The sequence below is a fragment of the Budorcas taxicolor genome, chromosome 10, assembly GCF_023091745.1.
Source record: "Budorcas taxicolor isolate Tak-1 chromosome 10, Takin1.1, whole genome shotgun sequence".
In the NCBI taxonomy this organism is placed as follows: domain Eukaryota; kingdom Metazoa; phylum Chordata; class Mammalia; order Artiodactyla; family Bovidae; genus Budorcas; species Budorcas taxicolor.
In genome coordinates, this window is record NC_068919.1 from 10,828,352 (window position 1) to 10,972,530 (window position 144,179).

Genomic DNA, 144,179 nt, shown 5'->3' on the forward strand with positions numbered 1-144,179 from the left:
TTTCATTTTTTTCTTCAGGTTTAAAATTTTGTATGATCAAATGGAATAAAGTTTATATATGAAAATTGTTGATATGTGTTTTTTCGGGGAGGGTTTGTCTTTTTCTGTGAAAGTCTTTACTTCTGAGATGAGATTGAGGGTGTAGTTCTCATCTGGAACTGAACTGAATCCGGTTATTGTGTGTAATTATTTAGATTATGCAGAGAATCTTGAAATCAAGTTCATTCTTAGTTAAGCCAACTAGCCACATCAGCACCTATTTCTCTGGCATTATTAGGAATGAAGCTTTCCATACAGATGAATTTTTCAGTTTACTAGTGATTAATGCTTCTGAAGTAATTAAGCTAATTTTTTTTTTCTGGAAATTTCTCTTAAATGTATCTTATACTGTGCAACTCTTCTTTATCAGAATGTGTTGGATTTAATTAATATTCTAGTAATGACTCTGGGTAATAATAAATAATAGCCATAGTACTCCATAATCCTGTGTAGCCCTCAGGTGTCTAGGGCATTCTCCCTCTACAGTGTTAACATTCCTAGTAAAACCCCAGGATTTATCTTGGACATCTTTACCGACACTGTTTTCTCAGCTTTCAGTGACCACTGGCGGCCCCGTCTCAGTGCTCCTGCTTTTCAGCTGTATTGCTATAACAAATAGATCAAAATGTTAATAAATTTATACCCAATTGTAAATCAGTACAAACTGGGTATTGTAAATCAATACCCAGTTATAAATCAAAGCTAAGATTGTGTACTTGTGACTGCTAAATATGTCAGATAAGTGGTATGTCAATATATAAGAGAAGTTTTTAGGCTTTTAAATTGTTTTCAATATTTGTGTTGTGAATAATACACGCTTTTATTTTCTGTTTATGTTGATCTGGCCATTTCTGTTTATTTGCATTATTAAGAAAGTAGTGCTAGAAAGCTTAAAACATGCAGTTTGTAGTGAAGTTCTAAATTTTGGATTGGTTTGAGCTAGGATCTTCACAAATCTTGTTGACTGTAGTTAGTGTTCCTAACAAATTTTGAGTTAAATGGAGGGAATACACAATGACTACCTGTGGTTTTGATTAGTATTTAATAGATTCCCATATCTGTAATTGGTTCCTTTTTGTCCTAGTGAGCAGACATTTGGGATTACTAATGCAATATGTAAGAGAAGGCATATTTCTGATGTTAAACCTGATTTAGTGAACACTGGAAGACTGGACTCTGCTGTCTTCCCTCACATGGCCCCTAGCTGATGCTTCCGAACTGCATCTCAACTAGCTGCAGGTCTTTTGCTCACAGACCTAATGCACACACACAAGCTCATGTTAGTGGGGAATGCTGCCTAATTTACATTGATCATAGTTAACAACTCTATGAATAGAATTTGCTGTAATTAAAAATCAGTGTTAGCTCTTCTAGCCATAAAATCATCCTTATGAGAAAAAATATGTAAAGATATCTCTACTTGTACATAGCTGGTCTTGGTCCTGGTCTCTTCAGTGCAGGGGACAGTGATTAAGCACCTAATATGTGCTAAGTACTTTGCTAAGCATCCATGCTTGTGAGAAATGGGGATAGTGGGACAAAGATGAGTAACAAACTTATGGTCTAGTGGAAGAAAGAGACACAAAACAATCTGAATATAGGATAATGTGGGAACTTGAAGCAGGAATATTGAACTTAAGTGGGGGATTCCAGAGAAGGGTATAGTCTTGAATGATGAGTATACAGGTAAATAAAGGCGGGAAGAGAGTTTCAGGGGAGAGGAATTTGTAAATAAAGACAGGACGGTGTGACTTGATATATGGTGGAACTCCTGACTTCTAAAGAAGAGAGGAGGCAGCTATGATGTGAGTTGTTAGCGTTTATCTTCCCAAGGAGCTTGGGCTTTAGTCCTAGAGCAGTGGAAAGCCATTGAAGTCTCTTAAGCATGGGCATGTGACGATCTGGGCTTTTGGGTTGAATTTCAGACAAAACAGACTTTGGCCAGTGTAGGGGAAATTATTCCTCTGCATAGTTTAAGATTTGTGGAGATAAAAGTTTCCTATCTGAATAATCCAGGGGTCACTGAGAAAGAGAACACACAGTTTATTGATTTGCAAATATAAAAGGAGACAAGGGTTCAAAACTGGGCTTTTGAAATGGGCAGACTTTGTCTCCCATTCGGTCGCTTTGCTAGCAAGGAGACCTTGAACAAGCTAGGTAGGCATCGGAGCTCTTCGGAGCCAAACCAGCAGCAGTCAAACCTACCGCAGCAGAGCTTGCGGGGCATAATTACGAGTGCCTGAACTAGTAGGAAGTGCTCTGCTCTGTAAGAGAATAGTTAAGTTGGGATAAGGGCCACTGAGTAGCTCAGCTCGGCCTCAAACCCAAACCCTACCGAACCCACTCTAGAGCAGAGGCAGGGGCCGGGTGCCCAAAGGCCCGCCAGGAAGCTGCCTGGACTGGGGCGGGGAGGGCCGGGGAAACTGGCAGACGCCGGGGAAGACAGAAGCCGAGCCCGGGCCCAGCTCGGTGGCGAAACCTCTTGACGCCTTCTATTTAAAGTCGCGGGGCCCACCCGCCCCCGGGAGGGAACCCGAGCCGCCGCGCCGGGCCGGAGGCGCCGTCAGAGCGAGAACAGCAGGCGCGGCGCGGGCGGCTCCGGCTCCAGCTCCGGCCCGGCGGGCGCGATGGCGAGCAGCGACGGCAGCCAGGCCGCGGAGAGCGCCCTCGGCGCCGACGAGGAGGAGATCCGGGCGCCGGACGCCGAGGAGCAGTCGGGGGGCGAGGAGGACGAGTCGGCCGTGGAGTCGGAGTCGGAGTCGGAGCCGGACGCCAGGTACGCGGGCCCTCGCTCAGGCCCGGGGGGCGGCCGCCGGGGGCGGGCAGGCGCTGCGCGGGCCGGCGCCGCACCCTGCCTCCCTCGTGGGCGCCCGCGTTCGTTTCCCTCGAGCTAAACGCGCCTTCTCTGGGGGCGCTGCCCTGTGAAGAGCTTGAAGGTGCTCGCTGTCAGCTGGAGTGACAGGCTCGCCTGCAGCGCCGAGTTCATCCCTCCCCACCCCTCCTCCTTCATTACCGAACCCTCACCCCAGCCAGCTCCTTGTGACGTGCCGCTCTTGTTTATTCCCGGGGATTTACTTGGGTCCTGCCTCACTGCACAGTTGTGCAGAAACGTTTGTATTTGTCCCAAAGCCTAGGAACGATCTTTAAAGCCTGAGCTAGAGAAGAGAGTGTGGGGTCGGGGGGAGGCGGAGAAGGCTTTTCTGGAAACTTTGAACGACTGGAGCTCTCGTGAATGTCTAGTGCTGGCCTAAGTTGCTAGAAGACGGCTTCGTTTTGGTACAAAGGCCCATATATTCTCTGGAGAAAAGAAGTTTGAATTTTTGTCCCCCCTGCTATTAAAATACTGTTTCTTGTTGTTGTTGTTTGATTTTTTGGTCGCAAACATTTCAACACACGTGAACACAATTAGGAAATACTATATACAGATATGTCTCCCTCTATTTCCATCTCCCTGCCTTCTTTCTTGTAGCTTCTAAAATGGCAATAGCAGGAATCATCTCTCCTTGATTTGAATTTGGTTTTATTCTTCCTTGTTCTCTTTGAGTATGGGGTTTTATTGTTCGTTTTTAGTTTTAGGGTTTTCATTTGTTTGATTTTTGGTTTATCAGTCAGTCGTGTCGCTTCCTAAATCTGTTATTTCAGTAAATGGTTTGGTAGGTGACAGATGGATATGCATCACTGCAGAGAGCCCATGTCCCCCAAAGGGAAAAGTGCTCCCAACGGAGACCAGCAGCGCTGGAGCTGAAATCACCTACAGCATGGCGCTGCTGAGGGTGAAGTGTCCCTCAGATAAGTCTGGAATGTCGGTTGCATGTTTACTAAGTGGGGAGCAGGCCCAGTCCCTGCCCTCAAAGACTTTCTGGAAGAAGTTAGCAAACAATATGGGGCCCGTGAGACGATGTGCTAGATACGTGAGAGCCGTAGGAAGGACAGCCCAGGGTGCTGTGAAAGGTCAGAAGAGTGTTAAGTCTGTGACTGCCTTCCAAAGTAGTAGGCATGACGTGGGCCCTGGAGAATGGGCAAGAGGTGCAGGAAGGAGCAGCAGAAGAGAAGGCATCTGGGAGGTGGAGCAGGAGGGATGTGTGGTTCCTGGGCTGTACTGGGAAGGAACGTTCGTCAATCCTAGCCTTGATAGCCCTTTTCCTTTAGTGGTGTCCAGGCGCCCCCTATCCTTGCCCAACCAAAATTTGCCCGCAGAGACTCTCAAAACTTGTTTACGCTAAAAAGTGAGCAGCTGGGACTTCCCTGCTTGTCCAGTGGTTAAGACTCCACTGCAGGGGGTGCAGGTTTAATCCCTGGTCAGGGAACAAGATCCCACATGCCATGTGATGCACATAGCACCCCCCCCCCCCCAAAATTAAAATGTGAGCAGCTGACAGTTCAGAGTACCACTTTGGTGTTGCGTTGCCTTTTGACAAAGATCAGGATCTTCAGGTGAAGATTTGATTTATCCACAGTAACCTTCAGCCTGCTGTGACTACATATGGTAAGGTGGACACCAAGCCAAACAGAATGAGTAGAGTGGAGGGAAGCATGAGGGAAGAGGTAGGTGATGGTGGAGGTCTTGAAAACCATCCCATTAAAAAATTTTTGGATTTGATGACGTAAGTAACAAGAAATCAGTAAACTTCTGAACAGGATTTAGGAGAACAGAGTGGTATTATTGAGAAATGAGACTGACTGGCAGATTGAAAGGTTGGGTTAGGGGAGGGCTCAGATCAGAGAGGCAGAAGCAGAGAGAAAGGAGATGTGTAGGGGTTGCTCCACGGAGGGGGCGAGGGGTACGGAAGTGGCAGCTGTCGCTCCTTTCAGGAGAGAGACGTCAGGCAGGAGGAACTCCTGGGAATTGGGAATCCCTAAATTTCTTCTGCCTTGAAGTGTGATCAAAACCCAAACCATTATGGTGGGCATGAGTTTACAAATATGGCCTAAAGTTCTTCTTTCTTCTGAGACTAGAATGGAGAGCTTGGAATATTCTCTAATTTATGGCAAGAATAAGGAGACAGTCTTCCTCTCAGCTCCTCCATTGAAGTTTTACAATTAAGAGAGGGGTCCCTTACTCTTGATCAGGCTAGGTGCTAGGTGTTTGCATATGCTTTCTCATTTTACCTTACCTATTTTAAAAAATGCTTTATTTAATTAATTAATCCACCTATTTGGCTGTGCCAGGTCTTGGTTGTGGCATGTGGGACCTAGTTCCCTGACCAGGGATTGAACACTGGCCCGTTGCTCTGGGACTGTAGACTGCCAGCCGCTGGACCACCAAGAAGTCCCTGTTTTCTCATTTTAAACCCTCCCAGCCACACTGAGAGGTAACTGCCCTGCTACATGTGAGAAAACTGAGGCTTTACCTATTTACTGAGGTATAAGGCAGGAAAATGCTGGGCCTGTTTACTGTCAGCCACTGTTAGACTTCCACCACCTTCCTTCTTTTGGAGGAGAGACACTTCCTTGCAATAAGGAAACTTGAATGGCTCCAACTAGCTTTTATGTGAAAAGATTATTAGAGGAAAAGGAAAGATCTCTTCTTTTGGAATAACGGTGTAAGTTTTTCTCTTCTTGAATGGAAACATTGCATTTCGTTAAGCGATCAGAACTATTCGCAGAAGATGAATTGCAAACGGATTTATTTAAATTGAGAGTTACATGAAAGTAACTGAATAGAAATAGCTTAAATAATAACAAATGATTGATTATGGCATCTCTTTGATGTGGAATTATTAAACCATTTTAAAAATGTTACTTATGAAGGGTTCTAACATTATGGCAAGTGCATATATTGTATTTGAAAAAAATTTTGTATAATTTAGAATCTCACTATAAAGTAAATTATGTATTGGAAAAAGGCTTAAAAGGTTAGTAAAGGTTAACCTAATAGCATAATAAAGGTTATAGTAACTTATTAACCTTAAGGTTAAAAAAAGTTAGTAGTGCTTGTCTCTGAGTCATGAGATAATGTCAACTAAACTTTTGTTTTTACCTATATTTTTTGTTGTTTCTCTAATGAACAGATAGTGCACTTTATTATTAGAAAAAAAACTTCACTTTTTAAAATTTGAAAGATACAAAGCATCATCTGATTGTGTATCTTTTCTTTGTCCTTCCAGGAATAATATATAGAATTATCTATAGCCACCTTTGAATCCTGGTGGGGGGGTGGGGAATCACTTTTAATTTTAAAGTAAAAAAAGATAACCATTACACACACCAGTACTTATACTGGATCAGAGAGTTATCTTTCTGATGTATCATTCAGTGATACGAATATTGTTGGCAGGGAGAAGCCTGAGTGGAAACTCTGTTTTGCCATTCCATCATGGGCAAATTCTCTATCCTCTCTGAGCACCGTATTTCTCATCTGTAAAACAGGATAATTTTACAGATGTATGCAAAGGGGTAATTAGTGATAATTCCTAATTAGTGACAATTCATAAAGTCATAGAATTAAATAAGCTATATGGACATGTATAAAAGTGCTTTGCCTTTAGTAGGTTCCCAGTAAGTTGTAGAATCATTATTGGCAGTAAAGGTACCTTCTCTCCACCATTCATCAATGAGGGGAGAAAGGTATCTCTATTTTCAGTATGAGAAATGGTCCTGTTCCACTTGGCTTTCCTGTATTCATTCATTCGCTAAACATTCATGGAATGCCTAGTTATAGCCATGGACCATGATGGGGATACAATCATTGCTAAAATTACATTACTGTCCTCAAGGTGAAGAAACAGATGAACATAATTATGTCATTAACTGTTAAATGAAATTTAAAGAACAAAGGTCTGTATGAAATACCTCAGAGTAGGTGGGAAGTCCTGGGGTCTGTCTTGCCTACAGGGATCAGGAAAGGCTTCATCCCAGGCCTTTTAGCAGCATCTTCAAATCATAATGAAGTGCCCAGAGGGCTCATTGATTGTGAGTGTTGGAAAAGATTTTCATACTGCTAAAACTTCATACAAAATTTGTATGTTAAAAGCATCTCTATAAAACCTGCAGGATTTGAGAGCTAGGAGAGGCTATAGAAACATCTTTTCCCAACCAGTCCTTTTACACTCAGAAACTGAGTGTCAGGGAATATTTGTTTGAAGTCACATAACTTTTTAGCCACAGAATTAGGACCCGATCCAGGTGTTTAGACTCCAGTGTTCATTTGTTTATTCATTCAACGACTATATATTGAACTCCTATTATGTGCCAGGCACTTACCAGGCACAGAGGATACAGTAGTGAACAAAAGGAACCAAGGAAGTCCCTGCCCTCCTGGGAGTGGCTTTCCAGGTTGGGGAGACAAATAAACAAATATGTGGTATGTCAGGTGGCATTAAGTGATAGGAGGACAGATACAGCAAAGAAGGGCTGTGCTACTTTGGATCAGGTGGTGAAGAAAGCCTCTTTGAGGAGGTGATGTTTGAGTAGAGACTGAAGAATGAGTATTCTAGTCAAAGAGGAGAGCTGGTGCAAGGGCACGGGGCAGGGATGTTTGTGGCTTGTTCAAGGAACACAGGGAGGTCAGATTGCGGGGGCAGATATATATGGGGAGAGTGATGGGAAATGAGTCTAAAAGGTGGTGGGGCTGCAAATCATGGAGGACTTTGTAGGCCATGGTAAGTTCTTCAGATTTTGTTCTGAGTGAAATAGGAAGCTGGGTTCTGCCTACCATACCACTCGGTGCAGAAAAGAAAAACATAGGGAGGGCATTATCCCATTAAACAGTAAGCATCTCTATATATTCATATACTCACTGAACACCTGTTGGGTGCCAAATGCTATACTAAATGTTTGAAGTTTATGGTCTCCAGTGTGGAGGGAGATATGTAAATAGACATTTATGATTTTTGTATTTTTGTGACTGTAGTCTGACGAAGCCTGGCTTTTGGTCTTTCTCACTGATCAGTGGGGCTTCCCTTGTGGCTGAGATGGTAAAGAATCCGCCTGCAATGCAGGAGGCCCAGGTTTGATCCCTGGGTCAGGAAGATCCCCTGGAGAAGGGGATGACAACCTACTCCAGTATTCTAGCCTGGGAAATCTCATGGACAGAGGAACCTAGCACGCTACTTTCCATGGGGTCGCAAAGAATTGGACACGACTAAGTGACTAACACTTTCACAGATCACTTGGACATTTTTCAGAATTTTTGTTTTGGATCTTTTCTGCTGGTCAGTTTTAATTTCTGTATTTAAGCACAGAGGGTTTTTGTTGTAGCAGTACCCAAAACTTAAAGATTACCTTCATTTGCAGCTTGAAGTGAAGTGAAGTTGCCCAGTCGTGTCCAACTCTTTGCAACCCCATGGACTATAGCCCACCAGGCTCCTCGGTCCATGGAATTCTCCAGGCAAGAATACTGGAGTGGGTTGCCATTTCCTTCTCCCTCTCTTCCCAATCCAGGGATCGAACCCAGGTTTCCTGCCTTGTAGGCAAACGCTTTACCATCTGAGCTACCAGGGAAGCTTAGTGCCTGTTTGAAAAGGTCTGCAAAGCTGATAGAATTTAAATTATTAGTGACATTTATGTTGAATTAGTCGTTATAAGAAACAACCCTATCGGAATGTGAGGCGAGTTTATAAATGGTTTTATCAGTGTGGAGCACTCTGTTGCCATGTATCTATTTATATGACATCTCCCACTGCTGTGCTTACCTAGGTGTTTTGACAAGGGTGTTATTTGAGACAGCCCTCTTTTGAGGTCAGTGGAAAGGGCTGAGATGGGACGGGTGACTGCTTAGGATGCCAGAGACTGAGGGAGGAGAGAAGATAAAACAGAGGCTCTTGAAGCCAGGAATTGAAGAGCTATTTAAGTGTTGGCTGCACGGGTATTACATGCCCTTGGTGACACTTTGACTTAATATAGGGGACTACAGAAAAAGCTGGATTTTTCTTTTCCTTTGAAACAGCAAATCTACTAAAATGTAGCACATTAACTGATAGAACTTTCCCGAAAAAAATAAAAGGTGTCTTATCTTCCTGGCATATTCTGGACATAGGCTCAGTGAAAGCCTTGGCTCATATCAGACAGTGTAACCAAATCTCCCTTCCTTCCTACTCCAGAACTTAGAGAATCCAATATTTCTGTTGGATAATAAAATCACTATAATGTGAACCACATGTATAATTTAAAATTTTTAATTTAAATTTATATTTAAAAGTAAAAAGAAAAAGGTGAAATTAATTTTAATGTTTATTTAACTCAGTGTCTAAAGTATTATCATTTCAACATGTAATCAATATAAAAACTCTTAATGGGATTTTTTTTTGTATGCAAATTCCTGAAACGTGTGTTTTACATTTATAGCACATCTCAATTCTTGCCCCTCCAACTCCCCCATCCCCAGAGCGACATTTCAAGTGATCAGGAGCCACAGATGGCTAATGGATACCGTACTGGACAAGAAGGAACTGGGTAATACCTGGAAACCCACTAACTTCGCTGGGAATCCAGAGAACTGTTCATTGATAACAAATTCTATATGCTTGGCCCTATGATACGCATGAAGGACCTAAGTGATTGGATGGCACAATGCCTTCCAAAGAAGCTCACAGCCTGGTGAGGAGAAGCAGTTAATTTCAACATAATGTCATAAGCACTACACTAAGGGCATTAACAAATGAATAGAGAAAAGGCATATATTCTTCTTAAAATGAAATGTAGAAAGATTCTGCCCAGGTGATCCTGAAGCTAGGCAGAAAGATATTCCAGACACAATGTGTGGTTACATATCCTTTAGTTCCTGGCTCTGCTCTTGTGCTGATTCCTGCTCTGTCTCAGCTTGCTTTTCTTCATCCAGAATCACTTAGGATCTTCAGGACTGGGAATATTTGTTGAACTAATAAGTTAACATTATGAATAAATGAGTGAATGGATGAGTAGGTGAATGCAAGTCATCCAGACTCCCTCAAGAAGCACATTTAGTTGGGATGTTGAACCTGTTAGATTAGATAGACTTTCATTACTTGCTGATCATTCACTTTTCCACTGACGGTAGCCAGGGACTCTGGAAACACAATAGCTTGGAGGGGACAGTGACAAGTACCAAGGATTGTTCAATTAGGATGTCTGTGGTTATCATTTCCCCCTTCTGTGACCTGTTGGGAAACCTCCCCTAGACTAACCTTTGAGCCAGATCATAGATGGACGGATAAGAATAGGCTTTACTCTTTGCCCAGAGTAAAGTCCTCTATTAAGGCAACTGGAATGTACTCAGTTCCAAAATTCCATGTCCTGGTCTGATAAAGTCTAAGATATATGGGAAGATTAATTGATGCTGCCAAACTCTAAACACTCAAAGCCCTCTCATGGAGCCACTACTGTTTTCTTGGTTTGGGTAAACTTCTCTTTACAAAAAAAATAAGACACAGCTAAACCGAAAGTTTCATTGATCACAAATTTCTTATTGGCTGAGTTTACTAGGACACTTAAAATTGTTGAGTTGTAAATGAAATTAATTTCCTCCTATTATGAATTTGTAAAATTGACATTTATTAAGAGAAACATAGAGTGCTGGATGGTGAGCAGCAGTTCGGCAAAAAACTGCAAGAGAAATCAAATCATGGAGGAAGTGCACGGCATACCTCAAGGGACCACATGGGGAGGTCAAGGAAGAGAGAGAAGCAGAATCTGAGATACAAGCCTTTATTAGGTCTGTGAATAGAATGGTGTGGGTTCTTGGGCTAAGGTTGGAGCTGTCAATTTAAACCAAAATGAGTGGGACTTTGGTTAACTTCACAGGGGTCTTTTCTAAGGTGTGCATAAAGGAGAAGGCCCTGGAAGGAGGGGGTGATGACTGATCACAAGAACTGTTGGGAAAGTCATATCAGAAATTTACTCTGAGGATTGTCTCCAGGGTATGTTCTTGCGTGAGGAGGTTGTTATCAGTTTAAGGCCCCTTTAGGCCACTTGGAACAAAATGGACGCAGGAGGAGCAATGCCACAGTGTAGCTTTGCCAAATTTGAGGCACCTTGAATTTCAGAAACGTATTACTGTAAGAAAAGGCTCATTCGTTCAACAAATAATTTTTGAGGGCCTATTGTGTGCAAAGCAAAGTAAATTAGACCTGGAATGGTGTTGGAGAAGACTCTTGAGAGTCCCTTGGACGGCAAGGAGATCAAACCAGTTGATCATAAAGGAAAGCAACACTGAATATTCATTGGAAGGACTGATGCTGAAGCTGAAACTCCAATACTTCGGCCACCCGATGTGAAGAACTGGCTCATTGGAAAAGACCCTGATGCTGGGGAAGACTGAAGGCAGGAGAAGAAGGGGACGACAGAGGATGAGATGGTTGGATGGCATCACCGACTCAATGGACATGAATCTGAGAAAACTCAGATCTGAGCAAACTCAGGGAGGTAGTGAAGCACCAGGAAGCCTGGCGAGCTGCAGTCCGTGGGGTACAGAGAGTCAGACATGACTTAGTGACTGGATAACAACAGCAATGACAACAACTGGGAGAGTGAAGAAAACAGAGTTCCTAACCTTTAGAATTTAGTCTCTGGAGAGGGCAGACATTAAACAAATAATTTCGCAAGTAATTAGTTGAAGTGAATGTGTTGGTAAAATGAATTGGGCCTGGAGAGCAGAGGCAGGATTCTGATAGGATACTGGTCTTCCAAGTCCTCGTCTCTGAAGCCTCCTTGCTCATTTCCGTGGGAGTTTTCTGTCAGTCTCCAAGTCATCTTGCTAGCAACTTCTCTTATCTGCCTACAGCAGAAGGCGTCATTGCCCTGTGGTCCGAATATTGTAGGAAAGCCTGGCTGCTGATACTTACGCTAGACAGGACTTTAGCACCATTTCCCTGACCTGTTTATGTTTCTGATGAGTGAACAAGAGACCCAGAGAAGGAAGGGAAACCAACATCAACTCGAGGACGAGACAGCCTATTCCCCGCACGGTCACTTGTTAGTTTGGGTTATTTCCACAGTAGCTCTGCGATAGAGGTATTGTTTTCACCCCCATTTGATGGACCAGAAAAGGGAATCTTGAGTAATTTACCTAACGTCAGATGGCTAATAAGTATCCTAGGATTATGACCCTAGTCTATTGCCAGAGCCAGTGCTGGAGCTCTCGTGAGTTCAGTGCTCATCTCAAGAATATACACACATCCGTTTGTATTAGCCAGTTTCTTTTTTTTATTAGTGTATAAATTTACTTTTAAAAAATATTTATTTCAATTTATTTCTCCTTTTATAAGCAAAGCATGAAAGAAGGCCCCAGATAATCTATGTAGTAGCTAATCCTAACTAGCGCCTCAGCTAGTTTAAGTTTCCTAATATGTAATAGGGAGAGTAGGACTTACGTTTAAAAATAGATGTTAGGCGATACTGTGTGCTTGAATTTTCGTAAGGTCAAACATAGCAACACCAAAATAACTTTGCTGCATGCTGTCTGGGATCGTATGATAAATGTTCAGTAGATGTTTACTTATAATATCTATACAATTCAGAGTCTCTGTTTAAAAGACAGAATCTGCATTTGAGTTAGCATGATACACTCTGAAATTTTCACGTTTAGTATTTTTTGTTTTTTTCAAGAGAGAATGAGGATAGAGAATGAGACAACAGTCTGTCTCTTCTTAGAGTTTCGGGATCTCCATGAAGGACTTCAGTAACTTCTCTCTTCACCCAGCACCGTTTTGGGCATAACCCAGATTACAATGCAAAAACACTTGATATGATTGAAAAGACCTGGTTTACATTTCTGGTTCTGCCATTTATCAACCATGTGACTTGGGGCAAGATAGCCTTTCTTGGAACCCCATAGCTCCCAAGGCCTTACCTGGCTTGCTCACTTCTTGGCTCATCTGTACCCTTCCTCTGTGTTCACTGCATTCCAGCCACGCTGGCTTCTTTCTGAACGTCCTGTGTGCTGTGCTAAGACTGTTCCTGCCTCCTGGAACTTGCTGTTTTCTCTTCCTGGGACCCTTCTTCCCCAGATCCATTTCAGCACAAATGCCACTTTCTTCAAGAGGCTTGCACGCTAGACAGCCTGCCCAGCGGGCTGTCTTCCTGTCTTTGCTATCCCATCGTTCACTGTTCAGCATTGCTCTTCATGGCACCGATCACTGTCTGAACGGTGCGTTTTTGTGTATTTGTTCATTTTGCTCCCGCTGGAGTGGGAACTGCATGAGGGCAGGATCTTGCTTCTCTTCTCTGCTGCATCCCCAGCAGCTTGAGCGAAGTGTCAGGCACACAGTAGGTGCTTAAGAAATGGTGGTTAGGCGAGGGATTGCACAACAAAATGTTACACTCCAGGATCTCAGGTTTCCTCCTCTCAGATGGATACCACTTAGATTCTTAGGTGACAAAACAGGGGCATGGAGAATGAGAACTGAGAGTGGGCTTTGAATTTGGAAAATGAAAGTCAATAGGAGAGGTTAATGGTGTAGAAATGCAAATGTCTTTGAGAAAGTTGATAGTTTAAACCTATCAGCATCTATTTTATTTTTTATATTTTTTAACTTAAATTTATTTATTTTAATTGGAGGCTAATTACTTTACAATATTGTGTTGGTTTTGCCATACATCAACATGAATCCACACAGGTGTACATGTGTTCCCCATCCTGAACCCCCCACCTCCCTCCCCGTACCATCCCTCTGGGTCATCCCAGTGCACCAGCCCCGAGCATCCTGTATCCTGCATCGAACCTGGGCTGGCAATTCATTTCTTATATGATATTATACATGTTCAGCATCTATTTTAGATTGAATTCCCTTCGGGACAATTCCCTTCAAATGTAGAATCTAAAAGACTGTCCTGAGAGAAGAGGGGACAGGAAGGGGAAAGAGAGTGCTTGGAAGAGGAGTGAGGGGCACTGCAGGCACGCTGGCACTGTGGCTGTGCCCCTGTCTGTCCTGCTCAGCGGAGAGAGCTGAGGGGACAGCTGCAAAGGGCAGCTTTCTCCAAACTCGCGGCCTCAGAGCACTTGCGGCCCTGAGAGGGAGTGATGCTCTTATTTCCTTAACTCCTTAGAGATTCCAGGATACAGGAGAGGCATGGGGATGAGGAGAAAGCATACACAAAGTTAGCAGTGTTGATATCTGAACTAAAATTGCCTGATAACCAAATGTGTAGTTCAGTTGGCCTGAAACTGCAACTCACATTGGGGCTTGAACATGTGGGTAGGGACTGAAATGCAGCCAAAACTCAGATTGGGATCTGAACTCCTGTCTTTCGTTGACATCACACACTTGGTCTCAGGACTTGCTGAAGTTCAGGTTCTTTCTCTCAGTACAGAAGGAGTTCATCGAGACACAGAGTAATACGTAAGAAGTAGATTCATTTAGAGAGATACACAGCCCATAGACAGAATGCAATGCATCTCAAAGGTGAGATATGGGGTGGTTGGTTTTGGGGGGTTGGATAATTTCGTAGGCTAATGAGTGGGAGGATTATTCTAGCTATCTTGGAGAAGGGGTGGAGATTTCCAGGATTTGGGCCACCATCCACTCTTTGGCCTTTTATGGTCAGCCTTGAAACTGCCATGGCATTGATGAGTGTGTCATTTAATGTGTTAATGTATTACAATGAGCATATAATGAGACTCAAGATCTACTGGGAGTCGAGTCTTTCTCCATCTTGGACCTAATTGGGTATAACCAGTTTATGTTGCATCCTCAAGGGTTATGTCATTCTTTTAAAGATTGTGCCCTGCCCTCTTCCCTCCTATTTCAGGCTGATAGAATCAGGACTCTTATTTTATTTACATATTGATGCTTTGAAGGAAAATCCTCATGGAATCCCTGGATAGCAACCTAGATTGTTGACAGGGAGATGCAGGACCAAGGCAGAGGACTGCCAGCATCAGTCAGGGCCTTATCATCTGAATAACTTACAATATTCAACAACCTACTTTATCTTGGAGGAAAATGGCAAGAAATGGCAGCCACTTCTTAAGGTTATTCTGTTTCTCTTTGCTCCAATTCCTACTTGCTGCTCAGCCTGCTAAAGTTTCCACTTGTCAATCCAATAAATTGCTATGGAACTGAGTTTGGATAGTTTAAGAATTTAAAATCATGAATTCAGAAACCCAAGCTTTAGTAACAATACTGCCACTGAACAAGTGCCTTACATAAGCAGAGCCTTAAGTAAGTGATTTTCTCTAGGTGAAGGTGCTGCTTTGGGTTTTAGAATCTGTCAGTCAGGGTTTTCAGTTGCAATAGAAACTACCTGTGACAGATTTAAGGAGAAAATGGTTTTATTCGAAGAATATTGGTAGCTCACAGAATCATGAGAACTGTGGAAAAGTAGGTTTAGGCAGTCAGGAACAACCTATAAAACCATGCCTTAAAACTGATCCAGTGAACTATACAACATAATTGTAAAAAAGACAAATAATCCAGCTTTAGTATGGGCAAAGGATCTGAATCAACACTTCTCCAAGGAAGATATACAAATGTCCAATAAGCACATGGACAGATGCTCACCGTCATTAGTTATCAGGGAAATATAAACCAGAACCACAATAACGTACTACTTCATACCTGCTTCAGTTCAGTTCAGTCGCTCCATCATGTCTGACTCTTTGCAACCCCATGAACTGCAGCACGCCAGGCCTCCCTGTCCATCACCAACTCCCGGAGTCCACCCAAACCCATGTCCATTGAGTTGGTGATGCCATCCAACCATCTCATCCTCTGTTGTCTCCTTCTCCTCCTGCCCTCAATCTTTCCCAGCATCAGGGACTTTTCAAATGAGTCAGCTCTTTGCATCAGGTGGCCAAAGTATTGAAGTTTCAGCTTCAACATCAGTCCTTCCAGTGAACTCCCAGGACTGAGCTGCTTTAGGATGGACTGGTTGGATCTCCTTGCAGTCCAAGGGACTCTCAAGAGTCTTCTCCAACACCGCAGTTCAAAAGCATCAATTCTTTGGCACTCAGCTTTCTTTATAGTCCAACTCTCATATCCATACATGACCACTGGAAAAACCATAGCCTTGACTAGACAGACCTTTGTTGGCAAAGTAATGTCTCTGCTTTTGAATATGCTATCTAGGTTGGTCATAACTTTCCTTCCAAGGAGTAAGTGTCTTTTAATTTCATGGCTACAGTCACCATCTGCAGTGATTTTGGAGCCCAGAAAAATAAAGTCGGCCACTGTTTCCACTGTTTCCCCATCTATTTGGCATGAAGTGTGGGACTGGATGCCATGATCTTCATTTTCTGAATGTTGAGCTTTAAGCCAACTTTTTCACTCTCCTCTTTCACTTTCATCAAGAGGCTCTTTAGTTCCTCTTCACTTTCTGCCTTAAGGATGGTGTCATCTGCATATCTGAGGTTATTGATATTACTCCCAGCAATCTTGATTCCAGCTGGTACTTCCTCCAGCTCAGTGTTTCTCATGATGTACTCTGCATAAAAGTTAAATAAGTGGGGTGACAATATATAGCCTTGATGTACTCCTTTTCCTATTTGGAACCAGTCTGTTGTTCCATGTCCAGTTCTAACTGTTGCTTCATGACCTGCATACAGATTTCTCAAGAGGCAGGTCAGGTGGTCTGGTATTCCTGTCTCTTTCAGAATTTTCCACAGTTTATTGTGATCCACATAGTCAAAGGTTTGACATAGTCAATAAAGCAGAAATAGATGTTTTTCTGGAACTCTCTTGCTTTTTCCATGATCCAGCAGATGTTGGCAATTTGATCTCTGGTTCCTCTGCCTTTTCTAACACTAGCTTGAACATCTGGAAGTTCACGGTTCATGTATTGTTGAAGCCTGGCTTGGAGAATTTTGAGCATTACTTTACTAGCTTCTGAGATGAGTGCAGTTGTGCGGTAGTTTGAGCATTCTTTGGCATTGCCTTTCTTTGGGATTGGAATGAAAACTGACTTTTTCCAGTCCTGTGGCCGCTGGCTGAGTTTTCTAAATTTACTAGGGTGACTGTAATCAAAAAGACAAATAATAAGTGTTGGTGAGAATATGGAAAAATCATAATCCCCATATACTACTGTTGCAAAATGCATAATGCAACATGGTGCAACTGCTTTGGAAAACAATCTGGCAATTCCTCAAACAGTTACACATAGAGTTACCATGAGTGAGTGAGTGAGTGAAGTCACTCAGTCGTGTCCGACTCTTTGCGACCCCATGGACTGTAGCCTACTAGGCTCCTTCGTCCATGGGATTTTCCAGGCAATAGTCCTAGAGTGGGTTGCCATTTCCTTCTCCAATATGACCCAGCAGTTCCACTTCTAGATAAATGTGAAGAGAACACATATGTCCGCATAAAAACTTGTACACAAGTGCTCCTAGCAGCAGTATTTATAATGGTCAAAAAGTGCAAATACCTGAAATGTTCATCAACTATTGAATGAATAAAGAAAATGTGGTATAGTCATCAATGGAATGTTATTCAACCATAAAAAGGAATAAAATACTGATTTTTGATAAAACATGAAACAACTTTGAAAACAGTATGCTATGTGAAAGGAGGCAGACACAAAGGATCACAGATTGTATATTTCTGTTTATGTGAAATGTCCAGAATAGGCAAATCTTTGGAGACAGAAAGTAGGTTAGAGGTTCCTAGAGGGAGATCAGGGAGGAATTACAGGATGATACTTAAGGGATGTGGGGTTAATTTTGAGGTAATGTAAATGTTTAAACTTGATTGTGGTTATGGTTGCACAACTCTGTGAATATACTAAAAACCAGTGAATTACACACTTTAAGTGGGTGATCGTATGGTACGTGAGTTGTATCACAATAAAGCTGTTGTTTGTTTTAAAACAGTTTTCTGGAAAGGAAGCAGTTGTCATTACTTTGGGGCACTAGATAGCATGGTTTGTACTGTTGCTGCTTCCATCCCAGCAGGTCTATATGGCCCCAGCTCTCACCTCTGCATTTCTTTTTTCTTGGGAATGGTCTTGATCCCTGTCTCCTGTACAGTGTCACGAACCTCCGTCCATAGTTCATCAGTTACTCTATCAGACCTAGTCCCTTAAATCTATTTCTCACTTCCACTGTATAATCGTTAGAGATTTGATCTAGGTCATACCTGAACGGTCTTGTGATTTTCCCTACTTTCTTCAATTTAAGTCTGAATTTGGCAATAAGGAGTTCATTATCTGAGCCACGGTCAGCTCCCGGGCTTGTTTTTGCTGACTGTATAGAGTCCATCCTAAGGGAAATCAGTCCTGAATATTCACTGGAAGGACTCATGTTGAAGCTGAAATACTTTGGCCACCTGATGCAAAGCGCTGACTCATTTGAAAAGACCCTGATGCTGGGAAAGATTGAAGGTGGGAGGAGAAGGGGATGACAGAGAATGAGATGGTTGGATGGCATCACTGACTCAATGGGCATGAGTTTGAGTAAACCCCGGGAGTTGATGATGGACAGGGAGGCCTGGCGTGCTGCAGTCCTTGGGTTCGCAAAGAGTCGGACACGACTGAGCAACTGAACTGAACTGAACTGACCTTTTTCCATTAAATATCAGCTGCATCTGACTACCCCTGTGTATTCTAGCTTTAACTTTCCATTTTATGATAAAAACAAACACTTCTTTCATTTAGGCCTTCACATGGCCTATTAAAGTCTGTCAACTATCTGTTTACTCTTATCAGAAAATTAATTGCCTTCTAATTAATTTAGAAGGACTGACTTCTAGGCCAGTCCTCCTCTGGACAGTTGTGTTCTGACTCACATGTGGTGTTACTGTGACCCTGGTCACGGGGAGAAATGAGACCCAAGTAATGTCAGATTCTCTTTTCTGGTAATTTAGAAATGGAGACATGGATTCTGTTTAGCTAGTTTTTGAAGGGAAGGGTTTGAAGACAGGTCTCAACTTTTTTGGAGGTCTATTCGATGTTATTTTGATCTTTTAAATAATATTTTGTCATAGAATATTGGTTGTTGTGTTTTTGAAGATTATTTACAAATTAGGCACAGTGAGAGATGAACAACAATAACTAATTACACAAATAGAACAGTTACAACAACATACTGTAATAAGTTGTGTGAATGTGATCTCTTTCTCAAAATACCTTTTTTAAAAACAAGCGTATTTCCTTATTTGGCTCTTCAGGTCTTAGTTGCAGCTTGAGGGGTCTCCACAGTGCCCGGCAGGATCTTTGGCTGGGGCTCATGGACTCTCTGGTGCTGGCAAGCTCAAAGTGTCTTACTGTATTACATTCACTCTTCTTGTGGTCCTGTGAGATGGTAAAGTGCCTGTGGCGTGAGACAAAGGGATGTAGAAGACCTGACACTGTGATGTAGATTACTCGAGGCCTGACACTGTGTCAAAAGGAGCATCGTCAGCTTTGGGTGGCCCTGGGTCATGGAGGTGGGCTGATGTTGACGGTTGGGTGTCAGGAGCAAACGACGTCCACGTGGGGTGGGATGGAACGGGGTGCTGCAAAATTTGATCATGCTGCTCTGAATGGTATGCAGTTGGAAACTCAATTCTGAAATTTTCCTTTTGATATCTTTGGACCATCGCTGACTGTGGGTAGCTGAAACATAGAAAGGGAAACTGTGGCTGAAGAAGGACTTCTGTATGGAGGATGGATTTTGAGACCCTTTACAGAGAGGAAGGCTAAGTCTCTGAATACAGGATCACCCAAATAAGTTTCCAAAACCTTAAAACAATCAACCCAAAATAGAACACCCACAAGGAATGGCGGGCTCCGAATTCCGTGAGTATACCTTATTGTCTCCAATCTGCGCTTCCCTCGTGGCTCAGATGTTAAAGAATCTGCCTGCAATGCAGGAGACCTGGGTTCAATCCCTGGATTGGGAAGATCCCAGGGAGAAGGGAATGGCTACCCACTCCAACATTCTTGCCTGGCGAAGTCCATGGACGCAGGAGCCTGGTGGGCTACAGTCCATGGGGTCGTAAAGAGTCAGATACAACCGAGCAACTAACACTTGCACTTGACTCTCACACCTTGTTGTCTACCCATCTGTAAGAGAGTGAAAGCTCTTTGAAGCTGTTTGTTACCCATGAGGGCTCCGTCCTTCTTCAAGGCAGGCTAGACCAACAGCCAGAGGGGAGATCGTGTCACTTTTCCCATCCCCGTCTCTTTGTTCTCCAGAATCTAGAGATGGAAAGAGGGAGAAGCAATAAAACACATTTTCAGAAAGCCAGGAGCCTCTGCTTTTGTTTTTGGTGTATCTCTTAACCTCCTTGGGAAAGAATTGTCTGTTACAAAGAATTAAGAACTCCAAGATAACTGTAGACTCTGGAACTGCAGGTGCCATTTGGTGGCAGCTGTGTTGAGCCATGTGCAAGAGGAACAGAAGCAGCTGTGCTAATGGGGAGGGAGACACACACACAGAGACAGAAATACAAGGAGTTTCCTTGGTTCCTGGTGGCTTCCCTTTTTCCTCTTCCTTGTGAGGCCTGGACACCTCTCCTGCCTGCCCTGTGATTTCGTGAGACATCTCTGTTTCCTAAAGATAAACCCCTTCTATTTAAGCTAGCTTGAGGGCATTTGCTTCTTAACATGAATAGTCCCTCACCTCTTCTTAACACTTCTAACAGCCTTGTCCCCCCTACAGACCTTGGCTACACATGTGCTTTTTTCTCAGGGCTAGTCAGAAAAACCTGTAAAGGTGGAGTCATGACCCACAGTCCTAGAAATGCTTTTTTCTCACCATCAGGACTCCTTTGAATATTGATAGCCATACTACTGAAACCCAAAGCTGCCATTGGTGTATCATGACCACCAGCATATTTTTTTAAAACCCATCTCAGATCTAAAGGCAATAATCCTTCCTATCCACGTGTCTTCCCCTTGCTCATATTTTAAGGTCTACTGAACATAGAGTTATAGACCTGAAGAGAGGTTTGTGATAAACTAACACCAACTTTAGCATATACCATTCAGGTACTGGGAGAAGGAAATGGCAACCCACTCCAGTATTCTTGCCTGGAGAAGAATCCTGTGGATGGAGGAGCCTGAAGGGCTGCTGTCCATAGGGTCGCACAGAGTCGGACACGACTGAAGTGACTTAGCATACGTGCATGTATTGGAGAAGGAAATGGCAACCCACTCCAGTATTCTTGCCTGGAGAATCCCAGGGACAGAGGAGCCTGGTGGGCTGCCATCTATGGGGTCACACAGAGTCAGACACGACTGAAGCGACTTAGCAGCAGCAGCAGCAGCAGCATTCAGGGACTGGTATGAAAAGTTCTTGAACAATCTCAGTTTGACCTCAATCATCAGAGCCTCAGAGTTTCTTTGTGTCTCCCCTGGAGTTGTTAGTGCCCAAGTACGCACAGTTCTCCAGAATATACTGTTGAGAGCCACTTGACCTCTTTGAGCCTCAAACTCTGCACAATGTGTATGTGTGTGGGAATGGGGTAAATGAGAATATAAACGCGCAGGGAAATCACGTGGGCCTGGAACAGAGCAGAGTGTGAACAAGTATCAGTTTCCCTTCCCTTCCTTCAGTATAACTTGTCAGGGCTTCTTGGCTTGAGTATTTTCTTGGGTTCGTACTGCCATCTCTAGCAATGCTCTTATTCCCCAGAGAACCCTCCTCACCCCGCACCTTAGTCAGGGTGCATGCCAAGATGCACAAATAACTCTCCTTGACTTGTGCTTTGTTTAAATTTTGAGGTAAAACCAGGAGTGAACTTCAACCTGGACTGCACCTATCTCACCAGGGTCTTTTCTCAATTTCCTTGATCAGGTTATCAGAAAAGGTCAAAGCTTTCTTGTTCAGATTTGGATACATTTCAAGGTCACGTTAAAATATTCTAGCCTAAAGCCCCACTGCAGTCAGTGTCAGCTTTGAACCAGAAGAGGTGTTGGGGTGAGGTCCCCGCAGTCCCCGAGACGCACAGTTGGCCCAGCGCTTTCAGCATAACTTTGTGAATGGCTTTTCTCCAAATTCAGGTTTCGGTGTGATCAGAGAAGTAGCATTCTGGCCCTGAAAAGGATTTGCTTTTACATTTCTGCTTTGTTTAGGGGCTGGGTGTAATCTGTCTTTGGAACACATAGTGCACACTTCTAGATGCTCACTGACTGAGAGACAGTTGAGTGATGCAGGGGAGAATAATGAGAAAGCTCGTCGGTTTTGCCTAGTTACACTTTCCAGAGGTAATCATTGTTAACACGATGCCGTCTGTCTGTCTTAGTTATAGCCTTGTTCAGAAATCAGAGTGAGTTTGCAGATCCTCAGAGTTCGGATTTCATAAGGTTAATGCAGCATTGGAAAGGGAAAGGAAGAGAACAAACGAATGGAACATTTGTTATTTGCCTAGTGTGGTATAATGCATTTTACACACAGCATTGCAACACAGCTGCCTTATGAAGTACGTATTGGTCTCTCTGTTAGCATGATGACCTTCAAGCTCAGGGAAGGACAGGGAAGTCATTTGCCCCAGTTGGCACAGCTAGTAAGTGGGGAGGCCACGATTTAAACCCAGGTCTGTCTGCTGAGGTGAAAAACGTTCCTTCCACGATTGCCCGCTACTGTCTCTTCCCCGTGTGTGTGGCACTGTTGTGTGTTCTGTGATAATGAGGCATGGCTTCTGTCTCGAGAAACCTATTGTCAAGTGAAAGTATTACGTGGGAATACTAACGTACTAATTCAAAGTGGCGGTAAATAACACCGCAGTAGAATCATCAGAGAAGTACTCTGTGAGCAGAGAATTCCAAGAAATCTCAAGTATTATATTTCATCTAAGAGGGAGCTCACTAACAGCCAGCTCAGTCACATTTTGATTTTCTAAAAACAGCCCTCAGGACGGGATTCACATGGTCTGCAGTGTTGATAGGGATGCAAATTAATAAACCTTTCTGGAGGGAACACTGGTAATGTGTATAAAAAGTCTGAAAAAATAACTGGTTTTGATCCTCAAATTCTACTTCCTGAAGTGTTGATACTAAGAAAGCGATTGTGCAGAAGGGGCTGTCTATAAGGATGTTTCTTGTGGCTTCTTTTGTAATGACAGAGACTCAGAAACAGTCTAAATGTTCAGTGACATGGTGTTGGGTAAACTGTTATATCCTGTGGTGGAATGCTAGCTTAACCATTAACTAGGAGACTCGATGACAGTGGTTCTCAAAGTGTGGTCCATTTCAGAGTGGTCCTCAGAGTCAAAATTGTTTTCCGTGTAATCCTAACACGTTTGCATTTTCCACTTTCATTCTCTTGTGAGAATGTAGAATATGTATCAATAGGAATTGTATTCAATATCTTTCTTTCTTTTTCCCTCTGGAATTTGAGAGACTTCCTTTTATGGGGTTGTTATTGTTGTTGTTGTTGTTTAATTTTTAATTGGAGGATAATTGCTTTACAGTGTTGTGTTGGTTTCTGCCATACATCGACATGAGTCAGCCACAGGTATACATAGCCCCCTCCCTCCTGAACCCTGCCCCACTCCTCTGGGTCATCACAGAGCGCCGGGCTGGACTCCCTCTGATGTCCAGCAACTTCCCCCTAGCTATCTATTTCACATGTGGTAGTGTATGGATGCCAATGCTACTCTCATTTCCTCCCAGCCTCTCCGCCCCCCGGTGTCTACAAGTTCATTCTCTATGTCTTCATCTCTATTCCTGTCTTGCAAATAGATTAATCAGCACCATTTTTCTAGATTCCATATATATATTTATATATATTAATATAGGATATTTGTTTTTCTGACTTACTTCACTGTGTATATAATGTTGGTCTTACCATCCACATTTTGCGGTATATAAAAGACTCCTTGTTTCTTCCTAGTGGTGGTGTTTGAGCCTGATGATGAGACTACCAGATAGGTCTTCACCTCCTAGTTCTCAACAGGCTGCTGCTGGTATGTTTTCCACTTTCTAGGAATCAGGTACCCTACCGCCAACCTAACATGACAGAGTATATTAAAGTGTTCAGTTCAGTTCAGTTCAGTCGCTCAGTCATGTCCGACTCTTTACGACCCCATGAATCACGGCATGCCAGGTCTCCCTGTCCATCACCAACTCCCGGAGTTCACTCAAACTCACGTCCATCGAGTCCGTGATGCCATCCAGCCGTCTCATCCTCTGTCGTCCCCTTCTCCACCTGCCGCCAATCCCTCCCAGCATCAGTCTTTTCCAGTGAGTCAACTCTTCGCATGAGGGGGCCAAAGTACTGGAGTCTCAGCTTTAGCATCATTCCCTCCAAAGAAATCCCAGGACTGATCTCCTTTAGAATGGACTGGTTGGATCTCCTTGCAGTCCAAGGGACTCTCAAGAGTCTTCTTCAACACCACATTTCAAAAGCATCAATTCTTCTGTGCTCAGCTTTCTTCATAGTCCAACTCTCACATCCATACATGACTAGTGAAAAAACCATAGCCTTGACTAGACCGACCTTTGTTGACAAAGTAATGTCTCTGCTTTTTAATATGCTGTCTAGGTTGGTCATAACTTTCCTTCCAAGGAGTAAGCATCTTTTAATTTCATGGCTGCAGTCACCATCTGCAGTGATTTTGGAGCCCCCAAAAATAAAGTCAGCCACTATTTCCACTATTTGCCATGAAGAGATGGGACCAGATGCCATGATCTTTGTTTTCTGAACATTGAGCTTTAAGCCAGCTTTTTCACTCTCCTCTTTCACTTTCATCAAGAGACTTTTTAGTTCCTCTTCACTTTCTGCCATAAGGGTGGTGTTATCTGCATATCTGAGGTTATTGATATTTCTCCCAGCAATCTTGATTCCAGCTTGTGTTTCTTCCAGTCCAGCATTTCTCATGATGTACTCTGCATATAAGTTAAATAAGCAGGGTGACAATATACAGCCTTGACGTACTCCTTTTCCTATTTGGAACCAGTCTGTTGTTCCATGTCCAGCTCTAACTGTTGCTTCCTGACCTGCATACAGATTTCTCAGGAGAAACCTATTAAAGTGTAATAACCACTAAAAGGAGAAGAGTGTGAGAATGTAGAATGCCCAGATAATTGCTTGGAAGCTTGAAAACGAGAGACACAAAGCTATCAATGTAGATTTTATGAGCAGACTTCATAAACTGTGTTCTTGAGAGATGAATCTTTCAGATTGCAATTCTCTAGTGTTAGGGCTGCATTGGAGAGGGAAATTAAAAATGCATTTTTAAAACAGGTAAAGCATCCCACGCAGTCTTTATAGATCATTGATTTGAGAATAAAGAAAATTGGAGATTGAAAATTTTTCTAAACATTTTCTTTGTGCACAAAAGAACAGGCTCCCTAATATCACACTTGCAGAAACTAGCAGAAAATGTCTAAAGATTTGTCCTTAACTGTAGTGTCATGGATTAATTTTCCTTGAGGAATTATTGGCAGCCTTAGTTTGGGGACTAGGTCAAAAGTCCATGGAGGAGCCCTTGGGAATTAAAGAGGAGGTGTTTGGTTGTTGCTCGGTCAGAGTGTTCTGGTCTGGCTTCTTTCCCTCTTCCCTCTTGTACCCCTCTGATTCCCGGGTGGCTCAGCTGGTAAAGAATCCACCTGCATTGCGGGAGACCTGGGTTCGATCCCTGGGTTGGGAAGATCCCCTGGTGAAGAGATAGGCTACCCACTCCAGTATGGTGGCCTGGAGAGTTCCATGGACTGTATAGTCCACGGGGTTGCAAAGAGTTGGACACGACTGAGTGACTTTCACTATAGGCAGCACACAATATTGTCTGTGATGGTCTGTCCATGGGTGGAGGGCGCCCTCCATATGCCTCTGGGGGTGTAGCTCTGTGAGATTCATCCACACAGCTCCAGGACAGCCAGCCCACTGGCCGCAAAGCCTCTCTGCTGACACGGGCAGAAGTCTCCTCCCCTGGAATCTCCAGAGCTGGCAGGATTTTCACCTAGCCCTGCTCATCTCACTTCAGTTCAGTTCAGTCACTCAGTCGTGTCTGACTCTTTGTACCCCATGGACTGCATCACGCCAGGCTTCCCTGTCTATCACCAACTCGCGGAGCTTGCTCAACTCATCTCCATCGAGTTGGTGATGCCATCCAACCATCTCATTCTCTGTCGTCGCCTTCTCCTCCTGCCTTCAGTCTTTCCCAGTGTCAGAGTCTTTTCCAATGAGTCAGTTCTTTGCATCCAGTCCAAAGTACTGGAGCTTCAGCTTCAGCATCAGTCCTTCTGATGAATATTCAGGGTTGATTTCCTTTAGGATGAACTGATTTGATCTCCTTGCTGTCCGAGGGACTCTCAAGAGTCTTCTCCAACACTGCAATTCTAAAGCATCAGTTCTTCAGCACTCTATTTATGGTCCAACTCTCACATCCATACATGACTACTGGAAAAGCCATAGCTTTGACTAGACAGACCTTTGTCAGCAAAGTAATGTCTCTCACTAGCATCTGCTGGAGTGAGGCTTTTGTGTATTTTATTACTGTTATTTCCTTTTAAAAAAACAACAGAGAAAAGAAAAATATTGCCGTTATATGCTAGGCCTGTGGACAAACCCTCATTTCGTCTAATAGAGGAGCTGAGTTTTATTTTTACATATATTACTTTTATTTTCAAGGCCACAATCTAATGGTTCGTTCTCTGTTGCAAACTTAAGAAAAATTTCAGAAGGACAACTAAGGAAATGAGGAAATGTGATCAGCTTTCTCCTACTTATTGGACCAATTAGCCATCATCCTCTATGCTTTTATGGAATTATAATTGTAGTTTAAAAAAAAAATGTCTGCCGAACAGCAGGGGAGAAGTCTGTCCTGACTCACTGGTTTATTTTGAAAAGATCTCAGCCTGACATATTCTATTCAGATGACGTGCTCTGTCTCTTAGTAACCACCACTCAACCCTCGCAGGAATTTGACAGCAGTGGCTGACGGGGCACACTTTCTGTTCTGTGCTAATACTCAGTAGCTGTTGAAGAATTCTAGTGCCAAAGAGCTAAGCCTGTATGTAACTCCTGAGCTGGGAATCCCAGAATATGGAATGTTCTTAACCTCCATGGTTTTTCCTTTATATCCTCAGCCAAGGTTAATGTTGCTTGTAGTTGATTATTTATTTTCTGTTTCACTCTTGGGTCTGCCTATACCAGTGATTCTCAACTAGTGTGATTCTGAAGACATTTTTGATTGTCGAAACCAGAGGTGGGATACTATTGGCATCTAGTAGGTAGAGGCCAGGGATACCGCTAAACATCCTCAGCATACAGGCTAGCTCCCCACCCCAACATGTACCCCCAGAATGTCAGTGGTGCCACTCAGGAACTCCCACCCTTGAGGTGCTCCCAAGACCACAAATAGTTGACTTGCCCACGTTTTGCTCTGAAGTAGTCACTGAGCTGTGAACTAGCCCTGTCACACCATAGGTCATTGATTTTGGTTCTCTAGACCTGGCATCTTTTGCCCTTTCTTTTCTAAAATAATGGGGAACTTAGTGGGTGAGGTTTTGTATTTCTCTTTGGGAGATCCAGATGGATGTCTGCCTGTAGTTTGTTCAGTTGAGACATAACCCCAGCTCTTGGCCAGACTCTGACTGGGTAGATACTCCTTAAGGTTTTATAAATTGATTACTCACTCCAAAATTCAGATTACTCTGTTAACGCTGGGCAGATGCGTGGTGTCTGTAATTTCATTGTTCTGATGTGTCCTGTAATACCTCCCATAGCAGGTAGACATTCTGTTACTCTTCTAAGATTCCCATTTCTTTGCACAGTATGAGTACTTGTTAGAATTTAAAAGTGAAATTTCCACTATTTATTTTACTAGGCTCAGTTTTTGCTGTTTTTTTTTTTTTTTTTCTAAATGTTACTGATTAACTGCATTATCTCTGGTTATAGGACTGGAATAGGGGTTTTGTGGTAGTTATGGGAGACTTTTTGTCTATCAGTGTTAGATTCATTTTTAATGACAGGAGTATTTTCATTTACTTATGTAATAAAAATTAACTTTATATTTCTGTATATCTCAAAAAATATTTGGAGTGAGATGTTTAATGATGACTGAGAGGTGTAGTTAGGGTTTAGATAAGAGGTATTAGATAAGATAGCCCTGGCTACTGTAACAAACCAGATGTCAGTGACTTAGTGTAATAAAAGTTTCTCTTGAGCTCAGTTAAAAGTACGCTGCAGGTATTCCTGGTTAGACAGCTCTCCTCCAAGTAGTGACTCAGGGACTGAGGCACCCCAGCTCTTATAGCTCTGGTTTCTTCAGTATGTGGCATTTAAGGTTGCCATGCTTCAAGCTGTGCGTGGGAAAAACTACAGAGGATCACTCCTGGGAGATCTTAGCTTAGAAATGGCATACATTAATTACTAGGGCTCACTTTCCATTGACTAGAACTCCATGACTTGGCTGCCATCTGGCCACAGCTACCTCAAAGGAGGCTGGGAAATGGAGACTTACCTGTAAGCCCCTCAAGAGCAGTAGAAAGTTAGCCATCGCTCATAGTGAGTAAAGAAACAACTTTTTGTATACCAACAGAAAGTGGAGTCTATTAGAAGAACTTTAAAGAGCTCACAGGGAGACTGGAGAATGCGGCAGGGGCCAGGCAGTGCTGGGTGGAGTCCAGGGAACAAGAAAGACTGAGTTTCTGGCCCAGGGGCCGTTCTAGTCACTCTGCTTAAGACTCAGGCTCCTGCTTGAGGAAGGGTAGGAGGATAAATGAACCTCAACCAGCCTGAGTAGCTGCCCTCCTCTGAGTTGCTAGAAGATGGCAAGGCAGACGGTCCAGTGGCTTACCATCTCATTTGGAGTGAAATTCAAACCTTTTCTGTGGACTGTAAGCTCAAGTGAACTAGCTCCTGCCTACTTTTCTGACCTCATCTCTCCTGCTTGCTATACTCCAATACATTCCCATTTTTACTCTTCATGTTTGGCAAGCGGTCTCATCTTGGCAACTTTAATGCTGTTGTTTGCTCTGCTCTTTCTCCTGCTATTAATATTTGCATGCTCACTGCCTTCAAATCTCGGCTCAAATATCTCTTTCATTGTGAGGTCATCCTTGACCATCTTCTGTATGTAATAGAGCATTCCAAATCATAACCATTGCCCTCTATCCCATTTACCCTGTTTTATTTTCTTCATAGCATTTATCACCACCTACCATTTGTTCATTTTCTGTCTTCCCCGCTGATAAAATTTAAGCAACATGAGATAGAGACTTTGTTTTGTTTATGTGCTGAAAATCAAGACAGTGGGTGAGCATCCAAGCAAGCTCTAGAATCCAGGTTTCCTTCTTCCTGTTAACTGGTTGCAGCAGAATTAGCCTCAGAGCTAACATGGCCCTAAGCCAGAGTAACCTGAGGTATTTAAGAATACCAGCTATTATCTTTTTGCTTTGTTATTGTTGCTCAGTTTTTAAATTGTGTCCAACTCTTTGCAACCCCATGAACTGCAGCATGCCAGGCTTCCCTGTCCTTCACTAGCTCCCAGGGTTTGCTCAAACTCATGTTCATTAAGTCGACGATGCCAGCCAACCAACTCATCCTCTGTTGCCCTCTTCTTTTGCCCTCCATCTTTCCCAGCATTAGTCTTTTCTAGCAAGTCAGCTCTTCACATCAGGTAGCCAAAATACTGGAGCTTCAGCTTCAGCATCAGTCGTTCCAATGAATATTCAGGACTGATTTCCTTTAGGATTGGCTGATTTGATCTCCTTGCAGTCCAAGGGGCTCTCAAGAGTCTTCTCCAACACCACAGTCCAAAAGCAACAATTCTTCATTGCTCAGCTTTCTTTATGGTCCAGCTCTTACATCCGTATAAGACTAGTGTTTTTTTTTTTTTTTTTGTATTATCTGAGTCACATTGTCAATCCTTATTCTTTCCATCTCATGGACATTTTTTTTTTTTTTTTTGCCATGGTTGTACCATTATTTATCATTGACCATGGATAGCGCATTTGAAAAATTTGTCTGTGTTGCTTATAAAGCATCGTGTACTTACAAAGTTCAAAAGTAGTAGTCACAAAGTGTAATTACAAAGTTCTTAAAGCTTGTTCTTATAAAGAGACACATGCCTGTGTGCTTGTGAAGGCAATGGCTGTGCCATCAGGGTGTTGTGTTGCTGAGTTCTGACTGGCGAATTTCTCTGTCTGATAGGTCCCCATATCAGTTTATGGTGGATACTGACAAGCATGTAGGTTATCTGTCATATCTGTTCTTGCCGTCCAGTGATGTCCTTTGGGCTTTACCAACTGCTGTACATGTGTTCATTTATTTATATTGGACTTTGGCAAGTATAATTACCTCTTTTCCCTGCCTAAGATCTGAAACAAGTGATAAGTAATCAAAGGAATAGCAGATAGAGATCAAAACATCAGCTTTATTACTGATAAAGCTAATATCAAAGAATGTGGCTTAGGTGTAGGACAACAATGTGCTTTCTAATACCAAATCTCAGAAATGAATGGATTTATATACCCAGTCATCACCTCTGAAAACGTACAGGCTTCTGCACATGAGAACCTACCTTGTGTATTTAATAGTAGAATTAACAGAGTAGAATGAGGAAGAGATAGAGGGAAGCTAGCTAGGAAGGAGTGTTACACTAATAGAGGTCCTTCCATATGGAAAGAAACACCTGGAATGAGAACTCAGTGTCCCAGCTAATAAGTTGAAATGAGTTGCTATCATGTAATTTAAGATATTTTATAGATTGAAAGACTCCTTTAAAGAAGCTAAAAAGATGTGAGTAGAGTTGACTCGTACACACTTGTGAAGATGAAGCAGGAAAATATTGACAGACTAAGTGTCCTCAGGCTAGGCTGGGGAATGCTGATGGTGTCTAGTGGTGCTCCTATACAGGTGAGGGCTGAGGCAAGCACCTAACTTGCTTTACTGTTGAGCTTCCTCCAGTGGCAACATTGAAATCATCATAGATTTCAAGAGAGAAAAATAAAAAAATATTAACTTATAGTTCTGCTGTAAATCTATAGCTCAGACCAAACTGGTTAATGCAAAGTGACTGTAAAGATCTTCTAGAAAATTTGCACCAAATGGTTGTCTTGCTGTAAAAAAAAAAAATATCGTGTCTAACATAACAGTTAGTACATAATTGTAGCTCAATAAATGGTTAGATGAATGAATCTTGACCTTGGGCTTCAACGTGAAATCAGTTGAAAGTGAGTGTTTCATAGTTTTGAAATTATCTGAGACAGAAATTTCATGGGTATAGATGAGTCGAAACTAGAAATGAAAGAGAAAGAAATATGAGCTTTGTAAAGTTACTTTCCACTAAACCTAATTGGCTAGTGTGACCAAAGCACCCTGATTTCTCTGTAAAACAGACTGATGCCTAAGGCAAGTTAACCATCCCTCATAGCAGACTCCTATTTAATAATTCCAATTATTTAAATTTTTTTCTTTGCTTTTAGTTGGAGGATAATTGCTTTACAATGTTGTGTTGGTTTCTGCTATACCCAATGCAAATCAGCTATGCTGCTGCTGCTGCTGCTAAGTTGCTTCAGTCGTGTCCGACTCTGTGCGACCCCAAAGACGGCAGCCCACCAGGCTCCCCCGTCCCTGGGATTCTCCAGGCAAGAACACTGGAGTGGGTTGCCATTTCCTTCTCCAGTGCATGACAGTGAAAAGTGAAAGTGAAGTCGCTCAGTCGTGTCTGACTCTTCGCGAACCCATGGACTGCAGCCTACCAGGCTCCTCTGTGGGATTTTCCAGGCAAGAGTGTTGGTTTCTGCTATACGACAATGCAAATCAGCTATAAGTGTATACATATATGTCTCCTTCCTCTTGAGCCTCTTAATACCCATCATGTTGAGTTGCATTTTTACTAAGGATCAGCTGTGATTATTCCAAAGCTTTTTATCCTGGTTTCAGTTGTTTTTCAGATAAGTTGCTCAGTCATGTCTGACTCTTTGCGACCCCATGGACTACAGCACACCAGGCCTCCCTGTCCATCTCCACTCCCAGAGTTTACTCAAACTCATGTCCGTTGAGTCGGTGATGCCATCCAACCAGCTCATCCTCTGTCGTCCCCTTCTCTTCCTGCCTTCTTTCCCAGCATCAGGTTCTTTTCAAATGAGTCAGTTCTGTGCATCAGGTAGCCAAAGTGTTGAAATTTCAGCTTCAGCGTCAGTCCTTCCAATGAATATTCAGGACTGATTTCCTTTAGGATGGACTGGGTGGATCTCCTTGCAATCCAGGTGAAGGTGAAGGTGAAGTCGCTCAGTCGTGTCCGACTCTTTGCGACCCCGTGGACTGTAACCTACTAGGCTTCTCTGTCCATGGGATTCTCCAGGCAAGAGTACTGGAGTGGATTGCCATTTCCTTCTCCAGGGGATCTTCCCGACCCAGGGATCGAACCCAGGTCTCCTGCATTGGAGGCAGACGCTTTAACCTCTAGCCAAGGGACTCTCAAGAGTCTCCTCCAACACCACAGTTCAAAAAGCATCAATTCTTTGGCGCTCAGCTTTCTTTATAGTCCAACTCTCACATCCATACATGACTACTGGAGAAACCATAGCCTTGACTAGACAGACCTTTGTTGGCAATGTCTCTGCTTTTTAATATGCTGTCTAGGTTGGTCATAACTTTTCTTCTAAGGAGCAAGCATCTTTTAATTTCATGGCTGCAGTCACCATCGGCAGTGATTTTGGAGCCCTCCCAAAATAAAGTCTGTCAGTGTTTCCGCTGTTTCCCCATCTATTTGCTATGAAGTGATGGGACCAGATGCCATGATCTTAGTTTCCTGAATGTTGAGTTTTAAGCCAGCTTTTTCACTCTCCTCTTTCACTTTCATCAAATGCTCTTTAGTTCCTCTTCACTTTCTGCCATAATGGTGGTGTCATCTGCATATCTGAGGTTATTGATATTTCTCCCGGCAATCTTGATTCCAGCTTGTGCTTCTTCCAGCCCAGCGTTTCTCATGATGTACTCTGCATATAAGTTAAATAAGCAGGGTGACAATATACAACCTTGACGTACTCCTTTCTTGATTTGGAATCAGTCTGTTGTTCCATGTTCAGTTCTAACTGTTGCTTCCTGATCTGCATACAGATTTCTCAAGAGACAAGTCAGTGGTCTGGTATTCCAATCTCTTTCAGAATTTTGCACAGTTTGTTGTGATCCACACAGTCAAAGGCTTTGGCATAGTCAATAAAGCAGAAATAGATGTTTTTCTGGAACTCTCTTGCTTTTTTGATGATCCAGCGGATGTTGGCAATTTGATCCCTCGTTCCTCTGCATTTTCTAAAACCAGCTTGAACATCTGGAAGTTCACAGTTCATGTACTGCTGAAGCCTGGCTTGGAGAATTTTGAGCATTACTTTTAGTGAGTGAAATGAGTCCAACTGTATGGTAGTTTGAACATTCTTTAGCATTACCTTTCTTTGGGATTGGAATTGCAGTTGTTATTGTGTGATATAGTTAAATATTACCAAAGATGATGAAATGAGTGCAAAATGAAAGAGTTGTTCCTCTGAAAATGAAAGTAAATGTTTTGGAAAGACTTTACAGCAGGAGAGCTCCTAAAAGAATTGCTAAAAGATATGATCCCTGCTCACAGGTGGTTTCCAGCCTTGTAGAGTAGCTAAGATATATGACAAATAACTCAAATGTATGGTGGTAAATACCATAGAAAAGGATTACATGAGGATTCTAGAATTTCAGAGGAAGAAAATTACTTTTGTCCTGAAGAACTATTGACAGCTACATGGAGAGGTTGATATATGAGCTGGTGTCTGAAGGCTGTAAAATTAGAAGCAGAGATGATTCATTTCAAGTGAAGAGAAGGATGTAAGCAAAGCATGCGGGGTAAGGCCAGTGTTTGGCTGGAGCACAGGATTCATGAAGGGGAAGAGTAGAAGGTAAAGCTAGGAAGATGACTGTACTTCAGATAGTAAGAGGCCCTAAATTACAGTCATAAAATTTCTGGTCACTGGGACAATAGGATACTTATTCTTCTCATCCACAATGAACTCGAGTGGTCTTTATTATGTTACAAAATAAGCACTTGATATTAGGGCATGATAAGCTGTATAATAATTTTTTCATGCATGGTTTAGTGATTTTTTTAACTTTCTAATGGCTTATAAGCTACTTTTAACCTATGCTGTTTTATATTACTTTTGTTCAGCAATGCATAGGTTAATTTTCTGCTAAGGAAATGGTTATTCAATTAATTCTTAGTGAAATATTAATTGTAGAATTAGTGATTATGCTTTTAAGACCTCTTGGTTCTTTTTTCAGGACCCACATAAAATGCTAACAAATCATATTATAAGATCACAAACTTGCTTAGCATTTTAAGCTTTTAAAAGCATGTTTTCCAAATTTGCACCATAAGCAAGATCATATATGACTTCATTGCTGTGTTATAATAATCGATACTAAATGCATTTCAGCAGGTTTAGTAGGAGAAAATCCTATCTATTACTTTGCTTTGTTTGATACACTTCTTGTGAGTGTACTAGGCGTGCTGCACCTCAGAGTAGAACAAGACATCATAAAAATCCAAGGTATTGTTCACAGTTATATTCCTATAAGGAACGTGTATGTCACTTTAACTGGTGGTCAGAGGAAGCGACTACCAGTTCCTAAAATACAAATCTTTATGCTTTTTAAATATAAATGTATTTATTTTAATTGGAGGTTAATTACTTTACAATATTGTATTGGTTTTGCTGTACATCAATATGAATCCGCCACAGGTATACACATGTTCCCCATCCTGAACCCCCCACCCTCCTCCCTCCCCATACCATCCCTCTGGGTCATCCCAGTGCACCAGCCCCAAGCACTCAGTATCATGCATCTCTAAGAAAAATAAAATATAAAAGTTATAAATCTCAGCCTTCAGATAAAAATAGTTTGAGGACCTGTTTCTCTTCTTCAGAAGAGTAGTTTTTATTTCTTTTCATGAAAAATGAAAGTGCCAATTCAAAACAAAGATGATGATAAAATAAGCAAAATTATTATTTTGATAGCTCCTCTTTGATAACCATTTTCCTCACTAAAAGTTTCAGTTTGGATATATTACCTTTCTTTGGTTCCCTCACTTATAAAATAGAAACAGTATAAAACTACAAGGCTTTTTACATTCATGATTGATTATTAATTTTCAAAAAGTTACTAGTTGCAGTTTCAGCTAAAGTGAAACTGCTTAAACAGGAAACAAGGACTTTTAGACATGGTCATATTCCAGGACCTTATCCTTCATTTTGAAACTTTAGAAGTTAGATTTTTCCAGCACATTTAATGAAATTCATCTTTTGAGAAATAATTTATATTAATACAACTCAAAATAATTTAGAAAACATAATGTCAATTAAGCAGTGGGATAAAAGAGTATTATTGGCAAGCATACCAAAACACTGTTAAGGAATTATCACATTCCATCCTTACTATACAAAGGGGCATGAACATATCCATACTACTATGCCACACAATGCAAATATAGGGTTTATTAAGGGAAATTTTAGAAATGAAGAAGTAGCATAGCAAACAATTCCTTCAAGTTCTTATCTTACAGAGTCATACTTATTAGTGCATAGATGGACCTTTATGGAAAGGAAAGGGCTCATGCAGGCGGATTGTACTTATTTAATGCTTAAGTTATTTGTAGGGACGTGGATATAAAAGGCAAGATTGCGAACTCTTGTCAGAGAACTGGAAAGAGTAGAATGGGAATCCTAGAACTTAAAAATACCACATACCATATACATAGAAATAAAAACAGAGAATTAGGCAAAATGAAGTGACAGAGAATATGTTCTGAATGAAGGAATAAGGTAAAACCCCAGAAGAATAACTAAGTGGAATGGAGATAAGCATTATGTCTTACAAACAGTTCAAGGTAATGATCATAATGATATTGAAAGAACTTGGGAGAAGAATGGATGAACACAGTGAGCAGTCAGGAGCTTCTAAGAGTTAGAAATATAAAGAAAAAACAAACACAGTTGAAGAATATAATAATTGAAATAAAAATACACCAGAGCTAATCAACAGTAGATTAGATGATAAAGAGGAACAGATCAGCAAACTGGAAGACAGAGTAGTGGAAATCACTCAACCTGAACAGTAAAAAGAATTTTAAAATGTAGGGACAATTTAAGAGACCTCTAGGGCAATATCAAGCATACTAACATTCACATTATAGGAGCCACAGAAGAAGAAGAGAAAGGATCAGAGAACATAATAGCTGAAAACTTCCCTAACCAAGGAAAGGAAACACATCCATGTCCAAGAAACAAAGAGAGTCCCAGTCAAGATCAACCTAAAGAGGACCACACCAAGACACATTATATTTTAAAAGGCAAACATTAAAGATAAAGAGAGAATACTAAAAACAGCAAGGCAAAATCAACATGTTATATACAAGGGAACTTGCATAAAGCTCTCAGATCACTTTCAGCAGAAACTCTGCAGGCCGGAAGGAATGGTATGATATATTTAAAATGATGAAACAAAAAACATTAAATGTGTATGCTGGGGGAGGGGAGTAAAAATGTAAGATTCATAAAATGTGATTGAACTTAAGAGATCAACATCTTAAAAAAATCATATATCCTCAATAAAATTTTAGTAAACAAATTCAGCCATACTTTAAAAGGATCGTATACCATGATCAAGTGGGATTTATCCCAGAGATGCAAGAATGTATATCCAAAAAGAATGCAAGTATCCAAAAATCAATCAATGTGATACACCACATTCATAAATTGAAGAATAAAAATCATGTAGATACAAAAAAAGCTTTTGACAAAATTCAACATATATTTATAATTTTAAAAAACCCTCTTAGTAAATTGGATATAGCAAGAGCATACCTCAACATAATAAAGGCTACATATGACAAGCCCACAACTAACATCATCCTCAACAGTGAAAAACTGAAAGTATTTTCTCTAATATCAGGAAGAATACAAGGCTACCCATTCTCACTACTTTTATTCAACATAGTATTCAAAGTCCTAGCTACCGCAATCAAATTAGAAAAAAGAAACAAAAGGAATTCAGATTGGAAAGAAAGAAGTACAGCCGCCACTGTTTGCAGATGATGTGATGCTGTACGTGGAAAATCCTCAAGATGCCACCAAAAATCGAGTAGAATTCATCAGTGAATAAAATTGCAGGATACAAAACTGATATTCAGAAATCTGTTGTTTTTCCATACACAAGCAATGAACTATCAGAAAGAAAACAATCCCATTTATAATTGAATCAAAAAATAAAATACCTAGGACTAAATATAACTAAGAAGGTGAAACACCTGTACTCAGAAAACTATAATGTACTGAGGAAAGAAACTGAAGATGACACAGATGGGAAAGATACACCATGCTTATGAACTGAAAGAATTAATATTGTTAAAATGTCCATACTACCAAAAGCAACCTACAATGTAATTCCTATCAATAGTCAATGTAATTCCTATCAAAATACCAATGGCATTTTTCATAGAACTAGAAAAAATAGTTCTAAAACTTGTGTGGAACCATAAAAGACCCTGAATAGCCAAAACAATCTTGAGAAAGAAGGACAAAGCTGGACCTATCACATGCCCTGGTTTCAAACTATACTACAAAGCTATAGAAATCAAAACAATATGTTACTAGCACAAAAACAGACACACAGATCCGTGGAATAAAACTGAGAGCCCAGAAATAAACTCATATGGTCATTTACTCTATGATGTAAGAGGCAAGACTATATAATGAGCAAAAGACAGACTCTTTAATAAATAGTGTTGGGAAAATGACAGCTACATGCAAAAAAATCATACTGGACTACTTCCTCACACCATATACAAAAAATAAACTCAAATGGATTAAAGAATTAGCTGTAAGACCTGAAACCATATGTCTTCTTAAAAGAAAACATAGGCAGTATGCTCCTTTGACTTCCCAGGTGGCAATAGTGGTAAAGAACCTGCCTGCCAATGCAAAGACATAAGAGATGTGGGTTTGGACCCTGGGTCAGAAAGATCCCTTGGAGGAGGGCATAGCAACCCACTCCAGAATTCATGCCTGGAGAATCTCATGGACAGAGAAGCCTGGCAGGCTGTGGCCTATAGGGTCACAAAGAGTTGTACACGACTGAAATGACTTAGCATGCAAGCGTGCTCTTTGACATTGACATTAGCAATACTTTTTGGTATGTCTCTTCAGGCAAAGGAAACACAAACAAAAATAAGCAAATACAAAACCAAAACTAAACAAAAGCAAAAACACATCAAACTAAAAATCACAAGGGGACTGTCAATAAAATGAAAAGACCACGTACTGAATGAGAGAGGATATTTGTTAATGATATATTTGATAAGAAGTTAATTCCCAAAATATATAAAGAATGCATACAACTCAACATCAAAAAAACAAACAGACTATACAACTAGCTTAAAAAATAGGCAGAGGGGGACTTCCCTGGCAGTCCGGTGGTTAAGACTCTCTGCTTCCACTGTGGAAGGCATGGGTTCAATTCCTGCTTAGGGAGCTAAGATCCTGCATGTTGCATAGCATGGACGAAAAAAAAAATGTGGGCAGAGAATCTGAATAGGCATTTTTCCAAAGAAGACATTCGGATGGTCAGGAGGCTCATGAAAGATGTTCACCATTACACATCATCAGGGAAATGCAGATCAAAAACACAGTGCGGTATCACTTCACACCTATCAGAATGGCTAGTATCAAAAAGACAATAAATAAGTGCTGGTGAGGTTGTGGAGGAAAGAGAACCCCTGTGCACTGTTGGTGGAAATGTAAACTGGTGTGGTCACTATGGAAAACAGTGTGGAGTTTCCTCAAAAAATTAAAAATAGAATGATCAAACAATCCAGTAGTTCTACCCCACAAATCCAGCAGTATTTATCTGAAAAAAAAAAAAACAAAACACCAGTTCAAAAAGATATCTGTACCCCTATGTTCAGTATAGCTTTATTTACAATAACTGAGATATGAAAGCAACCTATGTGCCCATTAATACATGAACAAATAAAGGTGTGGTATATGTGGTATACATCATGGAATATTACCCAGCCATGAAAAGAATGAAATCTTGCCATTTGCAACAACATGGATTGACCTAAAGGGTATTATGCTAAATGAAATGTCAGACAGAGAAAGACAAGTACTATATGGTTTCACTTGTATGTGGAATCTAAAAACAAAACACGTGAACAAGCAAGACAAAGACAAAAGTTATAGATACAGAGAACAAAGAGGAGACACAAATCAGAATTGAAAAAATGAACACAATTTTAGATCTTATAAAAACGTAAAAGATCCTGAGAGGATACTATGAACAAATTTAATCCAGTGAGTTTTGAAAATTTAGGTTAAATATGTCAATTCTCAGAAAAATGCAGCATATCAAAACTGACACAAAAGAAATTCCATGTAGTCACATAACTACTAAATAAATTGCTAATTAAAATCTTTCCGTAGAAAAGACTACAGATTCAGATGACTTCATCAGTAAAGTCTGCCAAACACTCAAGGGAGAAATAATATAATCTTCCATGAACTCTTCCAGAGAATAGTGAGAGAACACTTCCCAATTTGTTCTTTGAAGGCAGCACAATATTTTTTGGGGGTGGGGGTGGGGGTATGGGTGGCGGCGGTTATCCTCAGCCTTTGTAAAACCAGACACGGGAAAGAACTAGATCTGGGGATGCATGTGTGGTCCTAACATAGCAAATGTTTACCCTGTTCTGATAATTACAAGAGGCAGCAGTTATCTTGATAAAAAAAAAGCCCTGACAAGCACATTGTAAAGAAGGAGATTACAGGCCAATTATTCATGAACACAGGAGCAAAATTCTTAACAAAATTCAGCTTTTTAATATGAAAAATATGATACATCACAACCATGTTGAAGTAATTTCAGGAGTTCAGGGTTGCTTTGGCATCTGGAAATCAATCATTGCAATTCACTACATTAACAGAGTAATAAATATGGTCATCTTTATAGTTGTATTAAAGTTGTATAATAAAATATAACATTCATTCATTATGAAAAATCTCTGTTAACAAATAAGAACAGAAGGAAATCAGATAAAGTTTATCCTCAAAAGGAAGGAGAAGTCTTTGGCACTAAGCTTGGGTATCAGTCTGTTCTTTCTGGATCTAACTCAGATCTGTTGAACCTTCTCCTTGCACAACTCTGAAAGAAGGAAGGACGTGAGCTCCCCAGGTCATTAAGATCTATTTCTTCTCACTCTCATTGATAAATCTGCATGGGAAGCTGAGTAATAATCAGAAGGTTGATTTGTGAGAATCAAAGGAGAATGAATAAGATCATGTTCATAGCTAATACTGTTAATTATAGAACACTGATGTATATATTAACATCTTTCCATAGATGAGAGTGCTTGTGTTCTTGAGTAACGAACACTTCTGAACTCTACGGGAACCATTGATCTCCTGTTAAGAGAATAGTTTCTTCATGCTGAGTGTAATTTGAATACTTGACTATGACTTTACACATACTAATATAGTTATTCTCTGATCCTGTTGGCTCTATTATCCTTCTGTTCCTTTGTTCCTGTCCAGTAATCCAGACATCCCCCAAAACTCTGGGTTTCTTGGTGAGCCAAACTGATTTATTCATAAGTATGCTTTTTAATATTCTGTGACATTTTCCTGGAATGACCTTCCCATCCTTGTACAACCACCACTCCTCATCCGTTGGGCAAACTCCTGTGTCTTCTTAAAATTCCAATACAAGGATCTTTCCTCTGTGGTCTTCCCTTCCTTATGTTCTTGCTGTATCTTGCCTATCTTCTGTAGGTGAACTAACCCCACTCTATTAAAATGTTTAGCTCTGTCTCCCTGTTAGACTCTGAATTTCCTGAAATATCATTCTGTGTTTTTATGTATCCCTTGTAGCTCAGTTGGTAAAGAATCTGCCTGCAGTGCAGGAGACCCGGGTTTGATCCCTGGGTTGGGAAGATCCCCTGGAGAAGGAAATGGCAACCCACTCCAGTATCCTTGCCTGGAAAATCTCATGGACAGAGGAACCTGGTGGATTGCAGTCCATGGGGTCGCAAAGAGTCGGGCACAACTGAGCGACTAACACACATACACACACACATACACAGTACTTAGACTCAATAAAATAAAATTTTATTACTTTGCTAACAGGTGAAATGAGTATAATTATGCAGTAGTATGAACAGTCTTTGGCCTTGCCCTTCTTTGAGTTTGGAATGAAACCTGACCTTTTCCAGTTCTGTGGCCACTGCTGCATTTTCCAAATTTGCTGGCATATCAAGTGCAGCTCTTTAACAGCCTCATCTTTTAGAATTTGAAATAGTTCAGCAAGAATCCCATCACCTCCAATTAGGATTTCAAATCCTAAAAGATGAGGGTGTTAAAGTGTTTCACTCAGTTCAGTTCAGTTGCTCAGTCCTGTTGGGCTCTTCACAATCCCATGGACTACAGCACGCCAAGCCTCCTTGTCCAACACCAATTCCAGGAGCTTACTCAAACTCATGTCCATTGAGTCGGTGATGCCATCCAAGCATCTCACCCTCTGTCGTCCCCTTCTCCTCCCACCTTCAATCTTTCCCAGCATCAGGGTCTTTTCAAATGAGTCAGCTCTTTGCATCAGGTGGCCAAAGTATTGGAGTTTCAGCTTCAACATCAATCCTTCCAATGAACACTCAGGAGTGATCTCCTTTAGGGTGGACTGGCTGGATCTCCTTGCAGTCCAAGGGACTCTCAAGAGTCTTCTCCAACACCACCAATTCAAAAGCATCAATTCATCTGCACTCAGCTTTCTTTATAGTCCAACTCTCACATCCATACATGACTACTGGAAAAACCATAGCCTTGACTAGACAGACCTTTGTTGGCAAAGTAATGTCTCTGCTTTTCAATATGCTGTCTAGGTTAGTTATAACTTTCCTTCCAAGGAGTAAGCGTCTTTTAATTTCATGGCTGCAGTCACCATCTGCAGTGATTTTGGAGCCCCCCAAAATAAGATCTGCCACTGTTTGAACTGGTTCTCCATCTATTTGCCATGAAGTGATGGGACTGGATGCCATGATCTTAGTTTTCTGAATGTTGAGTTTTAAGCCAACTGTTTCACTCTCCTCTTTCACTTTCATCAAGAGGCTCTAGTTCTTCTTCACTTTCTGCCATAAGGATGGTGTCATCTGCATATCTGAGGTTATTGATATTTCTCCCGGCAATCTTGATTCCAGCTTCATCCAGCCCAGCGTTTCTCATGATGTACTCTGCATAGAAGTTAAATAAGCAGGGTGACAATATACAGCCTTAACGTACTCCTTTTTTTATTTGGAACCAGTTTGTTGTTCCATGTCTAGTTCTGACTGTTGCTTCCTGACCTGCATACAGATTTCTCAAGAGATAGGTATGGTGGTCTGGTATGCCCATCTCTTTCAGAATTTCCCACCATTTATTGTGATCCACACAGTCAAAGGCTTTGGCATAGTCAATAAAGCAGAAATAGATGTTTTTCTGGAACTCTCTTGCTTTTTCCATGATCCAGCAGATGTTGGCAATTTGATCTCTGGTTCCTCTGCCTTTTCTAAAACCAGCTTGAACATCTGGAAGTTCACAGTTCACGTATTGCTGAAGCCTGGCTTGGAGAATTCTAAGCATCACTTTGCTAGCGTGTGAGATGAGTGCAATTGTGTGGTAGTTTGGGCACTCTTTGGCATTGCTTTTCTTTGGGATTGGAATGAAAATGGACCTTTTCCAGTCCTCTGGCCACTGCTGAGTTTTCCAAATTTGCTGGCATATTGAGTGCAGCACTTTCACAGCATCATCTTTCAGGATTTGAAATAGCTCAACTGGAATTTCATCACCTCCGCTAGCTTTGTTTGTAGTGATGCTTTCTAAGGCCCACTTGACTTCACATTCCAAGATGTCTGGCTCTCGGTGAGTGATCACACCATTGTGATTATCTTGGTCATGAAGATCTTTTTTATACAATTCTTCTGTGTATTCTTGCCACCTCTTCTTAATATGTTCTGCTTCTGTTAGGTGCCTATCATTTCTGTCCTTTATTGAGCCCATCTTTACATGAAATGTTCTCTTGATATCTCTAATTTTCTTGAAGAGATCTCTAGTCTTTCCCATTCTATTGTTTTCCTCTATTTCTTTTCACTGACCGCTGAGGAAGGTTTTCTTATCTCTTCTTGCTATTCTTTGGAACTCTGCATCCAAATGGGTATATCTTTTCTTTTCTCCTTTGCTTTTCGCTTCCCTTCTTTTCATAGCTATTTGTAAGGCCTCCTCAGATAGCCATTTTGCTTTTTTGCATTTCTTTTTCTTGGGGATGGTTTTGATCCCTGTCTCCTGTACAATGTCACGAACCTCCATCCATAGTTCATCAGGCACTCTGTCTATCAGATCTAGGCCCTTAAATCTACTTCTCACTTCCACTGTATGGTCATAAGGGTTTTTAATTTAGGTCATACCTGAATGGTCTAGTGGTTTTCCCTGCTTTCTTCAATTTCAGTCTGAATTTGGCAATAAGGAATTTATGATGTGAGCCACAGTCAGCTCCTGGTCTTGTTTTTGCTGACTGTATAGAGCTTCTCCATCTTTGGGTGCAAAGAATATAATCAATCTGATTTTGGTGTTGACCATATGGTGATGTCATGTGTAGAGTCTTCTCTGGTGTTTTTGGAAGAGGGTGTTTGCTATGACCAGTGTGTTCTCTTGGCAAAACTCTATTAGCCTTTGCCCTGCTTCATTCTGTACTCCCAAGGCCAAATTTGCCTGTTACTCCAGGTGTTTCTTGACTTCCTACTTTTGCATTCCAGTCCCCTATAATGAAAAGGACATCTTTTGGGGTGTTAGTTCTAAAAGGTCTTGTAGGTCTTCAGAGAACTGTTCAACTTCAGCCTCTTCAGCGTTACTGTTTGGGGCATAGACTTGGATTAGCGTGATATTGAATGGTTTGCCTTAGAAATGAACAGAGATCATTCTGTCACTTTTGAGATTGCATCCAAGTACTGCATTTCGGACTCTTTTGTTGACTGTGATGGCTACTCCATTTCTTCTCTGGGCTTCCTGCCCGCAGTAGTAGATATAATGGTCATCTGAGTTAAATTCACCCATTCCAGTCCATCCTAGTTCACTGATTCCTAGAATTATTGGTAAGAAACCTGAATTTAATCATGTATGTTTTTTTGAAGTGGTTTAATTTAATACTTATGTTTAGTGACTTTTGAGCATAGATTTTTTTGTTGTTGTAGAAAAATTATGTTTAAGCCAGTCAGTAGTTTTGTATTTATATCAATCTTTAACTTAAAGGAAATGTAACTGCTGAATTGGTCAGGATGCTGATTTGGTCAGGGATGGTAACACTGGAGGTTTTAAAACTAAGCCTTGAAGAGTAGATAGAATTTAAATATACAGGAAAGCTAGTTTTAGATGGGGGAGAATTGTAGATGGAGGAATGGCATGAGCATGGGGAGGTGGGGCGGTGTAAGAAAATTCCAGAGAAGAGTGCTGTGAAGTCTGAGACAGGCCCAGTCGTATTTCAAAGGGAGAGCCAAAGCCAGCTATCTCTTGAGGGTTAGTGCAAGAGGACCATCTCTCCAAACCAGTTGAATATGACCATGCCTAGGCTCCTATGATGCAGAAAGAAATGGCAATCCATTCCAGTATTCTTGCCTGAGAAATCCTGGGGACAGAGGAGCCTGGAGGGCTGCAGTCCATAGGGTCTCAGAGTCAGACATGACTGAAGTGACTTAGCAGGCTCCTTTGACCCAAGGATTGTATGGAAGACCTGATACTTTGGCCACCTGATGTGAAGAACTGACTCGTTGGAAAAGACCCTGATGATGGGAAATATTGAGGGCAGGAGGAGAAGGGGACGACAGAGGATGAGATGGTTGGGTGGCATCACTGACTCAATGGACATGAGTTTGAGTAAGTTCCGGGAGTTGTTGATGGGCAGGGAAGCCTGGCATGCTGCAGTCCATGGGGTCACAAAGAGTTGGACATGGCTGAGCGACTGAATTGAACTGAACTACATGCGAGGCACATTTCATGTGTGTTAGTGAATTAAATCCTCACAGCAGTCCCATAAGGTAGATTGTGTTGTGACCCCTGGTTTACAGATCAATTGGGTACAGCACAGTAGGCTGCTTTTTTTGTGTGTGATGTATCTGCATTCACTATTTTTCCTCATGGCCCTGACTCACAGTTCCTATAATATACTGGACAGTGAGTTATCTAGTTAAAACAGTAATGTATCAGGTAAGTGTAGGGTGGAAGTGGATACTTGGAAAGAAGGTCAGCTAGGGATCAGAGAGTTAAATATCTTGAATTAATTTTTCTACAGGTATGAGGCATTTACTGACATTTTTGAGTAGGAAGTGGCATGATGACCATTTTTAGTAGAATTGGTCTGAAAAGATAGGCAGGATGAACTGAGGGTGTGAGGAGGGTGGGAGGTAAATGTGATATCAGCTGACCAGTTAGGAAGCTAATGAAATAGTCCATGGCAGAGTGATGTGATAAAAAGCTGGGTCACAGTAGTGATAACAGTAACACGGAGCCACAGATCGAAGAGCCATTATGAAGGTCCTGGTGACTGTTGTCATATAGATAACAGTAAGTGTGAAGAGCTGGAGGAGTCAAAGGAGGCTCACTCTCTGATAGGGTGATAGGCGAAGGTGGTGAATTTATTTCTATCTTTTTATTTTTAAATGTTTGTGTTTGTTTGTTTATTTGGCTGCACAGGGTCTTAGTTGTGGCATTCAGGATCTTTAGTTGCAGCATGTGGGATCTAGGTCTCTGACCAGGGATTGAACCCCAGGCCCCCTGCATTGGGAGCATGGAGTCTTAACCACTGGACCACTGGGTAAGTCCCAAAGGTGGTGAATTTAGAATTAGCTTTTTTTTTTTACTTTTCAGAATATTGATTTCATTCCAGTTTGGGATGTGTTATTGTATTTGGTATCCTGACTTCAATTCTTAAACTTTATTTTGTGTGTGTCCTGGTTTTTGGTATGGATGGCATTATATATCCGTATATTTTAACTTCACATTAATCCTTTACCTAGTAAAAATAGGATCTTTACTTATTATTTAATATGTAATTAAGATGTTATTATTATTAATATATGTAAATTATTAATAATGTTTTAATTTACCGTAGGTTATCAGACCAGGATGAAGAGGGCAAGACCGAGAAGAAATGTATCATATCTGACCCCTCCTTTTCCATGGTAACAGTTCAACGGGAAGATAGTGGTATCACCTGGGAGACCAGTTCAAGTAGGCCTTCCACTCCTTGGGCCTCAGAAGAAAGTCAGACGTCTGGTGTGTGTAGTCTGGAAGGGTCGACTCTGAATTCTCCTCCAGGGAGTGTTTCTTTTATTGTGGATGAAGTTAAAAAGGTTCGGAAAAGAAAACCTAAGTCAAAGCATGGCTCACCATCTCTGCGTCGGAAAGGCAACAAAAAGAGAAATTCTTTCGAATCCCAAGATGCCCCTGCAAACAAAACAAGTCAGGAACTAACCACCCAGAAAGAGAAGTCATCTCCTGGCACTTATGATAAGATGAGAAAAAAGAAGAGCACCTCAAGTACACCTCCCATTACGGGGGCAATATACAAAGAATACAAGCCCTTAGTGTTAAGGCCAGTCTACATAGGAACAGTACAGTATAAAATCAAGATGTTCAATTCTGTTAAAGAAGAATTAATTCCTCTGCAATTTTATGGAACATTGCCAAAGGGTTATGTCATTAAAGAAATCCATTATAGGAAGGGGAAAGATGCATCCATTAGTCTAGAGCCAGAGTCAGGTGATCGTGATCTTAAAGTAGTTTCCAAAACAGGCAAACCAGCAGCCCAAAGCATAGAAGATGTTAAAGGAAAAGAGCTTGCGCCACCCTGGAGAGATGTGTTCTCCAAAGGATCAAAGTCCCTGACCTCCTTATTCGGTCAAGAAGATCAGAAGAAAACTTACGATGATTTTCCCTTAAGGGCTGCATCTGCCACGCAGCACACAGCTTCCTCTCATACAAGTCATGCCATAGCAGAACGGGAATCACAGCTCAGCCCTCCTTGGGTAGTGCCACAAGTGCTGACTGATGAAGCAAAGCCCCGTGAAATGAAGCCTTCCTCTCTTACACCCACTACATCTGTAGCCACGTTCCTGGAAACTGCAAAGGAAGAATCTGAGGCTGATTCACAAGAAACAGTAATTGCAGAGCCTGACTCTTCAGTCTCACTGCCTGTACTGGATGAAGTGAAGATGGAAGACATGTCTTCGATTGACCATTCCATTTCACTAGAGGCAGAGAAGGGTTCTCTGGAATCAGGTGCACTGGGTCTGACAGCCTCTATCCAGGAAGATTTCAGCCCTGGGAGAGAGGAGCTGGATCTGACTTCACGGGAAAGGGCAGAACCAGTAGCTGACCAACTGATCCCTCCTCATCTCAGACTCAAAGGAGAGAAGGAAGAAACTGTGCCCGAGCCATCCATTTCTCTTTCTGAACCTCTAGTATTAGAGGAACCAGACAAGGAAGAGACAGAAATGCCCCTACCAATGGCTGCTACCCCTGAACCTGAAGATTCTAACTTAGTGGAAGAAGAAGAGATCATAGAACTTGATTACCCAGAAAGTCCATCAGTTTCTGAGGAGCCCTTCCCACCACGCTTGGCCCCTGAAGTGGAGGAAAAAGAGGAGACCCTTCTGCTGTTACTGACAACTTCAACACCTGAACAGGTCACCTTGTCTGAGGAAGAAAGAGAGGAAAATGAGTCTGTTTCTACTGATTCTGCTTTTGTGTCAGAGTATTCAGCCCCACAGGATTGGAACTATGAACTAGAGAAGCAAGAAGCTGAGCCAGTTTCTTTACCTCATGTGAAAGCTGTATCTGAACATGCAGTTTTGTCAGAAGAAGAGGATGACAAATTTGAGACTTCCTCCCCAACTTCAGCTTCTATATCTGTCTCACCCTCCACAACTGAGAAAACCCTTGAATGCCAGTCCCCATGGTTTTCAGCAGTTACACCAGAACCCATGATCCTGTCTGGAGAAGAGGTCTCAGGAAGTGGGCGTTACACGCCGGATTCCACATTTGCTTCTGAATTTTTAGTTCCCTCTCAGGCAATGGAAGAGTCACCAAAGAAAACAGTAGACCTTAAGTCCCCATTAAAGTCACAAGGTGTTTCTGAGCCCCTGATTCTGTCAGAAGAAGAGAATGAAGACCCTGGGCTGTGTTCCCCAGAGGTGGCCTTGTTACCTGAACGCTCCCTCCCACCATCCACAACTGAGGGGACTCCTGAATGCCAGGCCCCACCACTTTCAGCCATGACATCTGAACACGCTGTCCTATCAGAAGGAGAGAACCTAGGAAATGAGGGTGTCACACGAGATTCAGCACTGACCTTCCAAAATGCAGTCCCACCAAATGTAAGACAGGAATCCCCAAAGAACATAATTGATGATGTCTCCCTGTTGAAATCAGGTGTTTCTAAACACAAGACTGTGTTAGAAGAAGAGAAGGAAGACGCTGGATTCTATACCCCAGAGGTGGCCTCGTTACCTGAACGCTCCCTCCCACCATCCACAACTGAGGCGACTCCTGAATGCCAGGCCCCACCACTTTCAGCCATGACATCTGAACATGCTGTCCTATCAGGAGAGAACCTAGGAAATGAGGGTGTCACACGAGATTCAGCACTGACCTTCCAAAATGCAGTCCCACCAAATGTAAGACAGGAATCCCCCAAAAACATAATTGATGATGTCTTCCTGTTGAGATCAGAAGGTGTTTCTGAGCACAAAACTGTGTTAGAAGAAGAGAAGGAAGACGCTGGATTCTATACCCCAGAGGTGGCCTCGTTACCTGAATGCTCCCTCCCACCATCCACAACTGAGGGGACTCCTGAATGCCAGGCCCCTCGACTTTCAGCTGCCCCACCTGATCACATGGTCCTCTCGGAAGAAGAGACAGTAGAAATGGAGCGGTACACACCCTCTTCCACCTCTGCTTCTGAACTTTCAGTACCACCGTATGCAATACCGGAATCACAGGAGGAAGAAATTGTCCACACATCCCCTTTAAATCTAAAAGGTTCCTCCTCCCCCATGATTTTCTCAGAAGAAGAGCAAGAAGACATTGGACCTTTTTCTCCAGACTCGGCTTTTGTGTCAGAATTCTCATTTCCACCCTATGCAACAACAAGGAAGAGAGAATTTGAGTGTGATTCTCCAATATGTTTAACATCACCATCTGAACACACTATTTTGTCAGATGAAGACACTGAGGAAACGGAACTTTTTTCTCCAGACTCAGCATCACAAGCTTCCATCCCACCCTATAGGATCCCAGAAATGAACAAAAAGGAAATTGAGCCTGATTCACTGTTAACTGCAATGGCTGCATCAGGATATTCCCGCTTCTCAGAAGCAGATGAGGGAGAAATTGCACCAACAGCGACTACACCTGTACCTGAGCATCTAAGTTCATCCCAGCAGCAAAGAGCTGAACCTTCGATGTCTGCACCTGAAGACTTGAGTCAGCTCCCTTCAACAAATGAAGCAGAGAAAGCAGAAATTAAGCCAGATGCTCAAACAACATCAACATCTGTATCTGAATATCTCATTCTGGCACAGAAGCAGAGAACTCGAACGTATTCAGAACCTGAGCCTGAAGACTCGGTTCCACCAGGTTTTACCAGTGATTCAGAGAGGGGAGAAACCAAGTCTAATTCATCGCTAGCTGCACCACCTGCACAATCACCCACAGTAAAGGAAGAAACCAAACCTGTTTTGCCGGCATCTCAGTGTACAGTTTCACCTGATTCAGTACGTGCAATTAAGAAAGAACAAGAACCCGAAACATCCCTCACTCCAAAATCTGCAGATGAACAGATGGCTTTGTTAAAAGTTGAAAGTAAGGAAGAAATTGTGCCTGATTCTCAAGAAGCTATAGCACATGTATTGCAGGATCAAGAAATGGAGCCTCAGCCTCCAAATGTCCCAGAGTCTGGGATGAAAGATTCAGTTCTGCCTGACTTGGCAGATGAGCCAGAGAAGGATGTCAAACCCAACTTAGCTCCAACTGTGACATCTGAACTAGGACAGAGAAGGTTGTCAGAGAATGAGCCTGAAGTAATGAAGCCATATTCACCTCTAAGGGAAGCATCTTTATCTAGACCAGAGATTTCATCAGTGGTAGAAACAGAAGTGAAACTTGATTCTAAAGTAACTGGTCCACCTGGAGTGCTGCATTCAGCTTCACCAGGAGTGGAACAGGAAGGTGAGCACGGACCACCTGTAGCAGTTTCAGCTTTGTCAGAAGAAATAAAGAAGGAAATTGAACCCAGTGCTTCAATAACCACAACATCTGAGACAAAGCATGATTCAAACTTAACCAAATTAGCAAAAGAAGAAATCCCAACAGACTTACCTCTTACCACCCGTATAGAACATCCAGTCTTAACAAAGGTAGAAAAGAGCGAATTAGGAAGTGGTTTACCACCTGTAGATGAGCATTCACTTTTTAAAGAAGAAGGCAAGGTAGCAATCAAAGCTAGCCCTTCTCCCACTGAAACTGCTGATTCACAATATCCAGCTTGGTCCGAAGTCAAGAAAGAAATTAAATTTGATTTACCTGCAAGCATATCCTCTATATCAGAGCGTTCTGTTGTGTCAAAGGTAGAGACTGAAGACATTAAACCTGGGTTGGCAATAACCAAGACTTTGTCTTCTCAGCATCTAGATGTATCAAAGGAAGCAAGGGTGGAAGACAAACAAGATCTTTCATTTCCTACAGTTCTCGACTCTGAATATTTGGATTTATCACAGAAAAAAAATTCTATGTCTGCCTCAGAGATGTCGGGACCTGAACATGTGCCTTCACTCAGCCCAGGTGGTGAGATAAAGAAAACAGAAACTGAACTTCCTTCCTCACAGAACGTGTCACCTGCACCCAAATATATAGTCCCAAAAGGCAAAGATGAGGTGACAGCAAGTTCTCCTCCTGAGTTGGAACATTTAACACCAGAAGATGTAGCTTCAACATTCTTAACCTTCGGTGGTGATAAGAGGGAACAGGCAGTAGAGACACCCTCTGTAATTCAGGGAGATTTCCGGTCAGAAAAACCAGGTCTCGCTCAGGCACCGCTGTCCATGGAACTTGAGAAGAGAGACGAGACACATCCAGTACCAGAATTACCTGACACTGGGAGTGCTGGCTCAGAATTCGCTGGTGATGTAAGTAGGCAAAGTGGATCCATACAGACGGAACATATAAAATCTCCCCTACCGGAAACAGAGGATTCTGTCTTAGCAAAGGGCCTCCCCGAGCTCAGGAGCCGAGGAGAAGGTAAAGAGGAAAACAGGGAACTTCACGTGTCAGCTACAGTTCCTGAAACTTCAGAGGTTTCTTCATACCTTAGGGAGGAACCTCAGATTCAAGAAATGAAATCTCTCTCTGCTAAGGTCGTTAGCTTAGGATCAAGGGAAGCATTTACCTCTCGACTTGAAGGAGACAGCCTAGAAGAACTTCAGTCATACACTTTATCCGCCAAAGGATCATCAGAAGAGCCGAACCGTTCAGCTGACTTAATAAAAGAAGAAAAACAAGAAATAAGCCCCTTTCAGCCAGCAGGAGATTTGAAGGCACAAGTGACAGAAGGTACTGTAACTAAGCTAAATGAAACTGACCAACCAAACTCATTTCATGTACTGCAGAGTGTAGCAGAGCCATCAAAGGTCGCTTCTTCTGACCTCTTCGTACAACAGAAGCCTGAAGAAGCCCTTGATTCAGATCAAGCTGCTGCATTGCCTGACATAAGCAGGTCTTTTGTAGATAAACAAGACCTGGGTATTAAACAAGTTTTGTTTATGAAAGAAAATTTGCCTTTGGAAGAATCAAAATTACTTCTGACAACTGAACGTACAGATGTTAGAGAAACACACATGAAAGAGGCCCTTATGTCTCCAAAGGATGAAAACTGGATGCTGAAAAAGCCAGAAAGAGACTTGGTAAGTCATCACGAAGAAAGAGTCATGGGATCTGTGCAGCTGGGTTCTTCTGGTACCAGTGACCTGATGACAGGGCAGCTCAAGACTGCTCTGCCACAGAAAGACCAGACGCCTGAAATCAGAAAGCAAGTTCTGCCACCTTCTGCAGAAGAACCTCACTTAGCATTCCAAGAACCAGTGTCTACTCTTGATACCTCCCGTGATAATATAGAGACCTTAGCAACTGAAACTTACTCTTCTGAAGACATAAAGCTGGCCCCCAAACCAAAATCTTTAGTTGCAGCTGGAAATGTGGAGAGAAGTGAGGCAGAAGTGAAGCAGACCCTTTCTTTTGTTGGGGGTGAAAGTTTGGTAGCAGAGAAAGCAAACACAGAAATTTCCAGGCCTTGCAAAGAAGACAGCCAGGAAGAAATCAAAATACCTTATGAAGGAGGCCTCCAGAAACCAGTGTCTGGCCCATCAATGGAGCAAGTCAAATCAGAAACTCCTCCCTCTCTTGTCAAAGCTGCCCGTGTCTTGGCTGAAGAGGCAGAACCTGCACTGGGCATTGAAAAAGAAGCACATGGCCGTATATCCCCTTTGCTTGGAGAGAAGCCATCAGAAGAATCCAACGTGGTTCAGCCAAAGGTTGCAGATAATGCTAATGAGAGAGGGAAACCACCATCCGTAGTGAAAGCACCCACACAAATAAAACCACTCTCCTCAACCCAAGAAAATGAAGAACCTCAACCTCTAGAGTCACCTGAGGTGATACAAAAGCCGCCCAAGGAGCAGAAGGCAGTGGAGCCAAGCATCTCTGAGGAGAAGGGAAAGAAAGGAATTTCATCTTTCACATCATGGGTGTCCAGTTTCTTTTTTAGATCAAGCACTCAAGATAACAAAGTTGCTGAAAAAGAAGATTTAGAAGCTCAGCCCAGCCCATCTGAAGAAAAAACAGTGACTGTGATAGATTCTGAAGGTCCTGCTCCAGCTGACGTTCATGGAACTGAGAAGCCAGTGGATCATCTATTCCCAGAGGCCAAACCTAAAACTGCTTCAGAATCCACAGATTCTTTAGTTAAATCTGGTGAGCTTCAAGATTTTAAAGAAAAACCCGCATTGTTATCAAATGTAGAAGTCTCGCCACAGCCAAAATCCAAGTTTGAGGCATCTAGTGACGATTATGGAAAGAAAGAGGTCCTAGACTATTCAGAAGAAATGGACCTGACCTCAGTAGTTACTTCTGCTGATGGTGAAGGACATCTTAGAATCCAATCGTATTCTCCCATGAGTGAGAAATCCATTATGGAAGAAGGCAAAAATGCTCTTCCTCTTCATGTCACTGACAGTAAAAGACTCCAGAAGCCAGAAATCGCCCCTCGATCTAAATGGAATATTTCTATTCTTAAAGAAGAGCCAAGACGTGATCAAAAAGGAAAACCACTCTTATCTGTTGATGCAACAGATAAGGTGCCACAACAGCCAGAACCAGCTTCATCGAGCTTTGGAAGTAAAACTATCACAGAGGAATCAGAGAAGCTGGAGTCAGTAATTTTGCCAGGAGAAGAACCTAAAGGCATTTTAATTGATCTTGATGAAGACAGACTAGGGAAAGAGATGCCAAAACCCATTTCCTTGAAAATTTCTGAAGGGGAAATAAAACTCAGATCTGTTAGCCCAGCTGAGGAGAAAGGTAACTTGGGAATGAGATCATATTCCTTGGCAGAAAAGAAGGCGCTGGCAGAAAAACAAGAGACAGCAGCCCCATTAGACCATAGAAAAATTAATGAAATAGAAAAGGCAAAAATTATACATGGGCCTAGCCCTGTTAAATTGGAAGAACCAAAAGCTGCTACTGTGCGGCAGCAAGTCTATCAAAATGAAGACCACAAAGAAAGATACAAAATTATTGAGGAGGAGAAAGGAGAAGAAAAAGAAGGGCAGTCACATGCATTTTCAGAAGGGAGAGAGCAGGAAATACAGCCATATTCCATAAGTATAGCCAGACATCAGCCCGAAGAGTCAGATATCTCTTTCCGTCTTACTTGGGGTGAAACCCAACCATTTTTATTAGTTAAAACTACAGAAGCTGCTGAAACATCAGAAACCACGATCTCAGAGGCTTACTCTGAAATCAGGGAAACAAAGGCAGTAGGAAGTCAACCACATCCATTAGAAGAACGAGAAGTTTTGGTGGAGGAAACCAAGGCTTTCCTTCCAGTGGATCTTCCTTATCATGATGAAATAAATGAGCCCTCTTTACCTAAGGAAGGAAACCTGGTACTGGAAAAGTCAAGCAGGGATGTGGTGACTCACAGTGAAGAAAAGGGACAGGTCATAGTGTCAGAGCTGCCAAAAGGTGGCTCAGTTGGTACTGCAAAAGAAAGTAAACAAGGCTCTCCATCTAAAGAATCTGAAAGGATTTTAGATCGTCCTTTTGGCGAAACAAAGAGCTTAGAAACACCTTCATATCTGTTGTCATCTGTGAAACCGCAAACACTTGCTTCAGGAGCATCTCCAGAAGTTAGTCCAGAGAAGAAACAAGAACAACCACGGTCAGAAGTGACTCCAGATAGGCCTACAGTCCTTACTACTCAAACATCTAAAGATCTAACATCTGAAATGTTTGAACAGCCTGTTCTTGTTTCAAAACACCACTTGGAGGCTGTAGAAGATTCCCAAGTATATGAACCATGCCCTTCAGCAAGCAGTAACTATGCTCAATTTATAACTAATGCAACAATCAGGGCTGATGAGGTGGTTTCTAAGGAGCCTGAAGACACAAGCGTAAGAGATGAAGAATTTACAGTGACTAGTAAGCCAGCTGGACTTTCTGAAGAGCAAAAGAGTGCCTTCAGTATCATTTCTGAAGGTTGTGAGATACTGAATATTCATGCTCCTGCATTTATTTCTTCAGTTGATCAGGAAGAAAGTGAACAAATGCAAGATAAGTTAGAATATTTGGAAGAGAAGATCTCATTTAAGCCTATACTCCTCCATGATGAGAGTGAGGAAATTGCTTGCCATAAAACACTACAGAGTAAGTTAGAAGATTCTGATATAAAAGTTATATCATTGAAAGAAGACCAACAGAAGGAAATTCATACAGCCAAAGAGGAGATACCCACAGACTCCGAAACTGGTGATTTAGCCTTTAATCAGCCCACAAGTCCCGATGAAGAGGATTACTTTGAAAAATATACATTGATTGATTATAACATCTCCCCTGACCCAGAAAAACAGAGAGCACCATGGAAATTAGAGGCAGGACTATCAAAGGAAGTTCCAGAAGAAACTGTCTCTTTCCCAGAACATTCAGAGAAAGGTGCCCTAGAACATGAGTATGACTTGGTGAAATTAGATGAAAGTTTCTATGGACTTGAAAAGGACTACAGCAAATTATCTGACCCAGAGACCCAAAAGTCTTTGGTTATCCAAAAATTAACAGACAGAGATGCTCCAAAGAGCACAGACAGAGACGTGGACTCAAAGTCACCTGGGATGCCTTTATTTGATGAAGAGGAAGGAGTTTTGTCACGAACTCAGATATTTCCTACCACTGCAAAAGCCATCAATCCTGAACTTCTGGAGGAGCCACCTGCACTTGCATTTTTATACAAAGATCTGTATGAAGAAGCAGTTGGAGAGAAAAAGAAAGAAGGAGAGACAGCTTCTGAAGGTGACAGTGTGAATTCTGAAGCTTCATTTCCAAGCAGAAATTCTGACACTGAAGATGGAACAGGAATATATTTTGAGAAGTACATACTCAGAGATGACATTCTGCATGACACTTCTGTAACTGAAAAGGACCAAGGCCAAGGTCTCGAAGAAAAGCCAATTGGTAAGGATGATTCATACCAACCAATAACTACAGAAGGGGAAATCTGGGGCAAGTTTGCAACTATTGGCAGGGAGGAGAGTCTGGAGGAAAAACAGAAAGCAGCTTACAGGGAAGGAGAATCAGTAGGCCACATGGAGACTCTTGACAGTGTAGCCATGCAGAGGAAAGCTCCCATCACTGAGGAAGTGAGAGTGGTTACCCAGAGAATAAGCTATGCGGTTCCATTTGAAGACACTCATCATGTCCTGGAGAGAGTAGATGAAACAAGCGGTCAGACTAATGAAGCAGCAAATGCAAACCCAGAGGTCAGTCTGAATGTCCCAGTGCAAGTGTCCTTCCCAGAGGAAGAATTTGCATCCGGTGCAACTTGCATGCAAGAAACACTGCAAGAAGAACCTCAAATAATGGTTCCTCCTGAGCCAAGTGGAGACTGGGTCCGCAGTAGCCCTGTTCAGGATGAGTATGAATTTGCTGAATCCCTGAATTATGAAGTGGTTACTCAAGACACTCTTTCTGAAGACCTATATTCAGAGTCCACCCCTGAAGATGTGTTATCTCAAGGAAAAGAATCCTTTGAACATGTCAGTGAAAATGAACTTGTGACTGGAGCAGAACAAGGAAAGTCTGCTGAACAGAAAGAGTTGGGCATAGAGATGGCAGAACAAGACCAGTCACTATCAGAGTTGGTAACGGAGAAGGAACAAAAGGAAATGAAAACATCTCAGATTGACACATATTGCTACACATGCAGAAGCCCAATTTCTGCTGTTGACACGATGCTTGGCACTCACAAGGACCATGAGATTTCAACACTTGATACAGCTATAAGTGCTGTAAAGGTAAATAGATTTTAAAGTGTATAAGTGTGTAATCATACGTAGACAATTAATCTGTTTTCTCAATTTAAAAAATGACCAATATTTGATACATTCATCTTTAGGCATAATAGTCTGAAAAAAAAACTTAAGAATAGTTCCCTAGTTATTTAGTTAACATCACTTTGACAGGCATTTACTGGGTACATAATATGTGCCAGTTTTTTTTTTTTTTCTAAATTCTCTGTATACCAGGATAAATAACTGGCATTCCCAGTTAACTGTCTTTGAGGTCTCTTATATTATAAAAGTAGCCCTTAACATTATCCAAAAAAGAAATAATTTTAAATACAAAAATACATGTTAGAGTATAGAACAAAATTTATTTTCTATTATCTACAGTATGATCCTTTAAAAATATACATTATATCATATTAAACAATTTTACTACAAGCTTTATAAATGCTCAAGACAGTAAGATATTTAAAATTTTGATTTTCTCCACATTTCTTCTTTGTTTATAAAATTGATGGTAGAAATGGAAAGTTTTTGCATTCCTTCTGGCTATGTCTATAGACTCCCAATGTTAGAAAGTTAGTCACAACACCTATCCTTATAAATATCTTACTTCTTAGAAATACTATTGGAACTCAAACACTTAGTCTTTAAGATTCTTACCTACCTTTCAATAGCCTTCTAACTGGAATCTGCACTCTTATTTCATCAATCTATTCTCCATGCAGTAGCAGAATGATCTAAAATTGCAAGTAATAGCAAGAACTGAGCACTTAACTATGGGCCAGGCAATATGTTAAGTTCTTTATATACAGGATATTGTTTAATTCTCACAAAAATCCTGTCACTGTCTTTGATTTGGAGGTAACAGAATGGGCTCAGAGAGCCCATTAAGTCCAAGATCATAGAAGACAGAACTAGGACTGGTACCCGGATCTGTCTGATGCCAGAGCGCGTGCTTTTGATGTGCATCTCTGTTACTCTGCTCAGGGCCTTTGTAACGGTAGTGGTTTTCAATATGATCATTCAGTTAGGTCACTGATAATTGTCAGATTCATTTTGATTCAGTAGGATAACACATTTGAATCTTGGATTTTTTTTTTTCTGGAAAAATAATCCTTCTCAACTTGTATGATATTGGTCCTATTTTTACAGTGTGAAATTTTGTTGAAACTTTACCTAGTCAAGTTTGGGGGTAGGCCGTGGTTCAATTTCTTTTTGGACTCTCAGGCATTCAGATGGCATCAGCACCAATGAAACATGTCCCGTTCTTTGGTTTTGTTAACTAACAACTACTGGGTACTGTCAGCAGAAAGAAGACTTTTTTCCAGCCTTCTTAATTATGTTCTGTTTATCTCTGTGAGTTTTAGAAATTAAAAAAATAATTCTGTCTAAATCCTGTCAATTTAAAACAAATTTCAGAAGCAGAGAGAGATATGATGTCTCCTGCCTTAAAACCATTTTAAAGTTCTTTTTATTTTTCTCCGGACCTTCTCCAAAGAGTATCAACAGAAAGTGCAAAACAAATTGACTAAGCCAGAGACTTGCTTCGTTCATTAAATGGACTGTGAAGACTGAGTTGGTTGGCACTTTTTAAAAATTAAAAATAAATTTAAGAAGTTGTCACTTGAGAATTCTCTAGCATCTTGTGAGTGGCCATTTGTGATTTTTCGGGAACTGACGGCTGCATTTGTAGATTATCCAGGTCCTGGCTTCTCCCTCCACTCTATCCCCGTTGTGGTGGATTATCTTTTATCTGTCATTTATTTCTTCCATCACTCTCTTCCTTCCCTCTTTCTCTCTCCCTTCCTATTCCATGTTAAGAGCTGTGCTCATCATAGGGAATAAAAACAAAAATAAAGGAACCTGGACTTGTAGCTCCCCCAAATCACACAGCATCCTGGAAATGCAGTGTTCTGAGTGAGAAACCCTCTGGGAGTGAATGAAATGGTGGAGGGGGACTGGAGAGATGGCGAAGATGTCTTGAGAAGGTGCAGCTTTGGCGAGCCTAAATAGGATAGAGTTCTAACAAACCAGGGCAGGGAGGACATTCTAGACACAGGGATTGCCTTCTAAAAAGGCACATAGGTGAGAGAATCCTGGAGCCCTGTAGAGAAGAGGCGGGGGCGTGAGCAGGAAGCAGAGAACCAGATCCCAAAGGGACTTCCCACAGTGTAATCTCTCCATCGTTCTGTGGATAGTGAATCAGGTGGATGGAAGCTCTTTTATTCTGTGTTGTTAAGTTTTGCAGGAAAGATCACAGCTACCTTTATAACTAATACGTACTGTTGAGGGTCATTAGAATCTTCAGATCTCTTTAGTAGATAGTTTTCATTGTTTGGTGTGCTAGATTTCAGGCCTGGTGACTTCTCAGGGTCATGTGAGGCAAGTGCACCTGGAACCATTGGTGCAAATGTGAGGAGGTTTCTCAGCTATGTTGGACCAGTGCAGAGAAAAGTCTGCTATCTAGGAAGAAAGACAGTGTATAAAAATTGAGGCCTTACTAAGGAGAAAGAATTCAATTCATAGTTTACTAAAACAAGTATACTTTGAATTCACCAGCTGACCAAGAAGGCCTTCCTCATGCATAGGAAAATAAACTGTTAATTGCTGTCACTCATAAGCTTCCTAATTGTTTATCAGACATTACCTATATAGTCAATTTAGATGAAGCAGCAAAGAAAATTTAAAAGTTGATTTGTTTGTGAACATGATATAGTGTATCTCTACCAAACATACTAAATTTATAAGGAAATTGGAACTCTCTGCTTGAAGTTCTTTTCTCAAATGTCATATACTAAGGATAGCTTCATTCTTTTCTTCAGGTTCAATTAGCGGACTTTCTAGAAGATTTGCAAGAAAAATCCTTGAGGATTGAAGCCTTTGTTAGTGAGATAGAATCCTTTTTTAATACCATTGAGGTAAGTTACCTTTTCCTTTTTACTTTATCCCAATTCGCTTAAAACATCACAAGTAAATAAAGCTAAAATGACCTGAATTTGGGTTTGTGTGTGCATTTGTGGTTTGCCATTGTTGGTTTTGTTCCATTAAAAGTAGTCCCTAAATCTTCCCTCTGTGTTATCAGTGAGATTACTTCCTGTCTAAGGATAAATGATGTGCCCTTAAAAACACATGCACATATGCAAATAGGGTACTAACTATGATAGGGCAAACACTTTACATGCTTGTCCAATTTGATCCTTACAGTAACCATATGAAATGGGAGTTATTTTTGCTCCCATTTTATAGGTAAGAAACTGAGATTTAGAGTTAAGTATATTACCCAAGGTCATAGTAAGTTTATAGCCAAGATTGGAACTTACTTGCTCTACCATCCTGCCTTTCACTGGGTTAGCTCTGCAGAGATGCTCTAAAGCATTGTCCAGTGTTCCATGCTAAGGACAGATGAGTGTCTCTCATGGTACCACTGTCTTTGATGAGTTCATGCCGACCCTGCTCTCTCTGGAGTGAAAGAAGGGGATAGGAACGCTCCTTTGATATATAAATTCAGCCCATGCTGGGGTCCAGCCCCCGCAGGATCCAGGGTAACCCTCAGGAGAAATGGCGTTGGTGAATGATTTAGAGCAAGATAAAGAATATCAATAACCTCAGATATGCAGATGACACCACCCTTATGGCAGAAAGTGAAGAGGAACTAAAAAGCCTCTTGATGAAAGTGAAAGAGGAGAGCAAAAAACTTGGCTTAAAGCTCAACATTCAGAAAACAAAGATCATGGCATCCGGTCCCATCACTTCATGGGAAATAGATGGGGAAACAGTAGAAACAGTGTCAGACTTTAGTTTTTGGGCTCCAAAATCACTGCGGATGGTGACTGCAGCCATGAAATTAAAAGATGCTTACTCCTTGGAAGAAAAGTTATGACCAACCTAGATAGCATATTCAAAAGCAGAGACATTACTTTGCCGACTAAGGTCCGTCTAGTCAAGGCTATGGTTTTTCCAGTAGTCATGTATGGATGTGAGAGTTGGACTGTGAAGAAGGCTGAGCGCCGAAGAATTGATGCCTTTGAACTGTGGTGCTGGAGAAGACTCTTGAGAGTCCCTTGGACTGCAAGGAGATCCAACCAGTCCTTTCTGAAGGAGATCAACCCTGGGATTTCTTTGGAAGGAATGATGCTAAAGCTGAAGCTCCAGTACTTTGGCCACCTCATGCGAAGAGTTGACTCATTGGAAAAGACTCTGATGCTGGGAGGGATTGGGGGCAGGAGAGAAGGGGATGACAGAGGATGAGATGGCTGGATGGCATCACTGATTCGATGGACGTGAGTCTGAGTGAACTCCGGGAGTTGGTGATGGACAGGGAGGCCTGGCGTGCTGTGATTCATGGGGTCGCGAAGTGTCAGACACGACTGAGCGACTGAACTGAACTGGACGGAACTGAAAGAAAGAATGTTGTAGATAAGAAAATAGAGGAGAGAAAGAGGCTGATATTCCTTGGTTTACACAGAAAGCCAATAAAGCCCCGAGACAAGGAGCTTGCTCTGTTCACGGAGGCCGTAGGTGCCCTACCGTTCTCCTGAGGGATTGAAGACACAGAACATCTTCCTGTTCAGGTCCTAGAAACCCAGGCAGATAAGTGAACACAGAGAGCCTCTATGCTCCAAGGGATCAGCCTGAAAAAGAGAGTAAGAGAGAGAAAGAAAGAAAAAAAAAAAGACGGGGTGACCAAGCTTCGGTGAGCGAGGCCCATTACTTTATTTTCAAAAGGGACTTTTATACCTTGACTTGTACATAGAGGGAAATAAAAGATGCAAGGTCATGCAGAATCAGCCCAAACACTCCAGCAGTTTTGCCCTTATCGAAGCCAGGATTTTTTCTGCATACCTTTCCCACAAATGATGTTGTGTACATTGTCTTCTGGCCTTCGAGGCCTGTGAACATTTTATGACCCTCTTTTGATAAAGGCTGCTCAACCAGAAAACTTATTTTCCCTCAAAGTGTTTTTTCTTTATATTTCTAATCTATGTCATCCTCAGAAAATGCTAAACAGAGTTACATTTCTCACGGAGCAAAGGTGCAGTGAGTTACAAGAAAGAACCAATTAGCTCAAAGGCCTGATGTGGTTACTTTCAAGGCTACACTTGTTTTTCTTACATTCCAACTATGTTAACTAATGCACTCCCAGGTGCACAGTGGATAAGAGATATGGGAACTTAGCAACAAGCATTGGTCCAATAATGAAATCCTACACCAGCACCACTCTAATAACTTTTAACTCTTTGAAAGGGTCTATGTTTTAGGCTTCCTGTACCTCTCACAGTTGGGAGGCTGTGAATAATCACAAGCATAGCTGCAAGAGTCTGGATAAACCTGCCAAGCAAGCTAGAATGCTAACAGAGGGGGTTTGATTTGAAATATTCCTCTCATGTCCAGGAGACTTATTAGCTAGAGCCTTAAGTTGATTTTCTCCAGAGAAAGGTGGTCAGGGATAGCCCCCTGTTAATGTCAGGAGAGTTGGTGAAAGTCATAAAATAATAAAACAGACAGATTCTGGTTTGGTGGTAGATGCTCGAGCTGGTCTAGGGAGCACCTCAAGTCCTGAAGCCTTGCTTATCAGGTCTCTTCCGCATGACCTTGTCATGGGTGGGATGGCCCGTGCTGGCTCCCGACAAGCCCAGACATCCTTACTTATCAGTCAGTATTGACAGACTTCTGTGGGAGGCTGGAGTGCAGTTTCCCCATCACTCCTCGTTCTAGCTTGCTTGTGAAAGGTCTGCTTAACTCCTGCTGTAAATCAGTTAAGTGAAAGTGAAGTCGCTCCGTCGTGTCTGACTCTCTGCAACCCCATGCACTGTAGCCTACCAGGCTCCTAAGTCCATGGGATTTTCCAGGCAAGAGTACTGGACGGGGGTGCCCCTGCTGGTTATTTTTAGTGCTGTTGCTGCCCAACCTCCACTGCCACCAAAGTGTTCCTTTCAGACAGTAAACAATATGATCACCTCATCACTAGCCCTCTAGTCAGGAAAATCCTGTGGATGGAGGAGCCCGGCTGGGTAAGTCCATGGGGTCACAAAGAGTCGGACATGACTGAGAAACTGTCACACACGCTAGTCAGGACAGCTAAGCATCAGAGTTTGTCCAGACAAGCCATGTGGTTTCTCCGACTCTAGCAGAAGGTGCCTCTTCCCTGGAGAGCATCTGTGGCTGTGGCACCCTGTCCAGTATCCTCGCTGTTTCCTCCTCCACACTCTGATTTTAGTATAGTGGGAAAGATGGCACTGAACCCTCTTGGCTACCTGATCTTCATTCATTGTGATGCCAGGTTTTGTCGTGTGGGAATGCAGGTGGGCAAGACTTCCCTACAGATATTTTTTTGTGTGTGTTTCATTAACTAAATCCTTCTAGATTGTCTCTTCTTACAGTGAATTCTGTTGCAGAGATAACTATGGCAAAGGAGGTTGATAGGCTGAAAATTCAGATTGTGTACATCATCTGTGATTCTCTTACCAGAATGCCCAAGATTAATTCTTTAAAAGGCTAGTGTTTCTCGTGAAAAATACATATACTTCTTTTTTCACTCAGAATTGGTTTTTTGTTTTTAATTTTTAGGAAAACTGTAGTAAAAATGAGAAACGGCTAGAAGAACAGAATGAGGAAATGATGAAGAAGGTTTTAGCACAATATGATGAGAAAGCCCAGAGCTTTGAAGAAGTGAAGAGAAAGAAGATGGAGTTCCTGCATGACCAGATGGTCCATTTTCTGCAGAGCATGGACACTGCCAAGGACACCCTGGAGACCATCGTGAGAGAAGCCGAGGAGCTTGACGAGACCGTTTTCTTGACTGTAAGCACCATTTCAAACAGATCCAGACACCTTGAACCCAGTCTGGCCCAAGTCTATTTTTAAAAATTCAACTTTTGCTATTTTCTGAGATCATATATATCTCTCTGGGGAGTTTCTATAATTCTCATTTAAAAATTATTAGGGCATGCCAGATGCTCATGGAAAAGGTCCATCCAGTCCTTAAAGCCGTAACACCCAGATCCAGCGAAAGGGCACATGGAAGCCAGCCTGCAGCAGCATCTGTCCGTTCTGTCACAACGATTGATCGCCTTCTAAGAGGGAGGGAAAGCAGCCTGAAAACTTTATTTGTGCTATGCTGCCTGTAGGTGCAGGCCTGATCTTGCCGTGCCCGTCCCCACTCCATGCCCTAATCTGAAATGACCTCTTGACCATGCCCTCTGAGCCTCACCGAGCGGAGAGCAACATTTTGGTACGCTTTCAGCATGCAAAAGAAAGACATAGAATGATACCTCTTTTAGATATCATGTTAATCTTTTTACAAGGGTCTTCCTGGGGACCAGATTCCTTAATTCAGATAAGTACCTGTGCACAGGGAATCCCTTGGGTGCTCCTCCAGTTTCGCCCAGAGGCAGCTCTTTGCTCTCCCAATTCCCTAAACCGCGGTAGAATGCTGGTTCTCCTCAGAGCCAGGATTAACCAGAAGTGTTGGCGATGTTTTCCTCGAGGGCAATTCCAGACCCAGCTGTCAACTCTGAGGAAAGCACCTTTCTATGATGAGCTGTCAAAGCTCCTCTGTCCTCCCAGCCCTTTAGTGAAGACTGGAGATGGAGCAAGGCAAAACTGGGCAGAAAATTTGGGTGGGATGGACGTGGCATCCTCAGAGGAGGGTGAAATCATTCAGTTGCATTATGTTTAATTAAGGCAAAGCTTTAGTATTTTAAAATTAAGTACCTCATGTAAAGTATAACATTAATAAAGTGCTTTGTGTTCCCTAAGAATCTTACCTGGGTTTGATAAGAGTATTTTCTTCTCTTTAGAAGAACAAGTTGTGAAAAAGAAAAGCATGTTTTTCCTACTTATAAAAGTGATATATATGCAGTTTAGAAAATTTGGAAAATATAGGAAAGCACAGAGAAAGTATCATCTAGAGATAACTACTGATTACATTTTGCGCTCTCTCTCTCACACACTGAACACGTTTCAGTCATTTTACTTGCTTCAGAGAATTCAGTTCTGGAAACTAATTCATTTGTTAATGAATAGAGAGAAGCAGAGCAGAGGCAAAGTGTTGCCACTTTGCTGATGGTAGAGAGCAGACCTAAAGCCCCCTCTATCCGAGACCCCGCTCCCCACCCCTTCTGAGCACTAATTCCTTTGCTGCGTGGAATGAAGCCCCCCAAAAGGAAACAACCTCAAAGGTAGCTGAGGAGTGTAATGATTATTAGAACATACACAATCTTAACTCTCCAGGGCGGTTTTTCTTTATGGTTGTTAACTAGTTTCTCTCTCTCTCTCCCCCCACCCCTTTCCCATCTCAATCTCTCTCTCTGTCTCATTCCTTCGTAAGTCTTTTGAGGAAATCAATGAAAGGTATAGAAAACGTGGCACAATGTAGTGGTGGCTGAGAAGAGCATGACTGTATGCTTTATTTTTAATATTTTGGTGCTTTATAGAAAATGAGCTGCCAGTTAAAAAAGACATACATGTAGTGAGCTCCTGGATTTGCACTTTTAGCTACAGTGCTTTTAAAAGCTAAATGAAAGCTTTTGAAAGAAAACTGCATGTGCTTTAGTTAAATAACAATTATCATAATGTAGGTTTTTAACTGCTTCCTTGAGATGTAATCTGTATTTCTAACCTAATCTAGACTAGGCTATCTTTTCCGTCACTGTGTACAGAACATTTTGTATATACTTTGACTTATTGGTTGTATATGAGTATTTGAAAGGATCATTCATATCTGCCTTGAGCAATTTGATGACTTATGTAATCTTTAATGGAATGTTCTCTCATTTTCTCTTCAAAAGACAGGCATACATTTATCTTCTCTTTCTGTTCAGCTGACCTAAATGAATCTTCTTTTGATTTTTGTTTCGTGTTTGTTGTTTTTAACACTCAATCTAAGAGAAGTTCTTTAAAGGCAAAACACTCAACAAGAAATCAGGAAGTGTTGTTTATAAAAACACATAACAACAAATCTTTGTTTATCTTCTGAGCATCTGATAATGAGATGCTCATACTGATCTGACTAATTTTCGTTTCTGCCCCATAGACAGGCTTGAGGTCTTTCCTACAGGCTGAGCCTAATGTTTTTTTGTTTATTTCTTTAATCAATTTTACCCTTTTAATGTAAATTTCTAAAATTGTGAATATCATCTTCAGTTTGCTTCATTCAGTCTCAAATTGTAAAATAGCATAAAGTAAAAAATCAGGAATTTGTGATATATTAAAATATATAAAAATGGTTTTCAGTTAGAAACCTGATTTTTTAGATGAGAACCACACAGATGAATCCTATTTACCTGTTAAGGAAATCTATTCAACAGAATATTGCCAATATGTAAACATTTCTTCCATAATTTTATCATAATTAGTATGAAGAAAAAGATATAGGCTAGGAAATAGAGAATGAAAAAATTGATAACAAATGTATAATGAAACTAAAACTTCCCCCTTAAAATTTATGTTTCATATCTACATTAAACTATATTTACAACTTCTGGAAAAAAAAAGAATATTGCCAAAATGCTTTAAGAAAGCAATTTGTGTATTAATACTGGCAATAATCAATAAGGGTTTTATTACAGTGGCTTTGTTATAAATAGAATTACTCAGGGAGCTTTAAAAAATGCTGATGACTGAGTCTTACATCCTGAGATTCTGGCTTAACTGCTGTGGGGTGTGGCCAGGGCATTTTTAAAGCTTGCTAGGTGATTTCAATGGACTGGCAGGATTGAGAACCTCTGGTTTATAACAGCCTGTCCTCTGGCCCAGTGGTGCCACAGACTGGCTGTGCCTGAATTACCTGTGTGGTGATTCCGGGAGCTCCAGCCCAGATCTACTACAGGAGAATCCAGTAGTGGGACCAGTTCTGGACCAGAACTGAGACCAGTTCTGACACAGGAGCCAGAGGCACACTGTGCAGGTCTGAAAACTGATACCCAGGCCTTGCTCCCAGTTTTCTTTATTATTTTTTTAATTACACACTTCTTCTAAGTATTATTGATGTTTATTTTTACCCCCCAAAGTATATGGATTTAGAATGCCATTCCATATGCACTGGACAGCATACAGGCATTTTTGCTTATTTATTATATTTCATCTGCTTGTGGAAGAAACTAATCAGCAAGAAAGTTTAGTGAATGAAAATTTGCAAATGTATTTGCCTTTAAAAATGCTATAGTTTCACATTTTTTATTTTTCTAAACATTAGAATATTAACTTGCTAATATGAGTTGACATGTGTTTAATTCTAAATACCATTTCTTTGGTTTTGTGCTTGAACTTGTTCATCTGTGTGTCTTTTTAATTAATTTTGATCTCATTGTCCAATTGGCAATGAATTAATCTTTGCTAAAGCTGCATGTTGCCAAAAGGAAAGTATACTTGGGATAACCATTATTTTTCTGTAAAGAAAAAAGATAACAAAATTCAGGATTTGATGAAGAAATATGAACAATTAAAGAAAATCTTGTTAAATGTGCACATATGTGATGAAGATTGATTTTTTTCACTGAAATGAAACCTTTCAGGTTCTCATGATAACTTGTACCTTAAAGTCTCAATGTTATTGGTGTTCCTATGAGAAATGCTAATTTTCTAGTTCTTCCCCTTGCTGCTTTTTCTCCCTCTCATCGTATTATATATCTAAAGGCAATGCTTGCATATTAAATCATTTTTCACAACACCAAAAATGCTTAAATTAAAGAATGCTGTCAAGCATATTTAGACTCAAAATTTGCATATTCTGAAAAACACATTTGCTTAGAAAATGCTGTTCTGTTAAGAGGACGCATGCTTTTTCTGTTTTGCTCTTTTGTGTTATAATAATGGAAGAGAGTCTCAACCATTTGTAGGACCTGCTCATAAAAAGACATTGGCTTGCCCTTACACACACCAATAAATTTTAACAGATCAGTGCATAAGGGAAAATTCAAACATTTTACATGTTTTATCTATAGCTACAGCTTCTGTGCTATGAAGAGTCCTCCATTTAGTCAGTGACATGTACTGAGAGGGCTTAGTATATGCACTCGTAGCCCCTCTTTGTTCATTTTGAGTCTATTATTTCCTACCCCCTGCATCCCTAAAGCCTTAATTAAGGTTCACGTTGCCTTCCCTCATCTAGAGCATCCTGGGGCCTCCCAACTGGCTTCACTGCCTTTCCATGTGCTGGAGATCTCCCTTCAGACTCATGTCAGGGTGTTCTTCTAAAATTCCCTTGTGTAAAACCCTCTGTGACTCTCTTTGCCTTAAAGGGCAAAATGGAAACTCTTGGTGGATGTGAAAGACTTCCCAGTCAAGTCTCAAATCACCTTTCTAGTTCATCTCTAATTGTCTCCATTTCCCAGTTCTCAAGGTCCATGGTCCCCTGTGGCCCTTGAGTGTGTCTTACTTTTTTATAGCCCCATGCCTTCATTTATGCTGTTTTCTCAGCAACACTCATACTCTGTTGCCTAGGAAACTCCTAAAGATCCTTTAAGACTCAGCAAAATCACCTCCTCTTTGAAGCCCCTAATGGAGCATCTCCCTCAAATCAGAAGATAGTGAATTTTATTATTCGTAACACTTGTAAGCATAGTGAGCATTCATTAAATATTTCAGTTATATTTTATCATGTTTTCCACTTATACTGATAAATTTTCCAGACCTAAGATCCTGATATTCTTACCCAAAGGAAACCTTATCCTCTTATTGATTCACATATATTTATGGAAAGCGTACTATGTGCCAAGAAACATATACTGTAGAGAAACCAGCAAAGTCCTTTTTTGGCATGTAGATTATACTCAGGTGAAGTAGACAGAAACAAATAGATTGTAATGAGTTTGAGGAAACAGCACAACAGAGTTAAGTAAGAAGAAGCAGAGGTCTGGCCTCTCTGAGGGGCTGACTTTCTAATAGCGATCCAAATTAAGTGAAGCAGGAGCCACACAGGTGGCTAGGAGAAGAAAGTTCCAGTAGCAAGTGAAAAGGCTTAGAGTTTACTGCCCAAACCCCAACGTCCATGGAGTTCCTAATGGTTGATTTAATTTCTGGAAGGTATTTTCTGTCCTCTTGAGTAAGGTACACAGAGGAGAGCTTCTCACCAAATTTTAGGCCCTCATGCTAAAGATAAATGCTTTTGCAGTCCTTCCTTCCCCTGTTTCCCTCTTCAGAATCAACCCTTTTTTTAAGTCCATATTTCACCTGGATGCCAATGCTGAGCGCATCCCTCCTAATAGGGTCTTGAATATAAAGAAAAGTTAATAATTTATATACTGTGGCTTAATTTAGTCTTTCAAGAATAGACAGACTTTATCCTCCTTTGTTGCTGACCCAGTGCCTGGCACTTAGTAGATGTGTGTATTTTCTTGAAAGACTAAATGGCTAGATATATAATATTGAGAGTTGAAAACAGCAAAGACATCACAAAGTATTTGACTTTCCAGATGGGCTCTGAACCTTTTTTATCTTTAGGGAATAAAAACAATCATTCAAGTGTAATCATTTTTAGGACTAACTTTATAGAGGCAAAATTAAGAATGTATAATTCAATGGAATCTGTTCAATTTAAGGATATAGGAATGGAGTTTCTAATGTTACCAGTTGCACTAAAGAATCCTATGAATAGATTTTAGACGTATCTTTCCAGATTTTGAAACATTTTAAATCCTTTTTGGCTACCATGCCTCACAAAAACCACCACCACCAATACCAAGAACAACTTCATTTTGAATAATTGTTCTTAGCTTTCATTGTGTATATGTTAATAATTTCTTGACTTAAACAGAATTATTTTCCCAACAGGTTGCTTTCTGCAATGGAGAACACTGCTTCTTTAGAGAAAATGCCTGCCGCATTTTCGCTCTTTGAACATTATGATGATAGCTCAGCAAGAAGTGACCAGATGTTAAAACAAGTGGCTGGTAGGAACTTTGATATATTAATTACCTCAGTGAAATTTGGCAGTTATTTCTTGTTTGTTTTGTAAAGTTTTTGAAGCTAAGGAATTATAACTGGAAAAGGAAAAATCTTTCTTGTAAGAATTTAAAGCTAGATTCTGAAATAAAGTGTGAGACTGGCATACCATTTCAGTTATAAACGGCATTTCCATTTGAAGCTTTGTGACTGTGCTGGAATACTGAGGAGGCGGGACGAAGCAATGGAATCAAAGGGTCTTCTCTCTTTTTTCTCTAAAGAAGATTTCTCTCTCTTAGAGATTATTTGCTTCACGCCAGCAGCCAGGTATAAAAGGAAAGATAAATCAAATATTTTCATATATGTTGTACAGGTTTTTCTTTCGGAGTGGCTTTCCCCTCTTCAGTTGAGTTCTTTTTCCTTTTTTTCAAACTAAACAGATTAACATAGAGAACTAACAGCTCAGCATCATGCTATGTAGCCAGGAGCCTCCTCCTGCTCAGCTGTCAAAAGCATCCTGCCGACTCTTCAAAATACTTTTTTAATGTGCTATTTTAACAAACAAGACAATGAAATTTATTTAGATTTTTTTCAAAGCTACTGTGTTTCAGTGAAGTAACCAAGTTTCACTTAATGTAAAATGTACTCCTTAAAAGATGCTATAATCTTGCAAAGCAAACCATAAAGACAATTTCTGTTTTCAAATTGAGAATTAATTTTTATTCCCGTGAGGAGTTTTAATTTAGTTACTAGTAAAAGTCTACTGTGTCTTCAAAAAAACTGAAAAACAAAAAAGCTCCCCCCCAGCCCCCAACACTAAATAAAATGAAAAATTCAGTTATTTGTCCTAATGGATTTTCTTTAGGTATATCTCAGAACAAAGGGGTATTTTCTTATCATGTCTTTAAGAAGCATTTGAATGGAGCCAAGATTGCAAACCAAGAAATTCTGGTCAACAGAGTAGCTCTTTAATTTTTAAGGGATTAAAAAAAAAATTATTTGTTTTAATTGGAGGCTAATTACTTTACAATATTGTGGTGGTTTTTGCCATACATTGACATGAATCAGCCATGGGTGTACATGTGTTCTCCATTCTGAACCCCCCTCCCACCTCCCTCCCCATCCCATCCCCTAGGGTCATCCCAGTGCACCAGCCCTGAGTACCCTGTCTCAAGGACATTCTTTTGAATCTGATGGGCAGTGAGGGGGCGTTTTGTACATTTCAGAGGTCACAAAGTGTTAATGGTGCATTCACAAACAGTACATGTGGCAGTCCCAGTAGTTCCAAGCTCTTAGGGGGGACTGGTCTGTGAGATTTGAACGCCACACATTGCGCCTCTGCTTCAGAGAGTATAACGAGAAACAGAGCAGCCCTAATGGTTCTTCCTGCTTACGTGATGCCGGGCAGGGTGGAGACTGTTTCTAGTTGGACTGTCCTCTAATTTCACAACTCTAGGAGACAGGTTTTATTGTTATTCCCATCTGACAGGTGAGGAAATAGACGGAACAGAGACTTGTTTCTCATATTGCTCTAGATACACAGCTATTGGGGATGTGTGTGGCAGGGGTGTTTGGCTTTCAGAGTCTCTGCGCTTGATCCACTGGTCTGCACCAAAGAGGCTGAGTGTATTGCTGTGAAAGGGGGGATAACCATAGATTCGTGACACCCCAAGGCTTCTTGACTCTGCTCCTTAGAACTTAAAAAAAAAAAAAAATTTGTGTAAAATAAAATTGACCATTTTAACCATATTGAAGCCACCATTGTACAACCATTACCGCTAATCCAGCTCCAGAATTATTTTGCAAAACTGAAATTGTGTATCTGTTAAATAACAGTTCCTCATTCCTCCCACCCACACCCCCAGGCTCTGGCAACCACCCTTCTACTTCCTGTCTCTATGGATTTAACTACTCTTAAGTACCTCGTATAAATGGAATTCTGCAGTACTTGTCTTTTTTGCTACTGGCTTATTTCACTGAGCATCACGTCCTCTAAGTTTACCCGTGTTGTACCATGTGTCAAAATGCCCTACCTTATTAAAGCTGAATGAATCCCATTGTATGTCGATACTGCATTTTGCTTATCCATTCACTTGTTGATACACTTCTGAGTTCCTTTCACCTTTTGGCTACTGCAGATAATGCTGTTCTCCTGGGGACTTTCTTGAAAGCTCAGTTGTGTGGGAATCTGTATCCACTACAAGTACTGAAGCGCAGGCTGATCTAATGCTTAGCTCATTGAGCACGACAGCTCTTTATGGGCATGCTCTGTCAGGCAGAGGGAATCCATGGGGGTGATGCCTTTGCCCAGTTCCTTAGCCTATGTCTGGAAGCCTTAAAATCATTTTGCATTTTTGGCATCACTCTTACTCAAGTTTCTTACTCTAGAAGTGTAAATAGTGTTGATAATGTATAAAGTCAGAGCCTCTGATGTTCTTGTGCCGCATAGGAATTGTAAATCGAGCCACTGTTAGTAGATTACATACATGGAATATTCATACTCCATTTTAAATTTTAGAATAGTTTAAACAATAAAAGTGATCCTTGTTTTGAAATAAGATGTTTTAGTGTCATTGTTTTTAAAGGAGTAGGTTAGGTACAAAATTATTTCTAGCCTACATGCATTGCTTAGTTCCCTACAACTGCCTATTCCTTAAAATTTGTTGATTTGGGAGGGGCTCAATTATCAATTTAAAGTTTGCTAAGCTACCTGATATAAAGATTTCTGAAAAGATATTACCATTTTAAAAAGCAGGTAAGTCTCAATGTATAATTCATAGAGGAAAAGGGAGCATTTTCATTGTTTGTTCTTCAGAAAGTTCCCAGCACTACTTCAAAGATGATAGACAATAGTCAATCTGCTTGGCTCTTCCATAAACCAGGGCAACATGAAAATTTACTGAACTACATTTATCTGGTGGACCCCTTAAAATGTGACACTGACTTTCTGCTGGGAAGACAAACAGAAAAGTCAAAGATAGTGTAAGAGCCTCTGAAGCACCGTCAGCCCTTGGGGAGGTGCTCTGACAGGGGGGCTTCCTGCCCTCTCTTTCAGCCTCCCGGCACGTCTTAAACGTCTGTGGTCCCTCTGTGTTTACCCGATGACGGGTCTCTACTTCAGCTGCATCGTCAGGGCTGCCTGCCTCTCCCCTCCGTTTTCTGTGCTCCTGCAAAGGCCATGTTGCTTTCTGAATGTTGACACTGGTTACGTGTCCAGTACTTTGCTAAGCACTTGATATGCATTATCTTGCTTTCTACAACAATCCTGGGAGGAAATAGCATTATTGTTGTTTTCCTGTTTTAAAGATAGAGGAACTGAAGCTGAAGTAACAAAGCTTACAAGTAGGGGATCTGGCATTTAACCTTAGGCCAGCCTCTCCCCTCCAAAGCTCATAAACTTGCCCATTCTCTTATCTTCCTTCTCATTTTTCATAACTGTGTATTTCCTCTGCTCTTTATCTCTGTATTGAATCTTTTCAGTGTGTCTCTTTTTGTTCCGTTCTCTAAATTTAGAATCATTTATTTCTTCTAATTTCCACTTTCCTGTTGAACTAACCTTTGTTTTCTTTCCCTTCATTGTTGACTTTTTTTAAATAAAGTAATCACATAAAATTTAGCCTATATTATTCAGCAAGCTCATCTCTCAGGATTGTTGACTGGAAAATAATAACCACAAAAATAAATTTTAAAACAGTTCATCTGTTCAACTATGGGAATAACCTTTTCCTCTAATTTGTAAACTATACTCAATGCTTTTATATCTCAAAAATTTTGGAGAAGAATTTCATAGGAGCTGAATTTATGGCATTGTATGTACATGAATGTTCAATATGCATAATTATAAACTTTTTACATCTCTATTAAAACACTTGAGAACATTGTTGCCTTTAAAATCAGAACAATAAATTTATACTAGACATCTAAACCTTATATTTGAATCAGTCAATAGGGTGCTTTTCCCTCATGTAATTTTTACATTTTTTAAGAATTAAAAAAAATTGTAGGTATAGTCATGTTGGATATGGGAAAATGGGATAGTAGTTTCAGAAAGTGTATTTTGATATTTTATTCATGCAAGTCTTTTGCAGCCTTGATGATAAAGCAACTATAGCTAAAAAGGGTTTCATCGATCTCTATTTGAATATAGATTCTATGTTGACATAGAAGGATATGATATTGGTTACTAGCAATGCAAACTCAAGGTTTTGTTTTGAAGGAAAACCAAATCATTTGGTGCATGCTCTAACTTGTATAAGTTTATTACTCAAAGTATAGGACTGAAGAAGAATATTATCGAGTGATCCCATTGGGAGATCCATTTTTTTTTATATCTATGTGTATCATAGTGTATATGTACACATGCAGAGAAGACATTTTGGAGAGAGATACACACAACTATAATAACAATGGTTGCTTCCAAGGGATATCCTTGAGGTTGGGGGGCTGTTGAGAACAAGAGAGCCCTCCCATTTTTTCTCCATGTACTTCTATATTGCTTGTATTATTATCAATAAGCACAGGTGACTTTTGCAAAAAGAAAAAGAAATCAGTAAAACAGCATTAGTTATAATAAATCTTGCTTATATTCCAGTTCCACAACCTCCTAGATTAGAACCTCAGGAACCCAATTCTGCCACTAGCACCACAATCGCAGTCTACTGGAGCATGAACAAAGAAGATGTCATTGACTCATTCCAGGTTTACTGCATGGAGGAGCCACAAGATGACCAAGAAGTAAACGGTAGGATTGCTAACACATATTCAGACGCATATGTACATTTCTACATCTTAATGTGTAGTATTTAAGCATATACCTATTAGGACTCTTTCCACAAAGCATTTGTAGCCACTCATAAAAGCAACAATGAACCAGCAATTATATAATGAAATGACATATAAGCAAAATTTGGAAATCAGGACCAAAGGAAACGAGAATGAATAAATATTATCCTAATGATGAATAATTTAACACGAATAAAGTTCATGAATGAATACTTTTCAACATGAATATTTTAACTGAAATTCAAATTTGGCTTTGAGTTCTCAGGTCAACAAGAGCAATTGAGTGATTCTCATTTTCAGGCATGAGGTAACATACCAAAGTGTTGAAAACGAAGTTTCGATCAGAACTGAAGTCTAAAACACAAGCATAAAGTGTCCCACTTTGTAGAGGAGAAATGAGCTGTATATAGGACACTGTCCTCCACAGTAATTTTAGTGCAAAAGCAGCATTGGATATCATGGTTGGCATTTTCTCAGATCCCCCTTTGATAAAAGCTGCAAACAAACTATAAAGGTAAATTCAGAGTTCATACTTCTCAAGGCATGAGAAGACTGTATGGTATAGTCTTCTGGTGTCCCAAATTAATGTGAAGATAGAGGTAAAAGTGCTTGGGAGGGTGAATGGATTGCATGTCTTACAGTTGAGCCTTTTGTAAACATCTCTCTGTTTAGTAAGACCTCTAATAAGTCCTGGAAGCCAGGCAGTTTGATGGATCAGAGTTGGGAGTGCTGACATTCTGTGTTGCCTGTTGAAGGTAGACCCATATTTTTGGAAATTAGATGAGCATGTGACAAGATTGACATGGTATAGGAACCAATTTGTAATAAGAAATGAATTATAACTTATTTCGCTGTTAATCAGTATTTAAGTCTTTTGGGATGTCATGTGACACTTAAATTAGAAAAAGTAAGAAAGCAACCATAGGCATATTGTAAAGTTGGCTAAATTTGTCTGTAAGATCTCATATCTTATTGGGAACCTATTACCATATACCTGTCACAGCACAACAAGAAAAGTGCTCTTATTCCCACTTGCAATTGAGAAAACGGATGTGAGATTAAATAATTTGCCCAAGACCACAAAAATTACTTGGGACCAGGACAGGTTTTAAATAAATATCTTTCAGACTTCAAAGCTTATGTTTTTATTTGCTTGACTCTGTTTTGTTATACCACACTTCACCTCCCTGTATATCCAGTTATATCAAAGAACCTCATGGCTCTCCAAGACTCCTCTTAACAACTGTTTATTTCCTGGAGTACTTTATAAAAGTGCTTCACCTCCCCACCTTCCCCTGCCATGCCTCAAACACATACCTGTCTTGTGTCTCATTCCTTTGATGCCTTGAACTCTGCTGATGCCAGTTCAATAATCTGATGGTCTAGACTGTGATACTATGCTGTGTGTAATAGGTCCCCAATAACATATATTATGTGCTTTGTTAAAAGGAGTACCAGGCTAAATGACTTAGTCTAAAAGGATAATTCTATTGAGAATTGCAGTCCCAGGTTCTAGGCTACGGGGGAAATGTTTTTCAGTGTGTATATGTCTTTATGATGTTATTTAAGCCAAAATTTCATCCAGAAAGTATATCTCACTGGTAAAGAGAGATGCAATTGAAGGAACCTGCTGAGCTGAAGAGTTCCTAAATTTCCTTTAAAAGGGAATAATCTGGGTTTCTTAACTGGAGGGGTTTTGAAGATATGACATCCTAGAATAATATGAGAGGATACTTGGAATTATCAGAGGCTAATTTAGAAAAGAAAATCGTTCTTTTAAAAGGAAAGAAATTTCAGTAAGACTGATCAGATTGGCCCAAGGGGCAGGTGTTCAGAATGTTACTGAGTAATATTTACTACTAAAATACTTAAAGTAAAATAAGTAATTTTAGGAAATGTCTTGATTGAACAAAGTTATTTCTTAGAACAGTTTATGCTCTATCAACAGGGTTTAAGTATTTCTATCAATTATGGAAATCTCTAGTTGAAAGAATTCTGGAATTCATGATAAGGAATCAAGATTTGAGACTGAAAATCATACTGAATGGTTTGCTAATCTATAAAGATGCTTTTTAACAGTGTACATTTAGGAAACATGGGATTGTCCTTATTTTATTACGTACTCTTTCAAAATATTGTCATTGCTTCTTAAGACTTTTCTTGAGAGTGTATTACTAGAATTAACACAAATTCCATGCAATTTTAGTATTTGCTATTAAAACAAGTTACTTTAATTGTGGTATATGAAATTTGAAATCTTACTGATGTGCTATTACGTTCTGGTAAATGTTCACAAGTAATACTATGTCATTCTACTTATCTTTTGGAATGTTATTGCTTGAGTGTTCTTAAATGCTATCTACCACTTAGTGATATCTGTAAGTTTATCAGTTTGTATTTCCCACTGAAAAATGTGTAGTTGAATTTTTCCAGTAGCTATAGCTTTCAGTTAACTTAGGAAGATACCTCAGAGTTATGATTGTGTTTTATGCTAGATTTGGTAGAAGAATACAGAGTGACCGTGAAAGAAAGCTACTGTGTTTTTGAAGATTTAGAACCTGACCGATGCTATCAAGTGTGGGTAATGGCTGTGAATTTCACAGGATGTAGCCTGCCCAGCGAAAGGGCAATCTTTAGAACAGGTAAGGAAATGGGAGGGGCTTCCCAGGTGGCTCAGTGGTAAAGAATCTGCCTGCCAGTGCAGGAGACATGGGTTCGAACCTTGGGTTGGGAAGATCCCCTGGAGAAGGAAGTGGCCATCCACTCCCGTATTCTTGCCTGGAGCATTCCATGGACAGAGGAGACTGGCGGACTATAGTGACTCACCAACTAAACAACAATAAGCAACGACAACAAAAAGGAGATGTTACGGGGGTGTTAAGAGGCAATACTCAGTTCTTTACAGACTATTAAGATCAACCAATAAGCATTTGTTAAGCACCTGTTGCAGACTGGGTGTTGTATGGTGCTGCATTTGCAATAGTGAATAAGACTGGGCTCCTCTTTTCAAGAAGCTCATACTCAAGTGGGGGAGATATCAAACAAAAAATCATGGAAAATGTGTGGTAAGGGCTGTGATCCGGAAGGATATCCAAGACTGGCTGGGGCAGGGACAGGCTCAGGAATGACTTCCTAGAACTTATGCCTAAATGGACTCATTAAAGGACCAGTAGGAAGTAATATGTTAGAGGAGTGTATCCCATCTGAAGAAGACATATGAGCACAGGTGTCAAGGTAAGAAAGAGTAGGGAGTGTGCAGAATACAACTAGAATTTTGGTATTATTTCTTTGACTTAAAAACAAGGAGAAGAGGACACGAGTTAAGAAAGGCTAGTACATAGAGTTCACACTTGCTAAGGTAAGAAGCTCAGGCTTTCTCATATGGGTACTAGGAGCCCCCAAAAGACTTTTCAGCAATGGTATTCAGCTGGAAATGCATTCCCATGTTGGAATCTTTTCACAGGGGCTTAAGCAGGTGTGTCATACGCCAAGTTTGCTTTGTATTTCAGATAATTGTAACTCCCTTAGGGGGAGAAATGACTCACTCCCTCTGTTTTATTCTTTCGTCTAGCCTTTTAAAACAACTTATTGAGTACCTATTGACGGCAAGGTCAGGGCAGCTAACTTTTGTGTAAAGGAAGGGACAAAAATCTTCATATTCATTTGCTTGTATATGTAAGAAGAAACCCTGGTAGGATTTATAGAAGAATTTATATAAAGCTACTATTAGAAGCTGTTTGAGGATGGGTGAAAACTGGGCAGTTTGAAAGCAAAGATGAGAGGGAGACCTTTCACTATGTATATTTCTATGTATATTTTACCTTTTGGGTTTTCAACTCGGACATATTAAAAAAAATATATTAAAATCATCCCCAAGCCCAGCGACCAGGGAAGCAGAACTGCCATAGACAGCTCCACAGCTGCCCTGGTTCTCTCCCCGCAGCCCCCTCCACCCCTGTGATCCGGGCTGAGGACTGTACCGTGTGTTGGAACTCAGCCACCATCCGCTGGCGGCCCGCCAGCCTGGAGGCCACTGAGACCTACACTTTGGAGTACTGCAGACAGCACGCTCCCGAGGGCGAGGGCCTCAGGTAAGGACGCTTCTGCGTGGGAAGAGCCTGGTGTGCCAGAAACCCAGCGCAGGGCTCTTGACCAGCCTCTAAGTTTATGCTCACAGAGGGAGAAATGCTTCCTAAAACCCTGCTGTGCTAATGAAGCTGTGGACTGGATTTGCAACTCTATCACTATTCATAATGAACTCTAACTTTGTAATAAAGCACACGCTACAATGCAGAATGGTGGCTCCCTTGTAAGGAAAATGTGTGTGAATTTTAATAAGATAGAACATTCTTTGAGGTATATTTAACTTGAATCATTAGACAGGATATTGCATGTGTTCTATGCTTTTTTAGTAGTCATACAGAATAGGTACCATCTAACTCAGGAGACTAATAGTGAGCGTGTATATAATGTAAATTTGAATGTCTCCATAATATATTGGCAATAAAAAGGAACTAATTACATTTATATTATCACAGACATACTTGCCTCTTCTAGAGCATGAAAAATCTAGAGATTTTCCTGGAAAAAAGAAATGTAAAGCTCTCTCAATAAAAACTATGAAGCTAAAATTTATTAATAAAAGGCTGTGGGTCTTTGGTAAATGTTAATTTATTCACTGAGGTGGTGTATTCTTAACCTCCAGTCTGTGGCAATAGGGAATGATGTTCGATTATGAATATTTAGATTATTATTATTTATATCCATATTTTGCTAGAGACATTTAAAAATCAGTAATTTACTGAGGTAAATTATTTTGGCAGGATATGGAACTTGGAAATAATGGTATGAAATCAGACAGCTTTTTAATAAAGTCTATTATTTAAGCTCTTGATTATCTTCCCGATCAAGCCACAGCTATTTATTTAGTTATGATGTGAGGTTTGATTCAACTGAGCAATAATTATCATTTCTTTCAAGTATGTGAGGATGAGCTTCACAAAATAATGATCAAAGGATGAATCAACGCTGAGTGGAGTGTGTAAGGGTGAGATGTAGGCATTTCAGCTGAAGTGAGAACACAGTAAACATACAAGAAACAGCGTCTCTGTTAATGTGCCAATTGCTGGAAGGCAGGACTCAATGATTAGCAAATAGCTGAGTGGTTAACTCAGAGAGAGAAACACACACACATACACAGACAGAGACAGAGAGACTTAGGAAGAGAAAGAAAGAATAGAGGAAGGAAGACAGAGTGAGACAAAGACAGAAACACAGAGAGATTATTACTGGCTTCTACTAAGCATTCACTATATACCAGGTCACTGTCCTAAATGCCTTATGTATGTTGCTTTATTTAATCCTTACATGCACTCTGAGAGCTAACAGATGATTTGAGAGCCTAGCAGCTAGTGAGTGGCAATCAGGACTCAAATCTTGTTTTGTTAGATTTTAGAATCCAAGCTGCTAACCACTGTTGAATGTCACTCATGAGAGTCCTGGACATTCTCTGCATAAAAACTCTTGATGCTGTGAGAGCATTTGATCAGAAGTGCCTGAGTCCCCAGGCAATCTCTCCCATCATTCTCCATCATCAGTGAGGAAAACCCAGTTTTTTCCAAGGCAAGACCAGACCATGAAGGAGTGCTTTGGAGTGACTCATCCCTGTTATACCATTGGTCCTCAGCTGGCATTTGCATAAATAATACCAGCACAGTTGGGTTCTTAAATCAGCAGAAATCTGGAAACCCTGAAACCTAGTAGCCGCTTCACTGAGGGAACTGTGATGTCATCTCATAAGTGTGGCTTCAGGGAGAAGGAAAAGGGGAGAAGGAAGGAGGGCCTTTGACATGTCAGGAGCTGTGCTAAGTCTCATCTAACCCTCTTGACAATTATAGAAGGGAGGTCATGACTTCCATTAAATGAGACTCAGGGAGGTTAAATAATTTGGCCAAGGTATTAAATGATGGAGTGAGAGTTCAGAGTCAGGATGCAAACTCAGGTTCATCTTATTTTTTCTACTAGTTCTAAAACTTGTATCATTACACAGACGGTGTTAACATACCTTAACAGCCTGACAACTTGGAGTTATTGTATATCCTTGGTTTCTTTTGTCATATGAAAAACATAGATGTAAAGAGAACCCCTTTAGTTAATGGTTTTCCTTTCTCTGGTCATTCTGAGGCTCTCAAAAAAAGTCGATTTGCTATCAACAATGAAGAATGCATTCCAAACAAATCCTTCATCAAAGCTAGAGAAATCAATGCCAGTTCCATTTCTAGGGAAAAAAATGGCCTTCCATCAATTTCATTAAGACAAAAGTTGAGCTTATTAAAACATGACTTGTCATTCATTTATCCCTTTGAGACTTTGCCAGTGGGTTCTCTTAATTTTTCTTGCCAAAGGAGAACATCTGAGAGGCTGGATAAGCAGAAGTTTATAGAAGTTATGGACCAATACAAGAATCCTTTGTTATTGAATGGACCTGGTCCAACAAGTTTAGAAATGAAGGGAAATTCCACATTCTGAGCCTTGTTGATAGCTTGGGGCTGTGTTGGAGATGGAGCTCTTTTCCAGTTAGGTGTTAAAAGACCACTCAGTGCCCGGAGGTAGAATGGTATGTTCAATCCACAGCTCAAAGATGACTCTCCAGGCTCTCTGGACACCTGATGAATCTCGCAATAGATCGTTTTTAAGGCAAGCATGATTTTGTTGGCCGCAAATCACTACCCTGTTTATTTGATAAGTCACATCAGAATGCTCCCTCACGAATACAAGAAGCCTCAGTGCTTTATATTTCTGGTTGGCATCAACAAACTGTGAAATAATTCATCCTTAATTTCAGAGGCCCAGGGCTGCAAAACTCATTTGTATCTTTTTTGGTTCTCCAATTTAAGAGTTCAGGAGGAAAAGAAAATTCGACTCCTTTGGAGTGGTCATGTGTCTTGTGTCTTTGCCCATCTGGTTCTTAACACCAGCTTTAAAACATTCCTTACAATGTCTGATGGTTCAAAACTCTACTAAACATTAGCTATTTAGCAGTCATCTATATTGCCAACCTCTAGGATGTTAGCTGTAGACAGCTAGTCAGACAGTGGAACTGATAAACAAAGAATCTCAACATTTTATCACCCCTAGCTAACAAAGCAAACCATCCCTAGTTTTCCATTTTATTAGAACCACATTCTTCACTTTGGTTTTCTGCATAGCAGTGCATAATTAAAGTTATTTTGTGTCTTGGAAAGAACAGCAAGCCAAGGATTGTCTGATCCCACTCACTTGTTGGCTCCATAAAGGGGTTATTATGTAAAGTTGCAGCCTCAGTGCTTGGGACAGTATCTGGCATATTGTAGCTACTCAATACGCATGTGTTACCTAAATGGGTATATATCATTCACATTGAATACATAATACTGACAAGAACAATAAAAGTTAGGTCAGTTTTGAGGATAATGTCATTCAAAATCAGAAAAAAAGCCAATTGTGCCCACAGAGTAAAGAAGAATGGTGAATGAGTTAATTTTAGTGAATGGATACTTAATTAGGAGATAGGACTAGTCTAACTTGGAGGACTGGAAACCTTTTCATGGATCACTTATAGGGAAGGACACTTATAATCTTTTTTTATCCATTGGTTACATAACCCTTGCATACATTCTAGGTTCTATGCAAAACCCCTATGCTAAATCAGATGTAAAAACAAAACATACAAAAAAACCCATAAAAAACTGGGTAAGAACAGGAAGCTTTTCTGTGCAGCTCTTCATTACAGGTCTGTTTAATGAGTGAATGAGTAGATAAATGATGGCATTAGCCAATCTCCTTTTGTCCATCTCACTGACTGGAGTCTCTAGCAAAGAAAAGATGGAGAACTAAACAGAACTAAGAACTAAATGAATTTAGATATTTCTCACCCTCAATCCCTGAAAAGACAGACAGCCTTAAAAGCTCTCGTCTGGAGTAGGAAGAGAAATTGAAATGAAGAGGGGAAAAAAGGATGACTAATATGAAATTGCACATACGCACACGGGGGGCACTGATTACCCTTTAGATTAGGGAGTCTAATTTTGGTTGCCAGAACAGAAACACATCCATCTTCAGACTGGCATTCACTCTCCCAGAACGATGACCTCTAGAAATTCCAAAAAGATGCTGGTCAACCTCTTAGAGGAGGTGTTTAAATGCAGTGAGCCCATTGCGCTCCCGAGCCTCCTGACGTGGTGTCTGAAACAGCCGAGCAGTTGTCTCCATGCCATCATCCTCACAGAAAACACATTTGCATACTTTGGTGTGTGGGCACTGTGGCTCCAGCCCAGCAGTCGGCCCCTGTTGGGCTCGGGGGTGGGCGGGAGTGACAATCCCTGGCTTGTGTGTGGGGGCTGAGGGAGCTCCTACTCACCCTTTCCTGTTTTTCTTTGAATGCTCTCCTCAGGGTGGGTGGGCTCAAAACGCTTTCAAAAGTTTTCCACCGCTCGGCTGTTTCCTCAGCTGTTCTGTCTCTCCTGTGTGGAGAGAAGTCAGCAGAACTGTGGGTGGAGGAGGGAAAACTGAGAGAAATATAGTACAGAGATTGGCCGTGTGGGCTGTGCAGAAAGAAGCTGTGCACTGAATGACCAATCTGTGAGACTCAGCACTTCCTGCTCCCCGGCCCCCGGCCAAGGCGACGGGTGGAGAGACCCTCCTGGATCGCCCTCCCTGGGAGGCCCCTCAGGCTGGGCTGGGCTCCGGGGGCTGGATCTATGAGCTCCTGTTTCTCCTGCTTCCGGCTTTTGGGGTCACACGTGGTGGGGCAGGAACAGGATCATCTGTCACAGCTGGGTGATCTAGCTGGGGACACCTGCCACTTGGTCCCTGTAAGGAAAAGTAAGGGTGAATTTCCTAATGAACTCAATGCCTGATCAGGAGACGAAGAATCCCAGCATTTGGAAAAAAAAAAAACCAAAACAAAACGTTTTTTACCAAGCTTTCAGCTGGACAGGTGATGACTGACCACACAGTCTAGGGTGAGTGATTTGACCTTCTGCACAGCCTGTGGGTAAAGGAGACAGTCATTCCTCCCCCATGCTTGCTTCATAGGGTGACAGGAGCACCACTGACATGATTGGGCCAAAATTCACTGAGTAATTAAGAGGGAATAGGATAACCTCCCCCCACTCCCCACAACTCCACCTCCACAGAAATTCTTGGCATTCAGCTTTTTCTAAATGAAATCTTTCTTCCCAAATGAATCTGATTTAACTTTGATCATTTAAAATTCTATACACCTCCTGGTTGTATAGTAAAACCTCAGTCAATGGAAAACCAACCTCTTCTTTTTACTTTTAACTTATGATCTGTCAGTTTTCAAAACGATTCCAATTGTTCACAATGAAAGACTCAGTCATACTAAAGCCACTAAAAACAACCCTGTAAGGGCAAGAGCCAGATAATGCAGAGGTAAGGAGACTGTATCACAAAGCACAGGTTAAGAACAATACCTCAATGGAACATGCAATTTAAATATGAACTTCCTGGCAGCTAAAGTGCAAACAGAAGAGTGGGGGAGAGAGCAAGAGGGAGAAAGAAAGAGATTACATAACTCATCTGTTTTAAAAAAGGAAGCACAGCACTTCACTAAGAGAGACAATTCTAGAGATTCAGTTATAAGATGAATTTTTCATGTAGATCTTTATATAAGGGCTCTTGAACAAGATAATAGTGATTGTCTTTAAGAGCAGTTTTACAAAAGATGCAGAAGCATTCCCTATGTAACCATTTTTTAAACGGGCTCTGAAAGCATGATTTAAATCGCCATTCTGTGCAGATAGTTCTATGGGACCTCAGGTAACTGTCCACCTGTGTGACCTTGGAGTGGTAAAGGAGAGCTTGGAGAATCCAGAAGAATGAACAGATGTTACTAGGTTCTTGGGATTCTCTGCCTGAAATGTAAATGGTATCATTCAAACTTTGGAGGGTAACTAACTATAGAGAAAACTAAACTCTAGGATCCTTCTGCTGGAAAGATCTCTTTGATTGACTCTCTTTGATTGTGTGAGAGATTCTAATTATAGGAAAGCCTGAGTTCCATGGGTCATCAGGATTCTGCCCTCGTGTTATGTTTCTACACTATTATGAACTCATAGTGATGTTTAGTTAACACTGAGTCTTAAAATAAGACTCATTTATCAAATGAAAAGAAAAAGGCCTGTTGAAAAATATTTATTTACTATGTTTAAAAAAAAAGTCAACATATAAAGAATTTCCTTCTTAATCCTGATTGAACCAAAAATTTTCATCTTAAACAGAAAATTCCATGTTTATGGTTAATTAAGTTTTTATAAATGGCTTCCAACAGCTAAAACTGTTTCGTTAGTTGTCCTTGAATTTCATGTTGCTTATGTTCTCATGGATTTTTCTTCTTATTCCTGTTTCTCCTTCCCACCCCTTCTCACCCTGTGCTATCTTACAATTATGTTTTTCAAACCTAACAGATCATTAAAACAACAACAACAACAACAACTGGGATACTCGTCAGAGTTTAGATTCACGGGCCCCTCTTAAGGATTCCTATTCAGAAGGTCTAAAATGCCCAGGCAGGTATGGGAAACACTACTTTACTAGCTGGTCCCCATAGAGCCCAGCAATGTGCTCTCTTCACAGTTCACGTTAAATGGTGTTGATTGACTAGCTGAATGTTGGTGCTGCCAACCATAAGAGCCCACTGTGTTTTTAAAAAACAGTTCATACTTAGCCATCTGTCTGCTCTGCAGTGACAGCACCATCTGTAGGCTGCTTCCAGGAGTCATGGCACTGGGTTTCTCCATGTTGTTTGTACACATGCCGCCCCCTTTTCCTGGGAGGAAATATGTTCAGATCCAGGTATTGGACACGGCAGTGCAGGGGATCACTGCTCCTCGTGGTGACCAGCCCTCAGCTTACCTTGAGCACATGTACACCTTCCATCCAACACAAATTGTTGAATTATAAAATTCCTAGAGAAGTTACTTTATAGAATTCAAACTAATGTGCATTTTGCAAACACATTTAACTAGCTTCTGAACTTGTAATATAGCTCTGAAAGTAAATTGTTTAATTAATTTCAGATAGGTAATACATAAATATGGTACAAATTCAAAAGACATAAAAAAGAATACAGTGAAAATTGTCTCCTTTCTATCTGTACTTCATTTACTCATTTCTCCTTGCCCCCAGAGGCTATTACTGTTAACTGACTCGATGGACGTGAATCTGAGTGAACTCTGGGAGTTGGTAATGGACAGGGAGGCCTGGCGTGCTGCGATTCATGGGGTCGCAAAGAGTCAGACACGACTGAGCGACTGAACTGAACTGAATTGATGCATATTTATCTTTTTAGATAGTCTGTGCATATATAACAGCTATATTTTTTCAACAAATTGTAGCATACTATATATATTTCTTCCACCTTATTTTTCTTATTTAAAAATATTTCTTGGTATCTCATGGCAATACGAATGGAACTGCATTGGTTTAAAAAAAAACCAATTTCATTGTATTCTAAGAATATAATCAATTTATTTGACTAACTGAGAGGCACTTAAGTTGTTTCCATTGTCACAAAGAGCGGAGAAAACCTTGTGCATATATCATTTCATACATGTGCAAGTATATCTGCAGGGTAAATTCCTAGAAGTATCATGATTGGTTAGAAAGTAAGGACATTTTGAGTTTTGATAGATATTAGCAAATTGTCTCCATAGACGCTGTAGCTGTTTACACTCAGGCAAGCAGCATGTAAGAGTATTTGGTTCTCCATACTTTTGCCTGCACAGGGTGTGATAAAACTTGATCTTTCACAGTTTGATAAGTAGAAAACAAAATCTTATTATAGTTTAATTGTGCATTTCTATTATTGGGTTGAACGTCTTTTTGTATATTTCAGAGCTATGTACTTCCTTTTCTATGAACTTTTCATTTCCTTTACCCATTTTTTTTCCTATTAGAGTGTAGTATTTTTTCTTATTGATTTGTAGAAGTTCTTTGTTTTTAAAGGACATCAGTCTTCATCTATGATACAAGCTGCAATTTAAACTTTTTTTGCGATACATATTTTTTTTTAAATGTTAATACTAGTTAATACATACTTTCAAGAGGAAGTGTGGAGTAGGGAATCCAACTTAATTTTTTTCTAATATGGCTATCCAGCTTTGCCAACATTTTCCTTTCTGATTTGAAATAGTTCCATTATTATATATTTAAGAATTTATGTGTTTGGTGCTATTCCCAACCTTTATACACTGTTCCACTGACCCATCTATTTATGCCCTGGTACCATGCCCTCTTTATCATTATAACTTTATAATTTTAGAAGTCATGTAGATTAGGTTGCCCTTTCATGACTTCTTTTTTTTTTTTTTTGCTAGTTTATTTCTCACATGACCTTTAGAGTCCGACTGTGTAGTCCGCTCTAATCCTCTGCCCCTGATAATTCGGTATTTGTTGAGACCATGTTAAGTTGATAGATTAATTTAGGGAGCATTGCAGTTTTTATGATTGTTGCATTTTCCTTTCCAAGAACTGATCTGCCTTTCCTTTTAGTCAGGTCTTTACTGGGCTTTCCTTCATCATCATTTTCAAAAATAGTTTTCATATAAATCCTACACACTTTTGCTATGTTTGCCACTATTCTAAATAAGGTCTTTATTTTGCTTTATCTTCTATCTAGTTGTTATTTGTATATGAAAGATTTTGATTTTTTATATTAGATTCACATCTAGCTATTTCACTAAATTCTGAGTTTTTTAGCTGAGTTTCTTCGGTTTTCTAGATAGCAGTCATATTATCCGCAAGTGATAATAATTTTACCTCCTGCTTCTCAATTTTTTTACCCTCATGTCTCTCTCTGATTTAATGGGAATGCTTTTAGTATTTTCTCATAAGCATTAAGTCCCTAGTGGTTTTCTACTTCATAAAGATCCTTTTCAGTTCTCATGTGAGATATTTCTTGCCCCATTGTCTATGGATAGTTGTGGCAAACTTTTCAGTCATCCCCTGCAAAAACTAAAGAACGAAAGGGCTCAAACTAGAGAAGCCTTTGTTATACTGGGCAAACATCGGCCTTCTGGGGTCTTCCACTCATTTCCATCTGAAATAGCAAAAGAGGGACCAGTCTCATTCACATGGCAGCCCTTCAGACTTCTGAGGAGACAGTAGGTCTCCTTTGAATATTTCTCTCTGCCTTACAACTTTGGAGTTTAACAATATTCACATTCCCAGAACTTCCAATATAAAGCCTTCCCTTCCCACTGTACTGTGGTGCTTGTAGAGAGGATCCCACACTTATGACCCAGAGTGACTCTTTGAGTCATATTTCTTATTGTGTTTTGGATTTTATTATTGGCCCTGAACTTCTAAAATCATCAGACTGGTCACATTGTTGATAAGACTGAAATCTCTTCTTACCTAAGCACCAATAACTCACTGGAGTTCCATGTGCTATTTAATCAATTACCTCAATTTGGATATTCTGTGGATTTTAATTCTCCTCCAGACTATGTGAAGCTCATTATAACCATGTGGATTCAGTTGCAATTATGACAAGTTTTTGGTTTTGAAATAAAAATATCATCATCTATGGAGGAGTGCCACTCTTCAGATTTCAAATTGCAAAATTTGTGAAGTTTTCATGTGGCTCAACAGTAGGGACAGCTGACATGAAAACTTTTGTGGCATTCAAGTGAGATCAGACAGAATAAATAGACATAGGGTTGAACCATTTGTATCTGAGCTTTTTTGCCTTCGTCTTGGTGTTTGAGCATATGATAGTAACTTATAAACAATAAAACCCTACCATATTTCATATGACTTCCATTTTCATGCCTGGTGCTTTTGTAGATTCAGTGAGGGCATGGTGCATATTTTTCATGTCTACATGACCTGTTTGCACAGTCATCCCATATATTGGATTCTGTACCATGTAGACTTTTGTTCTTTAAATGACTAATAAGACATAGCATGTAATTGACTCTCTCTCTCTCTATATATATATATACATATATATATACATATAATTTCCTCCTTGACAGACTTCATAAAATTTAAGAGCAAAACTTAACCCCAGAACAGCATCCTTGGCATTTAATAACTTCATTATCACAAAATGAAACCCTTATGTTATATCCAGTTTCTAGAGATGAAATTTCCTCACCTAGTCCTGTCAAGCAGGGGCAGGACCTGAGCATATGATAAATGATCAATAAATAGTTATTTAATGAGTAGATGAAGTGTGAAATTCAGTTCAGATCTGAGTGTGCTTATTGAGACAATAAGCTTGTTATAATTAATGTACACTGAAAACATATCTTCAGTCATCAGTTCAAACAAGGTCAGCAATACATTTAACCCAGAATAATGATGTAGATACTCGTTTAGAATTGTATTTTTAGTCATAGGACCTGGTGTTTTTTTTTAATTAGTTGAAGCATAATTAGTTGTCAGTGGACATGTAGCTCAATTTCATCCATCCATTCTCCCCTGCATCTAAAGAGAGTACCCTCCAAGGGCCTGGTTAGGTGGTAGGTTCTGAAATTACAACCAATAAGGTTTGGGGAATTTACAGGGACCTTTCTCAGGGCCAAGTACTAAATAGCAAATACACAAATAGACCCAGGCTTCTCCCCTCTGTGGCCCCTCCTGCTGAGAAACACAAGGGGTTTCCCTGCTTTTAGACACAGGGCTGCCCTGGTCCGGAAGGAATTGTTACTCTGTACAGATTTTCTGCTTCGAAAAAGTCTAAATTAATTTGTTTCCTGGATCAGTGATACTTTTTCCTTTTCATGGTCCTTCATGGTATTCTCTAAGGTAGATATTGAGAATGAAATAAATCAACAGAAGGAGGAATAACCTGAAAAAGAAAATCAATCTGAGAATGAACAGTGGCCATTCTTGATTCTAATGATTTTGTGGCACATTCATTAATAACAAAATAAAACCAAAGAAAATAAGAACAATCAAAGCAAACAGTTAAAAAAAAAAAACTCTCTGTCTCTGAGAATGGATTTGAAGGCTATTGTGCTATTGTCTTCAATGACTAGTATCCAGTGCACATCTAAGAGGGACAGGATTCTGATTCTGTACCACTCGGATTAGAACTTCTTCTATTAGCAAGGAGCCTAACTTGTCCAAAGTCTCCCCAGATGGAGGGTAAAAGAAGAGCACTTGTATACTTTGTTTGTATAAATGCCCTAGGATATGATAATCACGCAGATTAAAGAGAATGGAAAAGAGGCACAAAAATGATTCCAGCTCATTTCAAGTTCAGAACTCCATCTTCACATCCAGCAAGTCCATTTAGCTTAAGTGGTTGGGATGTTACAGTGTACTTGCCGAGCCTACTGCCTTTCCAATACCATGACCAGTATTTTTCTTTTGTTGTAAATGGGAGGTTTAGGAACAACTTTGGGGATTTTATTTGGCAGTTAGAATTCTCTTTTCTTGCCAGGATTAAGTTTTCTCTAAAGGATGTTGTCTTCTTTAGAGATCCTCAGTTTCATTAACTTGGGTGACTTTGACATGATGGCTATGTACAAAATCATCACTTCAAGTTTTCCACTATTCAGGATCTGTTAATTAGATAGTGGTTTTTTTTTCACATTATAGATTAGTTTAACATCATCTTAATCCACAAGTGCCCTCTTGGCAAGAATTTCATAAAGGAAACAATGTATGCTTGGAGACTCATTAACCACAAAATTAGTCTATTTTCTGAATTAAAAAAAAAAGTTTCATTGACTCTGTTCCAAAGAGCATTCTGGAAGGCATAATATTAGACAAAAGTTGACCAAGGTAGAAATGATTTGATAAAGTAAACTTACTGGAAGATGGCCATTTTATAGAATCTGACTTGCTAACTCCATGGTCATAAAAAGGGAAAAATAAGTGATTTGTTAATAGAAGATGTTCACGCACTGCAGGACTGAAATATGATGTATTGTTTAGCACGTAGCATTATTTTTAAAATTATTATTTTCCTTTCATGTTTAGATCTTTCTCTGGAATTAAAGGACTCCAGCTGAAAGTTAATCTCCAACCCAATGAGAATTACTTTTTCTACGTGAGAGCCATCAATGCGTTTGGGACAAGTGAGCAGAGTGAAGCTGCCCTCATTTCCACCAGAGGTACTTCCTTTGCACACAGAGAACTACTTCCAAACATTCCCGTTCCTTCCCTCCACCACCCAGAGAAAACATCCTAGAGGGCCACTTCTTAAGCTCCCAGTCTGCTGGCAATGCTAGGTTTTTGGCATAAGGACCCAGGGTTGGCCAAAGGTCAAGGTGTTTCTTTTATTTTTCTGGTTTAAGACTACCCATTGGCTATCAGTCAGGTGCTTAAAAAATTAAAAAGAAAAAAAAACATGCTGGGGGTCCACTCCTGAAAATCCTGATCTAATTTACTGAGATATGGGCTTTGACATGTTTTTAATCTCCTCAGATGATTCATGTTTGGTTTATAATCTTCTGTAGATGGTGGGTATGTTTTGAGTCTGTGAGTGTGTGTGTGTGTGTGTGTGTGTGTGTGTGTGTGTGTGTGTGTGTTGGGAAGAGTGGGATGAAGATATTCTTGATACATGACACTGTGAACTCCATGAATAATCTTCCAGTCTTATTCTTCTAATTATTTTCCATGCCTTGCTCATGGTGGTGCCAGTTTATGTTTGTTGAATACATGAATGTATGAGTAACTCAAGAAAATGATAACTGTTCAAGGGCCTTTTGGGGAAAATACCCTGATGATGCCAATAAAAAGTACTGGGCTGTTCTCAATTATTGTGAAAAGAAATGAGGAATGGAAAGGTGATCATTTTTTATCTTATCCTAGACTCAAAGACTGAGGCCGAAACTTGAGGGTGGCCCATTAAGTGACTGGCTTAACCAGCAAAAAGTTGTGCACAAGCCATGTGTGCTGTGTGCTGTGGTTAGGGACAGCGTGATGTTTGTAGAGAGCAGACGGGGGAACTGTCTGCCCAGAAGTGTTCCCCACGGTCCCAGTGTGGTGCCTGTACCGTCCACTGTTAGAAGCACTCCTGGAGGTTACACCAGTGCCATCTTCAGACCTGAACGTGCACATGGGTCTCCCGAGGAGCTTGTTAAAATAGAGATTGAGATTCAGGAAGCGAGGGGGAAGGCCTGAGATTCTGCCTTTCTAACTAGTTTCCAGGTGAGGTAGGTGCTGGGTGGGGAGCATACTTCGTATAACAGTAGGTGCTAGATTTGGGCTGAGGGGGGTTTCACACTCCTGTGGCACCAGGCAAGGTGACAAGTCACTAGCTCATGAGACCTGATCATGGATAGAATTTTGCCATGGGCCTGAAAACACCCTGGGGGCAGGGGGTGGGGGTGATTTTGATGTCAGAAGCAAGGGGAAACTAAGATCTGAAAGGTGGGGCTTGGCCAGGGACGTTGTAACATTATAATCCTGTTTTCTGATCGCAATAGGAACCAGATTTCTCTTGTTGAGGGAAACGGCTCATCCTGCTCTGCAGATTTCCTCAAATGGGACAGTGATCAGCTTCGCTGAGAGGAGACGGCTGACAGAGTGAGTAGAAGGAGAAGGCACGAGAGGCCTTGTGTGGCCTCACCTGCCACATCCTTGGTTGGGTGCACACGCTGTGTGACAGCAAGCACAAATTGCAGAGTTCGGTTATGGTTTGTTACTAAGGGAAAGTGATGGAGATAGTTCAAACATGGAGCAAGTGTCAATATTTTTATTGGAAATACAAGCACAGATGGTTTTGTTTAGCACATAGGCTGTTTTAAGGCGTTATCTCTGGTTCAGTGAAAAAAGAGCCTGGGTTCATTCTTCGATTATATTCAACAGCAAATCACGTTTTGTATCAATCCACTTGAAAAGGAATAGAGGAGAATGACATTTTGTTGAGTTTCTGGAGCTGGCCACATGCAGGACTTTCAAGATCTTGCCCCCTCTGCCCCGGAAGGGCCCACAAAAGGAGAGTGAAAGTGTTAGTCATTCAGTCCTGTCTGACTCTTTGCAACCCCATGCACTGTAGCCCCCCAGGCTCCTCTGTCCATGGGATTCTCCAGGCAAGAATACTAGAGTGGGTTGCCATTTCCTTTTCTAGGGCTGACCCAGGGCGCAAACCAGGGTCTCCTGATTGCAGGCAAATTCTTTACTGTCTGAGCCACCAGGGAAGTCCCCCACAAAAGGAAGCAGCAAAGTAAAAAGAGGGCAGAAGGGGAGGGCATAGCATGGAGAGGGCTCTGCAATTTGTCTGCAATCACTCATGGTTATTTTGAGGGTCCAAATGGAAGAAAGTGAAAGACTCTCGAAAATCGTAACCCATGTGAAACATGCTCCTGTGGGCACTGGTGTGCCAGGGGTGGACAGCCAGCAAGCTCTCACTACTGCCCTGAGCCCACCAACGGCGACTCACACTGTTTTCTTCTTAGGCTGCTATTCACCTGTCTGTGGCTCAGGTCAGGTATTACTTGGAAAGGCTTGGAAATGGCCAAGCCTTCTCTGGGCTCTGGCACCCTTTGATCGTATCTACAAAAAGTTCTGAGCACCTGTGGAATCCTACATCAGCTATTCCATCTTGACTGGTCCTCAGGCAGCCCTGTCGTCCACATCTTTGAATCCCCAGAATCTATCCTAGGGTCCAGAACACTGGAAGTGCTAAACATATACCAATAAGTGAATTCAGGAGGAAAAAAAAGATTTAAGAAATAGATTTAGATTTTCGGTCTCTTTTGGATTTCTCAAAAAATCAAAGAGAAAAGAAGTATATTGGAGGTTGGTTCATAGATGACTGACGATAATAACTGTTCAGTTTAGTTCAGTTGCTCAGTCATGTCTGATTCCTTGTGACCGGGAAGCACGCCAGGCTTCCTGGTCCATCACCAACTCCTGGAGCTTACTCAAACTCATGTCCATTGAGTTGGTGATGCCATCCAACCAACTCATCTTCTGTCATCCCCTTCTCCTCCCACCTTCAATCTTTCCCAGCATCAGGGTCCTTTCCAGTGAGTTGGTTCTTCATATCAGGTGGCCAAAGTATTGGAGTTTCAGCTTCAACATCAGTCCTTCCAATGAATATTCAGAAATGTTTTCCTTTAGGGTTGACTGGTTGGATCTCCTTGAGGTCCAAGGGACTCTCAAGAGTCTTCTCCAACACCACAGTTCAAAAGCATCAATTCTTTGGCGCTCAGCTTTCTTTATAGTCCAACTTTCACATCCCTACATGACCACTGGAAAAACCATAGCTTTGACTAGACGGACCTCTGTTGGCAAAGTAAAATCTCTGCTTTTTAATATGCTGTCTAGGTTGGTCATAGCTTTTCTCCCAAGAAGCAAGTGTCTTTTAATTTCATGGCCGCTAATAATAATAGATAATAACTGTAATGTATTTGATAGAATTATATTAATTATTAATCTGAAAATTAGTTCATACATATCAAGCAACCAGGTTTTACTCCAGAAAGCAAGCGCCCATCAGTAGCCACCTCTCTGAAATGAGGTTGTTGGGTAAAGACACAAGAAAGTGAGATACATTCTCTTGTGTAATCATTTTCTCACCTGCTAAAGGGGAGCAGAAGATGGTGCTGACTGAATATTAATGCTGCTTAAATTAAAAATGCTGCCTTGCTGTCTCAGCCATTTCAAAGCAAAACTGAGCAATTCATGCAAACAAGGTCACCCATCAGCAGGTGAAAGTGCTTTGGTTCACTTCACCATGCCTGTTACAAAAGTAGCTGAGGTGAGACAAAAAGAAACCTTTCAACAGGCTCTTAGGCATACCTACTGCGATCTAAAGAGGCCCCAGCCCCCAAGACTGTTGACCGCAAGCTTCTCCAGAGCACGAACAACACACCCGCTTCCCCCGCACTACCCTCTGCTCTGGCCTCCCCAGACGCCTGCTGTCCAGGAGCAGCACCTGGTTTGGTCTATGTGCCCAGGAAGGTCCTCAGACACGGGAACTCATGGTTAAAGGTTTTAGAGACTCCATTTTGTGTGCGTGCAAGTTTTGGGGGAAAAACTCTCCAAGTCATTCTCTCTTAGCGTTCTCCTCTTGCCTGCTTTGTATTTCCTCACTCCCTTTCAAAGCCGTGCAGGCGTCACTTCGGTCATGTCCGACTCTTTGTGACCCTACGCACTGTAGCCCACCAGGCTCCCCTGTCCGTGGGATTCTTCAGGCCAGAACACTGCAGTGGGTAGCCATTCCCTTCTCCAGGGGATCTTTCTGACCCAGGGACTGAACCCATGTCTCTTATGTCTCCTACATTGGCAGGTGGGTTCTTTACCATTAGGGCCACAGATTGGTGCCGTTTCTTTTTATCCTGTGCGTGTGTGTTCAGTCATCAGTCACGTCTGATTCTTTGCAACCCTATGGACTACAGCCCGCCAGGCTCCTCTGTCCATGGTATTTCCCAGGCAAGAATACAGAGTGGGTTGCCATTTCCTTCTCCAGGGGTTCTTCCCAACCCAGGGGTCAGACCTGAGTCTCCTGCGTTTCCTGCATTGGCGGATGGGTTCTTTAACAGTGAACCACCCGGGAAGCCCTCTTTTTTTTTTTTTTTTTGGAAGCCCTCTTCTTTTTATCCTATCATTATTCTAATTATTTTCTAGTTCCCAGTTCCTCTAAGAGATTCTATGTGTAATACATGCGTGTTGTGTGTGGCAGCAGAAATACATTAAAAGCATGTTGAATGTTTGGGGAATTCTGTGGCCCTCAGGTCAAGGTCAGGGACAGCACGAACAATGAATGTCTTTAGTCAAATTCCAGCAGTTTCCAAGGATAGAATCCTGCTTAAACTGTGGGTGCGTTTATGAACGTTGATCTCTATGAAATAAAGGTTGCCAATTCCTGATGAACTTTGCCTGCAGAATCCCATCAGTGCTGGGTGAGGAGCTGCCTGCCTGTGGCCAACACTACTGGGAAACCACCGTCACAGACTGCCCAGCCTACCGACTGGGCATCTGCTCCAGCTCAGCTGTGCAGGCTGGCGCCCTGGGACAAGGAGAGACCTCGTGGTACATGCAGTGCTCTGAGCCACAGAGGTAAGCTGGGGCCTGCCCCCTTCTCCCAGTCTAAGTGTCATGAGTCGATGCCTAGGCCGAGGGCTCTGAGGGGCCTGATAAGTAGCACCTCACTTCCCTGCCCCAGCTCTGAGCCAGCTGAGAAAGAAGAGAGTCAAGTATCGAGTTGGCCCAAAAGTTCATTCAGGTTTTTCTGTAAACAAACTTTTGGGCCAACTGATACATGGAGACTCAACTATTACTCTGATTACTGAGGAAGCCAGTTTTAGAGAATGTGGTTCATTTGTGAGAGCAAAACTGTTTCTTATCTCAAATCCTCTTTAATAGATTTGTACCCACCCAAAGTCTTGGCCAAGCCAGCTTCCCACACTGCAGGACAGAGTAGGTGGCTGGAAAAGGACGTGTGTCTCCTCAGGAAGCTCGTAATGAAAAGTTAGGAAACTGGGTGTGTGGCCAGGTTTTCCTTCAAAGTCCACCCCAGGGTGGGGAGAGACCGCAAGGGTAATGCTGAAAGGGCTCCCTCCATTGAGGAGTCAGTAGGACTGAGGAAGAAGTGGATCCCAGCACCCCATCCCCCCCACTGCCACTGGTCTATATTAGGGGTTGGCAAACTACAACCCACAGGCCAAATATGACCTGCTGACCTTTTTGTAAATAAAGTTTTATTGGAATACAGCCAAGTTCATTTGTTTCCATATGGCCTATGGTTGTTTTTTGCTATAATGGCAGAGTTGTCTAGTTATAACAGATACCAAATAACCCCCAAAGCCCAAGATATTTACTGTCTGGCCCTTTACAGACAAAGTTGACTAACCCCTGGTCTGTATTATTGGTGTGACTGACCTGGGGTTCTGGGACTCTTTTTTTTGCTGTTGTTTTTAAATTTCTTTTTAATTTGTTGTTTTTGTTTTGGTTTTTTGACCATGAGGCATATGAGATCTGAGCTCCCTGACCAGGGATCAGACCCACACCCTCTGCATCGGAAGGTGGAGTCTTAACCCCTGGACCACTCGGGAAGTCCCCTTAGACTCTTTAGTCAATTTCCGTTGATAAGAATCTAGACGAGGAATTCAGGCAAGGCTTTACTGGGACTCGTGCTGCAGCAGGAGCGAGCAAAGACAAGGAACGGGGTTCCCTTGCTCCCTCCCTGAGGAGGGGTGAGCTGGTCCCTTGGAAGGAGGGTAAAGGTGGATCGGTGGGTGATGCTGGAGCAGTGGCTTAGGGGGTCTGCCCACCCCCTTGGCGGTGCCGTGTGCATGTATCACGGGCAGTACCCTGCTTTTGCTCCCAGCCCCTCAGAAGTGGCAGTTGAGTTTGGGCCTTTCGTATCTTGTCCATAATTTGCCCCAGCCGGGCACACACGTCGTTATTTTTAGTGTCTTTGTTGTTCCAGGAGACATTTGTCCAGGTGCAAGTGCCGCAGTAAACGGTCCCAGGTTGTAGACTGTCTCATTAGTATTGTCTAATTGGTTGATATGAAAAAGCCATAAACCTGCATTAGTCTCAGAGAGATAAGGCAAGCAAGCTATGAGCCGAACATGCACACAAGACGGTCTAATAAAAGAGCATGAGGCTGGGGCCAGGAACCTAATTTGAGTCCTGGCTCCATTCTTAAATAGCTTCCTATTGACTCCTCACCAGAAGTTGGTTAATCCTGTGAGCAGATCTGTCTTGGTTAATCTGTGCCTCATTTGTCTTGTCAGGGGACAGTGACACCTAGCCTACTCCATTTGGGGGTTGTGAGGGTCACATGAAGTCATGTACAAGGAAGAGCTTTGAAACTGTAAAGACTCAAATATGAGGCATTATTCAAATGGAATGCTTAAAAAGGAAGCAGTGCTTGCAAGTTCCCAGAAAAAGGCCCACAGATTGGATTTTGCATATTTATCGCTGCACATCTCTCCCTGTATCCTACTTGACAGAGTTTGATTCTCTGACAAGGTTCACAAGGACACCATCTCCAAGAGCTTTTCAAAGTCATACTCCATCAAATCAGAGCAATTATGATTAATTGATGTTCAGTGCTGTGCGATCCTTGAGGACCCATCCTCTGCCCAGAGTTGAAAAATCATTCAAACCCAGAGTTTATGATCGGTAGACTTAGAGTTGGAACTAGGTATTGATTTCATGAAGATTTCCTTAGACAACTGAACCCTTAAGAACCTAAAGGCAAGCCTCCAATAACAAAGTTCTAGACTCTAGAGAACAGAACAGTTAATTTCACTCAGCAGGTTCAACAGCTTTGGTCTTTGGCTTTTGTCACCCAGGGTAGGTTCTGTAGATTCTGGGAGAATGGACGCGCCTGTCTGTATGATCACAGCACAGAGAGGTCAGGTCTTAAGTGCCTCATTCCATGGTCCAAACAGAGCACCCTGGCCTTCAGGTCACTGAGAGTGCTGCTACAGCAGAGCCTCCTGTGTTTTTCCATTTTTCTGGCTTCATGATTTAAATGAAGCAGTATTACTCTTGATTCTACTTGCATCTAGTGTAAGATGTCATGGTGGGAGAGGAGAAATGAAGAGTCTTAAGGAGAAAGAATCAGTTGCATTTCTTCCTGTCTGTCCCTAACTTACTCCTCGAGTTCAAGGCTTCCCTTCCTTTACCAGTCTCTCCCACAGCCCCCAGGCCTGTGCTCTTCTTCTAGTTTCTAACCACTCCAAGCCATTCTAAGTGTCACCACTGGCAAATATTTCTAAAATGTCATTTACATCATGTCCCTTCCTTTTCTGCTAAAGAAATCTATAAACATAAACAGTGGTGCCAGCACTCTGGGACCACAGTGAAAGCGGGAAGCCCAGAAGAATGTCACCAGGCTGGGGGACAGGAGTCCTGAGGGAAGCAGCCACTGGGGTGGAAAGGAGTCTGGGCTCATTCTCAGCCAGCAGTGAGATGCACCAGGGTGGGCTACACAGGTAGGGACCCTCGCCCAGGCAGTTCCAGGGTCAGGCAGATGTCAAGAATCAGGCTTCCGAATGACCCTTGTCTGAACAAGAACTAGCAGTCCAAAGGATGGGGAGGGAGTCATTCCACAGACAGGCCTTGTTTCAGGCTGGAGTGCAGCTTGGAGAACGAAGTGATGTGCTCAGTGGGAAATGGGGCAGAAGCAGGACAGGGTGAATTCCAGGCCCTGCAGAACGGTTGGGTCCAAGGCTCCCTGGAATGTCCTTCCCTCCATGGTAGCAACTTGCTCAGGGACTGACTGGGGCTGGGCCTGTGGGCACTGGGGATCTTCCAAGCAGGGTAGGGAAATAGCTCAGATGGGCATTCAGAACCCTCTCGACCAGTCCTGTCCAGTCACACATTCTGAAAAACTAGAAAAATGGTAGATGTGGCTATTGAGCACTTGGAATGTGGTTAGCAAGACTGATGAACTGAATTTTGAATTTTACTTAATTCTAATGTAAGTGGCCATATGTGCCTCTTGGCTACTATATTAGACAGGGCAGGCCAGTATAGAGCCTGGCCTCTGACTTACCTATCCAAGTAACACTCTCAAAGTCATTCACATGTCCCCTCCTGACTGGTCAAGCAGATGGCATACAGGTTTATTCTGCCACCTCATCATTGCCTCTGCTGCCCCCACAGCTTGGATCACCTCACCCTTTTCCCCCTTATCCAGTCCTGACCTTTCTTTGGCTGAACGTGCACCCACCTGCTCCCCAAGCCTTCTATAAGAACACCAGCTACACTGATATTCCCCTCATTGCCACTCACAGCCTCTGTGTGCTTTACAGGTTCTAAAATTTCATAGTGTTCTGCCATATTTCACATTGGCAAGGCACTGAAAAGGTCCTTTATCACTGTGGAAGTCTCGCTTACCTTCCATCCCCGTAAACCTCTTCCCTTTTGAATGAGCTTCATTCGGCAAGGAAGTTGCCAACTTGCCATTCCCTGCGCTCAAGCTTCTAGGCATTTAAGAGAGACGCCGCAAGTCTTCAAGGCCCTTCTCTGCCTCACCAGAGGTATGCAGGCTCTATGGCCCAGTCTGTTCAGCGTCACTCCCACCCTCAGACCTGTCAGATCCGCAGACCACACACCTGTCCCTCAGCTCTTCTCTTGTGCTTTCAGGGCCCCACCCTCTGTTTCTAAGATCACCAGGAGAAAACTCCCACCTTATGTTACTCTTTTGCACAGAGCAGTTTCGCTTTTTCTGTTCAGCAATTTCTCGCTCCCAACCCGTCCTTGTCCTTGAACCTTTCCTTTCACAACCAAACCACGTCCATGAAATGTATCAGAAAACACGTTCCCCATCTGTGCCCAGAGCTGGAGTCTGAGCCCCAGCCTATGCTGAAGTCATAAACAGTTTTCCTTCTAGTTCAGTAGAGTATGGGTTCCTTGAAGGCAAGGACAGTATGCTGTGGTCCTTCATATCCCCCAGAGGTACAGAGGTTTAAGTGAAAACATGGTGAACTGAATGTATCTGAACTTAAGAGAGAAATCAAAGGTAACCCCCCTTGGCGGTGAGGCTGCAGAAAACATGGAGAAGATGAACAGGAAAGTTGGTTTGGGGCAAGGGCATTGTACAAAGGATGAAATTGGACAGAAATAACGACATAGTTCTTAAACTTCATTAAGGCCCTTATATAAGTCACTTACAAATTTTTTAAACAGTAAAATTAATGCATTTTATGGAAGGCGAGCCTGCAGTACTTTTTAAAATACATGGCAGCCTCAAAGGAGTTTTATTCAAAAGAATGACACACCATGAATGCGGTAGTTAAAACATGTGGGCAGCCGGGAAAGAATTAAAATGTGGAGAAAAATCACAAGGGAGGCATATGTTGGTTATTCTGGGCCTGCCTCCTAATGTAGAAGTAGCAAAATTATTAAAAAACGCTCGTCTGTTGGGAAGAGCTATGCATTTTAGCATCTAGGAGGGATCTGGCTAAGGTATTTGGGGCAATGTTAGTGCAACTCCTTATTGTGAACTGAGATCAATAACTGCAAAATCGGTTGTCTCCAGGTGATTTTCTTTATCGTAGTCGTTCAAGATTTCCAAAGTTTTCAACTCCCATTCTGTTCCATTGCAGATACACATTTTTCTACAGTGGCATTGTGAGCGATGTCCATGTGACTGAGCGTCCCGCCAGAGTGGGCATCCTGCTGGACTACACTACCCAGAGGCTGCTGTTTATAAACGCTGAGACTGGACAGATGCTCTTCATCATCAGGCACAGGTTTAACGAGGGCGTCCACCCTGCCTTCGCCCTGGAGAAACCCGGAAAATGTACTTTACACCTGGGGATAGAGCCCCCCGATTCTGCAAGGCAGAAGTGATCATTGGCTTTCAGAGTTTCCAAGAGCAAAATTCAAATTTTGGAGGAGGGGGCTGCTCGGTTGTTCTTTCTTGTGGGTGCTAGACAGCATTCAAAAATTTGAATACAGCATTCAAAAAACACTTGCATGAATGATAGCTCCATGCACAGTGATCAATATGCGAGCCAAACCACCAAGAAAACCTTGAATTTCTAGACTGTGGTGTGAGTAGAGGATGGAAAAAGCAACCTCTGCCCTTCAGTTTATATATGTTTGAGTTCTTCCCTAAGTGAAAAGGATTTATACCTGACTTGGGAATCGAAACAGCGAAATGGACTCCCACCTATGTCGCCAGTGAAAGAAATCCTTGAGGGACAGGTCTGTGTCCCTTCCTGAGTGAAGGGAAGGTTGTGCTGGTAATACACCTCCTCCGAAAAGAAACAACTACTTTTTCCATAAGAAATATGTCATCTCACTTCACTAAAGAATGCTGAGTCCTAATCAGTAGAGAAAATGTTTTAACCATTCTAAGCTGATAATGAATTCTTTTGTAACCATTATATACTGTAGAACACGAGTCTCTTTTCCCTGAAATTTTAAATGTAGAAAAATGCTAGATGTTAGAGATTTCCTTTTTGTTAAATAAATGGTTAGAGTCTATAAAACAAAACATGTTATGTGAACTTACTACATGTGACTTGCAAGCCTGGCGTCTCTGGATGGGACAAACTGCAGATAAAGAGTCACCACACTGCAGTGGGTGGTACTACCACTCATTTTCCTGTGAGAATTTATACATGTAAGCTTTAAAATCTAAACATTTTCAGCCTATAGTTACAGACAACTACCAGAAACTGAGAATCTCTTTTTGCTAAAAATAAAATGGTTGGTCATTTTAAGATATATTGAAATCTCTCAAAATCTTCCTAAAATATGTATGTGTAGAGTTGATAAATATAAAATGCATGTTGAGATGATTGCTCTTGTTCTCTACAATACAAATACTTTGATTGTACTTGCAGATTTATTTAACATTATGAATTCAGTTGTTTTCTTATATCAAGAAATAATGTCCTACTTTTGGTACATACCCTAAAATCTATTGTTTAATAGCTGGAAAAGCCAAATTGGGTGTATAACTACATTAACAGAGTGACTTCAAAGCCTTCCTCATCCTGCTTTGAAATTAGGGCAACTGCTGGCAAGAAGGATAGTTAATGAAAACAAGGATTAATGTGCTGCTTTGTGGGAAACACTGTCTTCCTTTTTTACAAGCCTTAAAATGATAATCAGGTTCTGACTAATCAGCAACTCATGGTCATTATTACTTTTTGGGGTGGGAATATAGTGTAATTAAAAACAATAACAAAAGGAGCAGTGACCACGTGGATTTTAGAATTTGACTCAGTTTGGATTCCTCCAAAAGTAGACCAAAGAGATAAAGATTTAGTGCAAGTTATTTACATAGGAGGCGATTCTAGGAAACACAGGAGGCAATTCTAGGAAGCACAGGAGAGGAAGTGGGGAAAGTGAGAAAGGAAGTGGGGAAAGTGAGAAAGGAAGAGGCAAGAGAGTCTAGAGGACATGTTTTATGGGTGGGTTATTGCAGTGGGGGCACCCTCCGAAACCACTAGGAACATGCCAGAGGTTAACGTGTAAGCACTCCTGTCCAACCCAGTTGGGTGAGCATTGCCCCTGGAGACCTCGGGGCACATTAAATTCCCTTCCCTACCTTTCCAGGTTGTGTTCCCTGAAGGCTCTTGTGGCCACAAGAAACCCCTCAAAGGACACAAGAAACACAGGTGCCTGATACAGCTGACAGCAGGCCGAGCACCCTCTAATGCAGCTGCTGGTGCACTCAGGCCAGCCACGCGGAGGCGCACAGGGCGCCAGCAGCGTCCGCCGTCAAGATGGAAGCAGCTCCGGTGTTACGGCGGAAGCCGTGTAGTAATGGGAGGAGCTAGGATCAAATCGTGGCTCAGCCCTTCTACATCATGACTCAGGGCAACTCAGATGCTTTAGTGATGCCTTTTTCTCAGGATAATTATAAACATAAGGTTAAATAAGCACGTGAAACAGCCCAGTATTTTTAGCTTACAACGTCCTGACGAGGATGCCAGAGACCTTCTGTGGCGACCTTCCACCGCATCGCCGGTAAGTGGGCCCCTATCTCTGACCCCGTAGCAAGTGGATGCTGGCAGGGAGGACAGTGGGGTTGGGAGCTCATGGTTTAGCTGCCTTTGTCTGTTAACCGACAGGCGGTGGTTCCTAGGGGACTGGTCCCGTGCAGACAAGTAGAGTGAAGCTAATGCTGTTTCCCCCACATCCTCCTCCTTGGCCCTTACTCTCTGAGCTCCTTTTGCGTTCTTGTCTTTCCTCTTCACGCAACGCAGATCTTCAGCGAGAGGAAAGGAAGGCAGAAAATTTCTGTTCAAATTTCTCTTCTGGAAATTTGTTGATGGTCAATGTATAGCTCATGCATTATTTCTTAATGCTCATCAGGTCGTTGCACAATAAAAATTTCCATTTTATGGATGAGGAAACCAGTCTCAGAGCAGTTAAATAACTTGTTCATAGCCAGAGCTGGCAGGGAGCAGAGCATGGATTTAGATATAGCTTGCATCCAAAGCTAGAAGAATAAGATGATTATATTTTGCTTTGTTTTTAATCACAGATCATTTTTCTACATATACATTGTACATGAAAGTTACCAGTCTATGCATACTCATATGCACACCACACATACACATATGAATATACATATATACACACATACATTCATTCATACCTCCACTTTCTCTTCCCTCCTGAATTGACTTCCTTCCCAAGCCTCTCTTTTGTTATCAGTGCTGTCCTACTCGCAGCTGACATGGGATACTTTAATTCTTTCTTCAATACCATTGAGCTTATTTAGGATTCAGAGGTATGTATAATATTCTATTTGTGCAAAAAAAAAAAAAAAAGTGGAACCACATACATGAAAACATAGTGTTGCCTCTAACAGATACAGGGCCGAAAGAGAGGAGTGTGTGGAAAAAAGATTACAAAATGAGGATGAACCCTGTGGTCCTTCTCTATCTCTTTGCACCTGGCAACTCTGCTGGATATATTCTTTGTCAAAATTAGAAGTATTTTTCTGTTGGAGCAAACCGGAATATGTTCCTGTTGTTTTTATAGAAGTGCTTCCCTAGCGTCCAACAGAATTGTCTTGTACTTCACACTCACTTACAAAACTGTGTGCTTTCAGCACTGAAAACTAACACTCTCCCATCAGAAGCATCTTTCAGACCTCAGAAGGGCCTGTATCTGAGGTCCCTTCTCACCCTTGCTGTGTTAATTACCCATTCATCATCTCAACTGTTTAATTGCTGAAAGAACTCACAGGACTCAGTTTATGTTCATGGAAGAGCTTTATCACAGGCAAAGAATACGGTCCAGCTGCACAGAGGAAGGGTCAGCATTGAAAGGGTCCTCCTATACGTCAAGTGCAGGTGTCCTTGTCCACGCGTGAGCGGGATGTACAGCGTGTGCATATCTCCAGGCCTCAAAACACCCACCGTCAGGGAGTGTGTGAAGCACCTGGGTAGCAGGAAGCCCAAGTTTTGTTTCAGGGAGTTTGGTGTCGGGGAAGGGGGCTATCATATTAAGCTGGTCATGTACTTCCTAGCTGTGAAACTAGCCCTAATTGTTGAAACTTACCTCCCTGCCCCCTACAGGCTCTACCAAAGCCAGTACCTAAGATAAATCCAATGATTATTACTAAATGATGCTGATTGACTGATACAGCTTGCTCCAAAAGAACTGATCCATCCATGGTTACAGAATATCACTTCTTTTTAGTTAATAGATTTCCATGGCATTAGGCAAGAATCAGTAACTATGTGGATACACAGGTGGTCAATGAAGATGAGTGGGAATGAACGCATGCTAGGCAATTACTGTCCTGAATTCCAGAGCCCAGCTGCTGGGGGTGTTTCACAGATAATAGTCATGAGAGCTGAGTGCCTCTCCTGCCAGTAGCCATCCCCCATGTCCCTAATTCAGTGACTGCTAGGCAGTGATCAAGGGCTCATCCTTGAGCTGAATGAAGTTGGACCTGCTTTCCAGCCCCCTCCACAGTGGGCAGGGGTGTTGGCAGGGGAACGTATCTTCTGTAGTTTTCACATTAGACGAATGGCATCTCTTATTTTGCTTTTCTACCCCCAGAGTGTGTGTTGGTTGCGCTCCTCTTTTGTGTGCCCCTGTTTCGGTTTTAACTCTGTCAATATTGAGTTCATTTTCTCTAATCAGTATCAGTAACTTCAGGTGCCCAAAGAGTATACGCACTGTAAGAATAGCTTGAGAATAGTTGGAGGGTTGAAAATGTTTAACCTGGAACAAAGACAGGTTAAGGAAGGAAATACGAGTTCTTCAAAGACTTGCTGCTGTTTAGTCCACAGGTTGTGTCCAACTCTTTTGTGACTCCATGGACTGTAGCCCACCAGGCTCCTCTGTTTATGGGATTTTACAAGGAAGAACACTGGAGTGGGTTGCCATTTCCTTCTCCAGTGTATCTTCCCAACCCAAGGGTTGAATCCTTGCCTCCTTCATCTCCTGCTTGGCAGGTGGATTCTTTACCACTGCACCACCTAGGAAGCCAGAGACTTGAAGGGCTGTTTTATGGAAGGAATTAGGCTTATTTTGAGTTTTACACCAGGATCAGTGGGTAGAAGTCCCAGGATTGAGGAATTTGGTTCAAGAGAAGGGAGAATACCCAATCAGTAACAGCTGGCTAAGAGACGTACTGCTTAGCAGGAAATGAGCACTCAGAGTCAGGCTGAAAGATCAACCATCTGAAATTTTAAAGAGCATATTCTTGCTTTCAGTTCCAGATCCATGGTTTTTAAGTTGTATTCCTGGGGTGCTGGGATTCCCCAGAGGGGCCTGAGGACAACATGGGATCCAGTAGGAAAGCCGAGTGGGCATAAATTCAAACCCCTACTCCTTTCCATCACAGTGGCTCAGTGTGGATCTGGATTCCATATAATAGTTTATTTAATAAACAGGTTTCTATGGTGAGATAACGTTTTAAAAGTAGCTAACTGCTGAGATTAAAGTCTGAACTCTGTGATACTGAATTCACTTTAAGGACCCCAAAGTCCCTAAATCTTTAATTTTCTCCAAGTCCCTTGTCCTTTACTATCCAAATACTGATGTCATATTGATTATAAGAAATTTTGATTCTGATTCCAAACTTCCAAGAATTTCTCCAAATGATTGCTTTCTCCTGGTTGACATCTCTGCCCTCCAAATTCCCCTCTACCACCTTTAGCCACCTCTTCTTCATGCGTCCCTGGTCCCTTTTGACTTTCACAATCCAGAACATTGACACAATCTCCATTGATTCCTTAAGGCAATGCTAACACAAGGCTGACATTGGTAGCAGTTAACATAGGTTTTGTTGAAGACTTGGAGTTAATAAGGGAAATTTCTTCTTAGATAACGATGCAAAGTAAAACTGATTGTGAAGCATCCCATGTTGCCAGAAGCCGCCGTCTGAACTCCTTTAGCCTGGCCTTCCAGAGGTAGTGAGCAGACAAACCTCTCCATTCCATTTTGTTCTTAAAATTTCTAGCTTCTATTCAAGCTTTGTTTTTCTCAGATCAGCCAATGGAACTAGAAAACATAAAACTAAAAAACGCTTCTCTTACCAATATAGACATCTTTTATAATAAACTGAGAACAAAACTGTGCCCTCCTGTCTCCGCCTCTTCTATCCTGCCCAGACTTTAGGCCTTTCTTTGCAGAACTAAAAAGCCCATTAAAAGCAATTCCCTAAACCAAAAAATACTTCCCAAGATGAATTTGGCCATTACTTCTTAGAATGGTTTTAGAATCCCCTTAGTATCTTCCCTTTCATGGATTTCTGTACAACTAGCTAATGATGGAAAATCCTTTTGCAAACTAACCCAGGCTCCCAGACTTCATGTTGGGCTGTCTCAACACCACAAAGAATCTTACTGCACGCTTGGCACTTTAAGGAGAGGTCGGCAGTCATCAAATCAGACAAAATCCTTGCTTTCAAGGAACTTATATTTTAGTGGACAGTAAATACATACGTGCATCCCTGGTGGCTCAGACAGTAAAGAATCTGCCTGCAATGCAGGAGACCCAGGTTTGATTCCTGGGTCAGAAAGATCCCCTGGGGAAGGGAATGGCTACACACTCTAGTTTTTTGCCTGCAGAATTCCATGGACAGAGGAGCCTGGAGGGCTATAGTTCACGGGGTTGCAAAGAGTCAGACATGACTGAGCGACTAACACACTCAAATACATACATAGTATGTCAGTGGGGAATAAGAACTAGGAAGAAAAATAAATCCAGGTGAAAGAATGAGAGTAATAGGAGGCAGGGACTGCTCTGTATTGTAGGTATGATAAAAAAAAGTGTCTCTAATCAGATGATATTTGAATAAAGACCTAAATAAGGGCTTCCCAGGTGGCACTAGTGGTAAAGAACCCACCTGCCAATGCAGGAGACATAAGAGACATGGGTTCGATCCCTGGGTTGGGAAGATGCCCTGGAGTAGGCAATGGCAACCCACTCCAGTATTCTTGCCTGAAGAATCCATGGACAAAGAAGCCTAGCAGGCTAGGAAACAGGTCCTGTGGATACCTGCAGTGGAAGATTATTGACCACAGAAGGAACAGGAGTATGAGGTCCTGATGCAGCACATGAGGGTGTGTTAAAGACCAGTAAGGAGGCCACGGGACTGGAGTGGAATCAGCAACGAGGAGAGAATGCTACGGATGCAGAGAGTAGCTAGGGGCCAGTTCATAATGGCCTTAAAGGCCAAGTAAGGACTTCAGGTTATATTCTGGGTGAATTAAGAAGTAAGGCATTAGGAGTGAGGCAATGGCAGTCTCAGAGAATTGGCTTTTTACATGTTTGGGTATTCTGTTTGTGAGCATTAAACAGTATGTTTCATAAAGCCCCCCTGGGCTGGCCTTTGCCAGCTCTCACCTCCTGCAGAGAGGACCTGATGTAGGTGGGAGAGAAGAAAAAGTGTTCCTTGTCTCCCTCTTAACTCTGTCCAGGAACCCTGTGGTCCTGCTCACTTCCTGCTCCTAGGGGAGCAGCACCGCTGACTGGTTGCCTTTAGGACCAGCCTTGTGCAGAAATGTGGGGGAAACTGCTATTGTACCTGTGCTGGCTTGTGTTAAATTGAGTCTATTTAGAAGCCCCAGTACTTTGGCCACCTGATGCAAAGAGCCAACTGATTGGAAAAGACCCTGATGCTGGGAAAGATTGAGGGCAGGAGGAGAAAGGGTGACAGAGAATGAATGATTGGATGGCATCACTGACTCATTGGTATGAGTTTGAGCCAACTCTGGGAGATGGTGAAGGACAGGGAATCCTGACGTGCTATAGTTCGGGGGTTGCAAAGAGTTGGGCGTGACTGAAAGGCAACAGCAAGCAACCTTTGATAAGTTGGCAGTCAGCAGGGATGGAGAAACACCAGCACATTTGAAGGAGTACTTTATATTTTTCAGCTCCATGAATTTGCAGTTATCGGGAAGATGAGACCATGATGTCATTTGGGGACCATGTGGCCAAACAGGGCCTCGGACAGGCTGATGGGTGTATGTGTATGTGTGTAAGTGTGCTCATGTGTGGATCAGTATGTTGTGTATATTTCATGTCTGTGTGTGTATGTGTTCGAGTGTATGGGTATGTGTGTGTAAAGGGGGAAAGGTGGTTTTTCTGAGTTAGCATTGTCATTACAATTCAGGGCTGGTTTTCCCACAGAAGACCTAGGAAGTGGATTGGTCAGAGGTCTCATAGGTTGACAGGTCCATAGAGATTCAGTTCAGTTCAGTCGCTCAGTCGTGTCCAACTCTTTGCAACTCCATGAATCGCAGCACGCCAGGCCTCCCCGTCCATCACCAACTCCCGGAGTTCACTCAGACTCATGTCCATCGAGTCCGTGATGCCATCCAGCCATCTCATCCTCTGTCGTCCCCTTCCTCCTCCTGCCCCCAACCTCTCCCAGCATCAGAGTCTTTTCCAATGAGTCAACTCTTCGCATGAGGTGGCCAAAGTACTAGAGTTTCAGCTTTAGCATCATTCCTTCTAAAGAAATCCCAGGGCTGATCTCCTTTAGAATGGACTGGTTGGATCTCCTTGCAGTCCAAGGGACTCTCAAGAGTCTTCTCCAACACCACAGTTCAAAACCATCAATTCTTCCATGCTCAGCCTTCTTCACAGTCCAACTCTCACATCCATACATGACCACTAGAAAAACCATAGCCTTGACTAGACGGACCTTTGTTGGCAAAGTAATGTCTCTGCTTTTCAATATGCTGTCTAAGTTGGGCATAATTTTCCTTCCAAGGAGTAAGCGTCTTTTAATTTCATGGCTGCAGTCACCATCTGCAGTGATTTTGGAGCCCCCCAAAATAAAGTCTGACACTGTTTCCACTGTTTGCCCATCTATTTCCCATGAAGTGATGGGACCGGGTGCCATGATCTTCGTTTTCTGAATGTTGAGCTTTAAGCCAACTTTTTCACTCTCCACTTTCACTTTCATCAAGAGGCTTTTTAGTTCCTCTTCACTTTCTGCCATAAGGGTGGTGTCATCTGCATATCTGAGGTTATTGATATTTCTCCCAGCAATCTTGATTCGGACCCCCATTAGTCAAGCCCACAGAAGACTCATTAATAATTTAGAATGTCAACCACTTAATCTATAGTGAAAAACTAAGTTGCCAAAGGGGCTGGAGAGCATACACCTCTGCTCAGAGGACTCCCTCTCCAGGCCCCTGAGCTTCAGGACCTGCAGGCTCCCACCGTGGTCAGTGTTGGATGCTTATACTCCTCTCAGGTCCCACATGCTCAGGAGAGCTGACAGATTTCCACATGGGAAGCTCTGTGTGAGCTTAAGGATCGTTTGGTGATCAAGGCAGGTTATGTGGAAGACCTTAATGGCCAGCATTATTAAACTGCCATGGCTAGCCATGGGCCCAAATATTTGGGTTTGCTACTCCAAGTACTTTCTCCGGGCATCCGCCCTGAGGATTTTTCCCTGAGAAAATCCTTGTCCATTGGGGGTTTTATTTATTCAGTACAAATTTTTACACTCACAATTTAAAAAAAAAACAAAAACTAAGACCCTTTTCTCTCTTCACTTAGTGAATGATTAGCTTTCTAGGCCAAGGTCCTTCTGTTTTTGATCTGAATAATAGCATGCCTGTTATGATGACCCATGCAGATGATATAACATTATCTATTATGTGAAGACATTACCAATTTAATAGAAGGAAACCACACTTGCAAGTTCTTACGTGACATCTCATTGTCTCTCCCATGGACTGACTGCATGTGGGGGGAGGAGGGGGATGCTTTTATTCAAGGATTTGTTGTAATTGATGAGAGTGGGTTAGACCCAGATTATCATGTAGATCTGGGTTGAGAGAAACTGGGCTCTGCTCCTTTGTAGCTGTGTGATTTGAGGCAAATTACTTAGTCTCGCTTAGAGTTCTCACTGTAAGGAAGGCATCAGTTCCGTTCAGTTCTGTCGCTCAGTCATGACTGACTGTTTGTGACCCCATGGACTGCAGCACGGCAGGCTTCCCTGTCCGTCACCAACTCCCGGAGCTTACTCAGACTCGTGTCCATCAAGTCGGTGATGCCATCCAACTGTCTCATCCTCTGTCATCCCCTTCTCCTTCCACCTTCAGGTACTAGTTATTATGTCATAAGGTTGTTCATTTATTCATTAGAATACTAGCTGAGATGCCAGCCACTGTCATAGGTACTAGGGATCTGGCAGTGAACATAACAAACAAATAGCCCTGCCCACAGAAGGTTTACATTCTAGGGAAGGGCATAAGTAAACTGTTGAGTATCAAAAGTGATCAATGCTATTAAAAAGAATGAAACAGGGAAGGGTTGTTGTGACCTGTAAATGAACGAATTAATGTGTGTAAAATTCTCAGCAGAGTGCCGGCCATATGACAAAAGCAAACATTTTAGCCATTATTAATTCAGCTATAATGCAGGGACTTCTTACGGTCAAAGAGCCTAGTGTCCCCCTCAGAAAAGCACAATGTCCTCACATGCACCTTGGTGAGTTGTTATACTGTCCATGGCCATTGTATCTCCAATGAAAGTTTAGTATTTTCCTGTTTTTACTCATTCCCAATATTCAGGGAAAGTATTTAGAATAAAAGATATTTATCCTTAATTTCAGCACTCATAGCGAGGCAGGGTTATCATTCAGTGTGTGTCCTCCCAAATGCTTCGCGTTCTTCCCTTTGGGTACACGTACACACACATGCGCGCATGTGCACTTTTTAAAATGTAAATAAAATCACTGTTACGTAATCTGCTCTTGTCCCTTAAGGCTATGTCACGAACATCTTCTCACATCAACAAACAGATTCACATCACTATTTTAAAGCCCCAATGCAGTCCACTGGAAAGATGGATTGTAGACTACTCAACCAGTTCATTATGAGAGATATTCAACTGACTTCCAGCTTTTCATTTCTAAAAGGTTGGCATTAACGACATCACCAGATGGTCAACACCAAAATCAGATTCATTATATTCTTTGCAGCCAAAGGTGGAGAAGCTCTATACAGTCAGCAAAAACCAGACTGGGAGCTGACTATGGCTCAGATCACGAACTCCTTATTGTCAAATTCCAGAGTTAAATTGAAGAAAGTAGGGAGAACCACTAGACTGTTTAGGTATGACCTAAATCAAATCCCTTACGATTATACAATGGAAGTGACAAATAGATTTAAGGGACTAGATCTGATAGACACAGTGCCTGATGAACTATGGATGGAGGTTTGTGACATTGCACAGAAGACAGGGATCAAGACCATTCCCAAGAAAAAGAAATGCAAAAAAGCAAAATGGCTGTCTGAGAGACCTTACAAATAGCTGTGAAAAGAAGAGAAGTGAAAGGCAAAGGAGAAAAGGAAAGTACACCCATCTGAATGCAGAGCTCCAAAGAATAGCAAGGAGAGATAAGAAAGCCTTCCTTAGTGATCAATGCAAAGAAATCGAGGAAAACAATAGAATGGGAACCACTAGAGATCTCTTCAAGAAAATTAGAGTTATCAAGGGAACATTTCCTGCAAAAATGGGCTCAATAAAGGATAGAAATGGTATGGACCTAACACAAGCAGAAGATGTTAAGAAGTAGTGGCGAGAATACACAGAAGAACTACACAAAAAAGATCTTCATGACCCAGATAATCACGGTGCTGTGATCACCCACCTAGAGCCAGACATCCTGAAATGTGAAGTCAAGTGGGCCTTAGGAAGCATCACTACAAACAAAGCTAGTGGAGGTGATGAAATTCCAGTTGAGCTATTTCAAATCCTAAAAGATGATGCTGTCAAAGTGCTGCACTCAATATGCCAGCAAATTTGGAAAAGTCAGCAGTGGCCACAGGACTGGAAAAGGTCAGTTTTCATTCCAATCCCAAAGAAAGGCAATGCCAAAGAATGCTCAAACTTCTGCACAATTGCACTCATCTCACATGCTAGCAAAGTAATGCTCAAAATTCTCCAAGCCAGGCTTCAGAAATATGTGAACCATGAACTTCCAGGTGTTCAAGCTGGTTTTAGAAAAGGCAGAGGAACCAGAGATCAAATTGCCAACATCCGTTAGATCACTGAAAAAGCAAGAGAGTTCCAGAAAAACATCTATTTCTGCTTTGTTGACTATGCCAAGCCTTTGACTGTGTGGATCACAATAAACTGTGGAAAATTCTGAAAGAGATGGGCATACCAGACCACCTTGCCTGCTTCCTGAGAAATCTGTATGCAGGTCAGGAAGCACCAGTTAGAACTGGACATGGAACAACAGAATGGTTCCAAATAGGAATAAGAAGTACATCAAGGCTGTATATTGTCACCCTGCTTATTTAACTTATATGCAGAGTACACCATGAGAAACACTGGGCTGGATGAAGCACAAGCTGGAATCAAGATTGCCGGGAGAAATATCAATAACCTCAGATATGCAGATGACACCACCCTTATGGCAGAAAGCGAAGAAGAACTAAAGAGCCTCTTGATGAAAGTGAAAGAAGAGAGTGAAAAAGTTGGCTTAAAGCTCAGCATTCAGAAAACGAAGATCATGGCATCCAGTCCCATCACTTCATGGTAAATAGATGGGGAAACAGTGGAAACAGTGTCAGACTTTATTTTTTGGGCTCCAAAATCACTGCAGATGGTGATTGCAGCCATGAAATAAAAAGACGCTTTCTCCTTGGAAGGAAATTTATGACCAACCTAAACAGCTTATTAAAAAACAGAGATCTTACTTTGCCAACAAAGGTCTGTCTAGTCAAGGCTATGGTTTTTCCAGTAGTCATATATGGATGTGAGAGTTGGAGTATAAAGAAAGCTGAGTGTCGAAGAATTGATGGTTTTGAACTGTGGTGTTGGAGAAGACTCTTGAGAGTCCCTTGGACTGCAAGGAGATCCAACCAATGCATCCTAAGGGAGATCAATCCTGGGTGTTCATTGGTAGGACTGATATTGAAGCTGAAACTTCAATACTTTGGCCACCTGATGGGAAGAGCTGACTCAAAGGGGATGACAGAGGATGAGATGGTTGGATGGCATCACTGACTCAATGGACATGGGTTTGGGTGAACTCCGCAAGTTGGTGATGGACAGGGAGACCTGGCATGCTGCAGTTAATGGGGTGGCAAAGAGTCGGACATGACTGAGCAACTGAAGCGAACTGAATTGAACTGAAAGGAACCAACTTCACTGTTTGGCCTAGAATTTTTCTTGAATTTGTCATGGAAAATTATGTATTATTTCCATATTTGCCATGAACTTGAACCAGTTTTCATTAAGACTTGTTGGGAAAACCTAACAGAAACTCCTTGATAGTGCAAGATTGCCACCCAGTTTTATCTAAAGTCAATTAAATATATTATATTTAACTATGTTCAATTTAAATGTAGATTTTTTTTTTTTTAACCTCTACCATGTCAAGATACCATACTGATTCCTGCTGGGAACCAAGATGAGTAAGACACAGTCTCTACCTTTAAAGAGGCCGTGGCAGAACACAAGGATCTAATCAGCATATAGGCTGAAGAATCATGGGGTAAAGAGCTGAGAAAGGACGTATGTGTTTGTTATGACCAAATGATACTGGTTTTACGTCACTAGTGTGTTGAATAAGCAAGACTCCAGAGATGTAGTCCTAAAAGACATTTTATTTTTGTCTCCTTGTAACTTTTTACGTTTATTCAGTGAAAGGAAGTGAAAATGCAGGCAGAGGAACTTGGGAGGACTTAGGTGGGCTTTCTTAGAAAAAATGTCTGTGCTGAGACCTGATGGCTGAATAAGAGTCGGCCAGATGGAGGGGAGTGGGTTATGGAGGCAGGAGGTGGCAGAGAAGAGTGTTTCTAACATAGAGCAAAGGTGAGGAGGTGACAGATAGCCTGATGGATGAGAGGGGCTCAGAGGTCACTATAGCTCTATGTGCAAGGGGGGTGGGGAAGTGGGGAAGAAGTGGCCACTGAAGTGACTCTAGGGTACTGCTGTAGAGCGCTCCTGCAGTGGAGAGATTGTTTTCCTGAATAATTTAGGTTTTAGCTTAGGGCCTCGAGAATTTGGGCAGTAAATAAATATTGTTGAAAGTGAAGTCAGAAAATCATACAGATTTTTGGTTCTTCTTTAACACAGTTTCCCTTCTCACCATTCAGAATCCCTATCTGTCAGCTTTCTACTTTTCTCTACTGGAAAACTTGAGGGCTCTCTCCAAACAGTACTTGGATTGTAAGTCAAAGGGAGAAAAACAGAAGTTCCATATGGAGTCTGAGTTTCCTCTATGACTGGATGTGAGTGAAGGATCTGAACCCTCAGGGTCAAAAATTATCATCCAGATGGGGTGAGTAAACCTGACTTGTCCAAAACACAAGCTGTTTGAAAGGTCATTTTCTTAAGAAAACCTGTTGCTAGATGGTATATTTCAAGAAATCATCTCTGTTGAAATTTATAATGCTTTTCACCTTTTCTTCTTTCAGTGAATTAAACTATAACTAAGCTTATTTCTTGATTTGCATTTCTCTTTAATTATTCTGAGCTAAGTTCTACCCTGCAGAGCTCCAGAAAATGGATAAAATATGCATTTGAATGTTGAACAGCAGTGGCAGACACCTACACACCAAACCCTGGCTGTGTGGGACGCTGCCTTTTCCCCCAAGTCATTTCAGGTCAGAAACACCTCTGCTCCCAAAGAATAGCATTTAGGGGCCCCCACACAAAGTCTTTGTGTGCACCTTATAATGTGAGAGTCAGGAGCCATGCATTGCTCTGCATCCTCCCAAGAATAAGCTCATGGCTACTTCTTCACCTCTATAGGCATAGAAATGAGTCCCCAATTATTCAACCCAATGGGAAACCCTATGGATTACCTGTATGGGGCTTGAAGTTCAAAAACCAGAAAATGATTTTGCGCTTTCCCCATTCAATGAACAGAACGTTCTTTTTAAAAAGAATCACTATGAAACTTTTAGAAATTATGGAAAATGATGACTAAAATAAACAGTATCCACATTCCCGCAGGCCTAGACTCAGTTAGTATGTTCTGTGACTTTGGGCCTTTTGCCTTCTGCCTTCCTTCGTCTATTCAATACCTAGAGTTATCATAGGCATCTTGCAACCTTGAGGATGAACTTCACATGCTGAGCATGAAGGAGCATAAAGATGGGAGCCCAGATCCTCAGTGACATTGTTGAGACAACATTTCTGGTCTCTAGTGTCTACTTCTAAACTTTGTGTGGCTTGAGTCATGTAGGAGACGCAGGTTCAGTTTCTGGGTCTGGAAGATCCCCTGGAGAAGGAAATGGCAACCAACTCCAGTGTTCTTGCCTGAAAAATCCCATGGACAGAGGAGCCTGGTGGGCTACAGCCCAAAGGGTCACAAAGAGTCAGACAAGACTGAACGACTGAAAACGTGTGTGTATATGTGTGTGTGTGTGTATAAATGCACACATATATAACTTTGATATATATTTAGTGAGTGAGTATAATTATATATATATAAACACACATAATCAGTTTTTTTATGTATGGTGCACAGTAGAAATCAAAATGTAGGTTTTCCCTCATGGAAAAAAAGTTGGTCCAATCCCATTTCATGAATCTCTTTACCACTGTCACCTTTTTAAGCCTAAGTAATTACAAATTGTTCTTTTTTGTTACCAACAGCCAGAGAATCCCATCTCATGTATGTGTATGAGTATGTATGCACACATTTTCCTTCATATCCTTAAATATTTGTTACAAATATAGTTTTTAATATGTGCTGAATATTTCATTATAATGATATAGCATCATCTATTTAACTAATACTCTGATGCTGGACATTTGTTTACAACTTTTGGTTATTATGAATGATTCTAAAGTGAGTATCCATGTCCATAAATATTTGCATGTACATCTCATTATTTCTTTCAGTAAGTTCCTAGAAATACAATTATGAGTTAAAAAGTACAAATTATTGAATCAACAGAGTGAAACACGACCTGAAAACACATGTGGAGAATGTGCTTTTGGAGAACCGTAACCCTGCAGTAGATAAGCTGATAATACCATCTTTAAAATCCAAATATATTTATTCAACTTTTTTCTAATAGACTTCATTGATTTTTTTTCTATTGTTTACCTTCTTAATGACAATAGAACTCAGAAAATTGAAAATTACTTGCCCTAAATGTGAGATTGGCTGTGTAGGGCTACAAAAAATATTTCAGCGTAAAAGCCTGCCTAGTTATTTCCAGTACTTGAAGCTGAGAATGCAAGCAATAGAGTCAGGTAGTTCTTACATTCATCACAGCATCCCTGCTGTCTCTTTCCATTCATAGAGTCCTTTCTTCCTTTATTTTGCTGTGGCCATTTTCTTTTCTTTTCTTTGTAGGCTAGAGAGGATCCAGGAATGACATGGAGATAATACGGTGTTTTGGAGGACTTGATTGGTGGAGGGAAGGGAGGGTGGTGGGAGGAAACTGCTTCTGAATACACAGTTCTTCATGTTTTGTTTTTATAGCAAGTCATGGAAATGGAGGAGAGGGGAGGTAGCACCAGGGGAGGTGGAGCTTGCACCCCAAAGGGATTAAGAAAGACTTGAAAAGGCTGCAGACTGATCGTAGTCCTCAGACTAAGCGAAGGGTGCCAAAGGTGTCACCATGGCTATTTCTGCGGTTTCACAGAAGAGACCCTTCTGAGGTAGAGAAGGGGACTCTCAGTTGCCATGGTCATTCAGAATTTAATGGGAAGGCTCTGACTTGCCTTTACAAAGTGGGGTTTGTTCTTCCAAACAGTCAAAACTGTGTCCCTTCTGGTTCAGGAACAGGATCTTTGTGAAGTCAAACTACGGCCAGATGTCAACAATCTTTGAATAAACATCTCCATTTTTATGCTTTTGTACTATTATGTTGTTGTTGCTGTTATTTGGTTGTGTTTATTTTCTTCATAATGTTCCTTTAGAAAGTCTTTGATTTTTGTGTTGGTCAAAAAAATTGGAAGAAAAAGATAGTTTCAGATTATTATAGGCTGAATTGCATTCACAGAAATGTATGTTAATATCCTAAGCCTGGTGCCTGCAAACATGAGCTTATTTGGGAGTGGAGTCTTGGCCAGTGTCAACTGGAGTAGGGTGAGCCCTAAATCCGGTGAGTGGAGAGATTTGGAGACAGAGGTTCGTTCAGAGGGAAGATGCCAACATGAAGATGCAGCACGGGGTGGAGTGGTGTGTCTAAAGTCAAGATGTGCCAAGGATTGCGGGCAACCTGCAGCCACCAGGTGCTCAGAAGAGGCAAAGAGAAAATCTCTAGAGCGTTAGGAGGGAGCTGGCCCTGCTGACACCTTGGTTTCAGATCTCTGGCCTCTAGACTGTGAGAGAATGGATTTCTGCTGTCTTTCGGTTGCCCAGCATGTGAGAATTTGCTATGGCAGCCCTAGGACCCTTATCACAGGACATGGGGCTTTGAGCACGCCCGCTGTGGTGACTGACCCAGGAGATCTGAACAGATATGGGGGTGGAGCAAAGACGGAACTGCACGTGGCTGCAGAACGGCTCTAGCCTGTGGAGTTCCCTTACAGTGTGATTCACCCCAGGCACATACGGGGATTCAGGGGTGCTGAGACCTTCCAAGACACATTACATAGATATAGTTGGACTTGAACTTTTAAAAAATTGTGTCAAAGAGCACATAACACGCACTTACAATAGTAACCCTCTGTAAATGTGTGGTTTCGGGATAAGCATATAGCAGTCTCCCCACTCATCCATGGTTTCACTTTCTGCAGTTTCAGTTAACCGTGGCCAATTGTGGTCTGAAAGGTTAAACAGAAAATTGAAGAAATAAACAATTCATACATTTTAAATTTGCATGCTATTCTGCAGAGTGTGCTGAAATCTCATGCCATCCTGCACCATCCCTCCTATGGCAACCATCCGATGGACTGTCAAGGTAACACTTACTTTACTTACTAGCGGCACAAAGGGCAGAGGTAGTGATCTGGCAGTTCAAATATTCTTTTACTAATATATAAATTAAACGTTATCTGCTGCTGCTGCTGCTAAGTCACTTCAGTCATGTCAGACTCTGTGTGACCCCATAGATGGCAGCCCACCAGACTCCCCCGTCCCTGGGATTCTCAAGGCAAGAACACTGGAGTGGGTTGCCATTTCCTTCTCCAATGTGTGAAAGTGAAGTCGCTCAGTCATGTCCGACCCTCAGCCACCCCATGGACTGCAGCCTTCCAGGCTCCTCCCATGTATGGCCATATAGGAAAAAGCATAGTAGGTTCAGGCAGCCACTGGGGATCTTGGACTGTATCCCCCTCAGAAATGGGGGGACTAATTGTATTCACTTTGCTGTGGTTCCCTGAACATTTTTAGGGTAAAAAGATAAACACTTTCAAAAAGTGATTGAAATACAGTTATTCTTACCCTTCACTCCCTAAACACTGATTACAAGCCTGAGTCCTAGTAATGATTCTCTTTCTTAAGGGTACAGAGTTTCAAGCAGGTGAATATGAGGTTCTGAATTTTGAAACTACAAAGAGGTCATCTCTTAGCAACTAATCTTAAAGCTACTGTCATGCTTCATTTGAAATTGTTAAATTGGCTTTGGTCAATCAATGCTAGGTTTAAAAAATAAGAGGGAGTACGTGGGACGTTCTTGCTCCATTATGATAAATGTTGTGACTGCTCAAGGAAGTTGCTGTGGACGATGGGATGTAGAATTCAGCCCGCCTGGCACAGTGCCTGCTGCTTTCCAGAATGAGGAGAAAGTTGACAGTCGGAAGAACAAAGGCTTTGTGGAGGAAGTGTCATCAGAGCTGACCTTCAGGAGCAAGTCCAAGGTTGTCACAGGCAACCCTGGGTTAGTTATTGCAGAAAGGCCAGAGGGGATCACTGGATCAAAGGTGAAGAGCACAGGGGGCAGTCTGGAGGAGGGCAGTGTGTAAACTGCCCCAAAGCTGGGAGGGGTCTTCCAGTCCGTCCTGAGCTGAACCTGTCTGTGTAGAAAGCCTCATCACCCAGGTGATGGTGTGGTGATGGGAGGTTCCTCTCGGTCCCCTGGCTTTAAACTTACCCATCATTGAGTCCGACCTTTCTGGGATGAACCGGCTCAGGTTGGAGAAGGGGTGCATCCCAGGTTTTTCCATCTGCTAAGCCACCTGAGCCAATGGCTTCAAGTTCTTGACAGCGAGGCTCCTCACGCGGGAGCCTGTTGGAAGTGGGGAGCACAGACACAAGCCCCCTCTTCCACCCTCCCCTCTGCTAGGGCATTTCTGCAGGTGAGGCTCATCTCCTAGATGTGACCCTGGTGGGTGGAGCAGTAATGACCCATCTAGACTAGGAGGTGGCTGGGCTGAGGTTCTATCTAGGAATGATCACTTGCCCCAGGGAAAGGCCAAGACAGTCAGGTCAAGCATCTTCTCCTTACACAGAACACTCCCACCCTGTTGGCCCAGTATGACTTCTTTTGGTGTCAGGAGTGTAGACCAATTGATTCCATTGAAAGAAGATTTGCGGGGGGGAATCCCTGTTTCAGTAAGGATAGTGCCTCAATAACAAAACCCTGGAAAGCTCCATAGCTTATAAACCAAGATTGATTTCTTGTTTTTGCTGTATGTGTACAGTGGGTTGGCTGTGGCTCTGTCCCATTTTATCTTTACTCTGGGACCAGGCTGATGCAGTAGGCCATTTCCTGCAGGGGAGGAGTCCAGTGAACCATCCATTCCCTCTTTAAACTTCTGCTTGGGAGTCATGTAAGGCTCTTATACTGCAATTCCATGGGCCAAAGTCAGTCGGATGGCCAAGTCTGCGGTCAGTAGTACAGTGAAAGAATGATCCTCCCTCAGGGAGTAGAATGGGATATTTGTGGAAAATGATATAATATAGCACACCTGGCCACCAAGGGAGAGATTTCTCAATTTTGCTGTAAAATTACCACCTTAACTTACACATACTGGTGGGATCTGTATTTGACGTCTTAAGAAACAGTGGGAGAATTTGAGTGGTAAGTCCCACTGCCTGGAGGGTTGAAGGTTTCTCAGGTTGGGTGAGGAGGTGAGCAACAACAGATGCAAAGTGCAGGGTGTGATTTAGGTTGAAGGAACAGGGTGGGAGGAAAGCTTGGGGAAGAACGTGGAGTTTGGGTGTGGAGGGCCATAGGCATTAGGGGGTTAGAATTATTCCTTAGGCAGTGAAGGTGCTTGGAAGATTTTAGAGTGTTAAGAAGCCTCCTCTTCCTAGAAAGATATCCCAAGGCATTATTAAGGATCAACTGAAGACTGGGTACAAATTAGAAACCATCACTAGAAGAGTAATGATGATTTTAGAGCTTTGGAAGAAAAAAGAGATATGGATATTTAAAATCCAGAGCTTGCTTTCAGTTTCAGCCTTTATTATTTGTTTGTTTTAATTGAAGTGTAGTTGATTTACAATGTTGTGTTAATTTCTGCTGTACAGCAAAGTGATTCAATTATATATATATACATACATTCTTTTGTAAAAATATTCTCTTCCATTATGGGTTATCATTAGTTCAGTTCAGTTGCTCAGTCATGTCCGACTCTTTGCGACCCCATGGACTGCAGGACACCAGGCTTCCCTGTCCATCACCAATTCCCAGAGTTTACTCAAACTCATGTCCATTGAGTCGGTGATGCCATCCAACCATTTCATCCTCTGTTGTCCCCTTCTCCTCCTGCGTTCAGTCTTTCCCAGCATCAGGGTCTTTTCCAATGAGTCAATTATTCGCATCAGGTGGCCAAAGGATTGGAGTTTCAGCTTCAGCATCAGTCCTTCCAACGAATATTAAGGACTGATTTCCTTAAGGATTGACTGGTTTAATCTCCTTGTAGTCCAAGGGACTCTCAAGAGTGTTTTTCAACACCACAGTTCAAAAGCATCAATTCTTTGGTGCTCAGCTTTCTTTATGGTCCAACTCTCACATCCATACATGACTACTGGAAAGATCATAGCTTTGAGTAGACGGACCATATGGGTTATTGTAAGATATTCAGTATAGATCCTTGGGCTATACAGTGGGATCTTGTTTATCCTTTCCATACATAATCACTTACATCTGCTAACTTAGCCTCCTACGCCACCCCTCCCCAAGCCTTTGGCAGCTGCAAGTCTGTTCTCTATGTCCTTGATTCTGTTTCTATTTCATAGAGACGTTCATTTGTGTCATATTTTAGATTCCACGTGTAAGTAAATCACATGGTATTTGTATTTCTCTTTCTGACTTACTTCACTTAGTATAATAATCTCTAGTTGCATCCATGTTGCTGTAAATGGCATTATTTTATTCTTTTTATGGCTGAGTAGTATTCCACTGTAAATATGTATCATATCTTCTGTATCCATTCATCTGTCAATGGACATTTAGATTGTTTCCATGTCTTGACTATTGTGAATAGTGCTGCTATGAAGACAGACGTGCATGTATCTTTTTGTATCTAGTTTTGTCTGGATATATGCTCAAGAGTGGGATAGCTGGATCATATGGGGATCCCACATATGGTGATTCTATTTTTATTTTTCTGAGGAACCGCCATACTATTTTCCATAGTGGTTGCACCAACTTACATTTCCATCAACAGTGTAGGAAGGTTCCCTTTGCTCCATACCCTCTCCAGCATTTGTTATTTGTAGACATTTTAGTGATGACCATTCTGATTGGTGTGAGGTAGTACTTCACGGTTGTTTTGGTTTGCATTTCTCTAATAATTAGCAATGTTAAGCATCTTTTCATGAGCTTCTTGTCCATCTGTATTTCTTCTTTGGAGAAATATCTGTCTAGGTCTTTTGCCCATTTTTTGATTGTGTTGTTAGGTTTTTTGTTGTTGAATTATATGACAAACATGTTCGCCTTTCAAATATCTGCCTTTGAAATATTATAGCTGTATGATTCTGGAGAAGTTTCTCTGCCTCTCTAACCTCAGTTTCCTCCATGTAAGATGGGGATGATAATAATAGTATTACCTTCCATGGTTTGCTGTAGGGACTAAACAAATTAACATGCAAAATGCTTAGCAAAAAGCAGCATACCTTGGAAACCCTTCATATGGAAAAGCAGGGACTTGAGAATCAGTAGAATTTGGTAGTTGGTGAGGATGAGGGAGGATATGATGAAACTATCGAGATTTCCCGGCTAGGGCATAGCAGAGCCATTCATCTACCCAGAAGCTGGTGCTGGTTAATGGAGACGAAACACTGAATCTGAGATCCCAGGAGGACATCTGTGGGGAAGGCTCCCCGCTGGTGCTTAGAAATCTGAGCTTGGCCAGGAGGTCCAACTTCTACATCTAGTCATTTGCTGATTGTGTGGACAGAAGATTTCTGGGGGCTTCACTGCAGAAGACACTGAATTTTCTACATTTGAGCATACCTGTATACTCCCAAGAGTTAGGGGAAGAGACTGTTGTCCGGGATGAAGATTGTTTAGGATGGTGGTTTTCAAACTTGAGTGCATCAGAATGATTGGAGGGCTTCCCAAAGCCCAGAGCTTCTGGGGACTTCCCTGGTGGTCCAGGGGTTAAGACTCCACACTGCCTAGGCAGGGGGCACATGTTTGATCCCTGATCATGGAACTAAGATCCCCCATGCCACATGGCCAAAAGATTAAAAAAATAAATAAGGCCCAGAGTTTTTGATTTACTTAGGTCAAGGGTGGGCCCTGAGAAGAAGCATTTTCAACAAGTTCCCAGGCAGTGCTGCTGCTGCTGACCAGGACACTTCAGGATCTGCTGCCTTAGGCTGTTGGCTCCAAAAGGAAGTGCCTCCCCTGTGCCCAAGAGACCTTCACAGCCTGTTGTCCTTGTTCAGATACTTCCCTCATCAGTGAACTCTTATTTTAACTGAGGGTTACTTCTTTCCAAAGGATGGTTTCTTTCCAAAGATGTTGAGAAAAGAAGTCTCTGGTGTTTCATTTCCAAGCAGGGAAATGTCTCAGGGAGAGGAGGTGTCTGGAATCAAGCAATGGAAGCATCACAGTCAAAAAAGCTACAGGCAGGAGCCAATGTGTGTGGGGAAGACAAGGGCTCAGGGCTGCTGCTCCAGAAATGACGTCCAGGTTCTCAGGCTTGGTGTTGTGTGCAAGAAACACAAAGCCAGCAGCCTCGTGCTGGCTGAGGGCCTATGGAATGGACCTGAGTGCACAGATACTGACCTGAGATCAGTATCTTGAAATATCATAGAGCTAGTACTGATGTCAGTGTGGAAAGGATGCCTAGTCAATAAATGGTACTGGGCCATTTGGCTATCTATGGGGGAAAAGTTAGATACTACAGATTTCTTATTTATACTTTCTATAATAAGAACAATAGCCTACCAAAATCAGAAAATTAGTATTCATACATTACTATCATCTAATTCTCAGACTCCCATTTGAGTCATTAATTGTCCCCCCAAATGCCCTTTATAGCCAGAGTATACAGTTCTGAATCACAGGTTGCAATTAGTTATGTCTCTTTAGTTTTCATCAGTCTGGAATAATTCCTCTGCATTTTCTTTCCTTTCATAATCTTGACTCCTTTGAAAGTTATAGGCAAGTGATTTTGTAGATTAGTTCTCAGTTTTCTTTCCTTGATGTAACCTTATGATTTGATTTGGGTTGGGGCTTTTTTTTTTTTTCTGTAGGAACAGTACAGAAGTACTGTATTCTTCTGAGGCATAAGCTATTAGGCAGAAAAAAATCCTATAAACTACCTACCAAATGATTTCTGCCATAAGTGTGATATCATATGCATATCTGAGGTTATTGATATTTCTCCCGGCAATCTTGATTCCAGCTTGTTCTTCATCCAGTCCAGCGTTTCTTATGATGTACTCTGCATATAAGTTAAATAAGCAGGGTGACAGTATACAGCCTTAACGTACTCCTTTCCTGATTTGGAAGCAGTTCAAACCATGTTCCATGTTCAAAACCAACCCAGTTCCATGTCCAGTTCTGTTACTTCTTGACCTGCATACAGACTTCTCAGAAGGCAGATCAGATGGTCTGGTATTCCCATCTCTTTCAGAATTTTCCACAGTTTATTGTGATCTACACAGTCAAAGGTTTTGGCATAGTCAATAAAGCAGAAGTAGATGTTTTTTGGAACTCTCTCGCTTTTTTGGTGATCTAACAGATGTTGGCAATTTGATCTCTGGTTCCTCTGCCTTTTCTAAAACCAGTTGGAACATCTGGAAGTTCACAGTTCACAAACTGCTGAAGCCTGGCTTGGAGAATTTTGAGCATTACTTTACTAGCATGTGAGATGAATGCAATTGTTCAGTAGTTTGCGCATTCTTTGGCATTGCCTTTCTTTGGGATTGGAATAAAAACTGACCTTTTCCAGTCCTGTGGCCCCTGCTGAGTTTTCCAAATTTGCTGGCATCTTGAGTGCAGCACTTTCACAGCATCATCTTTTAGGATTTGAAATAGCTCAACTGGAATTCCATCACCTCCACTAGTTTTGTTCATAGTGATGTTTTCTAAGGCCCACCTGACTTCACATTCCAGGATGTCTGGCTCTAGGTGAGTGATTACACTATTGTGATTATCTGGGTCGTGAAGTTGTTGTTGTTGTTGTTGTTTTTTGTATAGTTCTTCTGTGTATTCTTGCCACCTCTTCTTAATATCTTCTGCTTCTGTTAGGTCCATACCATTTCTGTCCTTTATTATGCCCATCTTTGCATGAAATCTTCCCTTGGTATCTCTAATTTTCTTGAAGAGATCTATAGTTTTCCCATTCTATTGTTTTCCTCTATTTCTTTGCACTGATCACTGAGGAAGGCTTTCTTATCTCTCCTTGCTATTCTTTGGAACTCTGCATTCAAATGGGATATCTTTCCTTTTTTCCTTTGCCTTTCACTTCTCTTCTTTTCACAGCTATTTGTAAGGCCTCCTCAGACAGCCATTTTGCTTTTTTGCATTTCTTTTTATTGGGGAAGGTCTTGATCACTGCCTCCTATACAGTGTCACAAACTAAAGCCTCTTGATGAAAGTGAAAGAGAAGAGTGAAAAACTTAGCTTAAAACTCAACATTCAGGAAAGTAAGATCATGGCATCTGGCCCCACACTTCATGGAAAATAGATGGGGAAACAGTGGAAACAGTGACAGACTTTATTTTTTTGGGATCCAAAATCACTGCAGATGGTGACTGCAGCCATGAAATTAAAAGATGCTTTCTCCTTGCAGGAAAAGTTATGACCAACCTAGACAGTATATTAAAAAGCAGAGACATTACTTTGCCAACAAAGGTCCATCTAGACAAGGCTAAGGTTTTTCCAGTAGTCATGTATGGATGCGAGAGTTAAACTGTGAAGAAAGCTGAGCGCCAAAGAATTGATGCTTTTGAACTGTGGTGTTGGAGAAGACTCTTGAGAGTCCCTTGGACTGCGAGGAGATCCAACCAGTCCATCCTAAAGGAAATCAGTCCTGAATATTCATTGGAAGGACTGATGCTGATGCTGAAACTCCAATCCTTTGGCCACCTGATGCGAATAACTGACTCATTGGAAAAGACCCTGATGCTGGGAAAGATTGAAGGCAGAAGGAGACGGGGACGACAGAGGATGAGACGGTTGAATGGCATCACCAACTCAATGAACATGAGTTTGAGTAAACTCTGGGAGTTGGTGATGGACAGGGAGGCCTGGCATGCTGCAGTCCATGGGGTCACAAAGAGTCGGACATGACTGAGTAACTGAACTGAACTGACCAAATGATTATTCCATTTTAAAGAAAACCTACAAAACTAAATAACATATATTTAAAGATACATATATCTCTTGTGATACTATAAAGAAAATTAAGGGAATGGTGAACACAAATTTAAGATTCAGGATAACGATAAACAGGAAAGAGGGAGGGGGATGTGACAGGTTTATAAGACTTCATCTATTATTTTATTCTTATGCCTTATATACATGAAAGATTTCATAAATTTAGTAAAAACTTATTTGAGACTCTCCTTTTTCTGATTTTGTAGTGTTCTAATGGAAATTTCTTCTGATCTTTGAGCTAGGGCTTGGAAACTATGTCCTCGCTCACAATGATGGTGCAGATTGCCAGTCTTTAGATGTATACCTGCTGCCCAGCCTAATTATTAATAGTGCTTTCAAAAGTGTTCCAGTTTGGAGGAGAAATTTTATTAAGTACTGCCTACATGTCTATAGCACCCTCATTTTCAAGAGTTCAGAGAACTTGAAAAACTCTCTTCCTTTCAGACCTCACCCATTTTATAGACGACAGGAAACCATCCCTGGAAGAATCAGTGACTGAACTTGGTCCTGCGTTTGGCCAATTCTAAAGCTGAACAGGGCAAAGATCTGGAGCGCCTGGGTCACAGGAGCAGCGCTTATATTTCTATAGGCAAGTCTATGTGGGAGGCCAAATTATTGGAAGACTGATTAGAAAGTACGCAATAAGATCAGTCAGAGTTAGTTGGAGTTAGTGCTGTCAGAGTTTTACAAACTAATCAAACCCCATATAATCTTTGTCCCTCTAAACTGAGAAGTCGTGATTTTTCTCTTTTCCCTTACAGAAACTTCAGATGATTATTTAGTGGGGTTCTTGCCTCATTGTTTCAATTCCTAATGTGCTTTCGTTGGCACAAACATATGCTTGGCACAGAGTAGGCATGATAAGGACTAGCTTCTCTTCCCTTTATTGTTATCATCATTATTACTACTACTGTTATCATCATATTGAACACATACTCTGGTTTCCAAAATCCTCATTAAATATGTAAGACCATTCACTCTAAGTTTGACCCCAACAATTGAACCAGGTTAATTTTTTAAATAAACCTACAATGGCTCCTCGGTTCCATATTGACTAGTGTAGTACATGTATTGCAGGGCATGTACTGAGGTGTCTCACTGTGGTTTTAAATTATATTTTCTGATGATGTTGTGGGCATCCCAGGTGGTGCTAGTGGTGAAGAACATGCCTGCCAATGCAGGGGATGTAAGAGATTCTGTTTCAGTCCCTGGGTTGAGAAGATCCTCTGGAGGAGGGCATGGCAACTCACTCCAGCACTCTTGCCTAGAGAATCCCATGGTCAGAGGAGCCTGGGGGCACAGAGTTGGATATGACTGAAGTGAGTTAGCGTGCACATGTGATGTTGTACACTTTCTGGGACATCATAGAAAATTCAGATATTATTTTATAAGTATAATTTAAATTCATTCTCCCTAAATATATAACTGAACACTTTTTCTCCTTGATTTTTAAAAAATTTATTTGGCTATGCTGGGTCTTGCAGCACGTGGAATCTGGTTCCTTGACCAGGGACTGAAACTGGGGCTCCCGCACTGGGACCGTGGAGTCTTCGCCACTGGCCTGCTAGGGAAGTCCCTCTCCACGATCGTTTATCAAGGTTCTTGTCAATTAACCTCTCGTTGAGAGACTACTCTGTGCTTTGTCCTGATCGGATTATCATTTAATAACCTGAAAAGATTTCTGAAAATAATCTGAAAAGATTTAATAACCTGAAAACTGGAGGTTTCCTGAGTGTTTCTTACTCTTCATTTAATTTTAAAATTTAAATGAGTGTTCCCTAGAAACTTTATTGTGGTTCCTTCTCTGTTGAAAGATCAATTGACTTATCCCTAGCCTTTGTTCTCTGTTTTAAACCAGTGCTGTATTCATGACAATAAAAATACAATTTCTAGGAGTGCTGTGTGTGTGTGTGTGTGTGTGTGTGTGTGTATGATTATGTCCAAAGTTTGGGAAAATGCAGATTATGAGCTCAGTGACATCAGGCTTATGTCCCCACCTCCTTGCTTGATGAAACCAATGAAATTTTGATTCAAGTTTCGGCCAAATTCTACTCCGAGTGATGTGATGACTGTAAGTGAGGAAACTCCTTTCTGCTCTCTTACTGCATTTCAGCATTTTAGAGAAAAAGGAAGGGTGGTTGACAGGCAGAGTTGTTAAATTAAAAGCTGGAAAAGTCATTGAATGCCAAATAATTCAAACTCCAAATGAGAGAGTTCAAGAATGTCAAACGAGCACTAATTAAGGGAAGAGTCAAAAGGAGGAAGAAAGTCTCCCTGTCCAGAAGAAAGGGCCACTTAGTCTATATTGCTTCCCCCTCTCTTCCTTTTTCCAATTAGGGATGAGGAAGGTGACAAACTCTAGAGAAAGATAGATGAAGAGAGAGTAGAAGAAACTCTGGCTGGGTGAGCTCTGCATAGGTGGAGGGTGAGGGGCCCCACCTCGTGCTTAGAAGGATCTGAGAACTGGGTGAAGAGCTGCCAACAGCAGGAATATGAATTAAGGAAGGTGACCTTACAGAAATAGAAAAAATGATCTCTCTCTGAGATCTACAGGGAAGAGACGAGGATGTTAACTAGTCAGGGGAAAATGTCATTTCATATTGGAGTGTGACAAGACTTTGGAGGTCATGGAAACCAAACCCTGGATTTTATAGATGCACCAACAGCTGAGAAGAATGAGGCGTTGGAATCCAAACAAAGCCACCACAGTATAATACGTTTGCATTTGAACTAGCGAAAAATAATCCCCCTCAATCTTCAAAGAAGTTGTGTTAATATACTCCTAGGAGATACACTCATTTTACCTTGGGGCTTTTTGTGCACTTAGCACCAGCATACCCTGATTAGAGAGGGATCAGATTAACTGAATTGCCTAAGAGCTACAACTTGTTCCATGAGAAGACTACAAATTTTATTTTTAAGTATTTGGATAGATATGTCAGCATCATATTTGGTGCCTAAGCAATAGTTCATTCGTTTTGATTATTTCAATACGTACGATATTTGAGCAATGCTGTACACTTGGTGGCTGAGGGGATCAGGGCCAAGGAAGATGAGGGGGCTTGTCCCCCTACCTTCATACCCAGCCTCGACCTGGCTCAGGCCAGCCTCCTGTGGGTCTTCCTGCCTCCTGTCTTGTCCATCCCAACCCATCTCTGAGCCAGTCTTCAGAGTGACTTTTCAAAGATGCAAACTTGATCATATCACTCTTGGAACAACTCATGGGCCACAGGTTAGATTCTAAACTCCTTAATCTCCAGATCTTCCCCTGCCTTGTTCCCTCACTTGTTGCCCTCCTAACACTACGCACTCAAGTCTTCATTTTTCTTAGCTCCTCAGGCCAGCTTCAGGTGGCTATCCCTTTGCTAGTAGTTCTCCTCTGCCTCAGATGTCTTTCTCCCCTTCTTCCTCTCTCTGGACAACATCTGTTCATTGCTGAAGATTCAAAGCAACACTTACCTTGCTCTCGGTTAAAATAAACTATCCCTCTGATAGTGTCTCACTCCTTCCTGAACATACGTTGTCATAACACCTATGATCTCTCAATGCACTTATTTGCATACATATTTATTTTAGAGAAAGTGCACATTAAGAATCATCTAAGGAGTTTCTTTACAATGAAAAAATGTCTTCTCTTCACCTTCACAGATTCTAACTCTAGTTAGGAGGTCATCAGAGGGGGTTCATGTGCATCTCTGAACCTAAGGAGAGCCTCGTCTAAAGCAGGTGACTCTTTATCTGCCTGAAGCATCATTTTTCCAAGGGCAGAGGGCACTGCTGATCTGTTCCACCTGTTTCTCCCCAGTCACTGACTCACAAGAGTATCAGCTTGAGAGATCCCCACACCCCCTTCCTCCCCTCCCACTCTCTTGGGGGTAAAATATGCAAAACTCATTTATATTCCTGCAAGTAGGTGAGAATAATCTGGGCCATCACCATTCAATAATGGAAGCTTTGTGCAAAGTAGTGACAGGTGAGAGGAATGATTTCATTTTTCACTTTGACAATTGGGTGAAGCAGATTCCTGGCAGTTCTGCAAAGGTTTTGTGCCCACATAGTTACCCAAGGGATCTGCTTAGCAACCAAGAGATGCTGCAAGGAGAGAAAAGCAGATTCTTCTTTCAGTGACATCTTATAACTGAGATGGTGAAGCACTAAGAAAGAGGGGGCAACTCTGACCTAGGGTTCCCACTTGTTCTCTGGTCTCCAGAGAGGCCTGTCCCAAATGCCCTGGTCCCTATCCCCTCTGCAGAGCCCAAGTGGAGCTCACTGTGCAGGGAGCATCATCCTCTGTGGTGCTTGGCTGTGCTTAACTGCGTTTTTTCTTTGTGGAGTGATTTTATTTGACTATAAAATTCAACCTGTTGGTTGAAGGTTTTGAGAGGGTTCAATAATAGCCGGTTTGATCCCTGGGTCAGGAAGATGCCCTGGAGGAGGGCATGGCAACCACTCCAGTATTCTTGCCCAGAGAATCCCATGGATAGAGGAGCCTGGTGCGCTACAGTCCTTAGGGTCTCACAGAGTTGGATACAACTGAAGTGACTTAGCACGCTTGCAATATAGCACTCCTCTTCATGCTTGGGTTTTGAATTGAGAAATAAGACAAAAAAGTAGGCAAAAGACAAAAAAAATATGACCAGTTCACTGATAAAAGTTGATTAGAGAATGGGGCTTGCATCTGCAGGTTTCCTAATATTGAGTGCTAGAGCTTAACTGAATCCCCCAAATGACAACCGCTCCAGCCTTCCTCCCATGAGCTGGGGCGATCTGGACGACGTGCTCTGGGCTGGTAGGTGGGCTTCTTAAAGGAAGGGGATTGGCAGGGGCTGGGCTAGTTCAGGGTCTCTTCTAAACCCACTCATCTGGCCAGGGTTACGGTGACTTCTTCGGCCTCCCTGGATGGCGGGAGTCGGGGCAGGGAGAAACCACGGTGGTACTTGGCTTCACATGGCAGCAAACATCAGACACAGAGACAGGCATTCCTGCAACCCAGTTATGTTTACTGTTAAAGCTTGGAAAATACAAAAAAGTATAAAGAATAAAATTAAAAATCAGCAGTAATCCCAGAGATACACTATATTTCTTCTATTTTAAGACATATATTTCTCACTTTCTAATGTTCCTTAAATTGAGATATATTTTATGCATGATATATGTTTGATGTCCCATTATCATTTCTTCCTAAAAGACTTTTGTTAAGCCTCTGGTGTCCTATTCAGCTGTTAATATCTTAGAAATGAGGAAATATGGCAAATTTCAAGTGGTTTTCAAAGATAAGGATTATGCTGGAGCTTCTCCCATGCCAGTAGGTATTGAGAATTTGATGTATAATGACTACAAAATAGTCCATCATCTGAATGTACTAGAATGTATTTAACTAATCTCTACCTCTTGGCATGTAAGTTGTGGGGTTTTTTTGCTTTGTTTTTTTTTTTGATTATAGATAATGCTGTGATAGACTTCCTTGTGCCCAAGTCCTTGCTCCAGATACGATTTTTTACCCTTTAAGGGCTGGTCCTCAAATTCAGGATAGTAATTTTTTAAAAAGCATTTATTTCCTGTGACCAAATTGTCCTTCAAAAAGGTTATCCAGCTTAGCCTCCATCAGTGTTGTCGTAGCACTCATCTTTCAGCATAGCCAGTAGCACTGAATATTATAGATCACTGTCATCAGGTGGATGGTGTTTTTCTGAATTTGAAGGCTGTCAGTCCTCAATGCTTTATCCTGTCACTCTTTTTCTTTCCTCTTTCCCTCCCTCCCTCCCTCCCGGTCCAGCCCAGAGTCTCCTGGGAGAAGCAGAAAAGCACAGAGGAAAAGGACGAGCACATTTAGGCTCCCCATTGCCACAGACCTTTGCTGCCACACCCCACCTACTGCAGGATGGGTTAGGCTCGCTGTTTGGGGAAAGGAGCACCCCTGAATGGCCACAGGCCTTCCCAGCTCCTTTGCCCTCTGTCTGCAGTCACAGCTCCAGGGGCAGGGTGGCACCGCAGCCAAGCATTGCCCAGGGTGATGGCAGGCCTGGAGCAGGCTGCCTGAGGCTCCTCCCTGCACCTTCTCTCCTCTCTCTACCCTGGGGCTCAGGGCTGGAGGAGCTTGGTGCCTCCTCAGGAGGCCAGGAAGAACCGCTGATGTGGATGTCTCCATCTAACCAGAGGCAGCAGGGGAAGCCCGTGGCCTGGCTTTGATGCCAGGCAACACGTTTTAATGAACATCCACTGTGGGGAGGGCAGTATTAAGTGCCGTAGGAAAGACAAGGTTTTATTGCTGTAGAGAACCATCCTGGCGCCAGTTCCATGGATCCCTGCACCACTCGACCCATCTGTTCACTCCTTGGGTACCGACTGGAGACTTTTCTGGGTATAGAACTACAGAAGGAAGCAGAGTGGACTGTGGCAGATGCAAGCTTGGCATGTTTCCTGCGGGGGGTTGGGGGGGACCTTTCTCAGCTCTTGGTTCCCCAGAGAATAACGTGCCCAAACAAAGTGATATCTTATGAACATTCCTCAATGGGATGATTTTTATACAGGTTAAGTAGAGAATTCCTCAGCCTAAATTTGGGCCTAAATATGCTCAAGTTGGAGCTTATCTGGTAGCTCAGCTGGTAAGAATCCGCCTGCAATGCAGGAGAGCCCGGTTCAATTCCTGGGTCGGGAAGATCCCCTGGAGAAGGGATAGGCTACCCACTCTAGTATTTTTGGGCTTCCCTTGGCTCAGATGGTAAAGAATCCACCTGCAATGTGGGAGACCTGGGTTCAGTCCCTGGGTTGGGAAGATCCCTTGGAGGATGGTATGGCAACCCACTCAATATTCTTGTCTGGAGAATCTCCTTGGACAGAGGAGCCCAGTGGGCTACATGGGGTTGTAAAGAGTTGGACGTGACTGACCAACTAAGCACAGCACACAGCACGTGCCCAAGTCACACTGTATTCTTTATCTGCTTCTTCACTGAGGTACCGATTCTCTCATTTGATACTCAGATAACTCTGCGCCGTTCAGTTCAGTTCAGTCACTCAGTCATGTCCGACTGTTTGTGATCCCACGAACTGCAGCACACCAGGCCTCCCTGTCCATCACCAACTCCCAGAGTTTACTCAAACTCATGTCCATCGAGTTGGTGATGCCATCCAACCATCTTATCCTTTGTCGTCCCCTTCTCCTCCCACCTTCAATCTTTTCCAGCATCAGGGTCTCTTACCAGTGAGTCAGTTCTTCGCATCAGGTGGCCAAATGATTGGAGTTTTAGCTTCAGCATCAGTCCTTCCAATGAATATCAGGACTGATTTCCTTTAGGATGGATTGGTTGGATCTCCTTGAAGTCCAGGGGACTCTCAAGAGTCTTCTCCAACACCACAGTTCAAAAGCATCAATTTTTCAGCGCTCAGCTTTCTTTATAGTCCAACTCTCACATCCATACATGACTGTGGAAAAACCAAAGCTTTGACTAGACAGACCTCTGTTGGCGAAGTAATGTCTCTGCTTTTTAATATGCTGTCTAGGTGGGTCATAACTTTTCTTCCAAGGAGTATGTGTCTTTTAATTTCATGGCTAGGCTGTAGGTTAAGCTTTTTAGAGTGGAATTTGGTTGGGCTTTCCTGGTAGGATGGCTCATCAGATCTGGCAGGCCGAATTCCTCCAAACTGTGACAGTTTGTGCTTAGACACTTTCTAGAATTGAGGGGCTCATAGGCTCCCTGAACCATGTGGTCTGCATGGGGGTAGCTCACCAGTAACAGAGCCAGTGACGCCTTCTCAAGGGGCACCACCAGTGATGGTGGGTGTAGACAGGAGAGAAGGGCAGCTGGGACAGCCAGTCTCTGTCAGGGGAGGTGGGAGTCCCCAGACAGGTGGGAGCGTAGATTGCAGAGTATGCAGGAGTGGGGCAGACCCTGTCCTGGGAAAGCAGAGCGCCTGGGGGATCCTTCCAAGGGGATTCAAAGGAGATTTGGGGTCACATTACACAGTGTTGGTGCCTCATTGATCCAGTAGAGCTCTCAGAGTTGAGCCAGGCATCCTGGGCACCCTAATCTCTGCTAGTCTCCTCAGAATGGCAGCCTGTCCCCCAAGGCAGTGCAGGAGTGGGGAAGTGTGGGGTCAGACACATAGATCCTAGCCAGGCCCCCCAAATCCTCAAAGCGTAGGAGAGGCAGAAATGGAGGCCCATAGGAGCCAGGTTCCATCTGGACAATGAAATTCACTGCCTGGGACAGGATGGACTTTAAGTCTTAAGAGCTCTACAGCTGGTTGAGGAGAGGGTCTTTGTCAAACAACCGCGAACTGGGGAGGATTTTCTGTCAAGAGAACATGGTGGAGCCTGTAGGGCCAGCAGGAGGGAAGGCGATCTCTAACCTGTCTGTGTGTGTGTGTGGTCTCCCCACTATTAATACTCTTGGGACTACACTTTCTTCTGACCTTTTGAAAAACAAATCATGGAAGATACATTCATACATAAATATACATGTATATAATAATAGGCTTTGATCCTTCTGAAGATTTAATTCAAAAACAAGGAAGACTAAAATAGTAAGTTGGGCTTAAAAAGCAAACACATTAAGCATAAAGTTATGTCAAGATAGGTTAAAAAACAAGCACTTTGAAATTTCAAAGAAATAAAGGAAATTTCAAAGTAAATAAAATTTATTGGGTTGTCTAAAAAGTTCATAGGATCATACAGAAAAACTTGAATGAACTTTTTGGCCAACCCAATAAATTAGGCTTAAAAGTGAAAGAAATAAAAGTCTTCAAGTTCAAAAAATAAGATTTAAGAATGTTTGTGTCTAGGAAATTGGAAGAAAAGTTACAATTCCAACAAAAGAATATTAAGGATTTTTTTAATCCAAAGGAGACACTCCAACTAGATGAGATTTGAAATAAGACAAATGGCTGAACTCCAACAGGGGATTAAAAACATGAAAACTGAAGTGACAGATGATTAAAATAAAACCCCAAAGCCAGGAGGTGAGAAGTTAAAACATGTTAGTAAGTGAAGTTAATGATAACATGGGATTTATAAACACCATGTAAAATAAAACTAACCATATGTAGGATAGAGTGAAAATAGAGTTTTAAAATTTAGAGTTGGGCGAGAGACAAAAGGGGGTGAGGAGAACACAGGTCAGGCCGCTTCCTGTGGACACAGCTTCTCCCTGTAAATGGCTTCCACTTCAAAAAGCACCATTTATTTTAGGGGGTGAAGAGCCAGGGGGCAGGTAGTCAAAACTGCCTTTCCTCCTTGTTCTGACGTTGCCCGGCAGACCTGGTTTGATCTGACCTCACTCCTTAGCTCACCTCACCCTCCCTGTACAAGAGGCCCTGAAGGAAAGCCATGTTGCAGGCCCACTGCAGCCGTGGTTAGGGTTAACAGCCCTCCATCTTCCTGGGCCCCCCACCCTCAGCCCCACTCACAGGAAAAGGACACGGAAATGGGTGAAAAGAAAGTATCCATTGAGGGTACAATGTCTAGAACTGTGAACTGTTAACTAACACCTCCTTTTGATGTCTTCCGCCTCAGAACATAAATACCAGTGCCAGGAAGTTCATCTTCTGTAAAGTTGCTAAAACCACCCCATATGTAATTATATAGTCTTACTGTATTGGCTCAAAATTGCGTAGAATAAAGTGTAACCTAAAGCAAAACCATAAATAGGTACTTGGTTTCCTTTGCCAAATTTCCTTGAAAAATGTAAATGCGTGAGAGTTTAAAATTAGGTAATCAGCTGAGGTTGTTGAGGATCCTGTGTTTGGAGGCCTGCAAGCCTCCCTGGAGGCAGTGGGGCCATGCTGCGCCTCGGAGGAGCACGGGGCCTGAGCTGGGCTGCTGGTCCTGCCTGTTCCTCCAGGGTCTCTTCTTGGCCTGCTACTAAGACACCTAGGTGTTTTCTTCTTTTTTTCCTCTCTCTTCTCCTTGGAAAGATATTTCTGCAAATAAGTGAGCATTTTGTAAAAGTGCTGTGGTCTGTTTACTTCCTCCACTGACTTCCTTCTGCCTCAGAGCCTCCTGGGGCCTGAGCACAGGGAAACATCCTCTGTGAGAGCTGGGATCACATTTTACGATTAATTTTAGACTTCCATGTTCCTGTTTATGACTATATAACCTGCTTTCTCCCAGCCTGCTGGTAACAGAGGAGTCCATTATCACTCAGTAACAACCTAATAAATGCACCTCCAAGTCATCCATATTTCAGGGTTCAGTTGATGGTGCTGCCTGGGAGGACTGTGGAGCAAGAGAAGATCAAGAGAGGAAGACAGGGTGAAAGGCAGCCTAGTGCCGCTGACCTCTGCTAAAGACTCCCTTACACACACCCACACACACACAATGAATCCCCTAAACTGTGTCACATATCGAAATACTTAGATTTAAATCCACTTGTAAGTGAAATAAGTTAAAAAAATTCAGTTCCTCAGTTGCACTAGCCACATTTCAAGACCTCATAAGCCAGACGTGACTGGTGGCCACTGTAGAGAGCAATGCAGATACAGAACGTTACCATCATCACACAGAGCAAAGGCTACGGTACTGTGTGTCTACACAGAACACTGCTCACTAGCCTGGCGTCACAGGGCTCGTCCTTTCTGGTGGGAGTTAGCCACACACAGTACTAATAGAAGCTCAGTTTTGATACCCTCCCTTACCTTCACCTATGCTGAAAGAGGGAACCAGGCTGGAGGAAAGACAGAAGATAAGCAAGTCCAAGAATTGAAATTGTTTTCCTTCAACGTGAAAGTTGCAGAAAGAACAGATGGCACTTGTTGAAAAAATAAGAATCTGGGGTCAAAGAGAAGGAAAGAGCCAAGCATGAGCCCCAGGGCTGCTGTGGATTTTCCCTGACCATCCCTGCCAACTCAATAGGATCATTGTTATTTCTGGGAGAAACATAAATGTTCTCAGTTTCAAGATTTGGGTTGCAGGGAGAATTCAGACTCTTACATTCAGTTGAAAAGAAGATGCTTGCTTTTACCCAAATTTCTTATAGTTTCCCATCTTGCCTGCTTGCTGGCTGTTTTGTGTATGAAGCAGAACAGATAAGCTTTGACCTTGGAGCTGCTCTGCGGGATTTTCTGCAGATGGTTCTCAATAATAAGGTGTTTGCTCATTTGTTTCTAGGTTCTTTTATTTCAAAATAAAAGTGCAGCCAAATTGACCCATGGGGAGAAAACAGATTAGGCAGAAAATAGCATCTCTTGAGATTTCTTACTCTAACACTTTCTGATTCCACCCATGAAATTGTCCCACCAGGATGCTGGCAATAACAGAGCAGGCCAGGCCAAGGGGAGGTCAAGTGGAGACCTTGGTTCTGGGCAGGCACATGTGAGGGCCAGGAAAGTCAGCTGAGGCTGAGTGGATGGGCAAGGGCCATGGGTTTCAAGTGAGAGGCCAGAGTCCTGGAGGTCAGTGAGAGGGCAAGCCCAGCTGTTCCAGCAGGCACCTCAGACCTGGGCACAGGCCATTCCGCACCAGCCTGGGAGGAGTGGCCTTGAGCCCAGAGGCATTATCTGAGTGGGGCTCCTGACCCTGATCAAGGCCGAGAAAGAGGTGGAATCCTGGCCTAGTAGAGCTGAAAGGTCTCTCGGGGTCCTCCTCCAGTGTCCCCCTGCTGCTGCTGCTGCTAAGTCACTTCAGTCGTGTCCAACTCTGTGTGATCCCATAGACGGCAGCCCACCACGCTCCCCCATCCCTGGGATTCTCCAGGCAAGAACACTGGAGTAGGTTGCCATTTCCTTCTCCAATGCATGAAAGTGAAAAGTGAAAGTTAAGTCGCTTAGTCGTGTCCGACTCTTAGTGACCCCATGGACTACAGCCTACCAGGCTCCTCCATCCATGGGATTTTCCAGGCAAGAGTACTGGAGTGGGGTGCCATTGCCTTCTCCCCAGTGTCCCCCTAGAGACCTTGAAGGTAAGCAGAACCCTGTGTGCAGCTGAAGCATGGAGCCTGGGGACTTGCACCTATCGTCTGCAGTTTGGTCCCCTGGGTGTCTGGTCAGACCTCTGGAGACTCTGATCTCAGAAAGTCTGGGAAACACTCGCCTCTCCATCCAGTGGTTTTCGGGCTGATCCCCTGAGGTCTCTCCATGCTTCTTTGGAGCTACAGAAGGATGCAGTCAAATGAGGGGAAGGACTGAACGGCTGAAACTTGAGTCCTCGTCCCCCCCTACAGTGCTTATCCAACTCTTCGTTATGAAGTGCTGTGCGTGCATCACTCCTTATAATCACTCTGTGAAGTGGGTGTTATTAAAATTCCTATGTAGGGATGAGAAGACTAAGGCTTGGCAGATTAGCACCTTGTTCAAGGTCACAGCTCTAGTAGGTGACAGCGCTGGAATGTGAATGACGAAACTCGTCATTATCTCAGGACCCCAGACTTGAAGAAGGTGTGTTTGAAATTGTTTTATGTATTATTGATGTCTTGTAGTATTTAGTCTATAGAGGTGTGGCAAGACATGTCTAGTCTGATCCCTGGCTTAAAAAAAAAATGTATTTCGTTTTGGTTGTTCTGGGTCTTCGCTGCTTCACAGGCTCTTCTCTAGTTGCAGTGAGCAGGGCTACTCTAAGCACAGTGCACAGGCTTCTCACTGAGGTGGCTCTGGGGACACGGGCTTCAGTAGTTGCAGTTCCCAGGCTCTAGGGCACAGGCTCCATAGTTGTGGCACACGGGCGTCGTTGCTCCAGGCAGGGCACGCAGAGTCTTCCTGAATCAGGGATCAAACCCTTGCCACCTGCGTTGGCATGTGGATTCTTTACCGCTGAATCACGGAAGCCCTGATCTCTACCTTTTATACAAAAAGAACCAAAGGCTCAGAGAGGTGACCTTGTCATCACAAGGTCACAAAATGGGGACACAGAGTTTGATGATCTGGCCTGAACAAGGCTGGTGGCTTCCCTGAGGGGCCAGCTCTGGACTCAGCTCTGTCTCAAGCCAGCAGTGTGCCCTGAGCCAGCAGTGTCTGTGACCTTTCCACCTGCGACAGCATCTGCTGAGAAAGAGCTATGCCTGCAGAGAGGGACTGCATCAAGTACTAGGGACATTTAGCCTAAGGGGAAAGCAAAGGTCACGGTTTATTCATCTCCTTAGGAGACCCATGGCTCTTCTGTTTGCCTACTCTCTTTCCCTACTATTGCAGTGGAATCTGATCCTCTTTCATTCTCTTCTGATTAATGTCCATGTGTCTTGGGGCTTCCTGAAAGGGTGAAATATTTTCTCCTAGAGGTGGCTGTATTTCAGGTGCTGGTGACTTATTTCTTCTTCCCTGGGGCTGGTTCATCAATCACTTGGAGATGTTTTGCAACCGAACAGCAAATGCATTTCTCAGAGCAGCAGCCTCCACCCTGGTCCCCAAGCCAAAGTCAGGCAATCAGGAAAGGACTTGGGAAGTCGCCAACCCCTGTCTTCCAAAGCCCACCATCTGGGAAGTGACTGAGCTGCCTGCTGCTTTCCCTGGGGAACGGACACAGCACAGGAGGCCTGCGAGGCCTGCTCCTGGAATGTCTGGGTGTCTGTTTGCTTACCATCCCTCTCGGGGGAAGAAGAATGGGTTTCAAAGCTGCACACTCTTTGCTTGGGGAGTGCAGCTGAGCTTCCAAGTTAATTTATTTGACTAAGTGTCCAAGAAAGACCTGGTGTTTTTTCCAGGGCTTCTGTCAAAACTCTCTTTCCATGATGAGAAATCAGTTTTCCTCACTTGGCTGAAATGGCTTTACAACATGTACATTTGAGAGAGGCCTTCATTCTGTGAGATATTCTTGAATGATGTGCCTCTAGACACAGGCTGTCTCTTGGAGAAAGTTAAGTTAGATAGGGTCATAACCTAACTTACGGCCGCCTTGGCCTCTGAGGTTTCTAAAGAGGCTGCTTCAACGAGGTAACCTCTCACACCCCTTTTTGCCACCTAGCACATGCACACGCCTTCTGCTTGCATTTTTCAAAGTGGTAATATCCTTGATATATCTCAGCAGAAAGTCCCATACTAAGCAAACCTGCCCAAGGAAATCTGCCCTTTACACAGAGTCCCCACTGCAGTACCACCTCTCCATAGGAAAGCCTGGGAAGGCAGATGCATAGATAAAATGAGGGCGGGAGAACAGGGTGAATTTGGAAGGTATCAGCTGTAAGGGAGGCAAACTTTGGCCTTTACCCTCTCAGGGTTCTTTTTGACTGGGCCTATGAATTAAATGGACATAAGGCAGATCAACAGGAGAACATACACATTTATTTAACACGAATTTTATGTGACATGGGAGCCCTCATAAGGAAATGAAGCCCCAAGAAGGTGAAACCTACTTGCTTTTACATCAGGTTGAACAAAGAGAAGCAGTTATAAAGTGAAACTATGTAAGGTATGTGGGGAGGCGAATGGAAGGTAAGAATTTTTTTATTGAGATCTTTTTGCGTAGAATTCACTCCATGCCAGCTTATCCTTGGTGACACGAATGTTACTTCCTTCTGGTGTAGGGAAGACATCTTTCTTTCTTTTTTATTATTATTTTGTTAATTTTATTGAAATGTAGTTGATTTACAACAGAATGTTAGTCTCAGGTATGGAGCCAAGTGATTCAGATATACGTTTCTGATTCTTTTCCCTTATAGTTTATTACAAAATGTTGAGCAGAGTTTCTGTGCTATACAGTAGGTCCTCGTGGGTTATCTGTTTTATATATTGTTGTTGTTCAGTTGCTCAGTCGTGTCCAACTCTTTGTGACCCCATGGACTGCAGCAGGCCAGGCTTCCCTGTCCTTCACCATCTCTCAGAGCTGGCTCAAACTCATGTCCACTGAGTCCGTGATGCCATCCAACCATCTCATCCTCTGTCGTCCCCTTCTCCTCCTGCCTTCTATCTTTCCCAGTATTAGGGTGTTTTCCAATGAGTTGGCTCTTTGCATCAGGTGGCCAGAGTATTGGAGCTTCAGCTTCAGCATCAGTCCTTCCAGTGAATAGTAGTGTGTATATGTTGAGCCTAAGTTCCTAATTTATCCCTCCCCATCTTTTCCCCTTTGGTAATCATAAGTTTGTTTTCTATGAGGAAGACATCTTTCATGTGGGAATTTCATCTCCTGATTTTAAGAAAAAGAAGGACAGTCAGAGTGTTCTTTTTGTAGTTTTTCAAGTGCCTTTACCTCGAAATAGTTAATTTGCCAAAGTGGCCGGTTTGAGGGTGGCATGTTCTGAGCCCCTCTCCAATCTGGCATGAAGGGAGGCAGTGTAGGGGGTAGTTAAGAGTGTTAGACTTCTGACCAACCCGGGCTGGAATCCTGGCTCTGTCAGTAACCAGCTGTGTCTGTGTGAGCAAGTTCTTTTCCTCTCTTCTTGGCAGCTTCCTCTGAACATAGAACTTACTTCATGGAGTTGTTGGAATGAAATGAGCTCATGGATATAAAATGTCTCGCACTGTGCCTGGCGCATAGTATGTGTTCAATAAATGTCAGCTGTTATTATTCACTCCTTCTTGGGAAATACCAGCGACCCCCAGCTCAGCGTGGGGACTTGGCGGTAAAGTCTGGATTCATGCCTGTCTGCTTGGGCAGCCATGCTTCCTGAGGAAGTTGGTGAGTAGAGTGGGCTCCTCCAGCCACTCACGAGACCTTGGGGTCAGCTTCCTCCAAGCAAGGAGGCTGGAGGGCAAGTGATTTACTCAGAGGGGATGTGCTCCTCAGCCTCCTGCCACTCGGCCATTTCAGAAGGGCTTTTTCAGTTCCTTAAAGAAAGGGGAGACCAATTACATTCAGCTCTGCCTTATGGAGAGAAGACTTGCCGGGATCTTCACAAGCTCCGCCCTTCCCAGAGCCCTCCTCCCTGCCCTCCCCCGGGCCCCAAGGCAGAACGCGTGGATCACTTTTTCAGTCTCCTCAAAAGGAGGATGAATGACTCTCAGATAAGTACACAAATGGCAAGAATAATGAAATCTGGCAGTGATGGAAGCCGAGCCCTGGCCTAATACTGTCCTACCCCCACGGGTCTCTGCTTCCTGGCCCATGCAGAGTCCTTGAGCAGAAAGAAATAAGAAATGCTCTTGGCGCGAGGTGAGGTGCAGTCAACCACGTTAATGAACTGCAGGGAACGTTCCCCAGCCAGCGCCTCCAGGGCCATCCTTTGGGTTGAGGCAGCTAGCTAATAAAAGACCATTTTCGTAATCAGTGTTCAGTGAAAACTGTTTTCATTTATAGCAACAGTGAAGCCACCTGCTATTTAAAGACACCCCCCTCCTCTTCTTCTTCACCCCAGGGCGGAATCTTCCAGCTCACTCCCTCAGCCAGCTGTGTCTTGTCAAAATTCCAATCTCCTCCCTCAGAACCATAAATCTCTCTGACTGTCTATCCGATGGGCCTTGCCTTCTTAGCCTCAAGTCTGGGATTATGGCCTCACCTACAAAAATAGGTTCACCCAAATTGGTCAATTGGGGAGGCACTCGGGCACTCTGGCGAGTGAGGAGTAAGTGCGTCTCCTGAGTCTCAGCTCACTGATTCACTCGCTGCCCAACCCCACACATCTCCGCTGAGTCAGGCGCTGACAAGTGAGAGGGCGGAGAGGAGAGAGGAAGGGAAGAAGGTGCTGCTGCAGAGATGGGAGCACAGGCACCCAGAGGAAGGGCCTTGGAGCCAACGGGAGGAAGAAAGCAAAAGAGAGAGAGGCCGCCAAACCTCCGTCAGCCAGCCGGCTTGGGGAATGGGGCACTTGGGTCAGTGAAAGGTTCTAGTTATGTGTGAACACAGCCAAAGTCTTTCTGTCTTAACCCTTAATTTGGAAAAGCTTTTTACTTAATGTTAGTTCACTTTCTTTCTGAAGGGGCAGCAGTCTGGATGTGAACACCGGCTGCAGGCCAGAGAGTCTGTGGAAGGAGGCACCCCAGCCTGGGTGAACTATACATAGAACCCTGTGTTGATCCTGAAAGTAAGGTCTCTGCTATAAACTTGCTTTTTTCATGCTTTTGACTCTCTTTCTCATGGATTGCTGGGAATTTGTGTTCCAGTTTAACTACTGGTGCACTCAAGGAGAAGGGGGTGGCAGAGGATGAGACGGTCATCACCAACTCAATGGACATGAATTTGCGCAGACTCCAGGAGATAGTGGACGACAAGGGAGCCTGGCCAGCTGCAGTCCATGGTGTTGCAGAGTTGGACACGACTTAGCAATTGAACAAACACTCCTATTCATCTTTCAAATCTCAACTTGAAGGTCACTTCCTCTGTAAAGGCTTTTTAATTACGCCTTCCTCTTTCCCCTGGGGCCCTCCCAGTTACTCCCTCTTTGCTGAGCATACTGTGTTTAAATTCTTTGTTAATATGAGATACAGTGGGCAGGAAATTGAGGAAGAGCTTTATCTATGTCTGACCCTGCTTGTTAAGGACCTGAACTCCAAGTCTTTGCTTTGCTTTTAGAATAGTAATAAACTAATTACATGTGAATTCCCAGAAGGCAGAAAACCCCAGCTTCTGGCCAGAAACAAGGGAGGGAAGGAAGGAGAAATACTATAAACAGATAAAAGGAGAAAGAAATCATTTATAAGCTTGGTGGTTTTTATCTTAATTCTGAGACTTATTTCATGTCTGTTTCCCTATGATCTGTAAAAACAGAGTGCTTCCTATGATGTTTCTGAGATCTGAAACAACTCAGAGAGATGATATTTCTCTTTCTATAAACCAACCCACTCCATGAATGCCCTGTAAGGGATTGGGTGGGGCAGGAGTTTAGGGAGGAAATCAGTCATCTGTTCAGTTCAGTTTAGTCACTCAGTCATGTCTGACTCTTTGCGACCCCATGAATTGGAGCATGCCAGCCCTCACTGTCCATCACCAACTCCCGGAGTTCACTCAAACACATGTCCATCGAGTCGGTGATGCCATCCAGCCATCTCATCCTCTGTCGTCCCCTTCTCCTCCTGCCCCCAATCCCTCCCAGCATCAGAGTCTTTTCCAATGAGTCAACTCTTCGTATGAGGTGGCCAAAGTACTGGAGTATCAGCTTCAGTATCAGTCCTTCCAAAGAACACCTAAGACTGATCTCCTTTAGGATGGACTGGTTGGATCTCCTTGCAGTCCAAGGGACTCTCAAGAGTCTTCTCCAACACCACAGTTCAAAACCATCAATTCTTCCATGCTCAGCTCAGTCCAACTGTCACATCCATACATGACTACTGGAAAAACCATAGCCTTGACTAGACCGATATTTGTTGGCAAAATAATGTCTCTGCTTTTGAATATGCTATCTAGGTTGGTCATTACTTTACTTCCAAGGAGTAAGCGTCTTTTAATTTCATGGCTGCAGTCACCATCTGCAGTGATTTTGGAGCCTCCAAACAGTCTGACACTGTTTCCACTGTTTGCCCATCTATTTCCCATGAAGTGATGGGACCAGATGCCATGATCTTCGTTTTCTGAAGGTTGAACTTTAAGCCAACTTTTTCACTCTCCACTTTCACTTTCATCAAGAGGCTTTTGAGTTCCTCTTCACTTTCTGCCATAAGGGTG

The 144,179-nt window shown here is 42.1% G+C and overlaps 1 protein-coding gene and 1 non-coding gene across 3 annotated transcripts; one reads left to right on the top strand and one right to left on the bottom strand.

The window, feature by feature from the left end:
- Nucleotides 1-2,619: 2,619 nt before the first annotated feature.
- Nucleotides 2,620-101,067, top strand: CMYA5 (cardiomyopathy associated 5). Of its 2 annotated transcripts, XM_052646588.1 has the most exons (14): nt 2,620-2,815; nt 45,968-48,288; nt 48,589-56,474; nt 59,291-59,386; nt 63,036-63,269; nt 64,798-64,820; nt 69,240-69,358; nt 73,942-74,091; nt 76,628-76,774; nt 78,076-78,223; nt 90,132-90,265; nt 91,583-91,682; nt 94,989-95,162; nt 100,172-101,067. In XM_052646588.1, exons 1-14 carry the CDS (start codon nt 2,667-2,669, stop codon nt 100,416-100,418), a joined length of 11,928 nt encoding a protein of 3,975 aa, XP_052502548.1. In that variant the 5' UTR covers nt 2,620-2,666; the 3' UTR covers nt 100,419-101,067. The 2 variants fall into 2 exon arrangements, with proteins under 2 accessions (XP_052502548.1, XP_052502547.1); XM_052646587.1 differs by having other exon boundaries at nt 45,968-56,474.
- LOC128054892 (small nucleolar RNA SNORA72) lies at nt 39,442-39,568 on the bottom strand. The gene has a single exon (XR_008200040.1). It is a non-coding gene; the product is annotated as a small nucleolar RNA SNORA72 (small nucleolar RNA).
- Nucleotides 101,068-144,179: the final 43,112 nt, after the last annotated feature.

Bases quoted from the DNA above. Each gene is read 5' to 3' on its own strand.
- CMYA5 (XM_052646587.1), top strand. From the start codon at position 2,667: ATGGCGAGCAGCGACGGCAGCCAGGCCGCGGAGAGCGCCCTCGGCGCC. The intron at 2,816-45,967 runs GTACGCGGGCCC...AATTTACCGTAG, and splicing joins GAGTCGGAGCCGGACGCCAG to GTTATCAGACCAGGATGAAG. The intron at 63,270-64,797 runs GTAAGCACCATT...TTCCTTCGTAAG, and splicing joins ACGAGACCGTTTTCTTGACT to TCTTTTGAGGAAATCAATGA.